Source organism: Equus asinus, chromosome 3 (genome assembly GCF_041296235.1).
Source record: "Equus asinus isolate D_3611 breed Donkey chromosome 3, EquAss-T2T_v2, whole genome shotgun sequence".
NCBI classification, from domain to species: Eukaryota; Metazoa; Chordata; class Mammalia; order Perissodactyla; family Equidae; genus Equus; species Equus asinus.
In genome coordinates, this window is record NC_091792.1 from 152,886,931 (window position 1) to 153,031,109 (window position 144,179).

Sequence of the window (144,179 nt, forward strand, 5' to 3'; positions counted from 1 at the left end):
CTTCTACTTTAACTTTAGTTTGGAGGCGATAACTGAAGTACAATTTGCATATAAGAAAATGCACAGATTTTATCATAGTTTGATGAATTCTGACAAGCATATGCATCCATTTAACAACCACCTCAATGACGAGAAAAGACATATTGACCACTTCCGAAAGTTTCCTCATGTTCCTTTCCGGATAGTCCTGTGCCCCAAGACAATTATTGCCTAGATTTCTATCACATAGAGTAGTTAAGCCTGTTCTTGATTTCCATACAAATGTAATCATGTACTATATATTCTTTTGTGATTGGCTTTTTAAAATTTAATATAATGTTTCTGAAATAATTTGTTTTGTTGCTTTTATCATTGTGTTACACTTTATAATTACTGAGTAATATATCGTTGTATGAATATATCCTCATTTGTATATGGGTATTCTCTTGTTGATGGACATTCTTTTTTTGAGTTTGGACTATTTACGCATAATGCTTCCATGAACATTCTTTTTCAAGTCTTATCTAGGTCATATGTTTTTGTTTTTTTTCCTGAGGAAGACTAGCCCTGAGCTAACATCTGTGCCAATCTTACTCTACTTTATATGTGGGTCACTGCCACAGCATGGCCAATGAGTGGTGTAGGTCCACACTCGGGATCTGAACTCGTAAATGTGGGCCAGTGAAGTGGAGTACACTGAACTTAACCACTACGTCACGGGGTCAGCCCCCATAGGTTTGTACTTTTGGGTAGAGGAGTGTAAATACCTCAGGGAGGAATTGATTGATTAAAGGATAGATGTAGGGGCCAGCCTGGTGGTGCAGCAGTTAAGTTCGCATGTTCCACTTCGGCGGCCTGCGGTTTGCTGGTTCAGATCCCAGGTGGGGACATGCGCCACTTGGCAAGTCATGCTGTGGCGGGTGTCCCACATATAAAGTAGAGGAAGATGGGCACAGATGTTAGCTTAGGGCCAGTCTTCCTCAGCAAAAAGAGGAAGATCAGCAGCAGTTAGCTCAGGGCGAATCTTCCTCAAAAAGAAAAACTTAAAAAAAAAAAGGCTAGATGTATAAATAATGTTTATAAGAAACTGTTAAACCATTTTCCAAAATGACTATGACATTTTAATTTCTATCATCAATGTAAAAGAGTTCCAGTTACACCACATCCTTACCACATTTGGTATTTCTGGCTTTTAATTTTAGCCATTCCAGTGGGTATGCAGTGGTGTCTCATTGAAATTTTAAACTGAAATTTCCTAAAGTCTGATGATGGTAAGGCTTTTTTCATGTGCTTATTAACTTTCATATATCTGTTTTTGTGAAGTTTCATTTTTCTCTTTTTTTATGGGTTGCTTGCATTTTTATTATTGATTTGTAGAAACTTTATATATTATGGGTATGAGTTTTTTTATCAGATATAAGTATTGCTAATACTTTTCACTAGTCTTTAACATGCATTCTTATTTGTCCACAAAGTCTTTTGAGAGGCAGAAATTTTTATGTTTGATTGAGTGCAAAGTTACACACATATACATATATGTGTATTTGTTAACATAAACACATATATGTGTTTATGTTACCTGGTGTATAGGACAGAGCCATATTTCTCCAGATCTTGAAGGTATTGCACTTCTTTTTTGGAATGGAGTAATTAGGAAATGGTAATTTGACCTTTACATTGAAGAGTATGTCCTGGAACATCCTTGATCGCCACGCCCTTAAAAATTTCACTGAAAAGACAAATCTCTGAAACCTCATAGGGTTTGTCTCCATGCTCCTGGAGAACACATACCCTTGCATGGTCTCCAGCATGCTTGCCACTTCTTGCTCATCCACCATGAGGTTATTGGTATAATGGATCAATGTGATATTCTGTAGGATTCCCAAATGGTCCAGATCTTTCTGTATTATGTCATGGCACAGAACCAGAAAGTTAACATAGCCCTAAGACAACACTCTCAATGTTGCCTGCTTTATGTGAATATGATCTGTTTCTAATCCTCTTTCTTTATTCAAATTGAAATAAAATGGATTTGCTAAATCAATAGCCAAATACCATATCTGAGGACCAATAATTCTGATAGCATGATGGTTTTAACTGAGCCTACTAACTGGTTGAGTTTTCTGTAGGTCTTAGTCATTCTATAGGACATATCTATTGCTGTAGAAGCCAGGCTAGAACATTATTTGGAGACATGTGATCACTCCATCTTGCATTCTTTAAATCTTTAGTGGTGGCTTTAATCTCTGCCACTTCTCTTCTTTCTTCCCCTGTCAGAATATAAGACATGTTAATATTTTGATTTATTACCCTAAATGGGGAGAAGAGGAGTTCCACGGGCTCCCTATAACAGTTATTGCTCTATAGGCTAAGGACCCAATGACAAATACATCAACAACAATTATATATTCAGGAGCTTGGAAATTACCAATGGGTCCATGGACCCAGCAGACCTACTGTGAGCTGGATTTAGTCAAGACTCCACTTATTATTACCTGGGTCCCAAAAGCCCCTAACTCTAATGGAGAGGTCATGATGATGCTGTAGGTCTCTGCGTGACCTGTATCTAAAAGTCATTTGAAATATCTGGCTATTCCAGTTTATCTAATGTACAGTCACCTTAGTAAATGACCATAGTTTGTTTGGGCAACTACTGGCAGAATTACTACCACATATACTTGTGGTATTTCTGGGTTTTTCCTCCTAGAGAAGTGGTCTCTTCTTCAGTGAATACATTTTAGGTCCAGGAATTTAACAATGATTTATGACTTTTTATTGTAGCAAATTTCCCTCAACTACCTGATCATATATTCTTTCTTTCTTTTAGAAAAAAATAATTATCTATCTATCTACCTATCTATCTATCATCTGGAAGTACCCTAATGGCTGCCCATCTCTTTGCTGCTAAAGATGCAATACTTTCTTAACTATTTTCACGACTCTGTAGATCAAGACCCCTTGGCTAGTATTACAAAGGCTTTGCCAGCACAACTGAGATCTCTACAGTAAGTATTATTTGCTAGAGAAGTCCCTCATTGCATGGAAATGGCTAAGCCTTTGTATCACAGTGTTGTTCAGTCACTGATGTGTGGCATCCAAAGAAGAACATGTTATTACCTCAAAACCTGTGATATCTTAGGGAGCTAACAGCTGCATGTGGTCATTTAACTGCACTCCTCACAGCTACTATACTAAAATGAAATTTATTTTTGCATATGGACCCTGTTTCTGTAATTTTGCTGAATTGACATTTTAAAAAATTTTTTGGGGTGGTGGAAGATTCTTAAGATTTTCTATGGGCATGGTTATATCATCTATCTATAAAGATGGTTTTATTCTTTCCTTTAAATCCTTATGACATATGGCTTTTTTTGTTTCTTTTTTTTTGTTTTGTTTTTTCTTTTTCATTCTTTCCTTCCTTTGTTCTTCCCTTCTCTCTCCCTCCCTCCCTCTCTCTCTCTCTCTCTCTACCCTGTTTCCCTCTCTCTTTGTTTTTCTTTCTGGATTCAGTTCAAGGAATTTTAACAATTGTGCAAACACGTGTAACCACTACTCAGTACAAGATATAGAACATTCCCGCCACCCTAGAAAGTTCCTATATAAACAAATTGTTGAATACTCGTGCAATTATTTAAATCATCAATAAATAGGAACAACTCTTGAAACATACAACGACATAGAGGAATCTCAAAAACATTATGTTAAGTAAAGTAAGTCAGACAAAAATAATTATTTTTGAAAATTTACTTCTTTCACTGGAAAGAGGAACAAAGGACTGTTCCGTTTATTGATGAAGGGATATCCATTTATTGATGATTTAAATAATTGCACGAGTATTCAACAATTGTTTATACATCTTCCTATAGATGGACATTTGGGTTGTTTTCAATTTGGGACTGTTATGAGTAAGGCAGCCATAGAATACTCTTCAGTAAATGTACTTGTGAACTTTTGTTTTCGTTTCTTTTGTGTAAATACCTAATAGTGAAATTTCTGAGTCATAGGATAAATCTTTGGAGAACTTTATAAGAAATTGCCATACAGATTTCCAAAGTGGTTACAACATTTTTACTCTGACCAGCAATATATGAATGTTTTAGTTGGCCAAGCTCTTTAACGTTTTATTTTGGTCAGTATGACCACTCGTAGAGCAGCAGCAGAGGAAGAGGGTGTGGTGGGGTTTTAAAGCTTTCAGCAGTCAAATATCAAAAGTGGAGTCAGACTCTTTCTTACACGTGTTTATATTTTTATTGATGATTTGAAAGAAATATTTACATATAATAGATAAGGGTGTTTTGCCAGATATATCTGTTGTGGACATTTTTCAAGTCTGTAGTTTGTCTATTCATTTTTTAAATATTAAAGAGAAGACATTTTTAGTTTTGATGACGTTCTACATAACATTTTGTTCTTTTAGGTTTTGTGCTCATTGTGATCTGCCCTAAAATCTTTGCCCTCTTCAATGTCATGAAGATATTTTCCTAAATTTTCTTCTAGAAACTTTTTGAGTTGGGTTTTAGGTCAGGCCAATGATCCATTTCAAACTATTATTTTCTGAATCAAGTCAGCTAGGATTTGAGGTTTTTGTTTTTGTTTTCCCATGCAGATATCCTCTTGTTCTAGAAGCATTTGTTTAGCAAATCTTTTCTTTTTCCCATTGAAATAACTTGGTATCTTGGTCAAAATCCATCGACTGCATTTGTGTGGGTCGATCAGAACACCCTATGCCGCTCCTTTGATCTGTTAGTTATCCTTAAGATGAATCCACATTCTCTTGCATCCTGTGGTTTTATAGTAAGTGCTAAAATCAGGAAGTGAAAATCCTCCAACATTTTTCTTCTTTTTCGAAAGTGTTTTGGTTACGCTCAGCCCTTTGAGTTTCCATACAAATTTGAGAATTAGCTTGACCGTTCCTTCAAAAGAGGTTAATTTAGTTTTGATAGGGATTTCGTTGAATCTATGAATCAATTTTGTGAAAAAAATCTTAAAAATATTACATTTCCAATTCATGCATATAATACAGGCAGTCCTCGCTTTGCACGACACTGATGTGCACAGATTTCAGTTACCATGGTTTCGAAGTTCTAAATCAAAAGGAAAAGGTGGACTGAGTGATTCAAAGATGAGGTCAGTGAGAATTTGGGGCCCCAAAATATAAAAACTACTGTTTCTCTTCGCTGTGGAAATGATGTCCTCCAATTTATTATGCTACAATCTACCGTCTCTTTAACTTCACCAAGTTTCTCCTCTGGGATAGTACAGAACAAAGGATGAGAGGGCAGTGGAATAAAGCATTAAGGCCTCCCTATGGTTAGGAGAGCAGCCAACTTTTCCTCCTGCCTTGTTCCTCAAACCAAACTGTTTGCCACTTCATTTTATCACAGTGACCATAGGACTGGGATTTCCCTGGCTCTAATTAGACACGTTTTTGCTTTCAGTATCAGAGTCCTGTCCTTAAGCACCATGCTAGTGTTGGGTGGCTGTCCTACCCACTTTGTATTGAATGCCTGCTTGCTGAGGCCTCTCCAGAGAGCACAGTCAGAGGTTTCCTTGTTGGAACCTCCACACTGCACCATTTCTATTTCCTCTCAGATTGCTGCTCATTTTGTCTAGATTTTTTCAAATTATCACACAAGGAAGTAATGAAACATACTTCCTCTGATGATAATGTTAATGCATATATGTTTAACGTCATTTTAAAAGCACTAAAATGCACAGTGAAAAAATAATTAAATTCACTCAAAATCTTCCATCCCAGAGAGGTAGCTATAATGGCTTATAATTTTATAAGGTGATATGTATACACATACACATCATTCTACATTTGTTGATTTTGAAAATTTTATTATATTTACTTACTGCTTAAATCACATGAAAACATTCCCCTCTTAAAAATACATACATTAGAGGCAAGCTCTGTGGCTGAGTGGTTAAAGTTCCATGCACACCATTTCGGAGGCCTGGGTTTGCAGGTTTGGATCCTGGGTGCGGACATACTCCACTTGCCAACCATGCTGTTGAGGCATCCCACATACAAAGTAGAGGAGGATTGGCAGAGATGTCAGCTCAGGGCTAATCTTCCTCCACCAAAATAGAGGATGATTGGCAATGTATCTTAGCTCAGGACGAATCTTCTTCACAAAAATAATAAATAAATGAAAACAATACAAACATTAAGGATAAAGCTAAATTCTCTATTAAGAGCTGCCTTGGCTGCCTGAGGTCATGCACTTCCCAGGGGAGCCCATGTCTGGTAGCTGAGCAAGGCAGGGGTACAAAGGCCCTGGGTATTTATCCCAATGCAGGACAATTCAGAGGTGCAGATCTTCCTGCAAAGCTGCTTGGTGGGTTGCCCGAGGTTTGCTATATACTTTTGGGTCCCAAACTCTGTCTCAGTGTTTGCTTCCAAAGAACCCAACCTATCAAAACCTCCTTGACCTTGACCTTCTTCACAGACACTCAGATGCACATCCTAAGTACAGTCCCTAACCCCAGAGATAACTACTGTTATCAATTTCTGTACATCATTATTGTGTGTGCGTGTGCACTCACACACACCCACATGAAAATTATGTTGTACTCATTACGGACTGAATGTTTGTGTCTTCTCCATCTGACGTTCATATGTCTAAATTCTAACCCTCCAATATGATGGGATTAGGAAGTGGGGCATTTGGGAGGTGATTGGGTCACAAGAGTGAGACCCTCCTGAATGGGATGAGTGCTCTTATAAAAGAGACCCCAGAGAGCACTCTTGCACCTTCCGCCATGTGAGGACACAGTGAGAAGACTGCTGTCCACGAACCAGGAAGAGGGCCCTCACCAGACACCAAACCTGCAGGCACCTTCATCTTGGATTTCCAACCTCCAGACCTGTGAGAAATAAATGTTTCTTGTCTAAACACCCAGTCTATGATAATCTGTTATAGCAGCCAGGACTAAGACAGTATTGTTGTGTAATTTTTATGAAAATTATATCATACACATTTATCATTGGGCAACTTTATTATTTTTCTTCTCAAAAGCATATTTAGAGATTTATTCACATCTGTGTTTGTAGATCTGTCTCATCATTTTAAGTTCTTTATTCCATATTCATATACTCTTGATATGACAGCACATTTAGTTATTTCTATATTGACAAACTTTTAAGTCATTCCTGTTTTTTACATACCTACCAATAATACCAAAAAGAATACCTTTGCTTATGACTCCTTCTGCAGAGATGCGACTGTGTCCCTAGGTAGGTACTAAGAAGTGGAATTACTGGGTAGTAATAAAAGCCCTGTTGTCATCCTGTTCCCTCCAGCATGGTTGTACTAATTTAGACTCTTCAGCAGTGAATATAAGAACATATTCCCTCCATCCTCTCTCCCACACTTGATGCATTCAAGAACGTTTTGCCAATTTTATCCTGTAAATGTACTGCTAATGTCTTCTTTAAAATGTTTATTGAGATGCATTTATCTTTCTATATTTTTCTTTTCCCTCTTTTATTTCAATGCCATCCTCCAAACTTTACAACTCACATTTTGCCTTCACGTCTATAATCTCATTTTATCCTCACAACAGTTCTATAGAGTAGGCAGAGCAGCAATTTTTGTTAATGAAGTTTGAGAGAGAAGATTTCAATATAAATGTTCTGCTATAATATAATAACATGTAAATACATTTAGAAGTGAAGTTCTGCAGTATTTATGTTTAATATTTTAACATTTTGTTTTGCTATTTCCTGAGAAAAACATTTTCTATTTCTAAACCTTGTTGAATCAGTTGCTCAGTAGAAAAATATCGTAATTCAAGGGCAATAGAGAGAGTTTCTTCATTTTAAATACAGGACTGCTTTCCCGCTGAGGAAATTGTGTCTATTATTTTTTGTGTATGCTATTAATTGTCTTCACAGTTGCCTAAGTTCAGAACCCAAGACCATTTGCTTTGTTATTGCTTAAAACAGTGTAAAATCATCTGTCTAAAAATTATCCAACAACTACTGAAACTTTAATTAAATTTTCATCCTTGCTGTAACAGAAATGGAATTTTTCTTAGATAAAATGCACATATAAACTCGACTCTGAAATTAGCAGATCAAGGAGTGTAATGCAATTTTTAATGAGCTACTATAGGAAACCAATAGACAAGATATGACAATGGATTGTAAAATATAATTTATGGCACCATCCTTCATTTTCAAGCTAATTAGACTTCCGGAAAGTTTGGTGCTGCCTTAAATAAAGAGTGATTAAACACCTGGTGAATATACAAATATGATCAATTCAAGTCCCATCTTTTCAGGGATATTTTTGCCTATAATTCTAGGAACCCTCAATATTTTAATTTTTTTAAAAATCATTTAATTTTTGCTTTACTGAATTATGCATCTCAGTACTCATTTCTTTGTCAGTTCTTTCTTTTTCCTATCCTTGTAGTTCTAAGATTTTCTCAGCTGAGTTCACTTACTGGATGCCGTCTCACTGCCAATCTGAATATCAGAAGCCTCTGCTCCACCAGCAAGAACAAACTTGGAATATACTCTGCTCCCTATACCAGGGCTAGTGACCAGACAAGACAGGCTGTCACTACCTTCAAGTCTTGTTGTCCTTTTTGCCTTTATGTATTATTCAAGGTTCTCCAGAAAACAGAACCAATAGGATATACAGGTAGATATTTGGATAGAAATAGAGATAGAGAAAGAGACAGAGATAGAAATGATAGAGGTAGAGGTAGAGATGCAGAGAGAGCTGGGGAAGGATTTATTTTAAGGACTTATGTGATTGTGAAGGCTGGGCAAGTCTCAACTCTACAGAGCAGGCCTGTAGGCTGAAGACTCAGGCAGTCTTTGTACGTTTCAGTCTTCTTGAGGCTGAATTCCTTCTTCCAGAACCACGTCTTTGCTTTTAAGGCCTCCGACTGATCAAAAGAGTCCCACCTAATTTACAAAGGATCATCAGCTTTACTCAGTCTATTTACTTAAATGTTAATCACATCCAAAAAATACCTTCACAGCAATATCCAGACTGGTGTTTGACCAAACAACTGGGCGCCATAGCCTAGCCAAGTTGACACATAAAATTAACCATCACACTCTACAATAAGACTCAAGCCTTAGTATTGAAGGACAAAGGAAAGAAATGAGAAACAAAACAAAAGAAAAGCAAAACCCAGAAACAGTCACACAAACACAGACACCTCATATTTTCATTACTTTAATTGGCACTTTTTGTTCTTAAAATTTGTCTGGAATTAACGTGTTTATTTGCATGTCACTTCTTTCTTAATTTCTTTGTTTTTTATGGAAATGCTGAAAAATAATATGGCTGCCAGTTCTTCAGTGCAAGGCACTGAAACTCATATAAGTTAAAAAACTTTATCCATCATCATACAGCCGACAAGGAGTCTTAAAATGTACTTTCTGAAGATAATCAAAAGAGTAGTAGAGGTTTGATCTGGCAAGAAGCCCTGGCTGAGGAAAGTTAGCTCCTTTAGTTTATGCAAGGAGAAGAGGCAAAAAAAACCCAGAGCACTTATAAAGCATTAATTACAGTGGAATGTGTGCTGGTTATGGAAGGAAGTGAAAATAGGAGGGATGGATTCACAGTAAAATAAGGATTGAAGCTAATGGACTTAAAGAGGTGAAGAATTGCTGTCATGAGCATCCCAGAACAGGTGAACTTGGATAGTGGCATGGGAGCTGTGCAATTATGCTGTGAGAGCAGTGCTGTTGTTAAAGACGTAAGATCCAGGTGTGTGATCCTGGAAGCAGGAGCCTGGTGAAGCATGAAAGTAAAGGCTTTTGGAAGAGGTAAAGGAATTGAGAGGCCAAGTGATGTATGAGTTATCTATTCATATTTTGATATGTCTGTGAACTATGACAAGAATAGTGGTGAGAAGGAACATTATGGAGCCAGCAGCCAAGGACTTCAACAAATGGAAGGAAATGACTGTATGCTTCATGCACAACCACACGTGGATAGTGTAGCTAGCGGTATAGTTCTGTGATACAAGCTTCAAAAGAACTGGAGGTGGAGAGTGGGAAAGGAAGTAAGCGGAATATTTAGGGAGTGCCAATGGCCCATAGGCACTGGAGTGGAAAACATGCCCTAATATAGGGTCATGACCGCAAGAAGGAATAGTAATTCTGCCACCAAGCACATTCTGCTAGTGGAGATGAAGCCAAAGATTTGGATGCAAGAAATATTCAGAGCCCAAACAAGTGCAAGCAACAGTTGGTGTTAGAAGCAAGGAAATCCAAGAGTTTGGAGCCTTTGTCTTGGCAGAGTTGAGATGCTCAGCTTTCTATTGGATGATATTTTTATGATGTCTGGGTTGATTCTACAGGAGCAGAAAAGCTATCTGAAGTTAGTTTTCTCCCTACCTGATTCTATTTTATGCCTACTATGTGGTGGGATTATGCTCAGTTATAACTTTCTCCACATTCCTAACTTTGGGAGCAAAGATCTGAAGTAAATGGCAGTTTGAACAGAAAATGATACCCATGTAATGAGCATCAAGGGGTCACCATTCTCTTCTTCCAATTTTATAAAATGGGCCATTTCTTCTTTAAATGACATGACAGTAATGCCAGTCACTGCCAGCTATCTGTCATTTTGATGGCAAAAATCATCACACTCTTGTATCACAGATATTAGAGACTCACATGAATAAACGTGTTGACACTTTTCACTCATAATAATATGAGTTTGATTGTTTCCATCTTTAATTTATCCAAAAATATATGTGAGAAAAATGTGCAGTGACTGAATCATGAATGATAGTGGCTGAGGGGAAGATGGTAAGACTATAGAAATAACCACCTACAAGAATTACAGGTAAGAAGTGTTTAGTAGCAAAATAATCCTATTGGGTGGTTTAGAAACAAACATGAAGAAATTCAGTGATTCTTCTGGATTATCCATTGTAATAAATTTGATATATAGCAACCAATATAAATGTTGCTTTGATGAGGTATGCAGAAACATGCATAACCTACTTTCTTCACATCTTAAAGAAAATTCCAGTTATTGGTGATTTTATCAGAATTATAGAATTCCAGCACTGGCAAGATTCTTAGAGATTTTCTAAATCCAGTTCGCTATTTTATTGATGAGGAAACTGAGGAACAGTTCATTTGGCAATTGTCAAAATTCATGAGTCATGCCCTTTTGTAGGCTAAGCAAGACCCATTATTTAGTTCTTTTTAAATAAGAGTTCAATTTGGAATTTCAGGACACCAAGAAACCTGGAGACCTGTAAGAGAATTATTATGCTGCTCCTTTGTTTAACTACAAAAAAAAAAGTTTAAAAAACCCAGTTATTATCACAATGCTTTCAGCCCTCTGCTTATGAGATAAAGTATCTTTTTTTTCCTAGAGCTAAGCATAGAGAGACACTGTGCCACTCATATTCACTTGCTTCTTGTAGTAACTTCACCCCATATGTGAACAGCTTCTCCAGGATTTTGATTGGTCTTCTTTCCTGGGAATCTTATAAGAAGAGAGATAGTAGGACAAACTACAGCTCTTGAAGCTGCAGTTGATCTCAAGGCTGTACCTGATACTCATCCTCTGTTTGCTCTGCCACATATTCTACCAACTAGTGAGCATCTTTGTTGCTCTAGATTACTTGCCTGGTGGGGCAACCCAGAACCTCATCCTTAAGAATTCATTCTTGGTTATCGTGCCTATATCTTATCTTAGCTGATGTATCTGTCCATTTATCATTAAAACTGGTCATGAGAACACTAGGAGACACTCCAGTTTATCACTTGCGTGCCAAATGTATTCATCCCTTCCTTATGATGGTGGAGAAAGTCAGTATCTTCATAATTGGTATCAATTAACCCTGCAAGTATGACGATAACTTTCCTTACATATTAATCTTTTGGAATAAGGAGCTCAATATGATCAAGCGACAGCTATGGCTTAAAGTTCAGTGGGTCTTCTACAGTGCTACCAGGTAAAAACATCCCCCCTATAGGAATCAAGGTCTCTTAACCCACAGAGCCTAAATCTGGGGTTATAGAGAGTGTATATTCCCTGATTAGATGAATGGGAGTAATGGTGAGTGGGGCGACTCCTACTTCCACTTTTAGTTACTGAGTGGGTGCATTCTACGTCTAGAAGAACCCTGTAACAATCATTGATTTAAGGTATATGTTCAATCTTCATGAATGGTAAGCCATCTCCAAACTGACACCTCAACTACGTATATAAGAGGTATGTCCACCAACGCATTTGCCAAGGAGCTGTGAGTTGTTGTAATAAGTGATAGGCGCAGTCAGAGAGGAATCTGTGAGTTATTGGCAGCGAATGCTCCCAGGAACTGGGGGATGAATGTGCCAAATCTGAAGAAGAGACACAGAACGCTTAAGTGGTTATTGATGCCACCTCCTTGATACTGAGTATAGCATGATTACATGCTAATCCTGTGGACAATCATTTTGTGGACATGTATTCACTGAGGACCTACTATCTGATATGTAAGAGTTTATCATCATGCAAGAAGCTAGAGAAAAAGTTGTTTACTGAAATAAGTACTAGGAAAGATGTCAGCAAGGATCAATCTGAGTTTTGGTGAGGGCTGAATAAGATATTGCTGATGAATTTACCTTAAAACAGTACTTTGTTTATACTAGATAGTCAAAAATTGTTGTCTTAACGTCTATATCTAGATTTTTAGACAGGAAGAACAGCTATTGTAACACCCTTGACAAATGAACAATTTCTGTGAATTTGAAGATCAGCCTCTTTTTTTGAGTGTCCAGATTTTAAAAGCAGTATAGTTGGAGGGAGATCAACAAAGGAAGGGGTTACCTGTCTGCCTATCAAAGAAATTTAATTAAGCCTGGGATCAGTTAAGTGGTAATTTCAGCACCTGGCTCACCTTCATAATTTTGTTTGTGTAGAGGTATAACATTTTTTTGCACCCTAGACAGCAGAGTAATCTCCTGATAGTGTGGTAAGAAGACAGTAGAGAAGGACCCTTAGGGTGTAGTGAGATTTTACACTAGCCAGGGAGGGTGATAATAAAGGGAGGTGGTTGAGGACAAGAAAAGCTTTCAGAAGAGTTGATGGGCCAGATGAGAGTCACAGTGAGCATCCTGAAGTGTGTCAGGAAGCTTAGTTGGTGCAGTGAAACTGGCATATTTCAGATATTTTATCCAAGTAATTCACAATCCACTAGATATGGCAGAGCAGCAGACATCTGCATGTTGCAGATGAGTGGCAGCAGTGTGGTTCCAGGTGGTCTATGTGTATGGAAGCCAGAGGCAAGGCACCCTCCTAAAAGAGAAGTCAATAAATCAAATGCCCACTGGGACCAGGAAGATAGGGTAAATGAGTGACTCAGGTCAGTTGCTGCAAAGAGATTGGCAAGGCAAAGATGTAATGGGAAGCACATGCATACCTTTTGTGAAGGGGTTGGCTAGAACGTAGCCTTAGCCAATGGTGCTTTTGTGGGAAATGGGCCAGCTTTGCAAGACTTCAGGCATTTTTAGAGATATTTATGTTATGTTTATTTAAATTTATGTGAATTTTAGGTTTTAAATGTCAGAACAAAATCAAAATTTTTAAACCTGGCTGGGCCAAATAATATGAATCTGAAGATCAGATGTTACCTGTAAGCCTCCTCTTTGCAACTCTGAGATAAAAATTTGTCAGAGTCCTAATGCAAAGGATAGAGCTTCAGAGAAGGGCTCCTGTGTCATTCTGGGTTCTAAATATGAATCAGAAAATTGAGACAGCATTCTAGTCATCAGGGTTTGAGTATCACTGAAGGAGTGAGAAAAAAATCTAGAGTTCTGTGGGCAAGCTGGGGCCATAGTATTCACCATATTTGTCAGAAAGGCTAAATTTCTCTGTCTAGTTTTTGAGCCTTCCATACTGAGAGGCCCACCTACTTTCAATGGAGGGTAAAAATAAAATCTAAATAATAGTCCAAGGTATTCATGAAATTAGTCATACTTATTTACTTTTACTCACTTTCTTGGGATTATTGGTTTCCTACTTCTATGCTAGCTTTAAAATCTGCTTGTAGTAACTCTGGTTTAGGGGTACCTTTGATTCTCTTGTTGGCTTGTGCTTTTTCTTTTCTTTGGATTCCAGTTGAGCTCTGGTCAATACTCATCACTCTGGTTTTGGTGTCTTCTGCGGTCAACATCTAGAAGTATGTGGGCCCCATGGCATCCCAGTGATGAAGCCTGTTTCTGGGTACCAATAAAGGAATAATTGAAAAGACATCTTTATGAGATCTTTAAACTTTCAGAATTGCCTCTGGAATTTTGGGTGGGATGGAACCTAAGATCTTTGCCCCTAGGCAAGGAGACATGGTACCTTATAGAACTGCACAGGTTTGGAAGTATAACTTGAGTTGGTTCCCAATCTCTAGAGTTTTCCCGACTGAAATTCAAAACTGATCTGCATACATAGAGGGCAAGGAGAGACTGAAGAAAGAGGAAGACCATTCTAGATTGGTAGGTGGCAGTTTTAATAAGTAAGGGAACTCACATATGAGACCTGTCTTCGGCGGCTGCAAGACAAGTAGATCTCCATACGTGCCTGCCAGTACCTTAAATGTTTACATGGAGGCCTGAACTGGGTTCAATTATGTATTCAGTCCAGATGGTCTCAATAACACCTTACTCTCTCAAGGTTGGGTAATTGAAACTCTCCCGCTATGGGAACATTGGGCTAAATGTACATTCCAACAACAGGAGAGGGGGTAAGGAGCCTCTGAGTCCAGCACTAGGGTCAACCAGAGATCACATCCTTCAGGTGACTTCCTCCAGCAAGTGAGTGCACTGTTTATTCTTTCTTAGACTCAATATAAGCATCTGCAATTATAGATAATAATACCACAGACTTCACAGAGTTCTTGAAAATGTGAGATAGTTGATTGGCATGCAACATGATTGATGCACCATAACATTGTCTTTTCCTCTCTGTCCTCCCACTGAAGAAGACAGAGAATGCTGAGGGGAATTCCTGGTGTTCATTTCTCTTCCAGCAATATTTTTGGTAAGTGTGTATGTGTATTTTTTTCTTTGTAAAAGATACCTCTGAAGCTTTTAAATTGTACTTGATAATTTTCATGTATCATCTACTATGCAATCTACACCCACTCCCTTCCCTCCTACAAAATAAATGAAGAGGCAAATACAAAAATTACTTTGGTAAAAGCTAAGCAAGGCTATGAAAATGACATATTATATAGGAGTATGACCCAGGGACTTTTATAAAACAATTTAGCAGAAGTTCCTTTTGATGAGTAGTATAATAAAACCCCTGAAACTACCATCTCAACTTTAGGAAAGGCCAGAGGATAAAAAGAGACGAGGTTCACATTTGTTTTTAGAATCTCTCACCTTGACTATTTTTCCTTTCAAACTGAGCTCAGGCCGGATTTAGAAGTGAACTACAAAGTCAGGTTAAGAAGAATATACTGTTGAATGCCATGCTATGGATTGCTCTTGCTGGAAATAGGACATTTCTTGGCAAAGAACTGTTAGGTGCATAACTAGAAAAAGATAAGCCCTGGTGCAAATCTAATGCCCTCTCCTCCTTGACGGCACACTTCTGTACACTGAAGATGCTTACTTTTCTTTATTCTTTAAGCAAGGAAACTACAGAGTAAAAATTTGTGTCAAGGAACACTCACCCTCAACCCATCTGGACAGGTTGTGGTTTTGATGCAAAAGGTCAGTTCCTTTGTCTGAAGGGAATCCTGCATTATGATCGCCTAGGAGTGGACATTGCTATACATACAACACTAAGAATAGGTTATAGGTTAATGCAGGTTAAATTCTTTTTATTTATTGAATGTTTATTGCAGGTATTTTTCTCATAGCTTTTTTCAGAGGTAAATATTATAACCTGAATTTTATAGATGTAGAAACAAACTCACAGAAGATAAATAATCTAACATTCTGCTGGCTTTTACGTGCCCTTATATGACTTTGTATTTGTACATCTACTAGTATTTGAGGCTGGTTTGCAGTTGTGTATGTGAGATCTCCTTACTAACTTTTGATACAAGGGTTATGCTGATTTTGAAAAATGATTTGGCAATTGCTTTCTGTGCTCTAAAAGAATTTCTATAGCATCAACATTATGTATGTCTAGAAAATGTGTAAAAGCTAACTTGTTCAACTATCTATACTCAGAGGCTTTTTGAGAATAACTAAAATACAAATGACTGATTATTTTGTCCCAAACTGTTTGCCTATTCAGGGTTTCTATTGCATCTTTATCTAACTAAAGTAATTTGTATTTTTCCAGAAAATTATTAATATGCCATAATATATTTTCAATTTATTAGAAGAAAATGTAGTGATATTTTTGGTGATTTTGTAAGTATTTCAATAAAAAATCTTGGGAAGGTGAATCAGCTATTGATGGTTAGTTTTTCATGATTTGCTCATTTTTTAGTGAGCTTAAACTAAGGATAAGAGTAGTGGCTCTAAAAGTATTCTGTCTGCAAGAAACAAGAGGAGAATGATATTGCTATTTCATATTGACATGAAAATCAAAACCAAAACATCCAGGACAAAAATAATAAGCACTTATATTCTTTGTTCCACAACTCCAGAACCAAAATGTGCATTCCATTATCAATAAGGATGTTTAAGGAGACTACAATTTCAAAATGAGTTAAACAGCAGAGTGGATGGATGGATCATCATGCAGGTATTTAGGTTGCCCAACAGTCGCAAAGAATGCCATGGCTTGTGTTTAAATGCTATAGAAAGTCGAAAACAAGAATTTTTAACTGGTATCAAATAAAAATTGTATAATGAATAGACTATCCATCTAATTTTGTTATATAAGATGGAAATGCCAAATGTACCTGGAGCACTTTACCACATGCCCCACGTGTGTCCTTTAACTTATTGCTTCAGTCATATCATTATGGAGCATCTGCTCAGATCTAGGCACTGTGATAAATTCATGAATAGGACAGACAAGTCCCTTAATCTTATGGAGCTTATGCATCGTAGAGGAGGACAATAATAAGCAAGTAAACTAACAAATGACTCAATCCCGAATGCTATTAGTGCTATGAAGGACATGATCATGGTGATGTGATAGAGAAAAGAGGTTGGTCCTTCTTCAGAAGACCCAAAGGAAGGTTTTTCTGAGGACATGAAGTTAACATGAGGAAATAAAGATGACAGCCAGATATGTGAGGTCCCAGTGGAAGAGCATTTCAAGCATGTGAAAAAATAAGCATAAGAGTCATTAGGTAAAAGAGAGTTTGGCACATCCTAGGACTCTACCCAGGTGTCCCAAGCTTTGGGAGTGATGGAGAGAGCAAGATGCGATGAAGTTAGTGTGATGGGCCAACTCAGGACTACAAAGGTCTTATTTAGGAAGCCAAAGAATTTATGTTTTAGCTTTAGTGCAGTGAAAGGTCACAGGTGGTAGAGAAATAGCAAGTAAACAGGAGTAATTAACATAATTTCTATATGCTGAGGTGGTTCTTCAGAGTCCTAACCTGGCAGGAAGAGGAGTTCCTACTGAAGTCTACACTTTTGAAATTGACCTTGTAACATAAAATAGAACACCATGCACTCTCAATTTCAAAAGTGGCTGACTTTGCCCTTAGGTATTCAACACATTCTCATTTAGGAGTTGAGTTTAACATGATGGCAGAATGTGATTTTAGATTTGTATGAGGGAGTCATGGATAGATTTGGTTTAGAGAGTGAGATGAAAACATATTCTTTTTTAGTGGTGTTCAGGAATAACTGTTTATGTAATTTTTGCACTGATATAAAAGTTTAAATTTATGTCATCTTTTAATTCTTAAATTCTTCCCTGGGGTGGTGGAGTTCATTCATACTTGAGCAGTAGAGTTGAGTGCCCTAGAAAAAAATTGAAATTTCTCATACTCTCTATTGTCATCTTCCCAACCTTGCAACATTTTTGTTTTGCCTCAAAAGAAAATGAAAAGACATGGTAAATGTAAACTGTTCATATTTTAAATGCTTTAAAAAGGAAAATTTTAGATGTGACATCAGTATCATGACAGAGTAAGTTCTCCTGGTAATCTGTCCCCTCCAACATACAATGAAAATGACATTAATACTCCAAAAGAGGACATACAAACACAACGAAAAAAATGTCGGCAAGACCCATGCAGCCACATGATGGCGGATGGAGAGGGTAGAGCCCCCCTGGGAGGAGGTGGAACGAGGTAAGAGAAAACTTTGCTCCCTCCCCTAAAGACTGCAATCTGGGACCATGGGAGTCCTCTGAGAGGGAAGGAACAGGGGGGGATGTTTTCTTATGGGAGGAATATCAAGGATCCCCAAGGGCCCTTTCAGCCTAAAGAAAAGCCCTCTACTGGGGCAAAAGCTTTCTCAGGGAGTGATCTCATCAAGCCAACATCCCAGGAGAGCAGATAGCAAGAACAGAGTGAGAAAATCCAGAGAGTACACAGGAGAAAGCACCCCTCCCCCCACCCACTCAGTGAGGCTCCAGTGCCTTGGATCTCAGATGAAGGCAGAGGGCTCAGAATACGCAACTCTTGACCCCCAGCAAATGGCGATAGATGGTAGCTATGACCAAATAACACCAAGATGTGAAAAAACAGAGTAACTCCCTCTTGCAATATCAAACATTATATTTGATCTCCAGACTAGAGAGAAAATGACAAGTACCCAGAAATCAGTCCTGAGGACACAGAAATATGTAATCTAAATGACAAAGAATTCAAAATAGCTATTATAAAAAACTCAACAAATTAAAAGAGAATGTACAGGAATAATTCAACCAGTTCAGGAGCTGCTTCACAAGAGATTGAAACTATGAAGAAGAATCAATCAGAAATATTAGAGATAAAGAAGACACAATGGAAGAAATAAAACAAAATATAGATTCCCTAGAAAGCTTGAGCAGACATCACAGAGGAGCATATCAGCATAATTGAAGATAGACATATTGAAATGCTCCAGATAGAGGAGGAGAGACAACAAAGACTAAAAAGAAATGAAGATAGTCTCCAAGAAATAGCCGACTCAATTAAGAAATGCAAAATAAGGATTATAGGTATTCCAGGGGCTGGCCCCATGGCCAAGTGGTTAAGTTCCCGTGCTGTGCTTTGGTGGCCCAGCATTTCATCAGTTTGAATCCTGGGCATGGACATGGCAGCACTCATCAAGCCATGCTGAGGCAGGATCCCACAAGCCACAACTAGAAGGACCCACAACTAACAATACAAAACTATGTCCTGGGGGGCTTTGGGAGAAAAAGGAAAAATAAAATCTTCAAAAAAAATTAAAACATAAAAAAATAAAGAATTATAGATATTCCAGAAGGAAAAGAGAAGGAGAATGGAACAGAAATCTTGTTCAAAAAAATAATAGCAGAGAACTTCCTAAACCTAGGGAAGGAGATGGAAATTCATGTGGAAGAAGATATCAGATCTCCTAAATATGTCAATGTAAAAAAGACCTACTGCAAGGCATATAGTATTGAAACTGGCAAAAGTGAATGACAAATAAAGAATACTAAAGGCAGTAAGGCAGAAGAAAATAACTTACAAAGGAATCCCTATCAGAGTTTCAGTGGATTTCTCTGCAGAAACTTTACAGGCTAGGAGAGACTGGAATGACATATTCAAGTCTTTGAAGGACAAAAACCTCAGCCAAAAATACTCTATCAAGCAAAAATATCCTTCAGATATGATAGAGAAATAAAAACTTTCCCAGACAAACATAAGCTAAGGAAGTTCATAGCCACAAGAAACCCCCTACAAGAAATCCTCAACAAGGCACTCATATCTGAACAAAAAGGGAGAAAAGGGTTACAAAGCACAGAGTAAGGAGATAAATAGACAGAATCAGAACAGTATAGCAAATACTCGAGTATAGCATTAAAGACAAAGGGAAGGAAAACACCAAAAACAAAGATAATCTTGTCATTTTAACCACAAACTCATAACACAAGATGGAATAAGATATGAGAAAAACAACACAGGAGGGGAAGAGGAAAGGGACTGAATCGGTATAGTCTGAGGAAATGAGAGGCCATCAGAAAAAGGATTATCTTATCCATGAGATTTTGAATACAAATCTCTTGGTAACCACTAAACAAAAAAGCAGAATAGAGACAAATAATAAATAAGGTGAAAACAAAGAAACACAACATAAATGATTGCACAAGTCAACTGATGGATCAAAATACACAGGATGAGAAACAAAGGGAATGCAGGAGAACCAGAAAACAAGTCATAAAATGGCAGCATTAAGCCCTCATATTTCAAAAATCACCCTAAACATAAATGGAATAAATTATCCAATAAAAAGACATAAAGTGGAGAGATGGATTAAAGAACAAGACCTAACAATATACTGCCTCCAGGAAACACATCTCAGCTCCAATGACAAACACAGGCTCAGAGTGAAGGGATGGAAGATGATACTCCAAGCTAATGGCAAACAAGAGAAAGGAGGGGTTGCAATACTTATATCAGAGAAAGTAGACTTCAAGATGAGACAGGTAAAGAGAGACAAAGAGGGGCAGGATATAATGATCAAAGGGACATTCTATCAAGAAGAAAAAATACTTGTAAATATCTATGCATCCAACACAGGAGCACCAAAGTACATAAAGCAACTATTAGCAAACCTAAAAGAAGATATCAATGATAACACAATAATAGTAGGGGACCTCAATGCTCTACTCACATCAATGGATAGATCATCCAGACAGAAAATCAACAAGGAAACAGTGGAAGTAAATGAAAAGCTAGACCAGTTGGACTTAACAGACATATACAGAACACTCCATCCAAAAAGAGCAGAATACACATTCTTCTCAAGTTCGCATGGAACATTCTCAAGGACAGACCATATTCTGGGAAACATGGTAAGCCTCAATAAATTTAAGAAGATTGAAATAATAACAAGCATCTTCTCTGATCACAATGCTAAAAGCTACAGATTAATTACAAGGAAAAAAGCTGAGAAAGGGACAAAGATGTCTAGACTAAACCACATGCTATTGAACAAGCAATGTATCATTGAAGAAATTAAATGAGAAATCAAAAAATATCTGGAGACAAATCAAAATGCAACCATACCATACCAACTCATATGGGATGCAGCAAAATCCATATTAAGAGGGAAATTCATTACAATACAGGCTCACCTTAACAAACAAGAAAAGTATCAAATAAGTTATCTCAAACTACACCTAATTGATCTAGAAAAAGAAGAACAAACATTTCCCAAAGTCAGCAGAAGCAGAGAAATAATAAAAATCAGAGCAGAAATAAATGCTATTGAAACAAAAAAGGCAGTAGAAAGGATGAGTGAAACAAAGAGCTGGTTCTTTGAGAAGATTAATAAAATTGAGAAACCCCTAGCCAGATTTACAAAGACAAAAATAGAGAAAGCTCAGATACATAAAATTAGAAATGGAAAAGGAGAAATAACAGATACCACAAAAATACAACAGATTATAAGAAAATGCTGTGAAAAACTATTTGCCAACAGAATGGATAATCTAGAGTAAATGGATAAATTCTTAGACTCTTATAACTTCCCAAAGCTGAATCAAGAAGAAATAAAGAGTCTGAACGACCAATCACAAGTAAAGAAATTGAAACAGTAATCAAAAACATCCCAAAGAATAAAAGCCCAGGACCAGATGGCTTCCCTGGGGAATCTACCAAACTTTCAGAGAGGATTTATTACCTATCCTTCTCAAGCTATTCCAAAAAACTAGTGAAGATGGAATGCTTCCTAACACACTCTATGAGGCCAACATCACTTTGATGTCAGTCTGACAAGGACAACATAAAAAAAGGAAATTACAGGCCAATATTTTTGATGAACATAGATGCAAAAATCTTCAACAAAATATTGGCATCCCCAATACAGCAATACATCAATAAGATCATACATCATGATCAAGTGGGATTTAAACCCGGGACACAAGGATGGTTCAACACCTGCAAATCAATCAATGTGATACACCACATTAACAAAGTGAGGAATAAAAACCAGTTGATCATCTCAATAGATGCAGAGAAAGCATTTGACGAGATCCAACAGCCATTTATGATAAAAACTCTGAGCAAAATGGGGATAGAAGGAAATTACCTCAAGATAAGAAAGGCCATATATGACAAACCCACAGCCAACATCATACTCAATGGGGAAAAACTGAACGCCATCCCTCTGAGAACAGGAGCAAACAAGGATGCCCTCTATCACCACTCTTATTCAACATTGTACTGGAGGTTTGGGCCAGAGCAATTAGGCAAGAGAAAAAGGAATAAAAGGAATCCAAATAGGAAGTGAAGCGAAACTCTCACTGTTTGCAGATGACATGATCTTATATATAGAAAACACTAAAGAATCTATTGGAAAACTGTTAGAAATAATTAACAACTACAGTAAAGTTGCAGGGTACAAATTCAACTTACAAAAATCAGTTACATTTCTATACTCTAATAATGAACTTACAGAAAGAGAACTCAAGAATACAATTCCACTCACAATCGCAACTAAAAGAATAAAGTACCTAGGAATAAGTTAACTAATGAGGTGAAGGACTTATACAAAGAAAACTATAGGACATTATTGAAAGAAATAGATAATGACATAAAGAGATGGAAAGAGATTCCATGCACATGAGTTGGAAGAATTTGTGGAAGTAGACCATTATCTCATGCCATACGCAAAAATAAACTCAAAATGTATCAAAGACTTGAAAATAAGTCCTGAAACCATAAAACTCCTGGAAGATAATATAGGTAGTACACTCTTTGACTTCAAACTTAAAAGGATCTTTTCAAATACCACATCTTCTCAGACAAGGGAAACAAAGAAGAAATGAACAAGTGGGACTTCATCAGACTGAAGAGCTTCTGCAAGGCAAAAACAACTAGGATCAAAACAAAAAGACAACCCACCGACTGGGAGAAAATATTTGCAAATCATATATCTGATAAGGAGTTAATCTCCATAATATATAAGGAACTTACACAACTGAGCAACAACAAAAAAAAAACCAGCTCGATCAAAAAATGGGCAGAGGAGAACAGATATTTTTCCAAATAAGATATTTTTCCAAAGAAGATATACAGATGGCCAACAAACACATGAAAAGATGTTCAACATCATGAATCATCAGGGAAATGCAAATCAAAACTACACTAAGATACCACCTTACACCTGTTAAATTGGCTATAACCACTAAGACTAAAAATGGCAAATGTCGGAGAGGGTGTGGAGAAAAGGGAACCCTCATACACTGCTGGTGGGAATGCAAACTGGTGCAGCCACTATGGAAAACAGTATGGAGACTCCTCAAAAAACTAAAAATAGAACTACCATATGACCCAGTTATCCCACTACTGGGTATCTACCTAAACAATTTGAGATCAACAATCCATATGACCCAGCTATCCCATTATTGGGTATCTACCTAAACAACTTGAAATCAACAATCCAAAGTAACATACGCAACCCTGTGTTCCTTGCAGCACTATTCACAATAACTGAGACATGGAAACAATCTAAGCGCCCATTGACTAATGATTGGATAAAGAATATGTGGTACATATATACAGTGGAATACTACTCAGGCATAAAACAAGACAAAATCATCCCATTTGCAACAACATGGATGGATCTGGAGGGAATTATGGTAAGTGAAATAAGCCAGACCGAGAAAGGCAAACACCATATGATTTCACTCATATGTGGAATATAAACAAACATATGGACAAAGGAAACAATTCAGTGGTTACCAGGGGAAGTAGGGCGGGGGGGTGGGCACAGGGTGTGAAGGGGAGCACTTACATAGTGACAGACAAGAAATAATGTACAACTAAAATTTCACAATAATGTAAACTATTATGAACTCAAATTTTAAAAAACGGAAAATTTCGTAAGAAGGAAATTGTTGAGCTTAAATGTCTTTTAAAAACCTGGTACGGGACTTTTAAATATAATTATCAGGAGAATAGATATTGTTAGCAAAGATTTTAAATAAATAATACTCTCTCCAACCATATCTTCTTATGCTCTGCGTTTACCTACTTGAAAACATCTGACTAGAGTGAGTTGTCATCCCCTACTGTGTATTTAATTTCTATTGCTGCTGTGACAAGTTAATGCATACTTAATGGCTTAAAACAACACAAATCTATTATTTTACGGGCTTGGAGGTCAGAAGTCTGAAATCAGTTTTATATGTATAAAGTCAATGTGCCACCATGACCAGTTCCTTCAGGAAGATCTGAGGGGAATCTGTTTCCTTGCCTTTTTCAGCTCCTAGCGGCAGCAGGTTTTCCTTGGCTTGTGGCTCTTTCCTCCATCTTCAAAGATCATCACTCTAATCTCTGCTGCCATCATCACATTGCCTTCTCTTCTGATGCTGACTCCTCCTGGGTCTCTCTTACAAAGACAGTTGTGATTAAACCAGGTCAACCCAGATCACTCAGGGTAATCTCCCTGTCTCAAGATCTTTAACTTAAACACATCTACAAAGTCTCTTTAGCCACATAAGGTAACATTCCCAAGTCCCAAGGTTTAGGACATGGACATACTTGGGGGTGTAGGAAGCATTATTCAGCCTACCACGCCCTGTAAACCAAATTCATCCATGGTTTTGTATTCTGGTTCACATAACCAGTTCTCTATGAGCCTTCTCTCTTTGCCCATTTCCAGAATTTTTAGTGATAATCTTTCCTTCAAAAGAGCCTGAGAACACCAAAATCATAGTACTAATCACAACACAATTTTTTCTCTCTCCCTGAAATATTTCCGACCACCTAAGTCTTATTAAGATGTTTACACCAGTTCCTGAAAAATAGTAAATATTCACTAAACATGTCGAATGGCTGAGTTAAATGAAATAATGTCTTCCTTAGCCTTCTGTGTTTTATGTCAAAAAACGTATATTCTGGGAGGGTGTAGAGAATATAAGCTGAGGCATTTTATAATCTTCAAAATTATAAGATTTTTCTCTCACTGTATATTTTTTTCCATAAAATGCAGGCTACACACCTGAATGACCTAGATTTGCTCAAGGATTTTCAAGCAGTCCATGACAACTTAAGAAAGGGTCAGCTACCAGCTGGGAGCTGGATCAAAGACTGAGCTGGTACCACAGTGTGGATTGTTTGATAAGGACAGTGAGACCATAAGGGAAAAAATATTAAAGTGTATATTTGGCCTCTTCTTTTATCTCTGACACTTTGTAAAGCTGCCCTCACGCAAAGTTAGTGACCTTGAGATTTCAAGCAAACAAAAGTGTATTTTATAATCTATTTGACTAGCGCTTACTATTTCTTTAATAAAGTCACAATATAGGTGTCTCTACATTTTTCTCATAGTTTCCAGAATGTCTTATGTACTCCTCCCAACCTTCCCAGACAAGCAACACTCATCTCTATTGTTTTTTATTTTATTTCCTTCAGTCAATCTAGATCCCTCTGTTCCCTGTAGTGATGAACTCTGACCATGTTTGGGTGATGTTGGAGTTAGCTCAATAGATTCACTGCTTGATAGGGACTCATATACCATAAGGCTTGCTGGTGAGAGGCTGACCTCATGCTGAGTCAAGCTGGGACAATGAATGGGGGCGGGAGGAAGATGAGGTGAGGCTCTGCATCTGGCAGAACCTTGGCAGGCTCTGCAAGGAAATGGAGATGGCTGGAGGGAGGGAAGCTTTGGATTCCTCAACACAAAGTTAGACAGACAAGTAGGAAAAGAAGTACACTTTTTTGTTTTGTTTTGTTTTGTTTTGTTTTAATGCCAAAGTAAGAAAGTCTACCAGGAGCATGGTCAGGAGTTCAGGGTTATTACCTGATTGTTTCTGGTTTTGACCTTGCGTCAAATATTCTCTTATTTTTTTTTTCTTTTTTAATGAAAATATCTGTCAATAAACCTGAGACTGCCTAGTTTGCAGTCAAAGCCACTGAGGCTCGAAGATTCTTAAGTAACTTGCCCAAGAACACAGCTAATAAGCTGCAGAGTTGGAATTTAAAACCACCAGTTTGGTAAATCGAGTTCATAGTGTATCTAGAATCACGTTGTTGCAAAGATATGAGCACTGCTCTATCTTGCTCGCAGGGTATGCCATGTGGAATCTGTGCTGGTGGCACAGCTAACCTGGAGGCGATGTCATGCTATCCAGTGAGAGAAGTAGTGCTCATGAAGCCAGGCTATCTTTACAAGGGTTAAAATAGTCAAGAAAGATATATTATGTTTGAGGATAAATGTGTGTTTTTGCACATGTTGCGGGGGGGGGTTAGTGGGAAAACATTGAGTAGTAGTTGAGATTCAGATAGATTTGTGTTCTGATTTAAATTCTGTCACTTACAACTGTGCGATCTTTTGAAAGATACTTAACCTTTCTAAACTCTAGTCTCCTTATTCATAAAATGGGGAAGCTAATAGAATTATAGTGCTAGTTAAATTAGTTAACTCTAATTAATGCTGATCTGCTTAGTACAGGATCAGAATAAGTGCTCAGTAAATATTATTTTTATCATTAGTAACATATATTATCTTTTCAAACTACAAAGCAGAGGCATTTTAAAATCCTTGAATAACGCACATCCTCTCTACATTATTACTGTAACCGTGCAGCATAAAGTCAGTAGATCTTGGCTATTAATTTTGTATCCTAAGGACAAGCATTTACAATCAACAATGGCAAACTGTCAGTCCTATAACATCAGGAGTGGACTTCTAAAATATGGAGCCAAAGCAGATAAAAGAGACACAAGTCATCACAAAGTGGCGTGAGGAACAGTTGAGGGAAGTGGAGATATTTAACCTGGAGAAGAAAACCGGCTTAAAGAATTCTCTAGAGGGGCTGGCCCCGTGGCCGAGTGGTTAAGTTCGCGCGCTCTGCTGCAGGCGGCCCAGTGTTTCGTTGGTTCGAATCCTGGGCGCGGACATGTCACTGCTCATCAGACCACGCTGAGGCAGCGTCTCACATGCCACAACTAGAAGGACCCACAACGAAGAATATACAACTATGTACTGGGGGGCTTTGGGGAGAAAAAGGAAAAAATAAAATCTTTAAAAAAAAAAAAAAAGGAATTCTCTAGAAACTCAGAGAGTCATCCTAACAAAGAAGAATTTGACTTTTTAAAAAGAGTCTTTAGAGAGAAGATCTATGACCAATAAGTGATAGTTACAGAGAGAGAGCATGAACTTCAATCGCTATTGAAAGTTGGAATGGGCTATTGTGTGAAGTAATGAGATCCCTATCACAAGATTTCAGTAGCATCAAGATTACTGAGATCAAGGACACGTGAGGCAATCTTATAAGGAGTTTATAATATTTTCTTTTACTTCCCTCTGTTTTTCCACTATGTTGACACTATCACTTGCCTGAGAGATCTCTTTGTTTCTCTTGGCCACATGGGATATAAGGGACCAGAGATTTTATGGAAACACTGGTGCTAATGCTTCTCTACTTTCCAGGCGCAATCACCAGGATGATGGCCCAGACTGGAATTTGAGCCTAAAGACTTTGCTCTTAAGAGTGTGCATTTTCTTGGAGTATCTGTTCTCTATCGTCTTTGCAAACCAAGAAAGGTCACAACAGGAAGTGAACCGAGTTTTGAATTCATTTTTCTGGGTGCATTAAACAAAACTATTAAGACTAGCTTATTATCCTTACAGTCTTGTTTATCTCTTAAAGTCTCAAATTCTGCCCAATATTTTAAATTGAGAATTTATATCATCTTCCACGTATTAGTAAAATTATCTATTTACCTATCTTTATATTGATAATCCAGTTTTCAATATATCTTTGAATAATATGAAGCTCATCATTAGTTCCCAGTGTCTTAAGAGTACCATTTATTGCTTTGATCAACTCCTAGCAAAGAAGGTCAGTGTCCTTCAACATCTAGGTCACTCTCAATGCATATAAACTTCTTAGTTAGGTCATACTCTGAGCCAACAGTTTGCATGTATCGTTTATGAAATTAGAGATTTACACGTGGATTCATTTTTCTCTTGTCCAGTTTGGCATGGAACCAACCGCAACCTTTCCTGCAAATGCAGGCTTCAAGTACTTAGGCTTCATATGAATAACAGATTTTATCCATGTAGGGCTTACACCTGATCCATAACTACCCTGCTTTGCCACTCATAAAATGCTCACCTTAATTAGTGAATTACCACCTCATCAAGTTGATGCCAAAGATGTGAAAGTTTGAGAATCTTCACTGAAGCTAATGAAAATATGTTTAGAAATTGCTTCTACAAATGAGTCCCTAGCAAGAAATCAGCTTTTTATTGTAGACTGTATTTGGTTCTGAAAAATCAATCTTCCCTTCAGCTCTGTCATCTAGCAGCTCATCAGATATTTAAAGCATCAAATGAGCTGTCTGCCTTTAACCATTCTTAGAAATTGGGGCATTTTCACAGTTTATCAAGTGACATTAGGACCATTATTATACAGATTCAAAACACATCTACAGCAAAATAAATGACTGACTGTTACGCTTTTTTAAATATAACCGTTCTGTTCACTTTTAGTCAGCATTGGTTAAAAAATAGCTGCCTTTCTTTGAAAGGTACAGATTCCAGGAGAGACGTAGTTAAGAATACTAAACATCATAGATTATTTCAAACATCTGTAAGTGTTTGTATTGCACATTATGAAAACTCTGATGTAAAATGCCACAATTGAACAGGAAAATATTAAAAATGTCAGTGCTATAATATCATTTCTGAAGACCAATTTGCCTTTTTTTTTTTTTTAAGGTTGTAATGAGCCTGCTTCATTTTGCTTCCTACCATTTATCTTTTCAGTAGTAATAGAAAATTTCCCCCTTAGGCACCACACGCTATTCTTGTCTTAGACGATTAGACAGAAATGAAGATCATAAAGGTGAGAGATTTTTCCGCAAACAATATGATGCTCAATACAGTAGCTTGCACAATTTAGACTGAGGAATTCCAACTGAACTCAAGGATGGTGGTATTGTGATATAGCAGGGCCTATAGAAAACAGGTAACAACGATTCCGTCTCTTACCATACTGGGAGGTATGTGGGAAGGCAAAGTTCAGACTTTGCCTCAGCCTTTCCTTGGTGCTCAATAAACTGTCACACAATATAATTGAACTGGAGAATGTACAGTGCTGATCTCAAATGCACTGAGACTGGAAAAACAGGAATGAAATAATTGTAGGGCTATCATATTTAAACTGGTAGAAAAACAGTTTTTTTCAGTAATTATTCTTTGTTGAGGATACATTTGTGTATCAGATGTGTCTGGAACAAAGAAGCCTCATTGACTGTTATGCTCCAGAAGCAAAGGTATTAATTGTGCTTTTGAGAAAGAACATGAATTTTGGAGCAGCCAAAACTGAAAGTTACTCCTGGCTCTATCACTCTCTGCTAATATAAATGTACAGAGGTTATTTAAATCCACTCAGCCTATTTCCTTACCTGGAAGTGGAGTTACATATGTTTGAACCATGTTGCTACTTGACCTTTTTTTACCTACCAAAGTGGCAAATTGTTAGTTTACATTGTTGCCATGTTAAGCAATGAAAAAACCACCAGCCAACCAAACTCACAAACAACACATACGATTGTGCAATCAATTCCCTTTCTCAATCAATTCCCTTTCTTCTTCCGTAATGAACCCTCAAAGCCTTCCAGATGCTGCACTGGCACTAGTACCTTGCTGAGAATAAGGAAGTATCCTGTAATGATGTATATGATTTCACTTATTAATCAATAACTATGAATAGAGCTTTGTGTGCAGTATCTCCTTTAATTAATGCTTGCATTATGAGATAAGTCTTATGATTATCTCCATAATGTGGGTTTGCAAAATGTCACATATTAGGAACTGGACACAGGAAAAATAACTGGAGTACCTGTGGTCATAAGCAGCCCCCTGTAATACATCCTGAAAGGTCAGGGACCTGTTTTCTTTTTCTTTTTTTTTTTTGTAAGGAAGATCAGCCCTGAGCTAACTACTACCAATCCTCTTTTTGCTGAGGAAGACTGGCTTGAGCTAACATCCATGCCCATCTTCCTCTACTTTATACTGGGACTCCTACCACAGCATGGCTTTTGCCAAGCGGTGCCATATCCACACCCAGGATCCCAACCAGTGAACACCGGGCTGCCAAGAAGCAGAATGTGCGAACTTAAACCGCTGCGCCACTGGGCCGGCCCCAGGGACGTCTTTTCAATGTTATAAAAAGAACCTCCTTGCTCAAGGCTCCTTTACAGTCTTCATGGTACCTTGATGTTTAGAATGTTTTAGGCATGCAGATTCTATAATTAGGCTTTTAGGATTCAAGTCCCAGATCCTTAATTTTTTAGCTATATGACCTTGTAACATTGGAAAAACTACATTTTATTTATTTATTTAACTTATTTTTAGCAAATATTTATCGATCCCATAGGTAATAGCCACTGTTCTAGACACTTTTCTCACATTATCCTCTTTAACACTCATAACAATCCCAGTAGATGGCATAAGATTTCTATTTTGCAGAGGTGGAAACAGGCGCAGAGAATCTGTATAACTACTCAAGGTCATACAGCTGGAGGGCAGAGCCAGGATGTGAACCTGGCTGTCTGCTTCTAGGTCTCACACTCTGAACGATTATGCTGAATTTAACCTCTAATCTCCATTTCCTCAATGTTTCAATGGAATTTAATGAGAATACACAGGAAAAGGCCTGGCACATGCTATTTTCAAGAAAAATGTCCTATTATTATTATTTTTATTATATTTTATTGGCCACTTTCTTACAAACCCTGCAACAATGATACTTGTTGTTTAAGGATTGTTGGTCTTAATTTCAGATGAAAAACTGAGCCTTGTCAGATTAGATTAATTTGCCCAAAAGACACATCAGAAGATCCTAGAAACTACAGCTTTTGACTCAATCCACTGCTTTTCTCAATCTCCTCCGTTATTTTTCCACTGTAAATGTTTATTATTAATTCGTAATTTTATCTGAATTTTATCAATTCAATTTTACATTATAACAGTTAATTTTAATTTCCTGTACATCCAATATCATTGCTGTATGTGGGTAATAACTCTCTATAGTGCCTAATATAGTACATCTATGAAAGCTTGTTAATAATTTTCTAATATCAACATGCTTAAGTTCTTTTATATTTTAAAAATCTGTATGCATCTTGTACAAACTAGAAGGATGAGAAATCTCTTATTACTATTTTTTTAATTAGAAGGAAAAGGAGACAACTGGGCACAAAAAACTTGGGTGTCTTTGCTAGAATATCATGTGATTCTGTTGTTGGAATAGCTTTTACATAGATGGCTTCTCTGTATTCGCTGGACACCTACATGTAATAAAAAACTAAAAAGAGAGTCTTGCTCCCTGAGACTTAATTTCCATAGTGTACACGTTGACAAAGCCTAGTGGATGCTCTGGTACACCACCCAGAACCTTCCTTCAAGAATGAGGCACTCATTTCCCAGCTGCTGAGCCTGCTGTGACTCATAACTCGTAGCTGAGTTGATTTCCAAACAGAGTCACCTTGCCCAATGTCACACCTCTTCCTGCAAAAATTCCTGCAGGCAGCCTTTATTCAACAACTGGTCAGTGAAAAGATACAAAACACTGACTTTTTGTCTCCAGGTGGGGAGACTTTGAAGGGCTACACTAGTTTCGGAGTTCTTGGTGCATTCTAGAATTAGCAGAGGGCTTTGTTTATCTCTGAGGGGGAACAGGGACTAGGGCACAACTTCTCACTTTTCTCAATACTACACCCTTCTTTCACCCACAGGCCTGGAGCCAGAGAGTTCTCCCCAGTAAAATCCCTACACACAGATCTCTATCTAGGAGTGTGTTTCCTGAAGAACTTGATCTAAAACACCCAGGTTTTCAGGAATGGAGACCTGCTTTGCTCCTTACCTTAATGTTATCTGATACTAGAACATTTCAACGATTCCCAGACTTGGTTGGGCCATATTGACTGTGATTAAGGCTCTCTGATTATGACCATTGCCTACTTCCACCACGATCTTTCAATACTTTCAGCCTTGCAGTACATCATAGCTGACCCATAACAACAAAATGCAGATCTTTTCAATTATTCTCAGCAATTGTCTCAATTCCTTGTCTTTGGCTCTGATGTCTTGGCTTCACTCCACTAGCTTAATCTCCATCTTTGACCTCTCTCACATGTGGCACCATTTCCAATGTTCCTGGTATTTGAATCTTATACTCTGCTCTTGATTTCTGGTTTTGTACATTTCCAAGGACAAATAACTTATTTTGTTATAGGTGAGCCCTCTTCACTCTGGTTCCCTCCTGGAATTAAATGTTTAACCCCTATCGTCCCTCAGAGATGAATTGAGTCATCATCTGACTGCCCATGTCGTCATATGTCAGGATAAACCTCACTCTTTGAACTTATTCATCACTTCCCAAATTTCATTGCATGGAACTAGAATCTCATAAGTTAAAGGTGTTCCTCAAGAAAAGAAAGGAAAACACATTTTGAAAAAGTCGTTTGGTAAAATTGCCTTTCTAAATCCCCTTTTAATGATTCACATTTTACTTTACATCTTAAAGGTTCTCATAATTTCTGCACCCAAGAAATTCTTTATGCTTATATCCACTAACCCCTAACTATTTCTGAAATCTGAATTGACCACAGGATGCTTTTTGCTTCTCTGTTTTGTACAATATCTGGCAATCTGTCACAGAGCTATAGTTTGCCTTGGAACAAGTTTCCGGAGCACAAATGTAGTTCAACCTCTGATCCAATTTAGGATCCCTTTCTATATCTGAGGGTGATTCCCTAACATGGGAAGGATTTATTACATTTGTATTTCACTTGATTTTTGCTTTCCATTTCAGATATTTGGGTTCATTTTCTGCATACAGGTAGAGGGCATGAAAATGAATAAAAAAGCAGTCATCATACATCATATCTTCCCTGTGCTCCAGGATAGAACAGCCCTAGTTGAATGGAAATTTAACGAATAGGGACCAGGTTGGCCCTCCAGCCTTGCCATGAACATCTCTAGGGAATAAAGAGCATAGCCTTCCATAAGGCAGGCAGTTCACCGGTAGGCTGTTTTAATTTTTATGAATTATCTTCATTATAATTTTTGTACAGTCATCTCATATTGGGCCTCTAGAGCAATATCAAAAACTAGTTTTATTATTATTATTATTATTATTATTATTTTTAATAATGTTGACATCCCTTCAGACATTTGAAAGCAATCAACTTAACACTACTCAAGACTTCTTGTCTCCAGACTTAACATAAATGGATTACCTAATGTTCCACAGTTGGCATGTTTTGCAGAATCCTTTTAAAATGTCTTCCTCACATGGACATATGTTAATTTATCACTAGAATTCATGTCTGCAACTTTTGGCTACTTTGAACTACCATATTTCTATAATAACATTGAGTTGTTCAGGCAGTCACTCGAAGGTGCACCAAAATGAAATAGAATGTTGCTTCGTTGTTTCAGAGGAATGAGGGAATTTTGCATTTTCCTCCCAGCGTTTCCCTTTAAATAAAGGATTAGATGAAAAAATAGATAGGACTTATATTTTTAGTCTTGACTGTGATTAAAAGACCTCCTGTGCTGTGATGGTTGCATTCTTTTGTGATTTACACACCAGCTGGCGTAAGTGTCATTTAAGAAATGGGAGCCAGAGGATTGGGGATTACTAAATAGTATTAGGTCCTCCCTGGGAAATGAAAATCAACACTTATTTTGCTTTACTTCCCCAACTTACAGAATTACCATCGTTCTTGCCAATATTTGACATTTTAAACTTCAAACAAATTACCCTTAGGCACAAAGCCACTTCACACAGATTTTCTTATTTAAACAAAATGTCATTGAGAGGAAATCACACTACTGAAAATCACTACTTTCTCAGTGACTAAGTGTGGTTGAGGTCCTGTACTGGGAGTAGGTATAGTTTGATAATGAAAGCATTGAATATGATTTATCCCAGTGAATATAAATGCACTCTACTAAATCATGTTTTCTATCAAAATAGGGCAATAAGAAACTAAATAGGGAATAATTTAGACGTATTAGACTTATTAACAAAGCAAGATAAAGAGAGTTTGTTTAATTATATTATCGTTTTTCCTTTTAAGTCAGTGTTTATTTCATTTTACCTAAAGAGAAAGTTAAATGTAGGTTGTGGTATTCAAATCTACCTTGTCATCTTGTGCCTAATCTAGGCCATAACTACTCTACTTGTTGACTGCATACTGGACAGCTTTCATTAACTCCATTTTATTTTGTTTGGGATAGAAGAAGTAACTAGATAGATGAGAAAAGGAATGGGTGTTTTCCTGATAATCCCTCCCTGGAAGAGTTAAGTAGTGTCTCATCCAAGCTGATGTCATCATTTTGACCTCTCTACTACCTCACTGGGTGGAGGTGAGGGGAAATTGTGCAATTCTATTTCTTCTTTAAATATAAATGTTTTGTTTGATGGGAAGCTCAGGTTGGTAGATTCTGTTAGCTCTGTTGGCTCCTTCATAAATGAATCTGACACTTCGGGAATCTCAAAAATTTATTCAGATCCCAAAAGAGTTGAATATTATAGTCAAATTAGACGTAAGAGTCCTGGCAGTCAGAAAGTTGAAGATGTAAGCAGCAAAAGCTATGGGGACAATCTAAGTTGCTCCTTTTCAAATGAAAAACAAATATTAAACAATGAAGAAAATATAAACATATAATGAGGCAAAATTTAAAAAGAAAACATTAGTCAAGATTCATAAATATTTTATAGACGCCTAACTTTTAAAATGAAATCTCTGGAGAATGAAGAGAAACTTATCAGCCATAAATGCATTTTGAAACCTTAGATCAAACATTTGCTAGAGATTTTCTCCATTTGAAATATAAATAATAATATATATTTCCAAGGGTAAAAGGTAGATATGATATACAATAGTTATTGACATCTTCTGCCTCTTCTCCATAGTCTCAGTTTGAAACCATCAAAGCATCAGAAAACTTGACTTTGATTAGCTGTATTTATTCTGAGTCTCAGTTCTCCCATCTGCTAAGAGTTCAACAACAACGAAGTGAACAAAAAACCTAGCAAACCAAAATGTAAATGAAACCAAACCAAAAAGAATACAGAGACCTTCCGATGCCTTCACATATCATTGTACAGTTTGTGTCCAGAAAGAACGCTACTAGGGGCTGACATTATTATTTTAACTTAGTTAATTAATATCTAATAAAGAGTCTACACAGGGCCAGTCATTGATTCAAGCCCTGTATATACATTGTCTCATTTATTCCTTAAAATAACCTTAAGAACCAGATACTATTATTATTCTCATTTTCTAAGGAAACTGATGGACAGAGCAATTGAGTAGCTAACTCAAGTTCACACAGCTAGTAGGTGGTGGAACTGGCTTTGACCCTGGCAGTCAGGCTCTCTAGCCTCTTTTTCTTCATGCCATTGCGTTCTGTGGGTTCCCCTAAAGTCTTACTCCGATACGACGGATCATTCTTTTACTTCACTTCTTACTATTTAATAAGAACATGAATCTAACTTAAATAAGTTGTATAATTTTCTATCTAGAACCTGATACACAGTAGTAGTCAATAAATAGAAAGTATCTTGTCTCCTATTTTCCATTTCAGAATTTTAAATCTGTCTTTGCATGAACCCAGGAAAACCTACTCTGTCACATACTAAATCAGGTTACTTAAATGCTTATGGGATCCTGATAAATATCATGAAGCAAACATTATTACCTGAATATTTTGGAGACTAACATTTGTAGGAAAATAGAGATAATTTGTGAGGCTCATTTTGGTAAGGGCAGCATCACTGTATCTTCCTCCTCATTCCCACTAATCCTCATGTCACCCGAAGTCTTGGTAACAGAAAGTTATGGGATGGACACTGGAAAATAATTTAAAAATTGTGTTAGTCAATATTAACACAGATGAGAAAAGATTCTATCTTGTTGATGTTCCACCAAAGACGTTGTAAGATTTAAAGTCTTTCCCATTAAAGCGTAGAAGCTACAAACCAGAGGTTTCCTCACCAGAATAAAGCAGGTGCAAGGAGTGAAGAATGTGAGTGGAGGAGAACAGTACAAGAGACAAGAAGAGAGAAGGGATCCTCAATACCAGCCAAGAGGAGCTCTTTATGGATTGGAAGATCTGCACCATGTGTTAAACTGGGTTTGACAGTGACCTTCTAATTCTAAGAATGTTTTAGGAATGACCTGCAACTTCACAACCTTTTCACACAATGTGGGAGAGCCAAGGGATTGATTTATTGAAGATAGCCCTAAGTATTGAGTTAAGGAGAAAACAGGTGAATTTCAGAAGGGCAGTTTTCATTATGCTTACTAAAATTTTACTGTAAAAGTCATGACAATTAAAAAACTCCAATGCCCATGTAGGTCTTTTATCCTCAGCTACATAGATTCAGATCTGAGGTTTCCCACTGAGGAAGCTCAATAGGGTAAGCTACTCTCTGGCCCTTGTTTGTCCCCTTCCAACATAGATCTATAATAAAAGTGATGCTAAAGTCCTGGTTCACTTTCAAATTGAATGTTACCTGGAAGCACTTCATTTTGTCTTCTCACTGTACCATCTGACCTGAAGTTAAGTCACCGGTAGTAGAAATACCTTAAATTGCTATTTGCAAGCTTGACTTTTGGTACCCCCAATGAAGACAATTAAGCACACTTCATAATGCCGTAATTTAAATGTTAACAGATAATTGCCCATGTAATTATTCCAAGTCATTTTATTATCGTTAGAGGAGGATAAAAGTCAGTGATATAATTTAATATCAAATATTACTCGATTACTGAGATACACTCAATGGTAATGCATCTGTTTTATAACAACTTGGGAGTTTTCATTTTGCCTGAAGGCAAATAAAATGCTGATTTGGGGCATAGGAAGCATTTTAGAAGGCAAGAATGGTGCCCTGGTGTCTGTCATTTACAGGGTTATGCTCATCTCATTTGTCCTCAACAATAGCTTCTAAAATTGTTGGCCTTTGCCCTGAAATTTCTCCTACATGCAACATGTGGGTGAGAGCAAGTTGTTCCCTATACAAAATGGGAAGTAGAGGTGATGACGCTTCAATTTTGTTTATTTCATTGGTGCATCCTTTCTCAGTCACGGGGCAACTCTGTGGTTGCTCCTTTCTTTCTGGTATCTTGGGAGCCTCCTATTAGCTCCCTTCCACTGATCTGACACTTGTCTGTTCACCATTCATGTATTAGTTATTTCAGAATTTTCTGTACTACTTTTGTTTAATTTTACTTAAATTTAAGTTAAATTAATATTTAAAAATTAAAACAGTGAGATTGATTATGTGATTACAACCCAAAGAGTTAGCATTTTTATCATTGCTCTGTTATTAAGTACCTGACAATATAAAAAATGGGGACCCGATCTTGTACTTTAGTAAATAATCATTTCAATATCACCTACTTTGGATTTCCATCATTTACTCTTTTCTGATGGTACCTCAATCTTTCCCCAGATCCCTCCCTTAATATCTTCAAAATCTTCTATAGGTTTGTATTTTTCCTATTAAGTTATTTAGCAAGGCTTTGTTCTAGGTTTCCTATTCTAACAATTGTTTGAGAAATACAGATCATATGTAAAAATCATGATTGTCAAATTTAGTATCAGAAGAGTTGTACACGTTAACAGTTGGTCAGGGGTCAGTAAAATTGTCTCAAAAATATAATTAAACTGTCCTTACCATACATAATTATGGCATAGATATGTAACATAATACAAGCAAGTATAACATTTTGGATTACTTTTTAAAATTCAAAGTTGAAAAAAGACAAGTTGAAAAAATAGAAATATTTAGTTGGTGTATTTTCCTTCCTCCTTTGATTTGGAACTAAAAACTGACATATTTTCTTTTGTATCATGATGTCATTGTCAGTTCCTGTATTTTTTGTTGTGATGTTCAGTACGAAGTCAGCATTGAATCATTTATCTGGGAATGACATATACTCGTTTATTTGTGTAACGGAAAAATGCTGTTCACCTATAATACAGATAGATTGTGTAAAGAGATATTTGATCAGTGGCTTATTTAATAGATAGAGTAGCAATTTCGGATATATTTAAGGTTTGTGATACTCCAAATGGTCATATTTATTGTTTCTGATCATGTTACACTACAGTTCAAATCATTGATTTTGGAACTCCTCATTCTTTGATCATTCTTAACTGAAAAAAGCAAATTGTAATGTTAATTCATTGTCATAAAATTGAGAATCAAAGAACATTTTTGGAAATCAATTTTCAACTTCACAATTTTGAGCATATAGCTCAGGCCGCTACTTTGACTTTTGGAAATGAATTAAGCACAAGAAAGTGTCCCAGATTACTCTTTCTTTGGTGAATTTCTAAAGAAGTGAATTCCAGTAAAAAATAATAAAAAACTCACTTATTTTAAATTATTTTTTATTTCCCTTGAAGACAAATATTTAGAGTTTGTATGGTTATAATGTCAAACAAAAATGCCTAATTGTTGATATAACTTTTATTGGAGAGCTGGAGGTAGGATTTTTCCCAGCTTGGCATGAGCAAGTAAATTTCAACAGATCAAAAATTGCCCCAACATCTTCCATTACTTAGTTGCTCAGCTATAAGGTGTATGACAGATGAAACGTATATCCATTTCATCAAGCAAAGCTTTAACTGTCTATGACTAAAACCATGGGAACATTTCCAGTTCTAATTCATAGCATTATTCATTTTTGTGTGCCTGATAGGGACCATATGAAACTCTTTAGCGCAGGTGGTTATTAGTAAACAATGCAATGGATGGATTTAAATTTGATATCTTTCGAAATTGTCAAACATGGTTTGTTATTTTCATACAGAGATATCATCAACCATCAGATTCCAAACCAATTCAGACTTGTCTGTCTTCAAGTTTCCAATACCCAAGAAGAAGCCATCTTAGGATATGTGTTTTTTTATGGACACATATATATATATAAGTCTCTTGGTTGCATATAAATTGTCCTTAATAAAAATAGTGTTCTGTGGATTTACCCTTTTTCCTTCAATATACTAAACGATTCCATTTCTGTATGAATTTTCATTTACAAATGCTTGTTTCGGTTTAGGTCTCATAATTTATGCTGTACTTAGAAAAAAACTTTTATAATCTTGCCTTTGGTAAATGATTTTGGTATTCATGTCACTTTTTTCACTTACATTTTACAGAAGCATTGCTTAATCTGTTGTTACTCAGAAACAAAACCAGCTGAAACTTTAGTCTTTTAGGTTTAGGTTATCAAATTGTTCTTGATGCAACTACTGCATTTACCAGTCATAGTACTTAATATGCTTTGTTTATCAGTGACACCTTAATTTGTATGCATTGACAAAGACATATTTTGTTTGCACAGTAAGTATGTAGAAATTCTTTTTATTTCCAAAGGGGAAATACATTTTCTCATGTTTTTGTTAAAACATGAGGCTTTCATAATCCATTTTTAATTTTTCCTTTTTAGATAAAAATACAGGTACAAAAGCGTTTCACTTTCCTCTTAAATTTTCTATAAAATCAAAATAGCATGATGATGGATTGCAATTGAAATAGTGCTCAGTGTTTGAAATACAAAAGAGAACAATGAGGACTGTGACATGGAAAGGAGAAAATGCTCATTGGCTCCAGGAGATTGGAGCCACTTCACAGATATCCTGAGCTTTTAGAGAGAGGAAGTATACTCAGAGTTTTATATACAATCTCCTAATTTGTGATGTTTGAAAATGAATTATTTTAACTTTGTGAGATGAAAGTAAATACTTGTTTTGTAGCTAGTTTGTGCCTTCTATTATGAATAATTATGAAACATCAAATTTTTCATTTAACTTTTCTCTCAAATGTTTCTGTTGAATAAAAATGACCAATGACTCTTATTAAATAAAACAACATTACTTGAAGGAATATGGGAAATTTTGGATAAAAAGAAATGATGGTAATATTTTCAGTTCAAACTAGTTTTCATTTAGAGTTTCATTTTAAGTCTGGACTATGCACATTGTAAATTAAGAAGAAATTTTGGACCAAAAAAAAATCTAAATAAATTATTTCAGGGATGGCCTTCACTCCTGAAGATGATTTTGATGACCATCATTTCCAAAATAATCTTGAGTGTGACTAGAATTGAGGCTGTTGAGAGGGTTCCATGAGAGTGGTGATAAAACCCAGTCAAAGCTCAAAAATTTTATAATGTAATCCAGAATCTGCTGTGGAATTTTATGAAGTTGTCCTCTGGTTTTCTTTTCTAACATCAAATGCTTGGTGTGCACAAACTATGTGCATGACATTGTGCTTACTCCATGGGGATATGTAGATTTGAGTTATAATCTAATAGAAGACACAAATGTACACTTACATAATACAGGATAAAGCAAGATGTAAGTTCCACAGTGTATGGAAATATGTGTAATGGTTTGGAGGGATAGCATCATAAGGAAGGGCAAAGAATAATTGATAAGACAGATAATCTTTGTAAGCTCTCTATCTCTATATCTGGAAGCCAGATTTTGATCTGACTGAATTAAATAATATTTGTCAAAAATGTAATTTAAATGATTCCTTTTAACTCACGATAAAGTATTTAATGTTGTTCTCTTCTAATCTCACTGCTTCTTCTGTCAGAGTCCTATTTAATCTCAACATTTTCACCTAGAATGCCGTTACCATCATGAGGACATCCTTCCCAACCTAGATAGATATAATAAAGCTCTCTTAATTCTTATAACAACTTGTATACGTCTATTTATTAGTAGTAAATACTGCAATTACGTCTTTATGCAATTGTCTTCTTCAACAGAATCTAAGATATACATGGGTTAGCATCTTTTGGGGAATTATGTCCCCAGTGCCAAGCATGGTTAATGTCTGTGGGCCGAATAAATGAACAAGTGATTTGGCAAAAGCAACCAGGTTGAAAGATTAACGTGCTGTATGGTTGCTATTTTATTTTTTTACCTTCATTTCTGCTGAGACAAATTAGCTGGTGATAGATTAATGAGGTATTCTTAAAATAAGGAAGCTATCACAGATACTTCTAGATTTGCCCGCCACATGTCTTAGCCATCTGACATACAATTCCAGTAGTTATGGAAATTAATGTCCTCTTATGTTAAATATATTTACGTTGTATGCATTTAATTTACATTTGTCTTTTTAAAGATGTTCATTAGAGATTCATGGTATATGAAACTATTGTGTAAAATTATGTGGAGCAGGACATCAATGAAAATGATGATGTAAGGACCTCCAAAAATTTTCTTCTCCATAGCATTAAGAGAAAACTGTCATAAAATTGTCAGAATCAGCTTTTCAGAACACTAGAAATTAACTAAAGTCTTTTCAGCAATTCACAAAATGTGCATTTGAGAAAAACAGCTGAATCTCGGTAGGAACAGTGAGCTTTGTGGTACCTTAGTTTTCCATATTCCCATTCTGCACTTCCCGCCTCCAGGGTACACCTGAAAATCAAGAGACCACAATCACTATGAACACCAGCAATCTGATAGCTAAAGGAGGGGGGGATACTGGGTTGGACCTCCTTCAAAGCCCCATTCCTAGAGAACTGGCATTATTGGACTGATCTGGTAGTTCCCTGGAAACCCAGTTGCAATTCTGTCTTTATTTGCCCTGACTGAGAGTTCTCCCAATACAAACAGCCTTTTCCATAGGGGCATTTTTCTAAAACAGTCAGAGGTAAATGTTGAACATCGCAGCTACCCGAGGCAAAGCATAACATTTCAGACAAATAGGCTAACCAAGAAGTTTAAGAGAAAAAGCTGGAAATGAGAAGTCTCTAGAGGGCTCTGAAAAACTCGGTTGCATTTCTGAGAATCTTAAAGACCACTTGCATATGTAGGATTGTGGGTTTGGAGGGATATACATTCTCATAAAGACCAAAGAAAATCATATGTTCTCAGCTGTGCTTGATCTTGAGGCTGTGCAAGCAGAAAGTTAAGGCTAAGGTAGAATTGTTAACTGCATGACTAAGTGTTAAATGCATGCCCTAACATGCACCCTGAACATTTCATGAAAGTTTGGGAAGTGTATTGGTGCCAGGAATTGAAGCAAGTCTCTGTCAACCCATAAACTGACCAGTAAGCTAAATGAGCAGATACTTTAGTGGCCACAAATAACAAAGAAGAGATACTTCGTAGTAATAGTTCAGAAAAGTCACTAAACAAACAAAAAACAACTACAAACAGCAACAACAATAAAACCTGAGAAGGGAGGGTCTGGTTTCCAGAATTTTCAGATTATATTGTTTTGAATGTCCAGTTTTCAACAAAAAATTATGAGGCATGCAAACAAATAAGAGTGTATGGCCCATATAAAGGAGAGAAAGTCAACAGAAACCATACCTGGGGAAGCTCTAATATTTACTTACTAGGATAAGACTTTTTAATCAGATATTTTAAATATGATCAAAAAACTAAGGAAAACTCTGTCTGAAAAACTAAATGAAGTACAAAAATAATGTCTTCCCAAACGGACAATATCAATCACAGGATAGAAATTTTTAAAAAGAACCAAATAGAAAGTCTGGAGCTGAAAAGTAAATTAAATGAAAAGAAAAAACTCACTGGAGAGGTTCCACATGAGATTTGAGGAAGAAGAAGAAAGAAAAATCATTCTGGAAGAAAGGTTAATTGAGATTATGCAGTTCAAGGAACAGAAATGAAAAATAATGAATAAAAAATAAAAAGAGCTTCAGAGACCTGTGGGACATATTCAAGCAGACCAACAAAAAATTGTATATGGACTCTCAGCATAATGGGAGTCCCAGAATGAAAAGAAAAGAAAGAGAGAAAGAGAGACAGAAAGAGAGAGAGAGAGAGAAGGTGGGGAGAGAGGGAGGGAGAGAGGGAAGGAGGGAGGGAGGAAGGGAGGGAGGAAGGAAGGAAGGAAGGAAGGATGGATATTTTCAAAAATACTGTCCAAAAAAATTCCCTAATAGGAAGGACAGCATTAGTTGACCTATTCAAGAAGCATAACAAACTCCAAGTTGAATAAACTCAAAGAGATTCATACCTGGACACATCATTATCAGTCAAAAACCAAAGGCAGATAGAAAATCTTAAAGCAGCAAGGGATAAGAGGCTCATCGTGTACAGAGAATCTTTTATGAGATTAAGGCTGACTTTATACCATAAGACACGAAGGTCAGAAGGTATAGGATGACATATTCAAATTGCTGAAAGAAAAGGGCTATCAACCCAAAATTCTCAATATAATAAAACTATCATTTAAAAATAAGAAGATATCCCAGATAAACAAAAAACTGAAAGAATTTGTCATTAGTAGACTGATGTCCCACAAGAAATACTAAGACAAGTCCTGCAGGCTAAAATGAAATGATACTGGACAATAACTCAAATCCTTGAGAAGAAAGAAAAAGCATCATTAAAGTTAACTACTTAGATAAATATAAGATTGAGCAAGCCATTTTTTTCACATGTCTTCTTTTCTCCCTTCTGAATTTAAAGACAGCTGCATAAGGCAATGGTTTTAAATCTGTGTTGATGGGAATTATAATGTGAAAAGATATAATTTGTATGACAATAATAGTATAAAGGATAAGGGATAGAGACGGATAGGAATAAATTTTGTATACTATTATAATTAAGTTGGTATTAATTCAAAATATATTGTTCTAAATTAAGATAATAATGGTAATCCCCAGGGCAACCACTGAGAAAATAACTTAAAGAGATATAGCAAATGAAATGGCAAGGGAATTAAAATGTGAACTATAAAATATCTATTCAACATAAGAGAAGGAAGAAACGAAGAAACAAACTGGAAGAAGAGGAAAATCACATAAGACATATAGGAAATAAATAGAAAAATGGCAAATGTGAGTCCTAATGTGTCAGAATTACATTGAATACAAATGAATTAAATACTCCAATTATCAAGTTAAAAGGTAAAAATTGCAAGAATGGAAAAAATACATAACTATACACTATCTACAAAAGATATATTTTACATTCAATGATACAAATAGATTGAAAGAAAAAGGTGGAAAAAGATAAAACAAGTGAACAATAACCTAAGGAGACCTGGGGTGGTTATACTAACATCTGGCAAAATCTACTTTAAGACAAAATGGCATTACTAACGACAAAGAATGATACTCTTTAATAATACAATGATCAATCAAACAAGAAGATATATTAACACATGTGTACCTAACACCAGAGTTCCAAGATACATGAAGCAGACTGATATAATTAGAGGGAAAAACAGACAACTCAACAGTAATAGCTGAAGATCTCAATACCAAACTTTGAATTACGGATAAGACAATGAGACATGAGATGAACAAGGAAATAGAAGATTTAAAAAACAATGTAAATTAACTAGATGTAGAAGACATCTATCAAATAAGCGGAAGAGCAGAAGACATATTCTTCTCAAATGCACATGGAATTTTCCTCATAATAGACCATAAATTAAGCCATAAAACAGTTGTCAATAGAGTTAAATGGTTGAAATCGTGCTAAGTTTATTCTCCAACAACAATGAAATGAAATTGGAAATAAATTAATAGAAGAAAAGGTGAAAAACTACAGATATGTGGAAATTAAGTCATTTTCTCTTAAATAGTCAATAGATCAAAGAGGAAGTCACAAGAAAAGTTATAAAATACTTCAAATAAATGAAAGCAAATGCATAGTATGCCAAAAGTTATGAGATACAGCTAAAGTACTGTATAGAGGAAAATTTATGGGTGCAAATGCCTATGTGTAAAAAGAAGAAAGATCTCAAATCCATAACTAACCTTCTACCCTTTTTAAGAGACTAGAAAAAGAAAATGAAAGTAAAACTAGATCAAACAGAAGGAAAGAAATAATAAAAATTGAGTGAAAATAAATGTGACAGAAAATAGAAAAACAATAGAGAAAATCAACAAAATCAGTTTGATTTTGGAAAAATATTAACAAAATTGACACACCATTAGCTAGAATGAAAGGGTCAAATTATTAAAATCAGTATGAAAAATGAGTCCTTGTTTTCAAAGGAAAAAAATTATAACAGAATACAAGAAACGATTATATGCCAACAAATTCACTAAATTAAAGGAAAATGATAAATTCCTAGAAAGATACAAACTACTTTTTTTCAAAATCAAATAGGAAATGAGAATGAACTTATAACAAGTAAAGAGATTAAATTAGTAATCAAAAATCTTGCCACAAAGAAAACCTTAGGGTCACATGGCTTTATTGGTGAATAAAAACTTTCCCCAAACATTTCAAAAATTAATACCAATCCTTCACAAACTTTTGTAAAACTAGAATAGAAGTGAGCACTTCCCAACTTATTCTATGTGGCAGGTATTACCCTCATGCTAAAACCAGACAAAGACATCATAGGAAAAAATTACTACAGACCAATATCTCTTATGAATATAAGTGCAAAAAATTATCAGCGAAATACTGGCTAACCAAGTACAGAAACATATAAAAAGAATTATACCAGGTGGGTCAAAATTGGATGAAATGGGATTTATCCCAGAAATACAGATAAATTCAACATATGAAAATCAATAGTATAACATACCACATTAATAAGATGGGAAAAAACACACGTGATTTTATAGACAGAGAAAAAGTATTTGACAAAGTCCAACATAAATTCATAATAAAAACACTCAACAAACTAAGAATAGCAGATAATTACCTGAACCTGATAAAGAATGTTTACAAAAAATCCATAGATAACATCATGCTCAATGCTAAAGAAAAAATGAACAAAGTCTTGCTCCTAAGATCATGAACAAGACGAGGATGTCCATTCTCACTGTGTTGGAAGGTCTAGCCTTGGTATTCAGGCAAGAAAAAGAAGCAAGAGACACCCAGATTGCAGGAGAAGAGTTAAAACTATCTCTATTTGAAGATGATATGAACTTATAAATAAAAAATCCTAAAAAATGCACCAAAAAAATCCATTATAGCTCATAAACAATTTCAAATAAATTTGCAGGATTCAAGCTCAATACATAACATTCAGTTGTATTACTCTACACTAGCAATGAATAATTTGAAAATGAATTGAGAAGCTATTTAAAATAACATCAAAACTAATAAAATATTTGAGAATAAATTTAACCAAATAAATACGAGATTTGTGCACTGAAAACCACAAAAATTATTGAGAGAAGTTAACGACCTAAATAAATGGAGAGACACCCCATGTTCTTGGACTGAAAGGCTCAATATTGTTAAAATGGCAATATTAATCAGATAGATTTACAGATTCAACAAAATTGGTGTCAAAATCCCAGATTCTTTTTTTGCAGAAGTTGACAAGTTGATCATAAAACTCATGTGGAAATGCCAGGGACAAGAGTACTCAAAACAATCTTGAAGAAGAACAAAATTGGAGGACTCACTCTTCTTGATTTCAAACCTTTCTACAAAGCTGCAGTAATCAAGACCACGTGGTACTAGTATAAGGGTAAACATAGAGATCAATGGAATAGAATTGAGTCCATAAATAAACCCATGTATCTATGGTCAGTGATTTTTGTCCAGGGTTCCAAGACAACATAATGTGGAAACAATAGTCATTTCAACAAATGGTGCTGGAAAAGCTAGATATCCACACGCAAAAGAATACATTTCTACTCCCACCTCACCTCATATAAAAACTCAAATCAAATGGATCAAAGACCTAATTGTAAGAGCTAAAACTAAAAAAAAATCTTAGCAGAAAACATAGGAGTAAATCTTGGGACTTTGGATCAGGCAATACTTTTTTACACAGGACACCAAATACAAAAGCAACAAAACAAAAAATGTATAAATTGAACTTCATTGAAATGAACAACTTTTGTTCTGAAAATATAAACCACGGAATGGGAGAAATTAACTGGAAATCAAATACCTAAAAAAGAATTTGCATCCTGAATATATTAAAAAAATTCTTACAGTTCAATAATAAATAGACAAATTAAATGATGGGTAAAGAATATAGATAGACATTTCTCCAAAAAAGATATGCAAATGGACAATTAGTATATGGAAATATGCTTGACATGAATAGTCACTAAGAAATGCAAATAAAAACCACAATGAAACACCATTTCACACCCACTGGGATGGCTATAATCAAAAAATCAGACAACAAGTCATGGCGAGGATGTGGAGAAATTGGAACCCTCATACGCTGTGAATTGGAATGTGGAATAGTGTAGCAACTTTGTAAAACAGTTTCACAGTTCTTCAAAACGTTAAATATAGAATTACCATATGGCCCCCCATTTCCACTTCTGGGTACATACCCAAGAGGAATAAAAATATATATCCACACACAAACTTGTATATGAATTTTCGTAGTACATTATTCACAATAGCTAAAATATGGAAACTTCAGTTAGTTGATAGGCTCCAAATGCCCATCAACTTATGAATGGATAAGCAATACGTGGAATTTGTACAACAATGGAATATTATTTGGCAATAAAAAGGAATGATGGGGCTGGCTTGGTGGCAACATGGTTAAGTTTGCATGCTGCACTTCGGCAGCCCGGGGTTCGCTGGTTCGGATCCTGGGTGCGGACCTGCACACCATTTATCTAGCCATGCTGTGGCAGGCATCCCACATATAAAGGAGAGGAAGATGGGCACACATGTTAGCTCAGGGCCAATCTTCCTCACAAAAAGAGGAGGATTGGTGGCAGATGTTAGCTCAGAGCTAATCTTCCTCAAAAAAAAAAAAAAAAAAAGGAATGAAGTACCAATTCGTGATACAACGTGGATGAACCTTGAAAATATTAAGTCAAAGAAGCCAAGAACGTGAGGCCACATACTGTGATTCCATCTACATAAAATGTCCAGAATAGACAAATCCATAAATGCATAATGTAGATTACTGGTCAATAAAGGGTGTGGGGAGAGAGAAATGGAATTTGACTGCTAATGATGTGAAATGTCTTTTTGAGATTATAAAAATATTCTGAAATTACATGGTGGTGAAGATTGCACAACTTTGTGAACATAATGCAAACCATTAAACTGTACACTTAAAAAAGACAGCTTTAAATGGGTGAAGTGAAATCATAAAGCATGCAATCTTTGACTTTTGGCTTCTCTCACTCAATCCTGTTTGTGAGATTCATTTAAGTTGTTGAATGTAATAGCAGACCATTCATTTTCATTGCTGTATAGAATTCCATGGTGTGAATCTACCACTATTTATCCATCCAACTGTCCACCTACCACTAACTACCCATCCAAATGATGGGCATGTGGGTAGTATTCAATTTTGGGCCATTATGAATAAAACTGTTACATCTCTTGATGAACATATGTATGCATTTGTTAGATAGCAACCTAAGAATAGGGTTTCTGGGTCAAAGCTAATTTTTTATATTTTTGTATTTATTTTATTGAGGTCATAATGGTTTACAACATTGTGTAATTTCAGGTATACATTATTAATTATCAGTTTCTGTATAGACTACATCTTACATAAAGTTTAAAAACAGGCTAAGCTAAGACAATAGAAGTCGGGATGGTGCTCACCCTTACAGGGATGTGGTGTTCAGCAGAGGGCATATGGCAGGCTTCTGGGTGGGGCAGTGCTCTGCCTGCAGTGCTAGTCGGAATGGCTTTGTGAAAAGTTCATGGGCTCTAGTGTGCACATTTTTCTGTATGTATGTTATATTTCAATAAAAATTATTTTGTCACGTCACAAAAAAAGAGTGAAGTATACCTGAATTAAAAAAAAATACTTGGAGATTACAACGCTAAAATAACTGCTGTCTAAAACCAAAGTTTCCTGGAAGCATGTGCACAAAATATACAAAGATGCAGATGCCCTGCATCAAGGGTGAAATGTTGCTATTGGGCTGAATGCAGTGCTAGCTGGCATTTGATTCTCACCATAACGAATATTGAACACTTACTATATTCTAGGACGTTTCTTAGGCACTTTACCTGCACATTTTTGTCTAAATACTCACAAAATTCAGTGAGGATTTATAAAATCTCTGACTTTATGAATGGAAAAAACAAACCTTTAGTGATTAAGAAATTAGTCCAAAGCTTCTCCATTAGTGTGTAGCCGGATTTGAATTGAGATATGTCTGACTCCAAAGTCCACAGTTTTCTGCTGAAGTATAACCTTTCATTAATCAATTGATAAATTATATTCTCTATTCAATAAGCATGTTTTTAGTTTCTTCCATGGGTCACTTTTAGAAGCAGGCAAATATCAGGAAACATCAATGCTTTCATGGAGACAGCATCTTGTGGGGGTGGGTAACAACGAGCAAACAAATTAATTATGGTGCGAACCCTGACAAAGTAAATTATGTGGATGTGACAAAGGGAGATTGAGTGGCCAGAGGAGCTGTTGCAGAGAAGGTGATTTGTAAGTTAAGACCTGAATGATGAAACAAACCAACTCTGCAGAAACCTAGAGGGAGAGAATCTCAGGCATTGCTGCTGCTAGCGCAAAAGCCTTGAGGCGAGAATGTGCTTGGACAGAAGAAAGGCAGATCTTGCTAGAATGAAACGATGGAGGTGGAATGGCAAGATGTGAGGTCTGTGAGCCAGGCAGGGACCAAATCATACAAGGCTTTGCAGACCCAAGTAACAGGTTAGAAGGAGGAAGAGAATGACAGTCATGATGAGGGTGACAATGATGATGATGATTGTAACTCTACCAAAAACAAGCAAAATCAATGTGTATACCTGATATGTGCAAGCATTTTTCTAAGAGTTGTACATACATTTTTCTCACTTATTTCTCAAAAAGCATGGTAAGATGAGAGTCATCTCCACTTTATACAAGAGAAACCAAGGCTCAGAGATGTTAGCTACCTATCAAAAGATCACACAGCTAAATGAATGCTAGAGGAGTTTGAATCTATGTGATTTCTTTACCACAATTGCTAGGCCCAGTTACTTTCCAAAGGGGAAATTCTGTGGCAGAACACTATGTACTGTTACCATTCAAAAATATTTTTTAGTTGAGTGAATTAGAAGTTTATTTTGCCCACCAAATGTTTCTCGCATGTGTTCTACTCTCTCTGTGGTTGGTAAGAATTCTTAAAGATTCGATGTTCATTACTTTTTTTTCTTTTTTCTGCAAGGAAGATTGGCCCTGAGCTAACATATGTTGCCTATCTTCCTCTTTTTGCTTGAGAAAGATTGTCACTGAGCTAACATCTGTGCCAATCTTCCTCTGTTTTGCATGTGGGATGCCGTCACAGCATGGGTTGATGAGTGGTACAAGGTCCGTGCCCGGAATCTGAACCTATGTACCTTGGGCTGCCGAAGTGGAGCACGCGAACTTAACCACTATGCCACCAGGCCAGCTCCCTGATGTTCATTATTTATATCTCTGGGACTCTAAGAATACCAGTGTCGTGATTTGAGAAAGAACCCCTACCTCACGAGTTGTCTTTCTGGGTCACCACCCTTGAGGCTATTTTAAGCATGTACTTTATGTTCTAGGGACAAAATATCCCAATCTCACTGCAAAAGCCAGCTTTCACAACTCAAAGGCTGTGACAGGTTTAGACAGTCAGTTATTAAGCAGGGTTTTCTAAATAAGCAGGCAAGATCTTGTTATTTTGACATGCAGTTACAGAAAAGAGCTGGTGGCCCCAGGAGCATAAAATGAAATGTCAAAGAGTCCGGGGATATGTCGTTGTCCACGAAAAGCCATCAGCCACCGCCTGAGAAAACATCAGATTTACATTTACTCCACCAAGCAGTAAACAGTATTGACAAGCAAAATGTTTCTCGTGTTGTGTCCCCTGGGAGGATTTTAAGAAAGACAAATGATACCTTTTTGTGGTTGTTTTTTAAGAGGTTCAAATGTGGGTCAAAGTAGTGAGGAAAAGCTGCAGAGCTGTTGTGAGAGAACACTCTGCCCTTTTACAGAAACGCAGCCCATCTGAGAGTAATTGTGGAGGAGTGAGAACAAGGGAAATTCTTGTTATCTCTGTTCTCATATAAAGTTTGAGCTCTGCTAATTATTTCTGGGAAACTGAGGCTAACAACCGGGGAGCTTTCCCAAGGCGTCATTGCTAGCTAGAAGCAGAGCCAGGGTTGTAACCTAGGCAGGCTGCTCCGAGATCCTGCAGACACTCTCTATATGAAGAAGGAACCGTACATATATCTCTTTCTGGGAGGAAAAATTATCCTAGTCATACTAGTTGGCCAGGTTGAATATCACATCCAATGAAATGCCTTCCCAAGACCCTGAGGCACAATAAGTTACTAACGCCTTTATTTAAAAAAAAAATTCTCTACTCAGAGTGCTTTGGAATGCTTTAGCATCTATCGCATTGTATAAATATTGTTAGTTTATGTACTTATCTGCATATCCCAACCTCATTCCCAACTAGAATACTACCTCAAGAGATGCAGTGATTTCTATTTTATATCCTTCATCTTTAGCAAAGAACCTGAAAAGCAGTAAATAAGTTAATGATTAAAGAAATTAATAACTCTGGCGGGAAATAATCTAGCAAATGATACTTCGGAAGCTTTTGACAACCTTGATGATAACATCATGGCTTAGACACTTTTTCCAATTTCCTGAGATAAAATTGTTCAACGTTCAACCTTTGACTTGCCCTGGAGAAGAAGGCCGATTTAGCATCATTTATCTTCCAGGTAAGTTCAGAATTATGTGTCAGGTGCTATGAATTATGGTAAAGTTTTCATTTTAATAAAGGAGAGAAATAGCTACCTCTTTCCCAGACTTTCAACATAGCCTATTCCAGGATGAAAAGCATAGGTGGGTTGTATCCAGTCTTGTTTGTTCTCCATTGAGCAGATTTATATAATTATTTATTTTTCTTGGAGATACTGCCGTTTATCTCTGTAGGCGCCCAAATATCTGTAAAGCAACGAGGCAAGGATTTTCAGAGGTTCTTGACCTGAGGTAGCCAGTATGGTGGTGGATTAGCCTTTCATTGATCATCTGATGGGCCCTGATGTGTGAAAGGGACACACTAAATGAGCAGTCCAGGTTTTAATCTTGAAATAAAATCATTTGTGTCTGCAGAAAGGATTAAGAAAACAGTCTGTTTCTCTCCTGTTAACATAAGCTCTAGCTCTATTGTCATCACTTGATGGCTTCAAGCGTCCCAGTGACATCTGGTCAATCAACCTACTGTAGTCCTACTGAGTTCCTAATGGACTATGGATTGGAATATTAGCAGAGCAGAAGTGGTAATAACATCATGAAGCCAAGATCCAAGTCCAGCCCTGGTGGCCTAATGTTTAAGTTCGGCACACTCTGCTGCAGTGGCCTGGTTTTGGTTCCCGGACACAGACCTACATCACTCATCTATCAAAGGCCATGCTGTGATGGTGGCTCACATATGAAATAGAAGAAGATTGGCAATAAATATTAGCTCAGGGCGTATATCCATCAACAACAACAATAAAAGAAGCCGAGATTTGTACCTTCCAATCATATATTCTGACATATACTCAGAGTTCCTAAAATTCAAATCCTATTAACATATGATGAGTATCAACTCTGTTCCAGGCACCACCCTAGGCTATTTATATAGTTCACTTAATCTTTACCAGAAAGGCAAATACTATTGCTTCTATTTTACAGATGCAGAAATTGGGAATCAAAGATATTCAATGGTCAAAACAGAGTATAATTCAGTTTTCTGGACGCTTATACTATTGGTCTCTCTATTAGGCCAAAGATAATTAAGACCAGTTAATAGCTAGGATATTTGTACTAATAATCATGACATTTTAAAGTCTGTTATAATCCTATGCTGAAGGTGAATTTTTGTCCATGGATCAATAGATGACATGCATACACCTGTAAGTGAAAAGCGAGTATGAATAAGATGTCCATTTATGATCCTGGTTTTTCTATCTCACAAATAGCCCTCAAATCCTTCCAAACCTCTTTTTATGTATTTCCATCACTCTGGTTTAAGCCACAGTCATCTCTTGGTGAGACTACTTCACTAATCATCTAACTTGGCTGCCCATTTTGGCTCTTCTGCCCACTCTAATTCATTCTCTCATCTATAGCTAGAGGTAACATTTTGAAAATGGTAGTCTAATCATTTAATTGCCTTTAAAATGAATCAAAAATATTTAATATGTCCCAAAATCTTTTCTTAACTCTCTATCCTCACCCGAAGCCATTACTCCCTGTGCCCTTTTATTGGATGTCTAATAGGCATCTCAAAGAAAAATGTCCAAAACAGGACTCTTGACAGCTGTTCCAGTTATTTAGTGCTCCATAATATACCATTACAAAAATCAGTGGCTTAAAACAATCACAACATTTGTTTTTCACCTGAATTCACCTGAAGTTTGATCACTTATATGTAGAGTGGTTGATGGTGGCTGTGGATTGAGACATTAGCTGGAACTGTCAGGCAGAACATCTTTAAGTGACCTCTCCATGAGGACTGGACTTCCTCACAACATGGCAGCTGGGTTCTAAGGGTGAGTGTCTCAAGAAACAGAACACCAAGTGGAAGCTGTACTCCTGGTTGTGTCCTAGCATTCAAACTCAGACATTCTATTTGTTGAGGCAACCATAAAGCCCACACAATTTCAAAAGAAGGACAAATATACTCTCTTTCTACAGAAGGGAGAGAATGGTGACATTCTATAAGAGCATGTAGGACTGGAAAAAGCCCTGTGGCCCCTTCAATGGCCAGAGCTAATGTGTATGCGTGTGTGTGTGTGTGTGTGTGTGTGTATACATACACATAAATATGGAGATAGAGAGATTTACAAATTAATTTATATCTATTATCTCTATTATTGAAATCTATAAATCCATGAATTAATACTAATATTTCCAATCCAATGATTTCTATCCAATGTCACAGTGTTTATTCTACTTTTCTTTCTTTTTGTATCTGTAACTCCATTCCCTGACAGTGAGGCTCCCCTTTCCCTAATATACTAATTTATTTGATCAATTTCCCTCTATGCCACCAATCTCTCATTGTCACCACTACTACTTTGCATATGTGAACACTTTATTTAACTTTGTTCAGCTTCTTCCGCTGTGCTCAAGGCTGCCCATTTGCAGATAGCCTCCTCTCTTTATTAGTCTGCATGCTGTGTGGATGCCCTCTTTATCCTTTTCAAGATCTAAATTCCCACACCAGCTGCCCTGACTAGAGCTCTGTTCTCACTCTGCTTTGGCTCTGTACTCATGAGTTGGTGTGCCCATGCATATGGATGCCCTTCTTATTTCATTGGACTCTCAGCCTCCATATCAGGCTTCTTACTCCCCCTGCCCCTCACCCAGCATGGACACCTTCTTATCCTACTTGTGCTCCAACTCCCAACAAGGACATTCCTCCATGAAGACATTCTCATTACCATGCTTGGGTTCTGAAACTCTAAGCTTTGCCACCCACAGTCATGGATGCCCTCCTCATCCAGCTGGGCTAATTCCCCATGACAACCTGATTTCCCATGACAGTCCCTTCCAACCCATGTGTAGAAACCCTCTTCTACTTGTCTGGGTTTTGATATCACACACAAAGTTACCCTTCCAGGTCAGTAACTAATGGCTTTAGGACTAAATTGTTCAAGAAGTTGCAGGGAAAGGTGTGTCACTTAGGTGATTTGGAAAGCAGACACTGAAATGAAGTTAAGAATGCAAAAGATTTATTGTGGAATAGCACCTGAAAAGTAATAGGACAAAGCGAGGCTTGCTGTCAGCCCATCTGGCGGGGAGACTCAGATGACAACTGTGAAACTGTGAGGCAGATATATCAAGCCTCTGCTGGACCTGTGGAGAGCTCTGGAGCCAATATTGCCCTTCAGATGAGTACTGTGTTATTCTTGGCCCTTATACAACAAGCTTGCTCAATCAAGAAAAGTTTGACCTCAACTCAATCTCTAAGGCAGAGCTGAAGAACTTATAGCTAGCAAGTGCCAGTGGCATAATCCTCACAGCCTGTCAGTAAGTTCTTTCTTGAAGAGGGATGTGCGAGGCACATTTCTGCATCTACCATAGACAGGGTATGGGAAAAGAAAGGGTAGAAATTTCTATTAACTTTTTATATGTGCTAAATAGCAACATAAACACACAGACATATCCTAAATAACTCAATCCTGAAACCCACAAAAATTCAATATCTAGATTATTGGTTCTCAAATATCACTGTCTTTCAACATCACCCTGGGTAATTGGCAAAAATATAGATCCAAGTAACCCACATCATAAATCTAGAATTGGAACCCAAGTCTTAGGAATTTGCATTTGTAACTTTAAGTAACTCAAGTCATTGAAAACATTTTTTTTTTTTTTTAATTTTAAGATTTTATTTTTTCCTTTTTCTCCCCAAAGCCCCCAGTACATAGTTGTATATTCTTCGTTGTGGATTCTTCTAGTTGTGATACATGGGATGCTGCCCCAGCGTGGCTTGATGAGCAGTGCCATGTCCGCGCCCAGGATTCGAACCAACGAAACACTGGGCTGCCTGCAGCGGAGCGCGCGAACTTAACCACTCGGCCACGGGGCCAGCCCCCATTGAAAACATTTTTAACTCTGCCTTTGGATCCCTCATCCACTCAACGAGTATTTCTTGTAAGTCCACTTTTATCACCATAGTGTGTTGACTGAGCTGGCACTTCAGTCCAGCCCATAACTCTGGGAACTGTAACTATTGTTTTGCTGAGTGCAACATCTTGTTCTTTTGCTGTAAATCTGTTTTGCTCTGGGGCACACTTTTATAGGTCAAGATCTTTGCTGTGTTATTGAGAAATGTAGGTTGGACTGTAAAGAGCAATTGTTTCCTGCAAAGTCACAAAGTTGGGCTTATTATGATGGATATTCTTAGGTTATGTGTGTTATAACATTCCTTGAAAATTAAAGTTATCTTGATAGTATTTTTTATTAATCTGACTTGCCTTGCCAACATGAAACATTAGATATTAGGAGCATGTACAAGAGGAAATATGAGCAAAAGCCAACAGTTTCTGATATTTTCTTAAGTGACACTTCAACCAGACTATTTTAACCTTATTCCTTGTTTTCTGGTTTTCTTTGACATGCTAACCTCTTGACTCTGAGCCTTGACTCTGGATCACTTCTTAAACTTTTCCTTGCTTTGAAACATTCTTCTTCATCTTTGACTGCAACACTATATATTTTTGGCATGTTTTGTTTATTTCCCCTGACAAACAGAAATAGCAAGCAATAGGATATATTGGAGAATATGAGGAAGCCATTTAGTGTAAACCTAATTCAGTCTGACTTTGTTTTTCCAAAAGGGCCTGACGTGGCCATTGAGCATGCATTGTATATCTGCTTTAAATGTTTACTATGGCAAGAAAAAATGCCCTGAAGATAAAGGTACAACTTCCCCCACTTTGGCATTTCCTTAAGGATAAGCATCTCTTCCTAGGCTAGGAACTGATTTCTGAGCTCACCCTTGACCACTCAGCTCACTTGTGACCACCCAGCTCGAGACAGCAGATCTGCCACCCTGCTATGTCCACTGAGACAGCAGACCTACCTGCTGTGTCCATCAATCGTGGTGCCAACAGAGCAGTCTTGTGACAATTGTAAAAGGGACATTTCAATCATATGTGAAACATCCTCTTTGGGGGTATATAACCACTCTGTACACCCCACTTCTTTGGTGGCTTTTTTTCTTTTGGGAAGAGAGTCTCTGTGCCATGGTCTTCACATTTTAGCTCAGAATAAATTTACCCAAATTTTCATTTATAGATTGGTTATGGATTATTTTCATCGACACCCCTGTCTATACACATAAACACATACAATTGTTAAATAAACAAAGTGCCCCCTCTGTTTGAGCTAGGAAACTTGATCCAATGAGGAGGCTGATCCTACAAGGGAAGGTAGTCGTTCAATGAACAGTATCCAAAGGTCACTGATAATTTGGTTGTCATGGACTGTTAACAGTATGGTTCATTCTATTTGGTAGAGTCCAGTAGAAAGATTAGTGTAGTTGATGTTATGTTCTAAGACTGGCATACACCAGGATAAGAATGCCAAGAAATGTTCATTCATGAAAAGACAACATCATGGGATATATGCGGCCAAGACTCAATTCTGTTAGCATGGAGAAGGCCATGATCTGAGCAGGATTGAGAGTCCAATTGAAGCTAATTGAACCTTGCAATATTTATCTCATTCTCAAAGAGTGTTTCATAGGAAGCAGATATGAAAGAGGGAAGTTATGCTTTATTACTTATGTAACATGTACATTGTGCTAGGTGTTGCCCACACACTAGGTTGCTACAAGATTTCTCCTAACTTCCTTCTTTCTCGATTTTTGCCTTTCCATTCTTCGGAAAGTTGCATCCTATACAGCTCAAGGATAGAGACAAAGCACTGAAGTAGGCTAATGACTAGGGTCAGGATAGGAGAGCAGTCCAAAGTTCTGTTCCCATTCTGAGATTTGTCTTCTCCAACTCAGACTTCTGTGGGAGTGCTACAGGGCCTGGGACATACCCACATCTTTGGAAGGTTTAATAGGATCAGTACGGGATCAAAGGAAAGGAAGTGTGGAATGAGCAGCGTGAGACTGATTTTCATTTAGAATGTCTCAAAAAAGATTAGAAACAGTTCTTAAGTTTGTTTATGACACCTCTGAGTTCTCAAGCATAGACAATAAGAACTTTATGAAAGAAAATAGTGATAAAGAGAACTCATTTACCTAAAGTTTCTTTTATGTTCCAGATCATTCAGAACGAGACGGCTAGATTTAAATTTGAGGTCTTAGTATACCTTGACAGGCACCCATCTTGTGCTTGGCATTTACTTACAAGAAATCATTTAATCCTAATAACAATTCTGCAAAGCCGTCATATTAGTTTCCTATAGCTATTGTAAAATTTTCCATAAACTTGGTGGCTTTAAAACAATACGCATTCATGCTCTGACACTTCTGGAGGTCCAATGTTAAAAATCTGTTTCACTGGGTTGAGATGAAGATGTTAGTAGGGCCATGCTGTCTCCTAGGGCTTTAGGACATAATCTGTTTCTTTGCCTTTTCAAGATTCAAGAACTTCATTCATTGCATTCCTTGGCTCTTGGACCCTTCCTCCATCTTCAAAGCCAGCAGTGTAAGTTTTTCCTTCAGCAATCACAATGCCTTCATCTGTTGTTGTAAAATCTTCTATTTCCCCTTATAAGGACAAACCTCCCATTCTCAAGATTCTTAACTTAATCACTTACGTAAATTTTCTTTTGCCACTTAATATTCACAGGTTCCTGGGATAAGACTCAAAAACTGTTGGAGACCATTTTTCAGCTTACCAAAGCCATACTTCCCTGCATTTTAAATGAAGTCACATTGAACTAGAGCCTGGACTAAAATTCATATTTTCCATTGGCTTATAATTTTTTCTCCCTTACCCACAACTACTCTATTGCCTTAATCCTAGGAAATGTACAACATTCTTAGACATAAGGAATTCTACTCCCACAAGGATTCCAGAGTGCACAGAGCTCATCCAGAAACACGAGATACCAGGTATGGATGGCAGCAAATTTAATGAGAAAGTGCTTCATCAAGAGAAAACGTGGCAGGAGCTGAGGCACTTTCTCCATCATCAATTATACATATAGCGAGAGACAGATATTTTTACTCCTCTGAGACTCATTTTCCTCATTTTCAAAATGGGAAAATTATAAGTGCCCAATAACCTCATAAGGATATTGCAAAGATTAGATGAGGAAAAAAGAAGAAAAGCTATTTAAATAATGAAACACTATGATCAGGTACAATCTTCAGGGTTTATGAATCTCTATCCAAACAATGCTGAAGGAAGTAGAATTTTTATTTTTCTGATAATGAACCATCACTCCTTGATTCTTCATCTTCTGGGGATTGTATGAAATACTTGGCTTAAATTTTAACTTTTATCTGAAGCTGCAGATATTACTGGCAAAACTTATTCGTAGACAGCAAGAAATAGATTTTGGCCTTCTGAACATGCTAGCAAAACTAATGTTTGCTTTATAAACATTGAAAAAAAACTGAATTAAAAAGTCCCTTAGAAAGAAAACTGATTTTTTAATGGAACAGCTGGACTATTACATTGACTACTTTACAATCTGATTTTATTTTCCTGTCTTTCTGGTTCATTCATATTGATGTATTTCTCCTTATACAAGCATAACATAATCCTGCAGACCACAGGAAAATTTCAGTGGCCAAATGCATTCTGAATAATTGCTACTCAACTGACATAAATCTGTTTGCAACTCCAGGATCATAAAGCAATAGGATTGGAACTGACCTCAGGAGTTGCCAAGGGGATGTGTGATAAAACAGAAGGATCACTGGACTGGGAGCCTGGAATAGTTAGAACCTTCCGGGGATATTCATCATTTAAATTAAGGAGGAAAAAGAAAGGACTAATAAGATCAAAACAATGATAGGAAAATACTAGTTTTTTGAAGTTAATAAAGTATAAGTCAAAGAAGTACAAGTGTGGAAGGCAAGAGCACTCAGATTTGGACAACATATTCTCCTGCTCAGGTCTGTAAAATGGGAGTGAGCTAGGGTTTGGACAGGAAATAATGAAGGGCATACCAAGGTACTTCATGGGAGCTCCTCTGAGCTGTAGTATTTTCTGAGTCTCTGAATCTAGATGTCAAAGGGGTATGGGTGTAAGATCTCTTGTGCCCCCAGAATGGAAGAGTTTTAGTAGCCAGACTCGGACGTGAATGGCGTTAGAACTTATAACATTTACTGCATTCATCTTCAGACTAATCAAATTGCTATTATCCAACTAACAGTTTTGCAAGTAGTTTAGGTACTTTGAGAGTGAAAAGTGTTTAACAATGAAATTGCTTTCTTAAGTTCTATTTAATAGCATCTTATAGACAAAAGGTATCATTAAAGAATTCCCGTTATTCTCTGGAGAGGTTAGTGGATTATACTCTGCCTAGTTTCGAAATGTCATGGTCACAATAAAATACATTAAAGAGATTGCATAATAAAAATTATCTCTCAATAAAAATCATAGATAAAAGGTAAACTTATAGTAATGCTTAAGAACAAGCAATACTCTAAAGGATGGGAGAAGGAGAGTACAAGACATCCTCCTTATTTTTATCATCTCCTCCCCGTCATCCCCTCCTCTTTTTTCTCCTCCTCTTCCTCATACTCCTTCCCTCTCATAAATCAACCTTACTTTACTAGTGCTAAAATAAGCTAAACATTGGAAAACAAATAAATATACTGTTGTAATTCTGTCTTATATTTTTGTGCTAACAAACTTACATTTAGTGCTAAATCAGTAAAAAAAAATCAGTAAAAATGATATGCATCATCATCATCGTCATCATCATCCCTGATGCAGGCAAGGGTGATGTAAAATAAACTGTGAGTGAGAAAAATGGTAAAACCTTTATAAGAAGCCCCTTAGAGATATGTATTGACAGAGTAATATAAGCTTAATAAACTTAGATCCAATAACTACATTTCTGGAACTCTATCTGAAGAAGTAGTCCTAAATATGCAAATATCAGTATGTTCGAAAACATTTAACATAGTTATTTATAATACTAACAAACTTGAAACAACTTAAATGACCAAGAAAATTGGAATGATTAAACAAATTATAGTATATATACTCAATGGATATCATACAGGATTTAAACTGAATGCCTATGAAGAGGATGTCATAAATTATATTATAACGATTTCCCTTATTAAGGGAAACAGCAGGATAGCTACTATATATAAAGTATGATTATAATCATGTTAAACTTGTTCAGAAAAATGAATCTAAATAAATATGTTACCACTGTAAAATTCAGGCTGTGGGAGAGTTCTCCTCCTCTCCGTTTATTTGTGTTTTACAAATTTTATTTGATGACTCTGAATTGATTTTTATAATGAGATAAAAATAAACATATTTTTGGATGAAGTTATTTTGGAAATTTTGGAGGCCAATGCTTTTTAGTTAACCCAAATTTACATATCATGCTGTGAACAAGCAACTCGTGTGCCAGGCACTCTTATAAGCACAGGGAAGGAAGAGATGTTGAAGACACCTTCCCTGTGCTCAACAACGCAGTACCAAGAGGGGGATGCAGATGTGAACCCAATTAAACATAAAGTGAGCCAATGCTGAAGGAGTCCACAAGACAAATTTAAACTAAGCTCTTTGAGGGCACAAAGAAGGAAACGTTAGTTCTAAGCAGTGGACTCAGGAATGGTTGCGAAATTTGAAATAGCGTTTGTATGAGGGGCACCATTTCCACTGACATGATTTGGTAAGGTTAGCTCTGGAGGAAAGTGTTTCCCCAGTAAAGCCCCAGTTAAGATGCGGGAACTCTATTCAGGGAAAAGAGGATAGATCGGCTTTCTGGGAAGCATTCTCTGGAAGCATAATCTCAACAACAGCTGGAGATTTTGTTTGTGCACACACACACAGAGCTCACAGGGAGAAAAAGTGTTGATATGGGTTAAAACACAGGGCCTACTTTAAGAGGAAGAGGAACAGCCAATTAGCAGAGGACAAGAAGTGAAAAATACCTTCTTTTCATAGTAAACATTATACACGATTCACTCTGAGGTATCTGCATACTGCTACTTAGAAAGTCTTTTCCCATTGGGAAGGCTGACAGGGTCAGTGTGTCGAATGGAAGACGGGAGCCATGGAGGGAATTCACTTCTGGCCAATCAAATGTACACAAACCTATTGTGTGAACTTTGGATTAAAGCTGTGTAAACAGGAAGCTGACTTACCTGAGAAGAGACCCCTTTTGTCTTTCCCGTTCCTCTTTCTTGCTGCTTGGAATGTGGATGTGGTAGCAGGAGCTCTAATATTCATTTTGGACTATGGAGGTAATCTTGAGCATGGAAGCCTGTGTGAGGATAAACAAAAAGGAGAATGAAAGTGACCATCCTGGCCCCAAGCTGCCCATCTCCAAGATTTCTTTTATGGCAGAGAAAAAGTGTATTCTAGAAGTCACTGTTGGTTAGTGTTCCATTTTGTTATATGCAGATAAAGTTAATCCTAACTAAAGAAACAAATGTTTACAGAACTATGGTTTATTTTAGGCATTGTGATTACATATATATATATGTAGTAAATATATGTGTGTGTATATATGTGATATATGTACATGCATATGTATGTGATAACTATGTATTTAATCTTCATAATAATTTTTATAACAACAGTGATATATATATTGATTCTGCCTTTTTATAGAGTAGAAAACAGGATGAGAGAGACTAAATAACGTGTTCAAGATCAAATAGTGTATGAGTAGTGTGAACAAACAGCAAATCTCCATCTTTGTGTAACCAAAGCTATGGACTTCTACACAACGTATGTGCTATTTCTAATTAGCGAAAACACACTATGCTTTCTCTATTTTCCATTTCTGATCTTTCTGGCCATGATCCGTATTTTATGATTCAAATTGACTGTCTTTTTCTTTGCAATTATTTTTTGAGTTCATTTTAACTTAAAAAACTAGTAAAAGCATAAAATATTCCACCTTCCAGTGAGACATTTCTACTCAAACTGGGCAAAAATGTCATACGGCTACTTCTAACTTCAAAAGGGGCAGGGCAAGATCGTCTTCCAGGTGTGTGGGAAAAGAGGAAGGAGTGAAGTATTTACAAACAGCCATAAGGACTAAGCAGGAATTTGACATACTAGCAAATCAGCTTCATAAACAATTGTATCAATTTATTTTGCAAACTCCTAGAGGTTCTGCAGCATGGGTCTTTTATTACTTATACATTCCATGATCTGGCAGGACATGAGAGGAAGACCGCACAGTGAGCAGGTCCAGCAGGGAATCTGATGTCACTTAGTAGAATCTTTCTCAGTTTATCACAATTGTTGCCGTCAGTAAAATGGCAACATAAGAAGTCAGGAGTATACTTCTGGATTTTTGCTTATCTTAGTCTTTTTATAGGAACATATATTCTGTGTTCTGCATTGTTCCTAGAGATACTGGGACTCCTAGGAGTATCTAATCCTACTGTGAGATTTTCATTCAATTCAGTGTCCTTCTATAAATGAGAAGCTTTGTTGGAAGAAGCTCCACTTCCTTTAGACTTTTTGTTTGGTGTCTCCATGAATGAGTTTCCAGACTGAAAAGAAAGGGGACACAGTTTCATAACGTCAGAGATGAAGAAGGGTTTTGCTTATTTGGTCAGTTTATTTAGTTTCAGGCAAGAGTTTTCAAATTATATATCTGCTCTCCCTTGTTTCCCAGGCTTTTAACCTGAGTCTCTGATTGCCACCACCCCAGTTCTTGGGTAGCACAATAGAACGGCAGAAACCAAACCCCACATCCTCACGAGCACTGCAGAATGCCACTTCTCAGCCTCTGCTGTGATGTCCTTTTGTGTGAGTTCCTTTGTCTCTTTTAACTGATCACAAAAATAATGAATTAAAAGGAAGAGATTCTAAAATTCATTCTCTTTTCTTTAACTTTGTCTATAACCAGATGCATACATTGGAAATGTACACGAGTTAGCTTGTTATTGAGGAATATTTTGTTCCAAAGGAGAATGCCAACTCTAAAAATACATTTTTATGTACGTATATATTTTTACCTTACCTAAATACACAGGAAGGATTAATTCTGTGTGTGTGTGTATTTATATGTATTATCTCCCCATCTGATATGAGAGATTCTAGTCCCTGACTTTTTAGAAGGTGCTAAAAGAAATCATGTACCAGGCCTCTGCTGTTAATCATATTCCTTCAAGTTACCTTGGTGATTTGACTTTTTAATGTGTATTATTGAAACAATATGCATTCACTGATTTGCATGACAAATAAATTACCAGTTTGAAGTGTTGAATGCCTAAAGAAATTTAATCACGGTGTTTCAGAGAAATTATAGTTACAATGTGCTTTCTGTTTAAAAAGCAACTCATAATTTCTGTTCAGTTCAACAAATTTACTGAGGATTTATCCTGTGCCCAACACTTTGCTTTCTGTGGAAGACAAAGAGGGAGAAGAGACAGCCCTTTGCTATAAGAAGCCCACAGTTTGCTGTATTCAGATGGATAAGTGACTTTAATGGCTTCTTCTTCGCTAAGGTGTAGGCCCCAAGCGTCCCAGGAAAGATTCTACAGCAAACGTCTTTAAATCATGAGGTTTTTTCAGGCCTAGATTTCCCTCTTCTGATTTGAAGTGTTCATAAATTTTGGATTCCCTAAGTTTTGGTCTGTCCACCTCATACACTTGATCTCCTCTTTGCATAATCAATGTACAGTAAATATTTCTGGGCACTGAGCTTGGCACTGGAGAAGAATGGTGAGCAACAGAGACAGAAGCTCAGCCTTCCTAGAAGTAGACTCTCTCCCTAGAGCAGCAGGGTGAGCGCATGTGAGTTCTTGACCCAGAGTGACGGTGGTGGCAGCAGTTAACTATTCTGGCATTTGTATGCCTGAGCTAGTCTGAGGAAAAAGAGATATTAAGCTGTTTAAATAATCCATAAAGAATTAAATTCTAAACCAGAGCCTTGGGCACTAATAGTATAAATGTAGAAATTGTAAAAGTAATATCAGCATAATTTCAAAACTGATAGAGTGTGGAAACAAAGCAGAGGGAGAAATATATGTTATCTTGAGGATTTTCTCTTAATTTCCTTGGTAAATCGGGATGCTATTAACTAAAGTAGGGAATAAAGAAAAAAAAAGTGTGGAGATGGGTTATGATTTAGGGAGACTATATATGCCATTTTAAACACGCTAGATTTGAGTGTTTAGAAGATCATTTAAATGGCTATATTCAAGAGAAAGTTTATTTATGAAGTCTAAATCTCAAAGAGGAAATCAGAGCCAGAGATGAATAAGAAGACCTCATCTGCATGCAGTTACCAGTTATGTCAAAGAGAGGTTGAAGAAATCATGTGTAGTGTGAACTGTTATTATTAATCCTATTTTTTTCAAATGAGGACTGAAATGAACTGAATGTTTTTGTCTTCCTCAAATTCATGTGTTGAAACCTAATCCTCAATGTGACTGTATTAGGAAGTATGGCCTTTGGGAAGAGATTCCGTACTGAGGGTGGAGCCTTCATTAATAGGATTGGTGTTCTTATAAAAGAGATCCCCAGAGAACTCCCTTCCTCATCTCTTCTACCAGTGAGACACAGCGAGAAGGTGGGCTGTGAATGAACGATGAAGTAGGTCCCCACCACACACCGAATCTGCCGATGCCTTGGTCTTGGATTTCTCAGAATAATTAAGTGACTTGACTGGAGTCATGTGGCAAATTAGTACTAGAGCACAAATACAGTATTATTATTTTTTTTTATTATGTTACTACTAATTCTGAAAGAGAATCTGATAGAAGAAGAAGAAAAGAAGAAGATGATGATGATAGATAAATAGATCACATTTCATTGAATAATTACTATTTGACAAGCCATAATAAATGTTCGTAGACATTATCTTATTTTATATTCACAACACTGCTAGGTGTCACCCCTTTATTACACACATTTTACAGAAGAGAATCCTGAAATCCAGAGCAGCTAAGAAATGGATCAGCCAGGATGATAACCCTGATTTGTCTGACAGTAAAAGTATTCTTTTAGCACCCACACCATTCTCTTTTGCCTTTCATTTGTCCCTCCGTTCATCTATCCAGGCTATCAATTAACCGACCAGTATTCTGTTCAAGCTGGGAGGCAAACTAAAAGCAGAATCTCAAAGGGAAGGGCTGCAATAGAGAACAAGTAAGCACAAAATATAGCTCCTGGGAAAGTTGATCATATATTGTTATGCTACAGCCCAGCCTCTTTTGAAAAATTTTGTTACCTATCCCCAAGTGACTTGTCTGCTTAGTTTTGAGGACACAGGACTCTAAGCCAACTACCTGATTCTAAGGTATTTATTTCTGTCTCTGGAGTCTGATTCTCTTGCCATGATTTTGACTCTGTAATCAAGAAACTAGAATGTATGGATCAAAATAAGTTGCACTTGCTAAGAAATCCTGTAGGAGGCAGAGGGTGCCTGATTATGCATGTATTAATCTGTACCATTTATTGAGCACTTACTCTGTTCCAGGTAGTTTCCATCCATGATTTAGTGCAATTCTTACTATAAAATTTAGATACTGATACTAGATATTATTACACTAATTTTTACCTCAAATCCAAAGCTTAGAGATAACTCAAGCAATTTGCACTAGTCCAGAAATAATAAGTGGTGAAGCCAAAATTCAAAGTAGGTCTTGCTTTTTATCACTATTATGCATTACAAAACTATTTTCCAGGTCTAGGTTCAAATGTACTTTACAGTGCCTCTCACAAAGAGGCATTGTACTATATGAAGGAGAGTAATGGGCCCTCAAAATAAAAAAATCAAGCAAATACACAAAAAATTATTCTTCTTGGTGTACTAGGAATTATTCTTTGATCTCTCACCTTATTTATAACCTTGTTTTATCCCTTACCTTATTTATAAGTTTTGACCAGAAATTAAAATAAAAATAAAATCAGTCCTTCAGAGTTAACAATTTCTCATTATAATAAATGTTTCAAAACATGCTGTAGGACCTATGAGGATACTCCAAGGGTTTGAGTAATGAAAGCATATTTAACCTTGTACTATTACTACTGTTGATAATAATAACTAATGTCTATTGTTAATTCACAGTTTTAAACTTTGTTATTTTCATTGCTTCATAAAATCAAGTAAACTCTCGAGGGTCTACTTTGAAGATGACTCACTTGAACATCCAAATTAGAATAATGCATCATCTCAAATGAATCGGATACATAAATATAAAAATAAATACACATGATCTTGTATTAAGGGAAATGAGGCATCTTAAAGCCCTTTGTAAACTCTAAAGTTCTGCACCAATGTAGGAACCATTATTAATCTTACAATAACTCAAATATTTTCCTAGGGAAAAGACTCATTCAACAATGTCTGGATAGGTAGTGTCTTGGCCTCTAGTGATAAGGAATCTCAATACCTTATGGAGCAGCTTCCTCCTTTTTTACAAACATCTTCCAAATAATGAGAGAAAGAACTTTGTTATCTTAGGTCAAAATCTATTTTGGTACATGCTAAGGTTTCGGAAAGCCAATCAATACCATGTTTTCTTTCTGGAGTCTGGAACTCCTTGAGAACTAGAAGAAAGAATGGAGATAAAGCTATTAACTTTGTGATTGATAAGTAGAATTGGAAAATATTGCTTGAGCCCGGCTACAACTAAATCCCCTAACCTGTTTCTCTCTCATGAATAGAACCTTGCCTGTAAAGCTACATGTTTTCAGGCATGTTTACCCCCTGGATCAGTAGAGAAGTATGAGTCACTTGAGGACGAGTCATTCAGAAAGAAAACAAGAAAGGGACTGAGCTACAAATACTCTATCTTTCTCTCCTGCTACACCAACAAGATAAATCACTTACAAAGAAAGTAACAATGGAAGCCTTAAGAGAATAAGAGAAATCTCCTGCACCTCCTGGAGAATGGACGATTTCTTTGCTCCATGGGAACAGGAGGAAGGAGAAGTAAGTGTGTCTTCATAACTTCTTAATTTCTTAGGTTTTGCTCCTTAAACTCTTGGTCTTATTAATTTTATGGCTGACAAGACATGTGACTGTCCCCCTCAGGAGACTAGAACACTAGCTTTTAGGGCAGTACTTAATCTTCGTTCATGAGTCTTTTCTCTACTACCAAGCATTGCTCCTTTGTTTTTCCTTCCAGAACCACTAGTGGATAGTTTATCTTTTCCCCTTCCACCAATGCTAAATAGAACAGAACAGTAATCAGAATTAATCCTAAAACCCTATGGTACCCAAGGACCAAATTGTGTTCCTTGTTCTATTATGCACAACCATTCCATGTAGCATATAATGCTTCACTGGTTAGCAGTAACTACATAGGACAGCTTAAAGGTACTCATTTATTACAGTGTTCTCAACACAAAATACCCCCAATTTTCATGTAAACACGTTTCTACTCTCAAATCCTCAGAGAAGATATAAAGCTTGAATATCCCATGTCCTTTCTCCTTTAGGTTAAATTAACAATACCATTCTTTACCCACTCTTCATTCTGGGCCAGTCTTACTCAGAACTCCACAAAGGGGTAGCTGTCTTCCGGTGTCCAAAGGTGAGTTAATTCAACAGCACCTTTCTTCCATACTTCACTTTTAAGAGTTCAGGTGTTAATATGACCTTATAGACTTCCTCATCACCAGTTCAACACATTCTACATTGACTAAACACAAGCAAAACCAGAGTAATATCCACTCTCAGCACTATTTCATGTAGCTGTTCATTCACTCGTTTTACAGATATTTATTGAGTGCCTACTCTGTAACAGACACTATGCCAGAAGTTAGGGACACAGCAATGAACCAAACAGATGGAAATTCCCTCACTCACGGAACTTACGTTGAATTGGGCAAGGAAAAAATATTTAAAAGATACACAAACAAATATATGTGGGTTTGATGTTGACCTGCCAAGAAGAGAAAACATACTAAGCTGGGAAGGAGGCAGAAAATATTTTGGGGGTGGGGTATGGAATAATGTTCTAAATAAAGTAGCCAGGGCTGGCCTCACTCTCTCAAACATAAAGGAAAGACCAATGCATAAGTAGAGATAGATACCAAATGCATTTTCATGGATGCCTAGAGGGAGGAGAGAAGTAAGAGTGGGGACTGGAGATAAAGAGGGAATTTATAGAAATAAAATAAAAAGCAAGATTCTTTCCTGGTACCTATTAAGAAAGTGTGACCTGAACTAAAAAGTATGAATAACTCAACTATATGCATTGACTCTAAAAATGGAAAAACACTTAGACCCTAGGAGCAGTTACTCCAGGTAAAATTAAGTCTCAAGATCCAGTACTTGGTGCAATGCAGAGCCATGTTCCTGTTACCCATCAAAGAGCCTATTGGGGATGCAGTATTTGAGAGACTGCGAGGGCAGAAAAATTATTGCTTTCTGTCTCTCCAGGATACCAGTTAGTCTGTCTGTGCTAAGCATCCAGACAGTAAAACCTGTGACCTTAACCTCTGTTAAGCAGGATCACCCACTGAGAGGAGTGTCAGTTGTAATCCATACCTACTCTTATAGCATGACATCAAGGATATTACCCATTTTCTTGCAAAGGTAGTTGGCAGCCCCAACCACCACATAGTATTACCTTCCCCTCACGTTCAAGGCTCCTAAAATTAATTTCACTCTGAGCCCTGGACTTCTGGTGCTCTGGCTTTGCACTGGGTATGGGCTTCTCTGTGGCTCAGGCTCCATCTCATAAGCAGCCATTCTTAGTTTCATCCCACAGTGCCTCCTGCCATGGCCTTTTGCCATGGAATCTCCTAGGACTATGGGAAACTGTCTGCTAAGGGACAATTTCCTCCTTGGCATCATATGTGTTTCTGTTGGAGGATCACTTTCCGTAGAATCCAGACCAAAGGCCACTGGAGACAGTTACGATGCTTGTGCTCTTAGGCACCTAAGGGAGCATATTAGTTTCAGTTATTTTTCAGTCTACCACAGCAAGAATCAATACCTTTGCTTCAAACTCCTCAAGACTCTGTCTACCTTCAGTTTTTGAGCTTTTCAGGCTTCAAGTGATTTTTCTGCTATCTCTTTTTCAGAATAAGATAGGGCCCCCATGTTCTATTTCCATCTAATTTTCTTTCCCTATACTCCTTTAAGGAAGGTTCAATGCTTTAATCCAATTTAGCCACTTTTTCTGTCGCTCCCTGTCCTTAGCCATTATGCCAAACAGTTGACTGGATCTGAGCACCATCTTTCATTTCTCTTTCTTTTGAGGCATAGGTAGTTGTTCCTAGAACCTTCTCTGTATGTTTTCATCATAATGAGAGGTACAAAGCAAATGATTTGTGAGTCTGACAAAAAAGCATCCATTGTCCAGAACAATCCTGCCCTCTCTCACCTTCCTTAGTAGGATAACCCCACCCTGGTGGCATTCTCCTTCATACTAACATCTACGCAAGTCCCCTTCTTGATTTATCGTTGTTCTGCCTGGTTCCCTTTGGAGTGGCACAGGCTCCCTGTGCCTTCCTTAGAGTCCTAATCCCTATCATGCTCACTCAGGGCAACGGGATAGCTGCATCCCTAACTACACCTGAGCTGCTTGCAATACACTTTCTGTGGTTTTGAGTAGCCAATATCCCCCTCCTTGATCTTTCCTTCTCCAATCAGAGCAAATTGTCTGTTATCACTCTGTAAAGCTGTTCTGGTCTTCTATGGAATTTTTCCCTTTTATTATGATAAAGCTCTTAAAGGCCTTGGATATTTCCTGTATTTGGCTTCCTTCTGGGGGTCTCTGCACTCTGCTGTCTGGAATACAGCCTTCTTATGCATAACTGGGTGCAGAGACATCGTCCTCTCTGATCTAATATCAACAGAGACCTGCCTCTTCTCTAAACTCCCTTCAAGGGCATTCAACCCAAGTGAGTCCCTTTTCCCATTTCATATTTGTCCAGTCTGGCCTCAATGATCCAAGCTCTACCTATGAAACCACCCATTCTTTCTGCACAAACACATTGTTTTTTCTCATATGTCTGTCATTCTCCACTGTTGCTATTGTGATAGAAAGACAGAAACACAAATTTCAAACCAATTCAATTTGAGAAAAAAATTCCTAGAGATGAAGTGGATGCTACAAGCACAGGCCTTTTTTAATGTGTTTTTCTTAATCTTTGAGTTGGGAATTGTTTTATTTCATTGAGTTCCTTTCTACCTCAATCCAAGAATAGTAGCCTCTCTATAGAAAAGATGTTATTCCTTTTTATTTATTTGTTAGTAAAATCCACTACCCTTTCTCCAGGAGGCTGCAGCTCTGTAATCTAATACCATTACTCAGAGTACATGTCTGTTAGGGCACTTTATGAATGCAAAGGCTACACCTCATGCTTTGTAGCTTATGCTGAACACCACGCAGTCATAGTGTTAAGTCAATGCTGGGGGCTTTTGCAAAAGAAAACTCACAATGGGAGCAAAAATCATCTCATCTGCTAGTGCCTAAAATGTCTCTTCACTAAGGAGTCTTAATTGGGCCCAAATATTTTCCCTATAACCTGCTACCTGACTCAGCCCCACTATGTTAAGTCAGGTCAAGGTTGGCTACAGAGTCCTGTAAGCTAAGGCCCCTGGGATGTGCTTAATAAGAGCCAACGGGGCATCACTCAGGCCCTCACCTTTTTAAAAATAGCTACATGTCTATGACTGAGGGTAGTTGAGATCCACTGCATTCGAAAAGAATTTAGTGACCTGAACTTACTAAAGCTTACATCCTAAAGCATCTCATCCTGGCACAGCCAAAAGTCTCAGTCCATCTGAATTTTATGTGCCTAATTTTAGTCCCTAATTCCTAAGACTTTGAGCCCTTGTGCCCATATATAACAGCACCTTGTGTTCCTCTAATCAAATTAAAACCCATTCATGAGGAATCAGAAAAAAAGTTAAAATGTTATCTTTATTACTGATATAGCTGATGAGAATATTACTAATACAGTCTTAGAACTGCTACCAACAGGCTTTCAATACATCCTCTTCCTGTGAATTAAACTTACCCACCTAGTCCCTGGGAGTGCTGGAAAAATCAGAACCCTGCATGCAAAAAGGAGGCGGAAAAGGATGCGAGGGTTAATTTTATGGGTCTATTTGGTTGGACCACAGTGCCTGGATATTTGGTCAAATACTCTTCTGGATGTTTCTGTGAGTGTATTTTTGGATGAGATTTACAAAGAAATTGGTGAATTCTGAGTAAAACAGATTTCCCTCCATAACGTGGATGGGCCTCATCCAATCAGTTGAAGGCTTTACTAGAAAAAAACGATTGACCTCCCCTAAGCAAGAAGGAATGAGTCTGCCAGCAGACTGCTTGTGGACTTCATCTGCAACATGGGTTCTTTCTTGTCAGCCAGTAGACTGCATTTGGACTTGAACTGCAACTCTTTTGAACTGTCAGCCTCCACCATCAGAATTTGGACTCACCAAGTCTCCCCAACTGCATGAGCCAATTCCTTAAAATAAATCTCTTTCTCTATATGTATATACTCATCCTATCAGCTCTCCTTCTCTGGAGAACTCCATCCAATACAGGGGGTCTAGAAGGGAATGTTACTGTACATTCTCGGTTCGCATTCCAAACTCATCATCTCATCGGCCTGATGAATCTTTTTTCTTCCTCAGCAACCAGAGGCTGAGGTGGGGAGATAGGTCAGTAGTGGTTTTCCCATATTTTCCTCCTGGAGCATGAGGAGTGGGAAATGAGCTTTCCTCAACTTCTAACATTTGGGCCCTCTTCCTTCTAGAGTGACAAAGACCCAGTTCAATCTTTCTTATACACAATAGCCTCATACTCATTTTTGCCAGTTTTGATCTTCCAGATAGTCACTTCCAGACTAAATAGAGAACTTTCAACCTTTTGCCTCTTCTGCTAAAACTGATTCACTTTGCATCTGAGTCACAACCCGGGGGCCAGGTGTAAGGCAGCAAATACAGACTTCGATTCAGACAAACCTGATTTCAAACCACAGGTGCTCCCATTTCTACGTTCTTTGGCATTGAATTGCAGAGTCTCTCTGACTCATACTTGCCTCTGTTGTAGATGTGAAATAATAACAACCTTCCTAACAGAATTTTCACGAGAATTAAATTAGACAGTAAAGGTGAAAATGTCTTGCACAGCGTCTAGGGAACAGTTACCAGTTATCACTGCACTTCTGAGGTTGTGAAGATGCTCTGATGAAAAGGAGGCCCAGAATTCCCCAAACTCTGCTTTGTCAACATGCTGCTTCTCTTCTGTTAGTTTCTGAGGAAGACATTGACAAAGATTCTCTTCTTGACCAAACTTTAGTCAGGCTCCTGAATCTTCTCCTGGGCCCATCTGTGAACTTCCTTATAGAATCTACTTTTAACAAGAACCTCCAGTCAGTTTAGCAAGAATCCCTGACCCTTGGTATCTGTTCACCCAGGCCTGCCTTCAGCAAAACTCCTGTTAGTTTTGTTTCTCCAGAATTCCCCCAGGCTTTATGTCCCCTCTTAGTAATTTCCATTCACTGGCCCTACTCTGCTACTTGGCTAAGTGAGAAAAGACTCCGCTACTAGTCTAAGTGAGAAAATGAGAATGCCGGTTCAGAAAGTTGTAAAATCCAGCGATAGTGTGGCTTGAGGCACAACTGCATCTAGGTGTTTGTGATGCAGTTGCATCCCTGTCTTTTACTATATCTCTTAGTTGTACTTTCCACTGTATGATCTCCATTCTTTGGTTTTCCTGCCACATGTCAAAGTGATACAGTCAGAAGTTTCAAGCCTGTATGGTACTTAAGATTCCTGATCTAAGAAGAGTGATCAACTATCTTTCAACATCCATACCACTTACCCAAGTCTCACGGGCCCTGCCTGGCCCATATATTTCCACCTTAATTTAACTTTAGTTCCAGGGAGATGGGACCCTCTCACTGGCCAGAGTAGTGAATGTCTACTACATTAGTAGCAGTAGGAATAGTAGTACCATATCTTATGGATATCCCATATCTTTTAGGATTCTTCCTATGTTTAGAGAATTCCCCCAAAACGAATCTAGCCTCTCCAAGGTATTACCTTGGAATGCCCTTTTCCAGCCTCCCTTGCATCGAGGGAATAGGCGTGAGTGCTACATTCAACCTGTTGGACTCATCCAAGTGAAATTCATTCATAACAGAGCAATGAGAGGGAGCAGATGACATTTCAAATGTATCCACGGCAAGGGTAGCTGCTGGCATAACAGGTTTCAGATTTGTTTAGTCGGTGTCTTCAGGCTTCATTTCTGGACATTTGTCCTTATGTGTGAATGACTCTGTGACACTCTGAGTTTCTTGGTGCCACCTGATAGCAAGAAATTCATTTTCTCACTACATTAGGAAGAATTGATTCAAATGTTTGCAACTAATTACCCTACTGTTATAGTGAACCTAAATCAGAGGCCCACCCTGTTGATGGGAAGTGGAGCTCCTAGTTTGACATTGATAGCGTATTGACATAGTTTGGGAAATGGTCAACTCTCCAATGAAAGTAATGCTGTACTGTCAAAAAGACTCAGATATCTACATAGGTCTGTCATAATGTGCCAGAAGTATTCAGTTATTGATTCATTGGTTTGTTAATTAATGAGAAATTCTCTGGAACATCCTTTGGTGAAAGAAGAATTTCCTTATTTTCATCTGCTTGGCTGGCCCTCCTCTGGCCCTTTATGTGCAACCAACCAGCACAAACTTTCTGCTGGGGAAGGCCCCTGACCCTGCCATGATGACCAGGACCACACGCCTCTAACTCCTTCTCCCCTCTTCACCTCCAATTCTGACTCCTGGATACTGGTTCCTTCCATCAATATTTAATTGTTTCCTTAATTCTCTTCCACTTTTAGGGTAATCTACTTCTTTCTTTGGCTTTTTGGTCTGTTTATCAGCTTGTCTGCAATTCTGCCTGTTTCTTTAATTTGTGTATTTCCCACAGAGGTTCAGTAGGAGTTCTTCCATCTTGCTTTATTAGACTTTATTGGCCCAGTCAATTCCCACTCTCCACCTGATAAGGGAAAGATAACTTAGACACCCCCTGTTGCGTGTAGGTGTCCTTATTGACACTGAAATCTCCACCATATTTTCTATTATGGTAGGGAGTCCAAACTCATTCCCTTTCCATTCTCTAAATGCTACCATTGAGCAATTTATTTCTATTGTTTACGTTAATGAAAGATCCACAGAAGGAGAATATCCAGCTGACATCTTAATACAATTGGATTTGAGTTATTGATGAAGCCCTGCTTTTTCAGATCAATTTTCTATGAAATTTTGTATGGTTTCGTGACAATTTTCAACTCAGCTTTTATAGGCCCAATTAATGATGCTGCAACTTTCCCTGGGGGTTTACTGGTCCCAGGTGCTTGTGGGTGGCAGATGTTACAAAGCCGCTGAAGATGCTGGGCTTTGCATAGACACTACAAATCATATGTATTGGAAATAAAATGTGTATTTTATAACAAAGTGTAACTAAATTGTTCGTGAATCAGTGTCACTCTTTAGAATAGGAAGACGGGATGCATTTTGATCAAGGAAGATGCTAAGATACTGCAGTTAAGAGACTTGAGTTCTAGTTCCACACTCTAAGACTGTGTAAACTTGAGCAAGTCCTGTCATCCCTCAGAGGCTCACGCTCTTCATCTGCAAAATGAGGGCTTTGGACTAAATCAGGCATTGGCAAACATATTTTGTTGTAAATATTTTAGGCTTTGTGGGCCATGTATTCTCTGTTGTAACTACTCAGTTCTACCATTTTAGTGTGAAAACAGCCACAGACACTATATAAGTGAATGAACATGGCTGCATTCCAACGAAACTTTGTTTACAAAAGCTGGCAGTGGGTCAATTTGACCTGCGTGGTGTAGTTTGCCACCTCCTTGACTAATGATCTCTAAAGGTCATGCACATTCTCTCTAGTATTACCTGATCCCAAATACATGTAAGATATCTACTAGAGCAAAATTCCCAAAATAAATGTAAAATTAGATTATAGCAGTGATATTTTATTTGCATTGAAGTTGTCTTTTGTGATATTTTCCATGATCTGTCATCCCTCATCCTAGTTCCTCAATACCACCACCTCTTCAGTTTGCATGGGCACACACACACACATGCACACACAAACACACACATACATTTCCCTCACAAGTTCAAACTGACGCAGTCTCAAGTTGTTGCCACCTGAAAATCAGTGTTCTAAATGTGCTCACAACTTACAAGCAATTTTGATAACTTCTAAAGTGTAGGCTGTGTCCCTAACAAGCTGAGCTAGTAACAATCTCATTATTCCCTCAATTCAATGATTATTTGTTAAACACTCACATACTTGGCACTGTGCTTGGAGCTGGTGATAAAATAGTGGGTAAAACATATGATCCAGATCTTCACGGTCTAAATAGTCCGGCATAATTGATGTAATATTTCAGCATCTCATCTGCTTAATAAGGTTTATTAATCTAGTACTAAAAATACAGAAACATGACCCCAAAAGACCTGTGTTCTTATCTTAATTTACTATCTGAATGTCTTTGATTCATTTCTTTAAGTTTTGTGAGCTTCACTTTCCTCAACTATAAAACAGGGACAGTTATGTACTTACTTTAAAGATAGGTATTTATTCTCAAAGCATAAAAATGTTCGTTCATATGAAATGTTATCTGTAAACTGTGTTTTTTACATGTAATATGCTATTGAGTGAAAGCTTTTATTTTTTTTTTACCTAATTTTTTTAGTTCAAGGTTGTCAGATGTATGTTCACAATTGTATCTTTCTTTCATGCCTATTTCAGAATTGTTTTTATCAGACACACCTGGATAATGCTACTTTACTTTCTAAGTGTATGTTTAATTTTGCATTTTAGTAAAAGGTAGAACTGGTTTTCCTTATGGGTATATAGCCCTTATATTAAAATTGGCATATTAATTGAGAGTCATCCTCATTGTGGTCACTATAGGAAAATAGATTTGTTGAGGCTCCCATTTTCATTGCAGGTTCTATCACACTCATTTCTCCTCCTTGACCTCCCACCCCTAGATGGAGGTAAATTGTAAACCAGTACTAGTAATGCCAATTGTGTAACTTCAAAACAGGACCCTAAGGTAATTAATTTAGCTAACTAATAAAAAAACCACATTGTATTAAATATTATTTACTGATCCAACCATGTTCCTGGGTACCTAATACATATTATTGTATCTTTTATTGCACAAATACCTGTTTGATATTCTTTCCATTTTAAAACATGTCACAATTAACAAGCAGGTGGACCAGGATTCAAGCCCAAGTTAGTCTGACTTTAAAACACCTCCTCATTCTGCCAATTATACTGTGTTCTCTCTTTCTGTGTTTTCTTCTTCAGATTGCATCTAAACTTAGTTTTCATATAGTCTAGAACAATCCTGGAGAACCATTGAGATAACTCGATTTCTATTCAAATAAGAAAAGAAAAACCTTCCTGAGTAAGCACTCCTCCTAAGGGAGAGACCAGATGCTGGAATAGAGTTCAAATACAGCGAATCAGAATCAGAGGGCTGGGAGGACCTTGAGAATATTCCACTCACATAATCCTCTGATTCATTCCTTTCCTCTTGTTCCTGTATCTCTTCTTGGGAGCTGGGGCCAGGGCTGGTGGGAGAGGTAGTGCAATAGAAGATAAAATAATCTTAAAAGAGAAAGACATGGGGTATCCAGCACATCAACAGCCCAAGTGGCTGGCCTTCCAGATCAGCACTTGTGCCTGAAGCACATTGAGGCTGTCCTGGGTACAGATAGCAGCACCCTTAACATTTGCCTCAATAGCAACGTTCACCCTCGGTGGAAAACAGCAGTTGCACTCTCTACAGCTGCTACTTCAAGTCTGCTGCTCCCTATTTTCTTAAAAAGCGTGAATAATTCCACAGTTAGCTGAGAGAAAAAAGCAGAAAAATATCCAGAACTGTCCAATAGAAATTTTCTAGGGATTCAGGTTTCCACAGGCCAATTGGTGGCAGAATTTTATATATATATATATATATATATATAAAATATATATAAATATATTTAATATATATATATAATATATATAAATATATTTAATATATATATATACATAATACCTTCTGTTTTTAGGGTCATCAGTGCTAGACTCCATCTTTATTCGCCATTTTAGTTCATGAGACAGTCTTTATTGTACAAAAATAGTGGTGACTATAAGAGTTCCTAATCATTTTATGTTCATTTACTGTCACGTTCTTCATAAAATTCTATAAAAGCATATAGATTAAAAATTGCAAATTACCCCCATCCACCTTATTACCATTCACAGGCTTCCCACAGTTTGTTGTGTATCCTTCCAGTCCTTTTGAATGTCAAGTCCATGGAGTTCCTGCTTCCCTGCTCCAAGGATGATTTGGACTGACCAGAGAGGATTGGGGGAGGCGGAGAGCAAAAGGAGTAAAAGGGCACCTGTGTACGGTGAAGGATGGTAATCGGTCTTCGGGTGGTGAACATGATGTAGTCTACGTAGAAATCAAGATATAACAATGTATACCTGAAACATATATAATGTTATAAACCAATGTTACCTCAATAAAAAAATAGAAAAAGACCAAAAAAGAGGAAAGGAAAATAAAGACCTCATTTATTCTCTTTCTTCTGTCTAGAGCCAATCCTAAACACCGAGGGTCATATTCTGCCCCTCAGAAAACTACTCTGGTCACCTGACACCCATTGAATCAAAGATGCTCCTTCTGCGAGTGAAAGGAAAAGAGAAAAAGCTATTTAGAGGGACCCACAAAGGCTTTAACACTTTTGCCTGCTAACCTAAGCCCACATCCCATGCCTTTTCTCTACCAAACCTCCTGCTGTGAGCTCTGCTTTCCCAGGAGAGGTTCTGAGGAGGGATCCAGCAGTATATTTGGGGAAATGAGAGGGCTTCAGGAAAACAATGTAATTAAATTCCATATCTAGTATCTTTTAGAGGCAAGGCTTTGGAGAAGTTGCTTATACTTTCTAACCCTCAGTTTCTCTTTAGTGAAATAGGATTAATAAATACTACACCGGTTAGCTCCATTTGTACTGTTTACCACCCAGAACAGTGCCTGGCAGGGGAAGATAACCATTTAACAAAATAAAGGAAGGAGGAGTGGGAAGGAAGGAGACAGAGAGGATGAAATAGAGGAAAGTAACAGAATTATTTCTATAAAGTGACTATGTCTTAGTAAGCCCTTTGATTAATGCTATTTTCTATTCTCTTTCTCTCCCCTTCCCACCCCAGTGAGGATGTTACCAGATCTTTCTCCCAACTAAGCTGTCCTAAATGTTTATGTTTCATTGTTTTGTATTTTTACACCATTCTAGCTTTGCACATCCTTGGTCTTAGATGCCTAACTATAATGTAATAAAGAAATGGGATGTGGACCAACACTGGACATTTTAGGTCCCCTCCCCTCTGTATATCTCACAGGTGATTGTGAATCCTTGCGTAATGATTGTGATGCATCAGGACCCACCTTTATGATGTGTTTCTCCATTTCAAATGTTTGAAGTAAAAAACAGACTATCTTGCTTTCCTCCCTTCCTCTATCTCTTCCTTGTTCTCCTTTTTCCTTTTTTCATTCCTATCCACTTTTCTTCCTTCCTTCTTTTCTCTAAGACCAGACTTCTCTGGAGTTTCCTTCTTCACTGGCTAATAGTCTTGTGGTTTTGTTTACGGAATATGTTATGTCTTGGGTTGAATTGTGTATCCTACCAAAAATTCATATATTGAAGTTCCAACCCTCAGTACCTCAGAGTGAGTCCTTATTTGCAAATAGGGCTGTTGTAAATGTAATTAATTGAGATGAGGTCATACTGGAATAGGGCAGGGCCTTATCTAATGTGATCACTGTTCTTATAAGAAGAGAAATTTGGACACATGCACACACATGAGGGAGAACAGGAAAGCAGAGATCAGGGTGATGCCCCTACAAACTAAAGAACACCAAAGATGCCAAGAAACCACCAGAAACTAGGAAAGAGGCATGGACTAGATCCTTCCTGGCATTTTCCAAGACAATGGCCCTGCTGACACCTTGATCTCAGACTTGTAGCCTCCAGAACTGTGAGACAATTAACTTCTGGTGTTTAAACCACACAGTTTGTGGTACTTTGTTACAGCAGCCACAGGAAACCATCACACATTATAAGTTTATCTTTCTAGACTACTCTTTCTAATTCTAAATGGTTCTCCCTTATTGATTCACTTCCCTCTTTAAGCTTTTATCTTTACAAGAGCCAAATTGATCTTTAAAGCATTAAATATAATCATTTCCCCCTGCCCCATGTCTTAAAATACTCTAATAGCTCCCTCACCCATAGAGTGAGGCAGATAGGACCCTGTGTGTCCTGGCTCCACTGCTGTCCCCAGTCTCATGTCACCTGCTCCCCCTTACCTTCTATGTTACAGCAACACAGGAGGCCTCTCAGCTCCCCTCATCTCTTTTCTGGTCCTACTGCAGACTGGAGTCTGAATACCATTTCCTGAGCTAGATGTGAATGGCACACAGTGGTCAGCCCGCTTCCCTAACCATCTGTTGTCCAGTTGTCATGTAGCACACGACAAACACATTCTTCTATGATTTTTAGGATTTTGCTGGTTTAAAAGATAGTTATTTGTATAGTTTAAATTCTCTTTGAATCCCCTCAGGCCCAGTATCATAAGATTCAGTAATAAACCAAGCAAACACATCAAAGAAATATAGCTTTCCTGAGCTTCAGTCCTGAATCACCGAAAAACTGTCCTTTAGCACTCTGGCAAAAATCTGCTTTTAGCTTGATGGTTTTTCCATTGCATTAATTCTTGATTTTAAAGGCATTAGCTGGAAGGGAAGGTGATAGCTCCTCATGGTCTTCAAAACTGGGAGGAATTGAAAACACTTAAAATTCCCATTATGCTTGAACTGCTCCCCTCCACTTAACTGCGATCTTTGGGTTTTTCATTATCTTCTTACTAGTAATTAACTTACCTGAGCATAATCAACAAATAATAAAATGCTGTGGCAGAAGAAATTAGTCTCTAAGCATTTTCTAGAATTATTGCGAGAATAACGGAAACAATATGTTCAAGATGTAGCTGTCTCTCTGGAGAACTGCACTTACTTTCAGCCATCAGACCCCAGTTCTGATTGTAGTGATTTTCCCAGAGTTCAATCTCTGGGCTCTTATAAAACTATTTTCTGCACACAGCCTTGCTTATGTAACAGGTCTACAGAATCAAAATATTCTGCTACCTTCTAGAAAGAAGGAAGAGGAAATTGTTTGGAATATGAAATGAGTGAGGAGGCCTGAAAGTTTCCCAGAAAGTAATTTCTTCTTGAATGAAACATAGTTAGGACTGAAGCAGTGAGTACTGAATCTCTACTTTGAGGCCTTTCTCTAAGATTGAGGGACACTTTTGATACAGAGCCTGGAAAGGTGATTGGATTGTTAATGTTTCCCATTTATTTTTGCCTTGAATGTGAAAGAAAGACAAAAAGAAAAGAGATGATCTTCTACTCTCTGAAATAGGGGGGTTAGATCGCAGGGAATGTGATTTGCGTTTTATAAGCTGTGGGCTGAAATCAAACCATTCCACCGTCTTAATTCCACAGTCAATTCCACTCTGTGCTAATTAACATGGTAGAGTGATGCTGAGCTGAAGGATTAAGTTACTTTCCTGAAAGAACTTCACGAAGTCTAATTTTGTGAAACCTAAAAATGGTATAATGGAGTTTGGGGGTTGCAGATCTCACCGGATGCTTGCAATAGGGTTACTCAGGGAAATGGAAGCCTGAGAAGGAATTAGGAGAGATCCAGAGCAGTTGTCAGACATGAGAGAAGTGTTCTTCACCTACCCTGCTTATCTCATCTTTTAATCCTTTATACCCTGGAGTAGAATGTGAAAAATAGTGCATGGAGTTAAAGACTGAACACTTAAAGGCTTGAGAACCGACATTGTGGCTTGCTAGTGGCTTCTGGCAAATTGATTAACCTCTTTGACCCTCTACTTCTTCATTCAAAAAATTGAAAGTATCATACCCCCTTCAGGGGTTATTATGAGGATAGAATGATGCACTGTATAGGAAACATTTTGAACTAACAATAAGTAAATTCCTAGTAATGCTTATCATATGCTCGTCTTGTATAAGCACTTTAAAGGTGTTTTAGCAAATAACAGACTTATAACTGAGTATTATTATTATCCCTATTATATGGATAAATAATAGGCACCAAAATGTTTTGTTTCAAAAACTATAAATATATATAGTGTGCATCTATTATTATTATTATCATTACCATTTTTTTTCATTTATAATCTCATTACTTCTCAGTAGCGTTAAATGCAAAAATAAGCTGGAACAAAAGGAAGATATTTAAATGTGTAGATGTAAGAGTATAATATTCCGACTCTTACCCTTTTATTTGACTACTTTGTTTATTCCTGGATACATCATTGTGGATATATTCCAGATAAACAGTTTACGAGCATATCAATAAGCAGCACTTGGTTTGGTTTAGTGTACTTCTGTCCATCTCTTCTGTCACCAACCAAGCCACCATCTTGTCCAGTCTGTATTAAAGAAACAAACTCCTCACTGAGCTTCTTGACTAGAGCCTCACTCACTTCCTATCTAATCTCCACACTCTGTGCAATCTTTCTAAAACATAATTGGTTCTATTCTTCAGAGTTTATGAATGACCTTATGACAAAGTTCAAACAACTTATGTTTTGACCTTCAATGACCTTGGCTTTCTCAGCTCCACACTTCATCTTCCAACTCCTCCTCTTCCCCACTTTCCATCCTTGCCCCTGCAGTCTATGCCAGCAAAGCACCTGGATTTCTTTCAGTTATAGTCAGTTCTGCTATAACATGGTATGTGCCTTCCTAAAAATCATGGCACTTTGCAAAAGTATGTAGTATAAACCACAAGGCTTATGGGGTCAAGGGCATAACACTCGAAATTTTCATTTGTGACACATATAAAAAGAAAATAGAAACCTAGTGAAAATAGGAACCCAGTTTCACACATGCCAAATGGATAAGAAATGAATAAATGCTACAAAATAAACTGGACCTGCACCTTGGAAAAAAGACGTGAAGTTTGTTTATGGACGTGACAATTGGCAGGGGGCAGCATGTAAGAAATTGTAAAGTGGTAGCAGGAGGATTATGTAAAATTGGAGGGAAAGTTGTCACACCAGATGTGGAAAGGTAAGTGTGGATCAAAATACACGGGGTGGACTGTGGTGGCCAGTGTATATTTAAGGTGTTGCATGTGGGTGTTTAGTGAATTCCTACACAGCTTTGTTCAGCCAGGTGTGATTTTTCTGCATTCACCAGTGTTTCTCACAGAGAAAATTACTCATAAGCAAATGCAAAATTTACTCGTGCTTAAATCATTCCCTAATATACCAATTGTATCAGAAAAACCTCATTTTTTAAAAACAAGTGTGATGGCCTGACTGTGTTTTGATACGTGGTGGTTTATCTAGCTCCTGGGCCTGAACCCCACTAGGCCTTTCCACGGAACCCTCACCTGTCCTCCTGTTCACTTTCCTCACTCCTAGATATTCTTTAAATCTTATCTTAAACCTAATTTATTCCAAGGAGGCTTCTTTCAAAAGAATTCCAACACATGCCAAGTAAACTATTCTTAAACTAACCTCACCTTATTTTCACTGTAATTGCTCCTAAACCTGGACTCATTGACTTAAATACATTGTGGGAACATGTGTTTCCTTAGCTCTTCTCTCCCTCAACAAACTCACCTCCCCCACAGTCTTCCTCATCTCAATAGACGGAAACTTCATTCTTCTAGTTAATCACAAACTTGGCATCATCCTTAGCTACTCTTTTATACCTCACATTCAATCCATCAAGTAAGTTTGTTGGTTTTGCCCTCAAAATATATTTAAAATCCAACCACGTTTTGCCAACATCACTGTTGTCCTTGTTTAAGGACAACACCACCTCTTGCCTGGGAATAGCGGTGTTTTAACTGGTTTCTTTCCGGCTAGTTTTGCCCCCTCTAGTCTATCTTTAACACAGAAGCACAGTGATACTTTTAACATGTAAATCATGTTACTTTTCTGCCCAAAATGGCATCCACAAACCTACCCATCAGCTTACAAGGACTTAAATGATCTCCTCCCATCCCCTGTCCAACTCCAACTCACCTTCAGTTGTCCTCTCCTGTCTCTACTCTCCAACCATAGCAACTCCTTTGCAATTTCTTGAGTATGCCAAGCACATCACTTCAAGGCTTTAGCCTTGTCCTTTATCTGAAACACTCTTGGCTCAGATAGTGATATAGCTGGATTTCTTGCTCCTTCAAGTCTCTGCCTAAATATTACTTTAGGGGTGAGCTTTTTCCTGACCACCCTAATTTAAGCAGCAAAAATATTGTCCCTTCACTATCAGCATGGTTGTCCCTGTTACCCATCCTGATTCATTTTTGTCTACAGCACTCTACATTTTTCTTCTTTATTTTATTATGATCTCACTTTTCCAACTAGATCATGAGGACATAGGATTTTTGTTCATAGCTGTATCCTCAGCAGGGAGAACATCGTCTGGCGTGGAGCAGGCGTTCAATAAATGTTTGTTAAATAAAAATTTCAGATTCAAGGTGATTGCATAAGCTACAAATTGTTTTTAAAAATTACTTACTACAGAGGTATCAATATTTTTTTTCTGAAATTGGCTATATTTTTAGAAATCCAAACAGTATCAGCATGATTTGTTTTTTTTGATAGTCATGTTCAAAGAGGTTCCATTTGAACAATTCATTTTGGAAGTGGTTCAATTATGAGTTTATTCTCTAAAGAAGTCTAATCTAATAATCTAAGGGATTAGTCTAATCCCTTAGTTGATTAGGTCTACTAATCTAAGTTTGGAAAAAATAACAATAATACTGTTAATGATAGAGTACCCATATTCTAGGAGTGTGTATCCCATAGAAAATTAGTATGGCAGGTGGCATCTATTAATTGAAAAGTTGGAGTTCTGACCTCCTCTTATTCTTCATGCTGCATAATCATCATTATCTATTGGTAATGATTACACAGCTATAAGGAAGAAATGATGCTTAAGGTTTAAGGGTTTACCAGTTAAGTTTAGCTGGCTAAGAGGTTATTTTACTGCTTTATATATGTACTTACATATTCATTTGTTTTTCTTATTTGTTTCCAACTTCTGAGGTGGCAAAACCTTGGTCTAGCCATGTATTGAAAACCTAAAGCTTAAAATGTGAGTGCCAGAGAGGAAGCATGGGCTTGATGTCAGAACTGAGCTCTAATCTTAGTCTTACCTCCTGTTATTTGTATATCTTTGTGAAGGTCAGGTAAATTCACACTTCTCAGGACCTACCGAGCAAGGGGCAGCAGCATCAATTAGTGTGCTAATTGGATTTTTCTAGGAGAAACTGCTTTCTTGCAGTGAAATTCAGTCTCACCTGTAATGTTGTGTGTAAATTTAAGCTGGTTGGCTTGGCTCTTGTGTGATTTTTGTGATTGATGAGTTTTTGTATTTTCATGACAGTATTTCTCTGGGAGAAGGAACAACACTGGGGCCAGATTGCTAACAATATCATTATGATTTTATTATTGTCCTGGTTCTGGAAATCCATAACTTGGTTTTCTATTAGCACATTACTCAAGTGAGACAGTAGGAAAGCAATCACTTTTGTTGTGGGGCAGCACGAGCCACCTGGCTTTTGGAATTGCCAGTTTGGATACATTAGAAACGAGAAAACTAAGTGAAATGACCAGCATGAAAGGTGGTTTTCCTTCCTTGTGTATCTGTATCTAGTGAGTGAGATTATAGTCCCCCTGGAAAGGGAAATGCATAAGACCCATTAACATTTGGAAGATAAATGCATACTCACCAAGAGGTAAATACGCCTATTAGAGTAAGAAACATGTATCAATTTCATTGGCAGTCTCACGCAGGCAAACATTAATGTTGTAAGTCCAGGAAGATTCTAGTGGGACCTGAAATTGATAGGTTTTAATTCAAGAAACATTATAAGAAAAAAAAAATAGTTATCGTGACCTTAAAAAGATGAGGAAAATTTGGCATGGAAATCTGAATGTAATTCCTGTGGCTTTTCTGTCCGTGGGATTCCAGGACTTGTGGAAAGCTCAAGAAGAGAAAAGAATGATGTGGAAGCACTTCCACATTACTGAATATGCTCTTATCTATTTAAATATAAATTTAGGATAAATCATAACCTCATTGTATTAGTTTACTGGTGCTGACTAACAGAGTGCCACAGGCTGGGGGGCTTAAATAGAAATTTATCTCACATTCTGGAGGCTAGAAGTCTGAGACCAAAATGTCAGCAGAGATGGTTTCTTGGGAGGCCTCTCTCGTTGCCTTGAAGATGGCCATCTTTTCATTGTGTCTTCACCTGATCTTCCTTCTGTTTATCTGTGTCCTGATCTCCTCTGCTTTTAAGGATACCACTCATATTGGATTAGAGCCCCCTTGCTGACCTCATTTAACCTTAATTACTTCTTTAAAGAACATATCTATAAATACAGTCATTCTTAGGTACTGGGTGTTAGTAATCAGCATATTAGTGATCAACATTTTTTTTTTTTTATGATCAGCACTTTAGTAATCAACAGTTTTTCTTGTGGGGCGGAGGGTAGTAAAATTCAGCCCATAACACTTCTCCATGCAAAATTCAAAGGGTAGATCTTCCAAGCCCATTTTCCAGAAGAGAAAATGGAAGTTCTGAAAGGTCAAAAGCTATCATATTGAAACAGCTAAAAAAGGAGAGAGATTGAATCAGGAAAAACAGTACCATTCCACCTCTCCTCCAAGGTGCCCTTTGCTTTATTTATTAACATTTAAAGAGGAAGGACCCAGAAAAGGGAAGAAAAAAAATAAAATCATAATACTGTTCTAACTTCTGGGTTTTCATATCAATACAAAATTACTGAGAGAGTACCAATAACAGTGAAAGCATTCATTTAATTTCTCACAAAATTAGATAAGCAATTGAACTTATATCTTCTTCAGTTTCTTTCAATTATAGGTATAGGTCTTTCACCTCTTTGGTTGAATGTATCTGTATATATTTTATTCTTTTTGTTGAGATTGTAAATGGGATTGAATTCTTGACTTCTCTTCCTGCTAGTTTGTTATTATTATATAGAAATGCAACTGATTTCTGTAAGTTATTTTGAAACCTGCAACTTTGCTGTGGTTGTTGATTATTCCTAGTAGTTTTCTGATGGATTCTTTAGGGTTTTCTGTATAAAGAATCATGTCATCTGCCAACAGGTAGAGTTTCATTTTTTCTTTTCCAATTTGAATTCCTTTTATTTCTTTTTCATGCCTAATTGCTCTGGCCAAAACCTCCAATACTGTGTTGAATAGGAGTGGCAAGAGTGGGCACACTTGTCTTGTTCCTGTTCTCAGAGGGATGGCTTTCAGTTTTTCAACGTAAAGTATGATGTTGTCTGTGGGTTTGTCATATATGGCCTTTATTATATTGAAGTACTTTCCTTCTATACCCATTTTATTGAGAGCTTTAATAATAAACGGATGTTGGATCTTGTCAAATGCTTTCTCTGCACCTATTGTGATGATCATGTGATTTTTATGCCTCATTTTGTTAATGTGGTTTATCACATTGATCAATTTGTGAATGTTGAACCATCTCTGTGTCCTTGGTCTTGGCATTGATCATTTTAATGTATTGCTGTATTTGGTTTGCCAATATTTTGTTGAGAATTTTTGCATCTATGTTCATCCGTGATATTGGCCTATAATTATCCTTCTTTGTGTTGTCCTTGCCTGGTTTTTGTATCAGGGTGATGTTGTCCTCACAGGATGAGTTAAGAAGCATTCCATCTTCTTCAATTGTTTGGAATAGTTTGAGAAGGAAGGGTATTAAACCTTCTTTGAATGTTTGGTAGAATTCTCCAGAGAAGCCATCTGGTCCTGGGCTTTTGTTTTTGGGCAGGTTTTTGATTGCTGTTTCAATCATGTTACTTGTGATTGATGTATTCAGATTCTCTATTTCTCCTTGATTCAGTTTGTGGAGGTCGTATGAGTCTCAGAATGTATTCATTTCTCTAGGCTATCTTTGTGGGCGTATAGTTTTTCATAATATTCTCTTATAATTCTTTGTATTTCTGTGGTATCCATTGTAATTTCTCCTCTTTCATTTCTAATTTTATTTATTTGAGCCTTCTCTCTTTTTTCCTTAGTGACTCTGGCTAAGGGTTTGTCAATTTTGTTTATCTTCTCAAAGAATCAGCTCTTAGTTTCATTGATCTTTTCTACTGTTCTTTTGGTTTCAATTCATTTATTTCTGCCCTAATTTTTATTATTTCCCTCTTTCTGTTGATTTTGGGGTTTGTTTGTTCTTCTTTTTTATTTCTGTTATGAGTAGTTTAAGTTGAATTATTTGAGATTTTTCTTGTTTGTTGAGGTGGGCCTGCATTGCTATGAATTTCCCTCTTACAACTGAGTTTGCCATATCCCAGAAGAGTTAGTACGTTGTATTTTCATTTTAATTTATTTCTTTATATTTTTTAATTTCTCCTTTGATTTCTTCACTGATCCAATGGTTGTTCAGTAGCATGTTGTTTAGTCTCCACATATTTGTCACTTTCCCAGCTGTTTTCTTGTAACTGATTTCTAGTTTCATGGTATTGTGATTGGAAAAGATGTTTGATATAATTTCTGTCTTCTCAGATTTATTGAGGCTTGCCTTGTTTACCAACACATGGTCTATCTTTGAGAATGTTCCATATGCACTTGAGAGGAATGTGTGTTCTGCTCTTTTTGGATAGAATGCTGTATAAATATCTATTAAATCCATATGATCAAGTGTTTCACTTAAATCCACTATTTCCTTGTTAACTTTCTGTCTGGAAGATCTATCCATTGATGTAAGTGGGGTGGTGAGGTCCCCTACTATTATTGTGATACTATTAATTTCTTTCTTTAGGTCTGTTAATCATTGCTTTATATACTTTGTTGCTCCTGTGTTAGGTGCATATATATTCATAGATGTTATGTACTCTTGGTAGAAAGTCTGTTTTATCATTATATACTGCCCTTTTTGGTCTCTCATTATCTTTTTTATATTGAAGTCTGCTTTGTCTGATATAACTATGCAAACACCTGCTTTCTTTTGTTTTCCATTTACTTGGATATCATCTTCCGTCCTTTAACTCTGAGCCTGTGTTCATCTTTAGAGCTGAGATGTCTTTCCTGGGGGCAGCATATTGGTGGGTCTTTTTTTCAACCCATCCAACTACTCTCTGTCTTTTGATTTGAGAATTCAATCCATTTACATTTAGAGTTCTTATTGATAAATGAGGGCTTGATCATAAAATTTTATCACTTGTTTTCCAGTTGTTCTATATTTCTACTTTTTCTCTTCCTTTGTATTTCTGACTGCCATTTCATTTTGGTGGTTTTATGTGGTTGTTTCCTCATTTTTCTCTTTTTGTATGAATTGTGGATCTGCTCTGACTTTTTTGTTTGGTGGTTTCCGTGAGGTTTGTATAAAAGATCTCATAGATGAGATAGCACATTTTCTTATAGCCTGTTCTCTTCATTAGCCTAAGCAGGTTCTATCCCTTTCCTCTTCCCCTTCTGAGTTATTGTGTCACAAATTATTCCATTTTGTGTAGTTGGTTTGTGACTAAGTTGAAGTGTTTATAGTTACTTTTGATACTCTTCTTCCTTTTTATCTTTTAAGTTATAATTAAGTATTTGCTACTCTGTTCTGAAAGAGAGCTGCAATTTGATGATTTTGTCTGTCTGTTTATCTCCTTGATCAGAGCCTTGTAGATCTTTGCCTTTTTGTTTCAGGCATGAGGACATTTTTTGATCATTTCTTAGAGGAGAGATTTAGTGGTGATGAACTCCCTCGGCTTTTGTTTATCTGGAAAAGCTTTTATTTCCCCATCATATCTGAAGGATAGTTTCACTGGTTATAGTCTTCTTGGCTGAAAGTTTTTGTCTTTCAATATTTTGAATATACCATTCCATTCTCTTCTAGCCTGTAAAGTTTCTGCTGAGAAATCTGCTGACAGCCTGATGCAGGGTTCCTTTGTAGGTTATTTTCTTCTACCTTGCTGAACTTAATATTTTTTCTTTGTCATTGATTTTTGCCAATTTTACTACTATATGCCTTGGAGAAGGTCTTTTTGCATTGATGTAATTAGGGATTCTATTGGGTTCATGTATTTGTAAGTCTAGTTCCTTCCCCAGATTTGGGAAGTTCTCAGCTATTATACAATCTCTGCTTCTTTCTCTCTGTCCTCCCTCTTGAAGACCTATAATTGTTATATTGCTTTTATCAATTGAGTCAGATATTTCTTGAAGAATTCCTTCATTTTTAATAAAAGCTTAGTTCTCTCTCCTCCTCCACCTGAAGTATTTTTATATTTCTATTTTTTAAATCACTTATTCTTTCCTCCATAACATCAGCTCTATTTCTTAAGGATTCTAGATTATTTTTATCTCTTTAATTGTGTTCTTCATGTCTAGAATTTATGCTTGTTTTTCTTTTTATAGTTTTAATCTCTTTGGTGAAGCATTCCTTCTTCTCACTAATTTTATTCCTGATCTGATTGAATTCTTTCTGAGTTTTATTGTAACTTGTTGAATTTCTTTATGACAGCTATTTTGAATTCTCTGTCATTTAGATTGTAAATTTCTGTGACTGCATGGTTGGTTTCTGAAGACTTGTCATTTTCCTTCTGCTCTGAATTACTGTAGTAGTTTCTTAGGGTTTTTGACAAACTAATCCTTTGCCACTGCATTTGTGGTAGTATCAGGAAAGAAAGTCCATCTCTTACTGCTGGGGGGAAGCAGCAGCTGTGTTTCTGATCCCACCCCATCTACTGGATGTTGTGGGAGTACGGTGGGCACTCCCTCAAGCTAAGATAGTGTTTATACATGGACTCAGGACTGCTGCTACCTCTTCTTACAGTTGCACCAAGGTGCATTCCCAATTTCAGCACTGTAGTGGCACTATGGGCACTCCTGTCAGCAGGGGAAGAATTTGCGTGCATGACAGGGCTGCCAGGGAAGGTTTAGAGAATGCTCACCTACCTCCCCTACTTCCTGGGGGACACAGTCTATCCACTGTCAAATGTATAGCTGTGTGGGTCTCTCAGGCGTCCTGTTGTGCTGTTTGGATATCCTCCATTAGTCAATGAATGCTCATTTAGTTGTAGTTCAAAGGGGAAGAGATAAAGGAAACAGCTCACTCTGCCATGTAGCTTCACATTTTCTTTCTTTATTCATCTGCTGATGGACTTTTGGGTTGTTTTCATATCTTGGCTATTGTGAATATTGCTTCAATGAATATGAGGGTGCAGATATCTCTTCTGGATCCTGATTTTAATTCTTTTGGATATAAACCCAGAAGTGGGATTGTTGGATAAAATGCTAGATTTATTTTTAATTTTTTGAAGGACTTTCATACTGTTTTCATGTGGCTGCACCATTTTGCATTCCCACCAACATTGTATAAGGGTACCAATTTCTCCACATCTTCAGCAATGCTTTTCTTTTTCTTTTTTTTAATAACAGACATCCTAAGAGGTATGAAGTGATATCTCATTGTGGTTTTAGTTTGCATTTCCCTAATAATTAGTGATATTGAGCACCTTTTCATACACCTGTTGGCCAATTGAAAGTTTTCTTTGGAGAAATGTTGTTCAAGTCCTTTGTCCATTTTTTAATCATGTTATTTATTTTGTTTTGCTATTGAGTTGTAGAAGTTTCTTATATGTTTTGAAATGAACCTCTTATCAGATACACGGTTTGCAAATATTTTCTCCATTCTGTGGGTTATCTTTTCACTTTGTTGATTATTTAGTTTACAGATCTTTAAATCGATAGAAACTATCCTGGAGCTGTCACACAGAAGGAGCTTCATCTGGTTATGGACCTGATTTTGATTATGGGATTCTAGACTTACAGCTGATGCCATAATGGAACAAAAGCTTTTGGAGTGTTAGCACAAAGTATGAGTGTATTTTGTATGTTGGACGGACGTAAATTTTTATGACCAGAGGGCAGACTGTGGCAAGTTGTTTCTATAAAAGATGGCCATGACAACATCACACATGCTTTTTTATAGTGTGAAGTTCAAGATTTGGGGATGAGGTCAGGGGTTTATGACTACTTTGAATATGGCAGAAGTGATGTTGCAATTTCCAAGGCTTGATCCTAAAAGGTGATGGAACTTTTGCTTTATCCATTGCAACACTCACACTTGAAGCCCCAGCTGTTACTTAGACAGTCCAACTGCCCTGAAGCTGCCATTCTGTGAGAAAGCCAAGTGGCATAGTGAGATCACATGTATGCTCTACAGTCAGCAGACCTCATTCTCAATTCATTTGGTCCCAGGCACCAGACATGTCAGATAATTCCAGCCCCCAGCCATCAACTTATGGCCAGTCTTTAATTCATTCAAGCTGAGACCACAGACATCATGGAGCAGAGAAAAGATGTCTCTGCTGTACTCTCCCCAAGTTGCTAACCTTCAGAATTTGAGAACATAAGACATGTTTTAAGCCACTAACCTATGATTTAATGTGTTATGCACAAAAGTGACCAGAATAGTACATTCTAGAGAAAACTTTTTAGAACATATTTTAAGTTAACATCCCTGTTGTAAAATAATTCAAGAAAGAATATAAAGACAAATTAAAAGGCCCCTTCACACACATACCTTCAAGCCATGCCTCTTAGTAAAAAATATCCCCTATTTTAAGCTAGATATGCATTTTTGCAGATGGGTTCTATATTTATATACTTTACATATAAAAGCATACTTTGTGGAAGTATAATTTGTGGAACGCTATTTATATTGCTCAAAATATTATTGTTTGAATTCAACAGGTTGCCTTTGAAATTTTAACATTGCAGCTTATGTAAGTACGTATCATTGCTTTTAATAGCTGCATGAAGAGCCGAAGTAAGACTTTCATGGGCCCTTTCTACATTAAAACAATGTTAAAAGTGATCTTTTATGACTAGATTAGGATAAAACAGAATATAATCTAGGATGAAATAATTATATAATTATTATTATATTTATATTTTTTATGATTTTCAAAGAAATTAAAATTAAAATATTTGTCTGCACCCTAGGCATTGAGCCTAATGTTGAAGTTGGCTCTGGCTGAATAGAAACTCTTATCATGAATATTCACATTCATTTAACCATTTTTTAATTGAATAAGTTTTAAGATGATTCTACCACATACACAATTTTCACTAATGAAGTGATGCTGCAGTTGACATGCTTGTACTCTCTCTCTCTTTTTTAGGACCATTTATAAGTATTTTTCTAGAGCACATACCTAGAATTACTCCATTGGTGGATATATGTATTTTAAAATTTTTGATAAATGTCCCCAAATTACCTTCTCAAAAGACTATAGCAATTTACAATATTTTCAACAAAGGGAATGGCAAGGCCATTTCCCTTATGTTAAAAGCCATATTTTATAGGGACCAACCCAGTGGTGTAGTGGTTAATTTTGCATGCCCTGCTTCAGCAGCCCGGGGTCCACGGTTTCAGGTCCTGGGCACAGACCTACACACTGCTCATCAAGTCATGGTCTGGCAGCATCTCACATACAAAAAACAGAGGGAGATTTGTAAAACTGTTAGCTCAGTGGCAATCTTCCTCAAGCAAAAAGAGGAAGATTGGCAAGAAATTTTAGCTCAGAGCAATCTTCCTCATTAAAAAACAAAAAAAAATTATAATGTCAATCATGTATATATAAAATAGCATTTTTGAAAATCTTTTAACGGAAAAATTCAATGAGTGTGTGCCTGTGTGTGTTTGTCTATGATTATGCTAACATAAGAAATGATATAGAATGATTTGCACAGGCTGTTAATATTGGTTACTTGGGTATGATAATGGAGAGAGGGCAAGGATGGAAGAAAAAAATAAAAAAATCAAGAATTTCAGAAATTGTTTTAAAAATGAACGTTTTAAATCAGAAAGTTTAATATATGATCTTATAAACAATGATATAAATCCTTTTCTGTTTACAATATATATCCAGACCTCTAGTGAGGGAAGTAGTCTAATTCTGACCCTTAATCAAGAAATGACCATTGGTTTGGTCAGAATTGGACACCTAACCTCAAGCATTCAATCCCTAGGCTGTCCAGAAACCTGTGAGGTTTAAATCAATAGGTGACAAAGAATAGGATGGAAGATCTATGACCTGTTGCCACAGAAGGAAAATCTAGTAGCTGATTCTTGGAGCCTGCAGCATAGTGTAGCTCTCCATTCATAGGTGTTAAGCAAAAGCAAACAAACAAAAAAAGTTGCAAATCATGTATATACAGCATGATTCCATTTATATTAAAAACTATGTGTAGATGTCTCAATTTTGGTTTTGCCCATGAATTACCTGTTTCTTTTGGTTTTAATATCTTTTTTCATTTTAATCCTACCTTTTGTGCATTGGTTTTCCTCAAATGCTTGGTGATTCATGTTTCTTTCTTTAAGGGATTGAGAATGTGTTTCATGTGTGTCTGTTTAGACCTGAAGGAGACACTCAAGTTAGAAATCACTAACTCTATGCCTCTAAAAGATGGCATTTAGGGGAGTAGCCCTTCTAAAAAGTGATTAGGAAGCTGTGTGGAGTGTGTGAACATGCACTTCCTACTGATTTCACACACCAGAAAGAATGTTTTCAGCTGCTCTGTTACACATTGGACAATTGGTATAACTAATAGTCATTTTTTTAAAAGTGGACATTGTGTAAGCAGATAGAAGTCCACAAAAGAGAAATAACTAAGAAATGGTAGTTTTGTGTGTGTCTGTTTTTAAGTATATAAACAAAGAAAGTCAAATTATATTGAGTAATTTGTGATGGAGTTTTGAGCTGAAAATCCTTTTGTGTAAAAACTTCAGTCACCTCTAATCTCAAAACTGATCTGGCCATAAATCCCTTCATGGAGATAGGCTCACATTCCACTTTTAAGCTTACCTTTCTCGTTTCCTTCCCTATACGTCTTCACTCTTTCTTCTTACATCCTTCATCCTCCAGTGAGGAGGGAGCAGAATGTCACCTGATAAGTGAGCTTAAGCAGTCATATCTAACCAAGACATGGTTAGAATGCTAAAACCAAGCACAATGAACAAATTATGGAGTCAAATTTACACCCTTTAAAAAGGATCTTCAGCATATTACTAGTTAAGGTTATGTAAACATTGGTGGCTAGAAAATAACTACCAGGGATGGAAAACCTGAAACTAAGCAAAGGATCAGTTAGCATAAAAGAGTGTCCGTGAACCCCAGATCTGCTAAGGATAAAAGCTGCACAAACGAGTAGTTTCTAATAATGTTACTATTATTAAAAAATCCAAAAATGGTTTTCATGCTTACATTGATTGCTTTTTGTTGAGTAGCGAGGTAAGGAAGTGGGTTCAGTCTGCCATCTTGTGTTTATTACCCCATTAATGATAATTCATCCACTGAGAAATCCATTTGTTTTCACAGCATTATTTGCCAATTGTACTTATAAGAGCCTCAAAATTCTTTCAACAGTAATAACAAATCCACAACCAAAGCAGGTTCTAGTCTGTATTTAGCACAACTCAGATTCATGAACCTTCAAATATGCTGTTTTGTTTTAATATTTAACATCTCTTATTGGTCTCAAGATCATCTAAAATCAATCAATATGTATTACATATTCATAAAGTTCTTACTGGGAGCTAGGTAATTCCATAGCAATAATTTTCAAACGTTGATGTCTTTCTTTCTGTTTTTGCTTGTTACATCCTTTCCTCTCTTTAGCTCATTTCTGTCTGTCTTTCTTTTCCCCTTTAAGTCACAGGAGCTTTCATGACTATGTCTTGTTTTGAAAAGGGACTGTAAACGTGACTAACACTATATTTACCTAAGATCCCATTGTAAGTAGAAAAGCTTGGAAAAGCACCCGGTTCTTCTATTCTGTCCAGGACTTTTCTGTATAGTTTGGAATTTTCCCGATTATAATTCAAAACCATACTCCAAAGATTTATATGTGTGTGTGCATGGTTCTATGTCATTTGAAAGTCAGTTGCTAAATACTCATTTTACCAATCCCAAAATGCCGGTAATGGTAATGGCTATGTGCCAAAGATATGACGGATATATGACTTTGAGACCTTTGTGTTTTCTGTGCCTACAGCAATTGACCCCAAAATAACTATGGTTTCCCAGGCCCTCCTGTCGTTAAAGGTCTGTCTTTTTCCCTTGTAGGACGTTTTTGCCTTTTCTTGCTCTAGCAGAGCCGCGTGGCTTGAGATTGACTAGTAGCCTCTTTGCAGATGTCACTTCTCAAGAATCAACAGCTCTGCCACATTGCTTCCAATTATGTTTGACAGTATACTTGTAAAAATCTGTTGACATCCTATTTCAGCTTGTCACACGTGAATTATATTTTCCTTGCTTGTTGCCCCAGCAACAGATATTAGGCCCAAACAAACTACATGGTCCTGATAGTGAATTAAAAACTTCAGAGGACCTCTCCCATGAATGATATAAATTCACTCTTGGATGAAACAAATTTATCATGGAGATATTGCTGATTAAATTTATTGGTAACCAATGATAGGGGATGTCATTGGATGTGATGGCTCTGAAGGCCATAGTTACAGGAAATCTGCAATCACACGTTAATTTATACAGCAGAGTCAGGAGTCACATATCTGGATGCTGAAGGAAACTGCTGATGTGATATCTGAACAGCTGTCATTGCACATTGAGAAATCCTAAAGGAAGGGAGAAGTGCCAGGAGCTATAAAGGTGAGAAACTGTCCCGATTTTTTAAAGAGAAGAAAATAACTCATATCATAAATTGCAGATTTTTGGCACCATCGAGAGTAGGCAATTAAATAAATATTGTATTTGAATTTTTAGAATATGTGACATCTCTGGTATAGATCCTTAAGAAATATCCGATAAACTGAATTGACTCAGATCGAGTGGAATTAGTGATCACTGAAGAACTAAGTGGACTGTTTAAGAGCAAGTCTTGCCAAACTCCTCCAGTACCTTTTTTGGATGAAGGAAGTAATATTTCATCGTGGAGTTAACATAGTGAGATGAAAGTGGGATATTATTTTTATTTTATTTGAAGCAGATTTGGCAATCCTTTTGTCTTAAACAGACAAGAGTTTTCTAGAGGAAGAATTCAGTGATTATCCTTAGCTTTGTTCCCTTGAGAATTTTATATGATTTGAATAAAGGTATAAAAGATCTGTTTAGCAAACTCGGAACAAGTTTAAGATCTCTATTTACCAGAATATAAACTGCATGAAGGCAGAGATTTCTGTCTGATTCATTGTTTTATTTCAAATATGTGTTTGACTGACACACGTGTTCAATATAATTTTGTTTAATAATGTACAAAACCAGGGCAAAGGGCATATACAAAAATGCATTTCACCAGTTCTGCAGGAACTCCAGTGCTCCTTGGTATCTCTCATCCAGTCTTAGACCATCAAATGAATTGGTTCATATTAATCTCCAACCTACCCTTGGCGGCCCAATTGTAGCCATAATTTTCCTTCTTTCCCACTCTATCCAAGTGTGACTTGGTCAGAGTAAATGCCTATCAAAGGCACAACTGCCTTGGGACCCACGTGTCATCTCTATTGATGATTCCTAGGCTAAAGCTGTCAAAAGCCAAAAAGAAAAAAAACTGGTGAGAAAGATGCTCCTGAAAGTGCCAACATCTATGAAGAGACTGTTGCTATGGACTTTCAGAATGCTCAAGACTGGGAACACTCATCTTTGGCCTCACTTCTAGTTCCCCAGTGTGGAGGTAACCTCCTGGCAGTGGATTGGAATAAGTTTGAGGGGGGAGTAACTTTATGATAAATGCAGATATTACATGCCATATATCATCACTACTGTTGCAAATATTGCTACTTTCATTGTGGCTTTGCTGTTATAGGCAATTGTGTCTTCATTGTCAGTATTTTTATTTTTCATTGCTATGCAGAAAAGAGATAACTCAGCATATCGGAGACTGCTTTCCTTAGAAAGGCTTCTTTGTAGGGTTGGCCCTCGGCTGGTGTCTGGGAACTTAGATTCCCTATCATTCCCAGAACTGATAAATATAGCTCACGATGCTTAAACTGTGCAAACACGATGGTTTATGCTGAATACCTGCTTTTCAGTTGGGGTCCCAAATTTTGGTGCATTGGGAGGCAGAGGGTGTCTGTGTGACCAGCCACTAATAAAAACTCTGGTCATGCGTCTGTAATGAGCTTCCCTTGTGGATATTTCACATGTGTGGTCATGACTCCTTGTTTGAGGAATTAAGTGTATCTGGTGTGACTCCACCATGAGAAGATTCTTGGAAGCTTGCACTGATTCCTCTGGACTTTGCTCCATGTGCCTTTTCCTTTGCTAATTGCACTTTGTATCCTTTCACTTCAATAAATGATAGTCATGAGTGTAATTATATACTGATTCCTGTGAGCTCTCCTAGTGAATCTCTGAACCTGGGGGTCTTCCTGAGGACTCCTGACACAATTGTCCAGGAAGAGACCACATTAACCACTACTGATTCTGTCTGACTCTCAATGTCCCTGGAGATTATCATAACTCAACGTTTTTACTTGTACTTGTTCCTTAATAATTTTTTCCCATTTGAGTTAAAAATCAAGTATGATCCCATAAGAAAACATGAATAAAATAAATACTAATCAAATAATAGCTAAAATTTATTGAGCTTATTTGATTTATTGAGCTTATTTGTATATTTACTCTGTGTGATTCTTCCTGGGCACTATGATTAGTACATGGACTGCATTTTCTCATTTAAGCCTTACAACAGCTCTACGAGATATGGAATTTTAACATCATAAATTTATAGATAGAGAAACTGAGGCACAAGGAAGTTAAATGCCTTGTTAAAAGTTCCACAGTTGAAAAGTAATGGAGTTGGGATTTGAAGCAAGAGTTTTGTAACATCAGACTTTGAGACACAACACTACAGAGGCTGAAATTTTACTGTCTTCAGATTTACCATACAATCAGACTCTAATTTGCCTCAGACCAATCATTATGCTCATTGTAGATCTCTGTTTTAGGGTTTTTTTTTTTTTTTTTTTACAAAAAAACCCTGAGTCTGTCGATCATATAGAAGATATATGATGTATGTACATACCAGCAGTTCTTCAATAATCTGAGATATGTCTGAATCATAGGGAAAAATGAGTCTAGGTTGTGTCAGGGACAAAACTAAGCCTTCACAGAAGCATTTGAAAGTTGGCGGTAGAGTTCATTATGTTTTCAACTTGCTGTTGCCAAAATCCTTGAGAGCAGGAATTCAGTGTTAAACATGCATGCACAGTTTCTGGCACATACTAGGTATTTAATCTTAAAAAAATGTGGTTGGTGGATAAACAGATGAGTGTTAGGCTACAGAATTTGTTTGGAGATTTGGTCAGATGGAATGTCATCCAGAAAATTCAGTGTTGAAGGCACAATTTGGACTAGAGGTTTGGGCAAATAAATAGAAGTGTATTCATATTATATTCATAGCTAAAAGACATTATGAATTCATAAAATAAACATGACTCAAAAACAAACTAAGGAAGAAACTTTCATTTTCAACGATAGAAAAAGTGGCTGATTGCATCCGTACTATTGATCCGTTAAGAAGAATGAGGTATATCTTTTCCGTTATGTGTTAAATAAAAAATGCAAATTTCAGTCCTATGAATATGAAATGATTGCAATTTCATTAAAATAATATATGTGTGTGCATATAAAAATGTGCATGTGCACATATATGTATAGGTTTTAATGGGTGTACGTTTTGATATCATATTACATTGTTTTTATATATAACATACATTTAATTTTCTAAAAAGGAGGAATGATGCATATCAATTTGTCAACCAGGGTTTACCTTATGGAGGTGGGATGGAATAGGTTTGGGGAAATTTAGCTTCTATCAAAAATATAAATATTATTTTTCTAACTATAGTCAGATTATGGATTTTTTAATTATTTTTTCACCAATATCTATATAAATAAGTTGATGAGTTAGATTGATGAGTCTTTCAAGTAAATATCTTCATTTTATGTTAAGTGAAGAAATGCAGAATTACAAAGAAGTAGCTTGTTTACTAAGACTGTGTGCAGGTGTGTTATACGTATATGTATGTATTTGTCTGGAAGATAAACTAAACCGTGACTGTGTGTGGAGTAGATTCATATAGGGATTTTATTTTTTGATTTGGTTATTTCTATTTGTTTTCAATGAACTGGATTATTTTACGAAATAAATAAAAACAAACAAGCCAGAAAGACAATATCAGTGCTGATGTAACAGAACCAATAATTCTGCTATGATGACGGCTAGGAAATAAATGCTTCCCTTTTATTTATGGAAGCAATGTCTTCTCTATGTCCTAAGCGATGAGGTAAAATTCAAACTTCTAAACCTGGCAAGCAGCAGGCCCCACAATCTGGCCTTAATATAGCATTTTGACCTTGAATCCCATATTTCTCATAAATTCCATTCTATAAAACTGTTTTGCTCATATCCTTAGAAAGCACTCTGCAGTGTCCTGCTCCCACAAATATCCTCATATCAAATTTTATCACCTGGAGTGACTTTTCTTTTCCTCTCTACCTTTTGTAGTTCTGTATTCTGTTGTTATTTGAATTTTTCCTTCTCCTTAAAAGCTATGGCTTCCTGAGATCCAGTGTCGAGTTCCAGTTCAGATTGTCAAAGCTAAGGAGAATTTATTGAACTTACAATGTTCATTAGCGTCTTAGGAATAGATGATGGCTCTAAGAGTAAAATTTTCCCAAAGTTTATATATGTTAGGCATGTCCCACTTTGATGTCCCCCACACATGCATACACAAAACATGACTGTAACGTCAGCCCACTGCAACAAATATTTAAGGACATTAAAAAAGAGAGAGAGGGGCCGGCCCTGTGGCAGAGTGGTTAAGTTCGTGAGCTCTGCTTCTCCGGCCTAGGGCTTTGCTGGTTCGGATCCTGGGCACGGACATGGCACCACTCATCAAGCCATGCTGAGGTGGCATCCCACATGCCACAAGAAGAAGGACACACAACAAAAATATATAACTATATACTGGGGGGGATTTGGGGCGAAAAAAAGGAGAAAAGTAAAACAATAATAATAATAAAGAGATTGAAAACAGTTGTTAGCTCAGGTGCCAATCTTTAAAAACAAAAAAAGAGAGCGAGAGACATAGAGGTTTATACTACCCCATTTTAGAGATTCATTTATTTCTAAATCCATTTTCAAAAACCATTGCAGGCTATTCGCATATTTTAATTTATAGCTTCTTCCAATTAGCCCCAGAGAGAGCCAACTTTTCCAACTCACTAGCTGCCAAGTAAGGAATGTAGATGAAAGGTCAAGAATTGGAGCACTGAAGCAGGATGACATTCAGGGTTTGGAACCCAGCATCTTTGCTTACTACCTGTGTGACTGTGAGCAAATTAACTAACTTCTCTGAACATCAGTTTCCTTATTTATAAAGTAGGAGTGAGAATAATACTGATTGCATGGAGTTATGAAATTTTATTACGTAATATGTGTAAAGTTGCTGTCAGTGACAAATTCACATCCCTTACCATTTTGGGGAATGACTGTTCAACTTCCAGCTACCAGCATTTACTGTTCCTTGCCTGATGGTTTAACTCACTACTGAGTCTTTTCTGCCTGAAAATGGGCAGAGTGTATGCTTCCTTCCTCAACAGCAGGACTGTACTGTGACTTTTGGGAGCTGGCCTTTAAAAACCCAATTCTCTCTCCCTTGGGTAGGATACATCTAAAGTGCTGTTTTGTATTGTCTTCCAGCTTCCCCAGGGAAATTAAGCCCTCAGTAGTAATTTGCTGACAACATACCTTTCATAGGTTTTTTTGCTTTCTCTGTCACATTTTTCTCTATTCCCATACGTACATTTCCTAGAGTCATCTCTCAATTAAACCACTTGTGCTTTAGTCCTTGTCTCAGAGTCTGCTTCTAGGGGAACCCAAACTAGCACAACAGAGAGCGCGTATTATGGATGGAGTGTTTGTGTTCCCCAACATTCATATGTTGAAATCCCAACTGCCAGTGTGAAGGTTGGGCCTTTGGGAGGTGATTAGGTCATGAAGGTGGAACCCTCATGAATGCAATGAATGCCCTTATGAAAGAGACCCCCAGAGAGCTCTCTCACCCCTTCTCACCATATGAGGACACCCATGAAAAGGTGGCTGTCTATGAACTAGATCAGGCTCTCACCAGACACTGAACCTGCCAGAACCTTGTTCTTGGACTTCCCAGTCTCCAGAACTCTGAGAAATACATTTCTGTTGTTCAAACCACCCAGCTCATGGTACTTTTTATAGCAGCCTGAGCTGACTAAGGCAGTATGGCATATAATAAGCATGTAGCAAATGTTAAGTTGCGTGTTGAGCGCTTCTACACTATTTATCTTAATAATTCATATTGTATTTTTCACCATGATTCAGTATCCATACCGCAAAAGAAAGTAAGCCTGGAAGTTTAATACACGTTACATAGAAAATAGGAAAAGGCAAAAGCTTACATTTCTAATTATCTATGATGTAGTCATCATTGAAGCTGTCAAAACTACCCTGAGGTAAAGTGGAATAGCTCTGGAAAGTTATACAAAGAAAAGAAGTGCTCAGGGCACATGGTACAAATCAAGCCAATTTGCCTTATAAATGTTTTCAGTGCAGTGTCATATGTACGCTCTACACTTGAAGCCAACCCAGTCAAATCCATCCATTGACTGTCTGCTCTGGAATGACATCTCTCATAGCGCCTTCTCCCTCAACATCAGATATATGGTATATATCATGTAATGACTTGCTAACTAGTTTTCTCTTCATTTATAGGTATATTAAATTGATCAAATTGTACTTGATAGTCTTTATAGTGAATTATAATAACATATAAACATCATGACTCACTAAGTTATTTCACATCCATTCTCTCTCTGTCATTTCACATCCAATACTACAAAGAAATCTGAGTGTGTTTTACCAGCCTCTTAAAACAGATGAAGAACCTATTATTTAGAGAAAATAAATTATTTACTCAAGGACACAGCCAGAAAGTACTAGTTAAGAGTTGATGGACTTGAGGCCATTAAATTACCTTGCACTTATTAGAAGACTGACTTCAATGTTCTCAGTAGCTAATTGGTACCGGTTTAAGAATAGACATAAAGGTATGTACAAATTTCCAACACAGTGATATTCAATTAACTTTATCCCTTACGATTTTGATCTCCAAATTCAAGTTAGGTACACCTCCTATATTCTATAACACCTCTTCCATCACACTATTTTTGCTTGTCTGTTACCTTGTGGTTATCCACTTCCAGATGCCCTGTGCAGCAAGTGCAGTGACCATCGTACCAGAATGCGTTTGTGCGTGGCAGCACCTCAGTTGTCTGGAGCAGTGCCTGGTACTAGAGTAGGGGCATTCTAAATATTTACTGAATGTAACACAGATTAACCATTCGGGACATGTGATGTTTTTCTTGTATAGAAGTACTGATTTAGAAATGTGTTTTAAAAAACAGTTCTTAGCTTCCTGGCAGATATCTGCTGGAATGCTTCCTGCCGTTGTAAATCAAAGGAGGTTAAGGGTCAGGGAATTGTTTTCTGTGAAAAAATTATTCCTAGTACTTGTGAGGTCAATGGGATTGTGTCATGTTGTAGAAAAAGACTCTGTGGCCAGGATACCAGTATGAATACCCACTTTGCATTTCTGCACTGTGAAACTTTGACAAAGATACATTTCGGTATCTACAGTCTTCTGTGAAATGGAAATGATGTTAATTTTTGTGACTATTGGGATTGAAAAAATGTATATGAAATAACTTCACATTATAAGTATTCAATAAATGGGACAGTCATTCTCTTATCTTGGTGTTTTACCTTGCCCTGTTGGATTTTTCAACATAATACTTATTAATGGACACGTCTGTTTATTAGTGTATTTATTGTCTGTCTCACTCCCAACCAGAATAGCAGCTCTCCGAGAGCAGAGACTGTTGTATACATTGCTGTATTTCCTCTTAGAACAGTGTCTAGAACAGAGTATGTGCTCAATTACTCTATTTTGAGTAAATGAATGTCTCTCTTTTGTAAATCGATGGCCCTTTCAGCATGCTTACTCTAAAATAACACAAATGTTTGAACACAATTTGAAGATATTGTTTTATCCTGCCATGGTCAGACCTTACGTCATGAAAATTCAGAGGATTTCAGGTTTGTTGGGGACAAATGAGTGTCAAAATGACTCATCTTCTAACTAATTACAAAGTGCAAAGCAATTAACAACAAAATTTGATTCAAAACCAGGTCCCTTGATTTAAATTTATGTTCCTCCTATTCTGCCATCCAGACTTCAATCAGTAACAGTATATTTAAAAAATAGTATATGTGTCAACCACCAGCATTTCATGTACTCTGGGAGTCTGTTCGGATGTAACTCTCAGGATAACTTCCTCTTTTCCTCTTCCCCTGTTTTCTCTCCTTAGTTTTGATCGGTATTTGGTTTGTTTATTTTTATCCCTTTGCATGTCTCCTGACTTTTTTTAATACTATCTTAAATGACAAGTTTTCATTTTCTCGAAAAATCTGTTCTTTAGTAGAACGGAATAATCTTTATAAACACACACTCAGCAAAAGTAGCAGTTTATTACAGCATGCATGAAACGAATATTCAAAATCATGCATATTCCATGTACAAATACAAATTAGGTTATTTATGATCATGTTTACACGATTCAGACCTAAACAGTAAACAGAAGGAAACTGTAATTTCTCACTATGACTGGGGCCAACACGTTGAGACACATCTTTGTGATTGGAAAATTGGAATGTTTATTTTTAGAATAGATATCTGAAAAGTGTGCTCTCCTCTAATAAAAGTATTTCCACTCTAAAAGCACCATGCACTTATAAATATTCTGTATTTTCTCCTTTAAAGTTGCCGGGCATTTTTTTTTGAGACTTGAAAATCTCATTTCCATGAGAAAAAAGCAGCTGTGTTCCTCTTATAGAACTGAGACACGACTGCTTTACAAGTGGGCCCTGACAGATTAATTCAAACTTTTCCCATCTTCAGTTGTTAGACATTCGGTGAAAAGGCAGTGATGGGCTATGGAAAATGTAAGGAGTACTAAAAAATATATTTTCCACCTAAGCTCAGTATTTTCTTGAAAATAAAAAAAGAAAAACAATGAAGCACTTGTCTTTACTTGGTACTTTTTTTCTGTTTATCTTTCTTCACATATGTATTCCTACAAAAGCATCTTCACACCAGCTGAGATTTCCGTCCTGTGTCACAGCCTTGAATAGGAGCATCCTAACCAAGAACCTTGGGAAATTGAATTTCAGAGGTTAAATGTATTATAGATTGAAACAGGACATTCTAATTAAAATGAAGACTTATCAAAGGGATCATCAATATTTCCCAGGTGATCATTTTTTGCTGCCCTATTTTTCTTGCCCATACTACATATATTATGGATTCTTTAAAGCAGTAGCTCAAATTAATACATCTCTATACCCACGCTTGGCGATGCTAATCATTCTTTAACAAGAAATAACTTTAGAATGTTACACTTAGACAACTTTGAATAAAACCCGTTGATTTTACCAAAGGGGAAACTGAGGCTCAGAGAAGGAAAATGGTTTTTCATATGACACTTCCAATTTTTGAAATTTTAAAGTCCTGATGATATTGAGAGTAATGGTGGCGATAATGCTATGCACACACAAGCACGATCCAGGATAATCCAAGTGGATTGTTCTACTGATTCACATATTATTCATCTAGGACCTGCTTAATGGGCAATGCATATTGAGAAAAGAATGTAGGGGATAAATTATTTTCTTGCCTTTGTTGGTAGTTATTCAAGTATCGTTACTAGAAACCAAGTTATTACTAAGAAGTTTTTTGCAGAATTAATTCTTGAATTTAATATATATATCAATCAAGAAACTCATAAGATTTCATGTAATGAAAACAAATAGCCCAAAGCTGCACAGAAAGTTTGTAGTGAAATGAGTCCCCACAGCTCCTAACACTGTAGCAACAGCACTAGGTTGATTATTTGACTCCTTTTGAGGGTCAAAACTGTTTATGTTTGTTTTTGTCTCTATATGGCTTTTAAAAAAAATAAAACTAAAATGCAGACTTTATTTTGATTACACCAGTTTTTCCATTAATGTTCTTCTTCGGTTCCAGAATTTAATCCAGGATCCTAATTTCATTTAGTTATCTTATCTCCCCAGCTTTCTCTATCTGTGACAGTTCCTCACACTTTCCTTGTCTTTCATGACCTTGGATGTTTTGAACAGTACTTGTCCGTTATTTTGTAGGATAACTTTCAATATAGGTTTGCCTGAATTTTCTCACGATTAAATTGAGTAATATTAATTTATGGATATGCCTAATTGGGAGTGATACCACAGAGATGATGTGGCTTTCTCACAAAAGACTATTTTTTAAATACTAAATAGTGATACCTATAGATAACATCATTAGCAATTTTATCACTGAGTTATTTCATCCAGCCACCATTTAAGGATTTCAGGTGCATCATTCCTTTCAGTTGTCCTAGTACTCATACTTTCTCTCTTCCGGTTGCTTGAAGAGATAAATTTCAATTACACACAAAGAAACTGAGGCCCAAGAAGACGGTATGATTTAAAGTCATGCAACTAGCAGAAGAGCTATGCCTTAAATTTTTGTCTTCAGAGCCTTAGTTCATAGATCTCCCCACAAAGTTCACTGTGAAAACTTAGGAGACTCATGACCTCAGGGTGTCCTAAAAAGATTCCTGTGAACTCCACATTTCCTTTTATTTCCAGTCACAAGGCCCTAATTAGACATGCTACTTTTCAGCTTCATATGTAAGATTCATGAAGAATGTTTCCTTAGAAATTCATCATCAGTACATTGGACTTCCATCCTCTTTCTTCCTCCTCTCCAGGAGTAACTCCATCTCTGCATGGCCATGAGGGAAAGGAGTGCTTCCTGCTTCCCCTAATTGGAGTGAGATATGCCACCGCTCAGAGCTGAGGATTCTTGGTGTGCCTTCGAAATAAATCTGACTCCTGAATAATGATTTGGCTCTGCAAAAATCGCTGCCTTGGAATCCTGCTGAGGTGCTGCCATCAAAACAGAAAAAATCAAATTTTACTCTGAATGGAGCCTTAATAACAGTCGGAAACTTCAGCCTCCTGCCTATAATTTATTTATAAAGAATCTTTTTGAAGGGAACTATCTTGGAGAATTCTGTGTGGCTTTGATGTTTGCAAAAGTAACCCTGTCAAGATAGAAAGATGATAGATAGAAAAATAGTTGGATAAACCTACAGATAGAATATAAGGCAGATTAAAACAAGAAATCTTGTGTCAAGTAACTCAAATGTAAGCATTTGATTCTTACATTTTTTCTATGGCTGGACCTACCCTCACTTGACCCTAGGAACTGTTTTAATCATTTATGACCAAAGTCTTAGCATAGCTCTTCCATAAACATTCTTAGACAACATATTTAGTGAAAGTAGATTTGTTTTTGGGGAGTGGGGGTGGGGGTCAGGATGTGATACACAGAAGGGAAGAAGCTGTTAAATGGTGTGTTAAGGACTGAATTGTGTCCTCCTAAAATTCACAGGTCAAAGCCCTAATCCCGACATGATTATACTTGGAGATAGGACCATTAAGGATGCAATTCAAGTTAAACAAAGTCATAAGAGTTGGGCTCTAATCCAATAGGACTAGTGTCCTTACAGGAAGAAGATGAGACCCCAGAACTCTCTATCTCTCTTTGTGCGAGCATAGAGGAAACGCCATTTGAGGACCCAGCGAGAAGGTGGCTATCTGCAAGCCAGGAAGACAGCCTCGCCTGAAACCTGTCCTGCTGGCACCTTGATTGGGCTTGCCTCCAGAACTGTGAGAAAATAAATGTTTGTTGTTTAAGTCATCTCATCTGTGGTGTTTTGTTATGGCAGCCTGAGCTGACTAATAAAGGGCGCATCATTTATCCGGCTAGCACAGTGAGCAACTGAAGCATATTTTTTCTGGGAAACCCTGGGAGTTGGTGTACCTAAGATTTATCTCCTCCCAAGGGATGAAGAAGCTGGAGCATTTACACTTCAACTTATAACAAGCATGGGCTGATGACTGCTCTCATGGGTTATCAATTTCTCCAAACATTCATCTAGATGCAGAGTGGCTTCCCACAATTTAGGTAAAAAAAGGAGGCCTCTGGAATGCATGCAGATACCGGCAGTCGGGAGTGGTCATGAGCATAGTGAAAGGGACAGTGAATTCAAATAGGGCTCTAACAGTGTCTAACACACCCAAAATACATACCCAATTCAATTCCAGAAGAGTTCTTGCTTCCTAGTTTTTCCTACAAGGAAACTGATGCCAGAATCTGTAATGTGTGTGCAAATACAGGCAAATGTGAGGTGTGTGTATGCATGTGATTCACATGCGTATGCATGTATGATATATGTGATATATTCCCCCATTTTACCAGATTAGGGGTAAAAATGAGGTCCCACTACCAGTAATAGTCTGATCAGGCTAGTTATCAGGTCCATCTGCCAACAGTGTCTCCAGCCCCAGCTACATCATCTCCCTTCATGGTAAATCCATGGAGTTGTTCACAGATGCTCACAAGAATGTTCTGTCAGTTTTACAAGGAATAAATCATGCTCTTCTCTTCTGGACTTAGTCCCTTTGGTGAGACTTTTTTTTTTTTTTTGAAGACTGGCACCCGAGCTAACAACTGTTGCCAATCTCCCCTCCGCCTTCTTCTTCTCCCCAAAGTCCCCCAGTACATAGTTGTATATTCTAGTTGTGGGTGCCTCTGGTTGTGCTATGTGGGACGGCACCTCAACATGACTTGGTGAGCATTTCCATGTCCATGTCCAGGATCCGAACCCGCGAAATCCTGCGCTTCTGAAGTAGAGCGCACGAACTTAACCACTTGGCAATGGGGCTGGCGCCTGGTGAGAGTTTTGACTGATGTCTGTGAAGCTACATATAATATACTTACTCCAAGGCAGTTCCAGAAGCTGTCCGGGGAATCTGATCTTATTCGAATCAACGTTTACTTCTCCATCTGAATCTTGCTTCATTCCTCAGCCCCTTTCACCTAAGTACAGTAATCTGCCAGTAGGACTTGCAATATGTGTTCTGTTCTTAAATCACGCTAAAGTTGTAATAGTAAGTTACTGCAAAAGCCCTTAATATGAACTTTGAAAATCAAATACAGAACTGTATAAAGTAAAAGCGATTTTTCTTTTTTAAACTCACTTTTCGATCTTAGCAGTAGATAGTTAAAAAAAAATCAACACAACATAATACGTAAAATATATGAAGTATCATATTATAATAAATATAATAGGAAGTTACCACAGCAGCAGAAACAAGAGGTAATTTGATTAATATTTTGTGTGTAGAAATTTTTCTCCCATTGAGTTTTAGCAGGTCACTATATAGACCCACTTAGTGTGTGATATAAGCATGTATTTCAAATACGTGAATCTCCCTTCATAAATGATGGAGATTTATTTGGTTAAGAAATAGATGTTTACTTGCCACCTAGATTTGCATACTAGAGATTTTATCTGAAACACCTTGAAATGAGGAAACAGCAGAAATCTTTAATTCAGTATATCACCATTGCATCTATATTTTAGACACTTCTTTTTAAAGAAACTCCTTCTATTATCAGAAAAAAATGTTATGGCTCTATAAGGATCTGCATGAGTCCTTGTAATTTACTAATGTCTAGAATAAAATTAGTATGGGACAATTAATGGTGATTTTAACGTAAACAATAAATTGAACTTATAATGTGTTCACAAGGAACCAGGAGAAAACAAGTTGTTCTCAGTCTATTATATGTGAAACACTTTCACGAATAAATAAATTCAGTAAAGAGCTGATGGACATAGATTAGAAAAAAAGATCAAGTAAAATTTTTCTAAAGTGCTCATAATTTAGAAAATGCAGTAAGACAGTTGGGGGAAATTATCCTGAGAGCGACACAAATATCAGCACTTGCTGTTTCCATGGAGAGGTATTTCTCTAAAGCCAGTTTTGCAAGGTGCGAAAAAGATGGCTCCACTTCAAGGATACCTGAACAGGAACTTCAAGGAAAAGAAAAGTTTTGTCTAGAAAGGCCTGGATCATCAGCCCATCCATGTTTCTGGCTTATCTAACTACTGCAAAAAAGACTCTCTTTTATTTTTAATACCATCAATAAAATGTTACGGAAGAGTCAGTGATTCCCTGGCTCTCAAGCCCTTCTTCCACCCACAATCAACATCAAATAAACATTTGTTAAATATCCGTGCTTTATACCAAGGTCTGTGTTGAAGTTTGGAGGGAAAAGCTGACAATTATCAAACTTCACACCATTAACAGCCTAGTGAAAGGGTAGATAAATATAGTTTAACCAACGCAACAATAGAAATTTGTAAAAGTGGCAAACTATCTGAGGTGGTCAAAGAAGGCCTCCTGGAAAGAGTTGTATTGAGCTGGGTCTTGAAAAACAACGGCAATAACCAATACTCATCAATGCTGGAGCATTTGTACGGGGAGTTCATTGCCTCATTGCCACACTCACTGTCTTCCAACATCACCTTTACTCGCCCCACCCTACAGACAAGGAAATGGGGGCAAAGAAAAGCTGAGTAAGCCACCCAAGGTGACAGGATTCGTGAATATCAAAGGGTTTTTGTTGTTTTGGTCTCCAAAATCATGTTATCGCTGTACTAATTGTGAGTTAAAGTTTGCCAAGATAGATTGTGGTAGAGAGCGTGGCTACTGGAGTATCTGAATAATCCCAAAAGTGAACACTTACAAGGTTAGCCTGATCCAGTTTTAGGGAGAAATTGGCCTGTGGGCTGAAGTGATTTTATTGGCCTAGGTAATTAATAAATGTGATTTAATGCCCATTTGAGCAGGTTGCTGGCCTTCTCTGACCCTGTGCTCCCAGGCTTCTCCTTGATCTTCTGATAACCTCTCCACTTTGAACTACACTTCTAGAAGATGTATGTGTACATAAAGCACTGACTCATTAGATTTAAAAGAAATTTTAGATCGGGATTATTTTGATGTAATATAAGTATAGATGGTTAAATTTCATCTTTTTATTATCAATAAACATACAGAACATTTATTCGCTTATTCATCTATCCATTCATCCATCCATGGTCTCGTATAGTCATTCACTTAAACATTTTATTGAGTGTCTTCTATGTGTCCGACATTGGTCGAGGTGCTAGTGGAGAAAAGAGAGCAAGAGAACACATGGCATTGTCAGTCCACATGAAGCCTCTTACAGTCTAGTGAGAAAGACATAATCATATTAAAAATATGAAATTCAACATTGAGAAGTGTTACAAAGAAGCGCCATCATTATCCCTAACCTTAAGTTATAGCTCAAGTACATGAGAAAGGAGGGATAGTGATGGGGAAATTCAAGGATGTAAATAAAACAATTTTATATTTTGACATAATGGCTTTGATATAAGTATCAAATAAATACACAATGAGTCTATCATGCAAAATGTCTTCCTTCACGCTTTAATGTATTGTTAACAACCATAGCTAAGAGGTAGCAGAGAATTACTGTGTTATAGATGCTGGGGTAAATGTGTTACACTCATTGTCTCATTTAATCTGCCCTACTACCCCTATTTCAAGTGAGAAAAATGTAACATCAAAAAACAAACTCACCAAATGTCACACACATTGAGTGGGACAGCCCAAACTTCAACCAGGTGAGTTGGGCCTGAAGGTTCACATTCTCAACCCTTCTGCTGTACTTCCTGTGGCAGACAAACTCCAGGATGGCCCTCAATGAACCTTACATCCTGGCATATATGCCCTTGTGTAATCTGTATTTGAATATGTGTTGGATTTACTGACTTGCTTCTAACCAATAGGATACAGCAAAGATGATGGGCTATCACTTTCATGATTATCTTAAGATTGCAACCTCAGTCTTGCTAGCAGACTCTCTCTATTGCCTTCTTGGCTTGTATGGTTGGATGAAGCCAGCTGCCATGTTGGTGAGGCCCGTGTGGAAAGGAACTGAGGCTTGTCTCCAGCCAATAGCCAATGAAGAATTTCATCTGTCAGTTCAATTGCCCAACGAGGAATTCAGACCCTCAATCTTACAACCCACAGGGAAATGAATTCTACTAAAAATCATGTAAATTTGGAGTCAGATCCTTCTCTAGTCAAGCCTTCAAATGAAACTCTAGCCCTGAACAGCATCTTAATTTCAGGTCTGTAAGAGACCTTTAAGCGAAAGACTCAACTAAGCCATGCCCATTTTCCTGACCTACAGAAGTTGTGAGACAATAAACGTGTGTTGTTTTAAGCCACTAAGTTTGTGTTAATTTGTTACACAGCAATATAGAACTAGTGTGTTGGCTATAGAGTATCTGGAACTACTTTATTTTCTGTGGGTAGTTATTCTCTGGATACAATGCCTGGGGTATAGAAATAGAGCCTTCTTTCCTTTTGCCTGCATTTCTCACGGTAAGAAAAAAATTCCAAGCTAGTTGGCTGGATTTTTGGATACCTCTTGACAACCTACCAAAATAACAACTTACTGCCTATTTTTCTGTACTTTTGAATATTCACTTTGCCAAACTCTGCCATTTAAGACATCCTGACTAATCCTAATTCAAAGATGGTTGGTTATAGTGGAAAGTGTGTGGACTTTGGAGCCAAATATGCCAAGGTTTGAGTCTTTTCTCTGCCATTTATATGCTGATTCTGTTGGCAAATGCGTATAGCAATATAGGCTACTATATGACTTCAAAATAACATATGTTTATATAATTATATAATAATATGTATTCCTCCTGCCATATAGTGGATCCTTGATTAATATTAGCTATTATTAATTTTATACTTACTGTTGCATATCCTTCAAGATTACATTTCAATTAATTTTCTTTTCCTATACTCTTCAAATACCTAATTTCTGCCTTCCTGGTTGAAATCCCAGCCAAAGATTACAAGTGGGTCATTTATTTCCCACTCTTTTGAGTATTCATTGTATGTCAGATGTTTTCTTTTTTTTAATGTTAAATGCCCATGACACTGAGACATTTTTATTACTAATAACTTCATTTCTTAGAGGAAAATTTGGAAGCTTAGATGGTCAGTAGTATGGTAAGGATTGGAATCCACATCCTGCCTCAAAGTAGAGTGTGTTTTGAACAAGTACACATCTGCACCTATTCACCATTAATTCTGGACCTTTCAGAAGTATATACCAAAAAAATGTATTGTGGTAGGCAGGATTCTAAATGGACTCAAAGCTTTCTTTCCCCTGGTGTATAGTTTTGATTACTCCATTAAGTAAGGGAAAGACTTATGAATGTGATGAATGTCCCTCTTGATTAGGTTACTTTATATGGAAAAGATAAAGATATTTTGCAAATTAAGGCCCTTAAAGGGTTGATTTTAACTTAATCAAAAAGGCTGCATCATGGGTCCATCTGACCTAATCAGATGAGCCCTGTAAGGGAGGATCAGGAAGTCAGAGATAAGAGAAGTCAGAGAGATTTAAAGCAACACAGATACTCTTTTAGCCAGCTGTGGTGGTCTAGTGGTTAAGATTTGGTGTTCTCACTGCAGTGACCAGGTTTCTTTCCCAATCAGGGAACCATACTACCTATCTGTCAGTTGTCATACAGTGACAGCTGTTTGTGCTGGGATGTTGAAAGCTCTGCCTCCAGCATTTTAAATACCAGCAGGATACTTATGGTGGGCAGATTTCAGCAGAGCTTCCAGAGTAGGACAGACTAGGAAGGAGGACCTGGCCACCCACTTCTGAAAGAACTGGCCATGAAAACCCTATGAATAACAGTGGAATATTGTCTGATATTGCCCTGGAATGTGAGAGGATGGCACAAAAAGACCAGGCAGAGTTCCGCTCTGCTGTCCACAGGGTTATTAGGAGTTGGAGTCAACTCTTTGACTCTACAGCACTAAAAACAAAGATGCTGTTTTGCTGGTCTTAAAGCAGAAAACTCATATTGTGAAGAGGACTGAACGGCAATCAGCTTCTGTAAGCTGAGCGCTTCAATCAAAAGGAACTGAATTTTGCAAACAACCAGTTAGCCTGGAAGAGACCCAGCCAATATTCTGATTTCAGCCTGGTGAGACCCTAGGCAGACGACCCAACTAATAAGTGCCTGGAATCTTGACTATAAAAACGGTGGGATAATTATATTTGTGTTATTTTAAGCTCAAAGTTTGTGGTAAATTGTTATGCAGCAATAGAAAACTAATATACACATATATAGAAAAATATTTAATTTTTCTAGAATAATGCCTTATGTTATAAATATTTCTTTCTTTAATTACTTGAGTCATTAAACTTGTGTCACTACCCAGCTCAAAATGTTTCTTGTCATTTATCCCCAATTCTGCCAAGTCCATCTGAAACAAACCAAGTAACAAGCATTTCTTCCATCCAGTTCAATTTATGTCCTTATTTGGGGCTGACCCAGTTAAAAACTGGTCAGCAATTAACGAGTAATTTGCCTGAGTCATCATTCTTGAGTGCTCATTTCTGAAAGGAGGCTTTGTCAAAATGTCAATCCTTGTATTCTGCTGTGCCTATAATCTGGTGTCTTTCCAGTTCTTGCTGAATAAGGAGCTAAATATGCATTTCTATTTTTGCTTCTAATTAAATGTGCATGATATAGTGGAGTTGAGAAGAACGGAGCTCACTACTGTTCTTGTTCTCTTTCTGGTGAATGCTGTAAACCAGAAGTAGAGTGAGACCAGCTTCATTACATATTAGCTTTTCATTTTAAATATTAACAATATATCCTGGGAACCAAGCAGGTTAACATTCACACAATTGTATTTTATTGTATATGTGATCTTTATGGCCAAAAGAAAAGCAACAGACAGTTTGGGGAAAGGACCTTGTAGTTTGAGGACTAAGAAAGTTTAGGGGAATAAGCTATAATTTTTGACCTTGGAAAAAATCATTTAACTCATCTGAGCTTCAAGTTTCTCATTTGTATTTTAAAATTCCCTTTGCTCTTTCTCTTACCTAAATAAATGAATGTCCTTATTATTTTCCACAATGTCCCTCTCACCCATCCCATCCTATCAATCTCCACTTCTTTTTAACTTCTTCTAGCCAAAATGATTTCACCTGTACTATTTTAATAGTCTCACTGTCTACATTTTTTATCTTTCCAATTTATCCTTCACACTGAAGCCAGAATTATCTCTCCCACATACATTTGTATAGGTGATGAATCACCCTTCCTCAAAACCCCGATCATTTTGCAAGTTCCTCATTCCTATGAGACTAACTGGTACAATCCCTTAGCATCCCATACAAGGTGAGTGGTGACGTCATATCCTTGCCAGACCTAAAATCCAATGCATCCTGTGTTCAAGCTACTGAGGACTACTTATAATTTCAAAATAGATTTTCCTCTCTGTGCCTGTTTTCATGCTGTCTTCCTCTTCCTTTGTCTGTTGAAACCCATTCGTCTTTCAAAGACCTAGCTAGGATGAGTTTCCTTAGAAAAGCCTTCTCCCTCACTTGTTAGATAAAATAAATCCACTCTCCTCTGCACTCCCATAGCACTTTACTTATACAACTACCATGACACCAAAGCAGTTGATTTTAATGACAGCTCTCTCCCATGCTGAATAGGGAGCACCATGAAAACAAATTGTTTATTTCACTATTCTTTAATATGTTCACTGAACCTTACGTGCTCACTGTAAGCTTAGTAAATGTGCATTAATGAATAAGAGTTGAATGAATGAATGTGGTAATAATAATTATTACTAACTTTTATTGATTATTTGCTAAATGTTTGTTGCTTGCTAAGAGCTTTATATGGATTAAGCCTCTTGATTCTTACAATAGTTCTTCAGGGTAAATATCACTATGTTCTCCATGTTGTAGAAAGTTCAAACTAAGTTTAAGGTAAGTATTTCCTCTAAAGTCAAACAGCTAGTAAGAGGAATGAGTTAAAAGAATGTCATAGGATTTGTTACATATTTAAAATGTCTTTATTTTCTTTCATTATCAGAAGGCAGATTATTCTAACAAGTATTGTAATATTTTTGTGGCCTGGCACATTACAATTCTCAAAGGGGATCATCCTAAATAGCAATTCTCATTGTAAAGCATTTTAAATATCAGAAAGGTAGGAAATTTGGGGTGAATCAGTAGTTGTTGGAAGGTGCTTTTGAAATAAAGGGAGTGTAAATGCACGGCACAAACTTATTTCCTTATATTTTAAGATTTGACAGCTATACAATGAAGACTTCCAAAATTATAGAATGTTTTGGGCTTTCATTATAACTTTACTACATTTAGTATAAACTTTCCCAGCATGAATCATAGTAATATTTAAAGAATTCATAGACATTACTTATTTGGAAGACATTAATTTAGGAGAATTGAATGATTGCTATAAATTATATCATCTAGTGTTTCAGACCAGGTAACATCTTTGTGAAAGATCGTCTAAAAATTAAATATCTCAGTTTGAACAAATTATGTGGTTACTGAAGATATCGGATGTCCTTTAATTGTCTTGTATTGTCCTATATATTTTATGCGATGGGGTTTCTTGCCATTGGTCCATAGGTACTGCACATTTGAATTTTTCCTATAACTCAATGAGTCTGCCACACCTCATCCTTTTGGATTTCTAATGTTCAAGAGATAACTGAGAGTGGAGACTATTGAAATGGAAGGAAGGACACTAAGCAGACATATTCATGAACTAAATTTACTGCTTTGCCTGCCAAGCACCATATTTTTAACCAGACAAGCTAACTTGTTATGAGTCTCCTTCATTCTTAGCAGTCTCTGAGAAACCTGGCATCTGAATTTGCTTTCTCCAAGAGTATCTATTTTAGAAATTATGTTCTTTCTTTTGTGTTTCCTTGAAAGAAAAGAAAAACTAAAAAATAAAAAGGTAGGGGAAATGAAATTGATGGTAGAGAAGTTGCTGATCCAAGAAACTGCTTTTTAAAAGTATATATTTTAGGGGCCAGCCTGGCGGTGCAATGGTTAAGCTCGCACGTTTCGCTTTGGCAGCTTGGGGTTCTCTGGTTCTGATCCTAGGGGTGGACCTATGCACAGCTTGTCAAGCCATGCTGTGGCAGGCGTCCCACATATAAAGTGGAGGAATACGGGCACAGATGTTAGCTCAGGGCCAGTCTTCCTCAGCAGAAAGAGGAGGTTTGATGGCAGATGTTAGTTTGGGGCTACTCTTCCTCAAAAAAAAAAAAATATATATATATATATATAATATTACTTAAAGAGGAAAAAAATGTTGAGACTGAGTGAAAATTCTATTGAAATTAGGGCAGTCTTTTTCTACATTCTGGGCAATAGCTAAAACAGGCAAAGCTAAGCTTTTTACTCTGTTAAACTGTTAAACTGCTAAACTGTTTTTAACTGTGCATTGGGGAGTAAATTAGCTGGATAAGTCTTGGTATACATGATGATTTTCTCAAAGATTCATAGGTGTCACAGACCACTTTTTGTTCATGAATCATTCAAACTTCCCTGAGATCCTGGAGCCGTGATAATTTTGGAAGGTGGGCTACGTGAATTTCCACTTCCTGTGGCATTAAATCTCTCTCATCGTGATTGATGTCATTGTACATATTTCTTTGGAATAGTGGAAGGGTGGAGGACTGCAAATAATCTCTAGAGATGGAGCTGACTCAGGCTAAAGAAAGGCCGGGAGGTGGGACAGAAACATAATCATGAAGCTTCAAAGTGAATCAGAAAAATAAGGTAAGAAGGAATGGGCAGCTGAGCAAGCATCGCGGGCAAGGGCCTGGGGTGGCATAGAGCAGCAGTTTATTCCGAAGGTGGGGGAACAGTGCTGGAAAGATATCAGGGCCAGATTATGAGACCCTCTGGAATACCAAGCCCTGCACGAACACTGATCTGGCAGCACCAGTAACAGACTAAAAGTTGTTTAATGCCCACTGTGTATTTCACACAATGATTTACAAAAGTGTTCCTAACAAAAGGGAAACATGAGGACACCCTCTGTAGTTACTTTGACATGAATAAACAGTGTTCTCTCTTTGAAGACAGAATTCATCACAGGCACACAGAGGGTCGAATTCAACATTCTGTCTTTGAACAACTCAAGCTAGCTTCTTGTGGAACCTATACAAAGCTTCACCCCAGGAATACATGATGATTTTTAAGGCCTTTGACTTTGGCCGAAAAGTAGAATGATTCATAATGCTAAAATGCCTCAGCTACCACAAACACTTGATTTTGCCCGAATGTTTATCCCTAAGAAGAGTGAAGTGTAAATATAGTTCTCTAACAAAACTCAGTGGAACTGAATGATGCTTTGAGAACAAATAATAACAGTGATGTTTTCCATCAAAGAATCTAAAAGAATGAGGAATCCAAAAAGGTCAGTTAATCCAACCTAAAAAACGATACTGAAATATCATTAACCACCCAAAAATACTTGCTGAATCGTCAACTACATTTTGCTTGAATACTCTAGCTAGAGTCAGTTATAGCTAACTAATGTATCCTTTCCATTTTTGTGGAAAATGCAATTGTGAGAAAAATGTACCTGATACTGAGCAAAGTTACCACACTTCCCCTAACTCCATCCAAAATTTCTATCCCTGGGGCAAATAAAATTTATTTTCCATGTAACAGCTATTCCTATAGACTAGGAGTTATTTTTACTTACATCCACTCAACAGACTCACTGGAATAACCAATGATCTTTATTCCCTCTGAAATTTGTACTGGCTGATGCCCACTGCACGCTGAATGCTCCTAGGCAATATGCCCCTACTCTCACGCAAGCACTTGAGTTGTAAACCTACCAAGAGCCAAGAGCTTTTATTTCCAAACTTGTTGACACTAAGTGTGCTTGTTATTGTAATTATGTAATTTAATTATTGAGTAGTATAAGAAATCATGAATAAAGAGAGTTGAATTGTTTGGAAAGACTAATAAGAGATGAGCTACTATGAAGAAACAGTAAATTATCTGTGGGCAAAATAACTTTAAAAGAGGAGGAAGCTCTCTAAACTCTTGTTCTTAAAGAGAACAAATTAGCAGTCAAGTACAGATGTGGTTTTATTTAAAAAAGTGGAGTGAAGTCCCTTGGTTCCTCACACACAATCCCTTGACACTCTCCATCTCCACTCACATCAGAAAAACTTTCTGGTGCAGCATTTGCAGTTGTTGGTGTAAAGTCTTTTGCTTCCAAAGCTCTCTTTACCCCCCAAGCCTGGGAGCCCAGAAATTCCTCAAAATTAACATCCCCTGGGAACACTCCTCAACAAATGATTGACAGAAATGGATGTATAGGTACTCCGCTCCATAGCCCCATGGCGGAACGTCTCTGAAGGCCATGTTCTATATTGGCACTTAGTTTCCCCAGTGAGCTCAGATTCTGCTTACTCACAGTCTTAACTTGCCTCATAAATAACTCTTTTACCCGCTGTCTTCCATTTCCTGTCTCTTGTCTCCAGTTTCCTACCGAAATTTCCTGGAATCACTTCCCAATAAACTACATATATTGGAATTCTAGTCTCTCTGAATGTGCTTCTTGTGGCATCTTAGTCAGCTCAGGCTGGCATAACAAAATACCATGACTGGATGGCTTAAACAACTGAAATTTATTTTCTCACAGTTCTGGAGACTGGAAGTCTGAGATCAGAGAGTCAGCAGGGTCAGTTTCTGCTGAAGGCTCTCTGTTTTGCAGATGGCCACCTTCTCCTTGTGTCCTCACATGGTGGAGAGAGAGATTGAGTTCCGTTCTCTCCTCCTCTTCTTATACAGCCGTAAATCTCATCACGAGAGCCCTGTCCTCATGACCTCCTTTATGACTCTATGACCTTCAAAGGTTTTGTCTCTAAACCCATCACAAGCAAGTTTAGGACTTCAACACATGAGTTTAGGAGGGCCACAATTCAGTCTATAGCAGATACTCAGCCCCTTTGCCTCAATGTGTAGTAACTCTGAAGAGCCATCTAGCTCCAGAACTTCCTGTAGGACGGGCTGGGAACTCAGTTACAAACATATTGTGACTTGGCTTCTCACTCTTCCCTTTTCCGCTTTTCTCACTTTCTTATCTCTTCCTAGGGCAATATCCTCTAAATTTTTTGCACACAACTCTCCATCTTTCAGTGTGCCTACAGGGAACCCAATGGAAAGGAAACATAAATATATTTGTTATTGTTTTATGTGCTTTAAAATTTACATAAATAGAATCATACTGCTTTATTCACTCTTTTATGATTTTCAGATATACCCATATTGATACATATGGATATAATTCAACTTAACTGCTATGTAGAATATGATTATATGAATAAACCATGATTTATTAATTTATTCCTCTACTGAGAAACAGTTTATTCCACTTTTGCTATTGCAATCACTTTTTCAATGAAACATTCTTTTCTTTTGCATATAAGTGTGAGTTTCTGCATAATAGACATCAAGATGCATACTACTCATTGAGAGATTATGATGCTACATTTTACCAACCATTTTCCAATAGCTTTCTAAAGTGGTTGTAACTATTTTAATTCCTGCCAATAATATGAGTTCCCATCTCCCTACATGCTTGTCAAAACATCTTGTTAAAAATATTAACATGTTAATTTTTGCAAGTTTTTAAGCGTGACACATGAAATTTTACTTACTTAAAACTTGGGTTTTGCCAATTACTAGTGAGACAAAGCGTCTTTTCATGTTTTGTGCTTTTTTTGCCATTCATATTTCTTCCTCTGTAAACTACCTGCATATTATTTTATAAATATATATAAAAATTTTCTTTATGTTTATTAGATTCAATCTTTTGTTGGTTACATACCAAATCTGGGGTGTGACCTTCTACTGTATTTATTGTTCCTTTACCTCATTTAAGAGGTTTAAGCTAGTGGGGAAAAAAGAACAAAAGAGCATCAGGAAATAATGTTCCCAGTTCAGAGGTGCTATGAAAACGTAGAAGAGGGCAAGTTAAATCAATTTTCAAGTTGCATATGAAGTAAGAGAAGAGAATAAACGGAGGGGTTGTTTTTGAGAAGGTGCTTCACATCTAACTTTTAAAAAATAAGTGGTATTGTTCTAGCGAAAGTAGTGGAGATGGTTTGTGTGCAAGTAGGATCCCTGAGAAGGTGACTGAGGAAACTTGCCTGGAGGAAGTCTGTTCGGGAGGGCTCTCAGGAGCTACATCTGTCAGGGAGGGAGGAATTAGGAAGCAAGATTCATTTTCCAGAAGAATTTGGATTGATATACAGCTTAATAGAGAATTCAGCTGATTCCATGCGACCTCTGGAGCTGCAACTGCCAGTTTTACAAGCCAGGAATGCCCTTCTCAAGGACCTGGGAATTATCTCTGTGAAACGTAATCATCGAGATAGACAGTGACTCTATCTCCCAGTCTCTGTGAGAGGGTAGGGGCCACTTTGGTAAGGGATAATTAGCAAACACAGATTCCCCAATTACATTGACCAATCTAACATCGTCTAATACTTTTCCACTACCTCACCCAGTGCTTAAAACCTCTCCTACGCTTTGTTTCAGGGGAGTTAAGTTCAATCTCTCTCCTTTATTGCAATAGTCTTGAATAAAGTTTTGTCTGTTTAACTCATCTGGTGCAATATTTCTTTGACATGCATCATCGTGGACAGGAGGAGATCTGGTCCCGAGCAAAGCAGTTCTCTTCTGCAATGGACAATTTCCAGGGATGAACTTGGCTGTGATTTGTTGGTAGTCCACACTCCCAGCAGGTGGGGACATAAGATTCTCTGTTCTGAAGTGTGAGATCTGGGCAGCACAGCATGACCTCCACTATATGGGCATTCCAAGAAGATTTGTAAACAAAAGTCAACCGCCCTGGCTTTTACAGAGTCTTGCACATTGAAAGAAAGAGCTTCAGTAATGCCTTCCTATGTCATACGTTATACTTAAAAAATTATTAAGATATGTGTCATCTAGAGCATTTCTAAGTTTTCTCCAAAAGGTGAATGCTCTTCTTTGCAATTTATTTCTTCCTTTTGTATTCTGTGACTGGGTTCCTAAGGCTGTAGTCTTTCTACCTCAGCTTCTCCTCTCCAAATTCTGGACCAAAATTCTTATTAGCTGTCCAATTAAAATTAAAAATCAAGCCCAAGGGACTGGCCCCATGGCCGAGTGGTTAAGTTCGCATGCTCCGCTGCAGGCAGCCCAGTGTTTTGTTGGTTCGAATCCTGGGCATGGACATGGCACTGCTCATCAAACCACGCTGAGGCAGTGTCCCACATGCCACAACTAGAAGGACCCACAGCGAAGAATATACAACTATGTACCGAGCGGCTTTGGGGAGAAAAAAGGAAAAAATAAAATCTTAAAAAAAAAAATCAACCCAAATACGTGCAGTCAGTATTCTTCTCAAAGACCAAGTGTGTTCACAGCAGTACCATTCCAATATTTAAAATGGTCATACTTCTACCATCTTATTGCAAAATTTCTCAAAGTCAACCTAAGACTACTATTTTATTGATCCTTCCTTGACTGTAGACCCCATGGACAAGGATTTTGTTGGGGTTGGGCTGCATGATTTTAATATAAATCCCCAGTTTACTGATGTTTGTATGAACCAGAAACTTAATACCACCTTGAAAGCCAGGATCTGCAGAATAAGTTTTCAGATAACCTAGAAAATAATGGCAAAATGATGAAATAGGAATGTGTAATGAATAGCTTTCTTCTTTTGCTAATTTGAATATTAAAGCTTTTCAAACCTTTTGAAATATTTCTATTGAGGAATAGCATTCATTGAAAGATGTGCACAAATCAGAGGTATACAGCTCCATACATTACCAAGAAATGAACACATCCATATAACATCACACAAATCAATAAATAGAATATTAATACTTCCAAAAATACCATTCTGCCCCCACCCAAATATTAACTTCATTCTCTTCCCCAAATGTAACTACTATTTTGATTTCTTACACCATAGATTTTTTTATGTTTTCCAAGTTTATATAAATAGAATAATACAGTATGATATTTATTGTATCTGGCTTCTTTTGCTCAAAATTATGTTTATGAGATTGATCCTTATTATGTTTAGTTAGAATTTATTTATTTTCATGAGTGTATAGTATCCTATTATATGAATACTCAAGAATTTAAGTATCCATTCAGTTGTTAATGGAATTTGGGGTTGTTTCCAGAATTTGGTTACAATTAATACTGCTATGGACCATGTTGTATTTTTTGGTGCACCTGTGTAAATGTCCCTGCTGAGATACACCTAGGCATGTAATTGCTGGATTATGTGGTATATATCATGTTGTGTGCTGGTATGTATATTCAGTTTTAGTAAATTCTGCCAATTTTTAAAGTAGTATACCAATACCCTTTTGCCATGTATGAGAATTCCACCTGATTCATATTCTTCTCAATACTTACTTTTTAAATTTGGCAATTCAGGTATTATGTAGTGAAACTGATATTTCATTATAGTTTTACTGATTTGATTTGCATTTTACTTATGATTAATGAGGTTGAGCATTTTTCCAATGCTTTATTTGGATATATCTCTTTTGTGAAGTGCCTAATCAAATATTCTGTCCACCTTTATACTGTTGTTTGTCCTTTTCAAGTCATTTGTATTAATCTTTCCATATTCTGAAAACAAGACCTATGTCAGTCATTATTGCTGGAAGTTCATTTTACCCCCCTGTTGCTTGCTTTTTCATTCTGCTTACAGTGTATTTTGAAAACTGAAAGTTCCTAATTTCACTAAGTTCCTAAACTCACTTTATCAATCTTTCCCTTTATGGTCAATGTTTTCCTTTAAATTTCATTTCCTAAGTGTTTATTGCTATATATAGGAATACAATTAAATATTGTATTTTGACTTTAGATGAATAAATTTAGTAAGATTTATGATTTATAATTCTCTGTCAGTTGTCTCAATTTCTATTAATTAGTTTGATAAATTAATCACTCCTTTTTTAAAATCCATGTCTGAGAACTGATTCTCTATTCTCAGTATTGTCTATTGTCTCTATCCATTTTCAGTTACACCTTTTCTCCTGTGTGCTTGGTTATTTTGATAATTTCTGCATAATGGTCTCTTGCTCTAGAAAGATTTTAGCCTCTGAAAGTAAAGTAGGAAAAGGCACAAGTAGCTTCAGATGATGTTAATCATATCAGGAATTGAGATCATTCAAATCCGGGCTTCGATCTCTGTGAGAGTTGATATATTTCTGGTTCATCCTTACTCTTTGAGACTGGCTATTCTGAGATTCAACCCAGACCTGAGCTTTTACCTGGGCTTTCCTCCATGATAAACCTTGAATTCTATTTTCTTTTTTCCTTCCAGTTTTATGAGATTCTCAAAAGCTGTTTTCAGTTGTCTTTAGGAATCAGCAATAACTCAATTGGAAAAGCAGACCTAAATGTGCTTGCCACTTTCTGAGACTCCAGCCCCACAAAGCTTCATTGTATTGATAGCCCCCCATTTCCTTCAAACCAATTTTAATACAAATTCTGTGAACCTTTTCTTGTTCTTCTTTATGAGAGAGTTGGTGTGAACCACGTCATCAACAACTGCTAAAACATAATTTCTTCAAATCTTGAAGGTCTTGTTGGGATTTGAAAGACTCTATTAAATAATACCCTAGCTTTGACCCAAAGATTGAAAGTGATCGAGAGATGCAAGGGTCAGGAAGATGGAGACCACATATCAACTTTTTTGCTGAATAAAACTGGTTTGGAGATTTTGACTTACATGAATGGCAACAATGTACTTCCAAACAACAACCTTAGAATTTTGTCTGTTTGACACTCAATGATGGGGAGATAAAAAGTCAGAATGATCTCAGGTAATCTCTCTGACTCACACTGCCTCCACCCTTGCAGAGGCAAAACTTGTACAGTTAGGCTTATTTCATGTCTGAGACCAAAGAAAATCATGTCTTTTGTTTGTTTGTTTATTTAGCTGCAGCCTTTCTCCCTCCCTTCCCCTTCAAAGTGGAACTGAATTAGATACATACAGGTATTTAGCACAAATGCAGCAATCAGATCACTGTCTTTTCCTCCCTGAAAAGAATATCAGTAGCAGATAAAATCACATCTACTACTAAGATAGCATATCTTTTACATGACAAAGACGTAATTTTATTGCCCTAAGTGAGGGAAAGATTCAATATATTCGTTATTAAAATCTATTCAGGATGCATAGCTGATGATCATCCACTCTGATAAAAATCACAATTTGTGGCAGATTGCCTTCAACCTCAACAACTGGTCAACTCATGGGTTCCCCTCTAGCACATTTTGCAAACAGATTACTTTTTTCAGTATGACTAGGATATTCTGTAACTTAAAATTAGGTATTCAATCTATGCTGTACAATTTCTTGTTTGTTTATTACCCTGCTGGCCTTAATACTTGTTTTGACAATTCTTCATTCAAATATTTGTCCCTGACTTGGAGCTAACTCAGAACTGATTCCTGAGAGAAATTCTGGACCTGCTAACTTCATGCTGACCCTCAGGAAAATGTGTGACAACTATTTTTTTGGCACAAAATTCTTGTTCATCAGTTTTTATGAGTATATTATCTCTGCCCTTCACCCAGTTGATTGCCAAAGCATATACTTCTATATTACATCGATAAAATAGAACATTCAAACTCCTTGTTTCTGACATGTAATATCACCTTGAACTCTTTGTTGTCATTACACATCAAAACTTTGGTCATAGGAAATAATAATCATAAAAACAGATATGCAAGTCAGTTATGTGACTGAAGATTTGCCTTACATTTTTGGAGTTAAGTAATGCCTGATTGAGACAAGGTGAAATAGCCAGTAAGAATGTGGGTTCTGGCGCTAAACCACTTGTGCTAGAAATGTGGTTAAATCACTAATATATTATGTGAAGTCACTTAACTTCTCTGTAAATGCGTTTCTTCTTTTGTAAAATCATGATAGCGTTGTTTTAAGGAGTAAATTAATTAGTACATACGAAACACTTCAAATAATTCCTGGTACATAAGAAGTTCTGTAAATTTAGTTGCTTTTATTTTGATTTTTACACTTAAATTTTTATCTTAGCTAGTTTTAGAACTCTTACATTGACTGCAATTTCCATCAGTGCAGACCTCTTGTGTGTTCATTGCTTCACATTCTTCATGTAGTAGATGTTCAATAAATATTTGTTGAAAAGATGAATTTTGCATGGACCCCAAATTTGCCTTTTGATGTGTTAGCTGTCAGCCTTCTTTGAGGGATATATGCAAGATTCATAAAAAATGTGATATTACCTTTATTTGTGGCAATCTGTCAAGACAAATATTTGCACAATTATACAGCATCCACTTTGTAGGAGTTCATGGGAAAAGTCTCTAACAGATCTCAATTATAGGAAGATTTTATCCATCTTGAGGAGAACATGAGATTGCTACTGGGGACACGGAAATGCAGAAACGAAAACAATTTCTGGTCTTAGGACCTCCCAGTATTGTGGATATTGAGGCAATCTATTTAGAGATAGAAAATATGTTCTGAATCTGGATACAGAAAGAGAGCTGTAATTTTAGGGCACTAGTGCTGGTGGATGGAAGTACCATAACGAGAGAAAGAGAAAAGTTAAAATTAACACCCATACACACAAACACACACATACACAATCATCCTTGTGATTCCAATTACATTCTAATTCATCGCTCAGAAAAAAAATGAGAAGTTTTATAACTGCCTTTTGCAGCAATAGGAGATTATACTTGCTATAAAATCTAGGATCTGCCAAATTCAAATCTGTGATTAATGCTAATGCCAATTGCACCTTGTCAGCATACAGTGCACCTGCTCACACATTTCCAAGGACAAGCACCATATATTACCTTCAAATCAGTAAGAATTGTTTCCAAACTTGGAACTGATTTAACATATATTAACTCCCAGTGCAAGTATGTGTTGCGAGCTAATGCCAAAACATCTTGAAAGGCCACATTTTAAAAACAATACAGGAAACAAATTGTACTTAAAAAAAGCACAAAGTCTGTTGCCAAAACCTTACGTAAGATATGTTGTGTTCTATGATCATGAGGATCCTGGATGGGTTATATATTGTTTTCCCATAACCACTGAATTTTTGATTTTCAGTTTGAAAGAAGAGAGAGAAAAAAAAGACACATTTAGAAAATTATTAACAAAAAATTCTTGGCCTGCTACAATATTAGTAGAAAGGGTGAATATATTATATCCTAATTAATATTTGTGTAGTACCTGCACTTTTCTAAAAATATATCTTATAAACCTTATCTCATTTTGTGCAACATTAAAGTTGTTCTTATGCTCCCCTTCTTACAGGTAAGTAAGTAGAGGGTCTCTGTAACTAATAAATATCAATTGGGTGGTTTGACCGTGGTCATTTGTCTTTAGTGTACCCCATATTCCACAGACTGGGCTCCTACGAATGCTGTGAATTATAAATTGTCACTAGTGTATTACAGATTGCTCTTTCTCTGACTACATGAGTTATCATATGCAAGGCTCATAATGAGCACCTCATGACCATTTGTTGTTGTTGAACTATTAATATTAGTGGCAGTGTTGATGTTATTATTATCATTGTTCTAAGTGGGCATGCACCAAGGTCAGAAGTCTTTCTTATCCCCAATATCTATAAAGACACTAGATAAAAATAAATGAGTAGGCATTTAAGCAGGAGGCTAACCATAACAGAGTTTGAGAAAGTTTGGTCCCCTGAGATTGGTACAAATTTTTTCAGTTAACAATAAGTCCAATGTGTACAAAACTCAACCAAGATAGCTATCTGATAAAAAGCAATTGTGTAAAGTGAATTCCTCACTGAGGTCTGCTCTCAAATAGCAAATCAATAAAATAAGAATAACTCCAACCACTTATTTAATTAAACTGTTTATATCTATGAACCTTCTTTCTATTTACAAGGTGCAGCTGCAATGCAGTAACCTGGTTAGACTTAGGAACAAAGAGAACTCCTTTTAGCATCCCATTCTTTAATGCAGGGTCAAGATACTACAGGCTATGGTCCAAATTCAGCCTGCTGTGATCCAAATCAGGCCACATCCATTTCATTTGTCTACATACTGTCTACGGCTGCTTTGGGCTACAATGTCAGCATTGAACAGTTGCAATAGAGACTATATGGCCTGCAAAATCAAAAATATTTACTATGTGATCCTTTACAGAAAACAGTTTGTTGATTCTTGATTTAGATGCTCACTCCTATCACAAAAATGTACACACACACATACATACACAGAGAAAGAAAAAAATATGTATATACATATATTATATATATATGTATGTATGTGTGTGTATATATATAGCTAGCTTGGTGGTATAGTGGTTAACATTTGGTGCTCTCACCACTGTGGTCTGGGTTCAGTCCTCAGTCAGAGAACCACATGACCTGCAGGGTCACTCATGGTGGAGAGACTTCAGTGGAACTTCCAGACTAAGACAGACTAAGAAGAAGGCTCTGGGCCACACACTTATGAAAAATTGGCCATGAAAACTCTATGAATAGAAACACAGCATTGCCTGATACAGGCCTAGAAGATGAAGAGATGGCACAAAAAGACCAGGCAGGGTTCTGCTCCTCTGTATACAAGGACGCTAGCAGCAAGAATCAACTCAACAGCACTAACAACAAATATTAATATATTACGCAGTCACCTCAGTAATCGGGAATCTGGCTCTCAGGACCAGCCTGATGGGACCTATAACTCTGAACATTCAAACATTCACTCTTGGAATTAACACTATTTAAACCCTGCGAAATTCTCTGTACATCTCTAGCCTTATGGCATTTGCACATGGTAGCTGCATATTGCAGCTAAGGAATATTCGACAATTTTAAATATTTCATATTACTCTTACATTTATATATTCATTGGTCTAGAAATAACACACATGAAAGATGGTATTGATTCTTTAATTTGGCAACTAGATACACGTTGAATGCTGGAATTGAGAAATTTTATTTTTAGAAAATATTGAATAGAAGTGATTTCTTTTTTTTGATAAGAAAGATTCTAGCTGAGCTAACATCTATGCTATTCTTCCTCTACTTTGTATGTGGAACACCGCCACAGCATGGCTTGATGAACAGTGCGAAAGTCCACGCCCAGGATCCGAACCCACAAACCGTGGCCTGCCAAAGCAGAGCATGTGGCCTTAACCACTATGCCACCAGTCAGGTCCCAAAAAATGAATTTTAAAATAAAGCAATACTAACTTTATTAAAATAATCTTGATATAAAAATAATATTCCTTATTAAATTTGTATTTTAGCTTTAGCTTTGTTAGTCAGTTTGAATATTTAAAAAACATTGTTTGATAATAGATACAAAATAATTCTACTGTTTATATTTTACATTTATTGAAATTTACATTTCAGATAAAAATTTATTAACATTTACTAACCTTGGAATAAATTTAAGTTTTATTTTTAGCTGGAAAATTGTCAAAATAACAAAAACATAAAAATCTTAATTATACAACATGGTAATATTACTGAAATAAAGGTAATTAAAGTAAATTATAAAATAAATATATAAAAATTTATTCATTATATTTGTCTCTAATCAAATCATCCAAACACCTTTCCATCAATAGAACACCCAGACATGCACAATGATAATTAAATTAGGGCTTCTTTGATAACTTTGGACTTCTGTTGACTTCCAATGGTATAGAAGTTATACATATGTTTTTCTTTTGCAAACATATTTGGCAATAAAAGAGCACATAGCATATGTGTCTATTAGCTTGATTTATGATACTCAACCCTTCAAATATATGGTAAGTGGGCAAAGACCTGTGCACATGAATGGACTGAGATCCAGGTCAGAATATCAGCAGCGCCACGTGTTCCTTGCTGTTTAGGCTCAGATTACTAATCTAACCTCTCTGTAACCGATTTTCTTATCTGTACAGCTGAGCATCATCAGCCACATCATGAGATTTCTGTAATGATCATATGAGTCATTATATGTAAAAATGTCCAGCACAACACTTGGCTTACACTAATTTCTTCCCCTAAACTTATTGTATCACTCGAATCTCAAAATAGTGACATTGATTTTATTAAATTCTACCTATATTCCTCTTTAACAGATGATGAAACTGAGGTTGAGAGAAGATAGTATCTACTGGACATCATAAAGATTGTGAATGGAAGCTATGGGATCATCATGCCTGACATAATAGAAAGATGAAAATAAAGGGTATGTGGTCTTTAGGGCTGGGGATTTAGCTATAAATCCCATCTTGACCACTTACTGGCTATGTGTCCTTGAACGATTGTCCGTTGAGATCCAGAGTAGCTATTTCTAAAATTTGTAAGGATTAAATAAAGTAGCATAAAATACCACATAGATGTATATGATTTATTGTATAGTTTCCAAACTTATGTCTCTAAATTTGGGTTTATTGAATTCAAAACATACTTTTTGGCGGTGGGAATATTTCTTTCAAATAAAATTTTATGCATCCTATATTATTATGCCCCTATATTATTAATATATAACACATGACGAATAGCTTTGCATGAGTTAGAGCAAAGGACTCCTGTGTATCGGAATGCCACTTCTTTCCCTTGCTCTCCAAGACCATGGCAGCTCTTGAGGCACTTCCTCTGAACTTTAGGCCCCGGGAAACAAGATTTGAAATAAATGCCCTAAAACTATTTTACTTCTTACATCACTGCATATATCTACATAAGAAATCATCTGCATCTGGCTTTCTTCATGAAGCAGTTCTGACAGCCCAAGTGGAGAAGAATTTTCCATCTGCCTCTGTTGGCTGGCATTGCCATTTCTGAGCATCATGAAAATGTCTCCCCACGATGCCGCTCCCACTTGTCTTCCCTCACCCCATTTTGTTCCAAGGCTGGGCCAGTAGAGCATCAGGCATCACTATGACCTTGACTTACCTTGACTCAATCTCTTGTTCACACAAAAACATTTTGAGACTCTTCACACATCAGACTGGTGGCCAGAGGTATGCCACCAGTTTAAATGCCATCTGGCATTACCTGTGTTTGCTAACGCTAGGGTCACATTTTATACACCTGCTGTTTTCTTTTAGCTTTTCAGACAAGCCTAGATTTTGCCAACGCTGGCATTTTTCAGTAACAATGTATTTCCCTGACAGTCCCACTGAAAGCAAGTAGAGCTTAGCACCTTTCAGCACTGATATTGCCTTTGGCTCTCACACAGCTGTCTGTCATTGTAGCTTCTATTTTGGAGGTTCAGGAATGCATAAGGCTTGGATGACTGCACTATGCCAGTCATCAACATAAATCTGCTCATGTCACTCTGCTGCTTACTACTCTCCAAAGGTTTCCTGTAATACTTAAAACTCTTCATCGTGCCTTTAAAAACCTGCATAAGCTAATCCCTCCATACTCCTACAATTTCTGATAAGGTGGCTCTCCTCTCTCACTCTGCTCCATCCACAGTGACCCACTTTCTGTTCCATTGTCACCCAGAGCTTATTTCTGCAACAAACACTTTGGACTAACCTCTTCCTGTCTAATATTTCTCTTCCTGACTTCACATGACTGTTCCTTCATGTCATTCAAATTTCTGTTTAATTATCACATGCTCAAAGAGATCTTTGCTGACTACCTAATCTAAATTAGCTACTGAGAAATTCTTCATCACATAATGCTACAATGATTCTCTGCAAGTATCTGGCTGTATTCTTTAATTTTAAAAAATATTACATTTGGGGATTATTTTGTGTGTTTGTCTCTCATTTTGTCATGAAAACTCTGCAATGAACATCTATGTTTTGTTTACCACTGAATCTCCAGCATGTAAACAGAGCCTGACACAGAGTAGATATTCAATAAAGCTTGTTTAATTAACTGCTTAGCCACTCAACTCTTTGATGACCTTATTCCCATAATTTTAAATCTTTTAATTTAATATTAAACTGGACAAGAAGACACAATGCTACGTCAGTTCACTCAATCTCACTTGATATTCCTTCCATCTGGCCACACAAAATGAACCATACTGATCAGCCCTTTGTAGGTAGGCAGAGTTACCTTGCTTTCACTCATTAATTAATTATTTCACCAAACAAATATTAAGCATCTGCTGTTTGCTAGTCACTGTGGTTGGTATTGAAGGCACAAGCATGATTGTGGTTTTCATAGAATAAGTGTAAGACATTTAGCTAACAGAAATATAATTATACACAGTGAGATAATAGAGATATACATAAGTTCTACAGAAGTACAGAAGAGGAGTCCTCTAACTCCTTCTGGAATGTCAAGGAAGGCTTCCTGGGTGAGGTGATATTTGAAGTGAACCACAAAGGTAATGAAGAGATGTTTCCTAGGTATCAAGGAGAGAGGACATTTCAAGAGGAGGGAATAGACTTTGAATAGAGAAGTGTGCTGTGAGAAATGGACTTATATTGTCATAGTGAGAAAGGAATAGATTTTAGAAACATTTTCAAAGCTAATTAACAGGACTTTAAATAAGTAGGTAAGTCACAGGGAGCTATGAAGAATGACTCCTAGCTTTGTGCTCTGATAGAGCTATGTTCTGAGATAGGTAGACACTAGAAGAGGAATATGTTTTGGGGGGGTACACTCAGGTCAGTTACAGGCATGTTGACTTTGACGTGTTTTCCAGTTATCCAAGTGGATAATTCAAGCAAGAAGTTAGATATATAGAGCTCAGATAAAAAGTCTGGAAAAATGATGTATATTTGGGAATCATCACAACAAAAATATGCAAATTAGAACATGTGGGTAAGACAATTTTCAAGCAAAGACTATAACATGAGAAATTGATCTAGGATCAGCATCAAGGAAGTTCCTCATCTAACACGGAATGAAGGAGAATGAATCAGTAAAGACGACCGAGCAGAAAAATGGTAAACATAGGACAGAAACCATGAGATTTCAAAGCCAGAGGAAAACAGAGTTAATAAAGGATTGTCCACCACATGTGTAAAATTACCAAGAGATCAAGTAAAATGGGAAGCAATGAGAATCCTTTGATTAGAAGCATGGGAGTTATTACAAGCCTTAACAATAGAGGTGGAGCAGAGAAGGTAGAAACCATATTTGATTGAAAGGAGAGATGATAAATGAGACCTGGAGAAAGAAATCGTGAAGTGTGAACAACTATACAAGAGGTTCAGAAACAAAGAGAGAGTTGAGACAAAATGGACTTGTGGCAGAAATGGCCCAAGATACCAGTGCCATGACTCTTTTTTTTTCCTGAGCTTTGCACCCATTTGGCTTTAAAAGGGCATGAGCACTTCCCAATGAGAATTGATCAGAGTCCTTCTTGTCACATATCTGACCAACTTTTTTGAAGTGAATGTAAGTGAATCAGAGAGGTCAGAAGAACTCTTTGATCCCCTTCACTCCTTCCAACTTAAAATTCCACCTCTGTCCAGAAGGTCTACCATGTTCCCAAGTGTTTTTAGGAACCCATTTCATTTTGTTCTTAATCAATTATGGGACAATTCTTTTTAATAAGGCCCTTGTGAAATGAAAGAATTTTGCACTTCCCAAGGGAAATCAAAGTTTGTGACCAATACATGTCAGGCTTCTATAAATCTCAGAATTTAGTAAATTGATAAGTAATACCATTTTATTCCATTACCTAAAATAGGGTCATGGTTTTGCAAGCAGCCATGACCAAGTGCTAAGGACTTTGATCCCATAAAGAAAGCTTCTGACTAAAACCTAGTGAAAAAACTTTCCTCAAAATACCAGTAAGTGTCCATTAAGTAGTTTTAGACAGACTTTAATAGTCCTCATTTTTAGGTCTGATTCTGCCACTTTTCCATGGAGAGAGATTTTGAAAAATCACTCTTCTCTAGGAGTTCATTTTCTTCATCTGTAAAGGAAGGGAAGTTAGCCTAAATTATTTTTCAACAGTTAAGTTTTGCATTGTATTACTTGTACAATTTACAATTAGATAGAAAAGATGCAAAGGCTTTATTCTGTCTGTTCAATTTTGTTCCTTAATAAAACGGAGTTTTCAGACTAAAGAGGATTACAGGGTTGTGTTAAGGACAATCCCCAAGGAAACTATGAAAAGTTAAACAGACATCTACTGGTGGCATTAATGCAGTAGTAGTGTTTTGCTATGATTCTGAAATGGATGGAAGCCATAAGTATACAAAAAAGAAGAGAGAAAAAAATTCGCTGCTGAAGGCAGTTATTCTGGGAACCTGGTGAGCTGCACACCAGGTATCATCCTAACCTGCCAATCATGAGATGATTTCAAAGAAGGTAGGTGAGTTATGATGCACCTAACTTCAGTCTCTGAGGAAGTTGGGAGCTGATGTGAGGAGAATACACTAATGAATGTAATCTGTCTAGACTTTGCAGGAGGCTGAAAGGATCACTTCCTGAGAGTGGAGGTTACATAGTAGTAGAACTGCATTGGCTACTCTAGAGGAGAGACAGCTCTTCCAACTTGCTAGCAGAGTTGAGTGATACTGATCAAAAATAATCTATATTAGTGAAAAAAGTAATTTCAGTATTGACTCCAGATTTTTAACTAAAAATAAAAATGCCACTGCTTTATTATCCTTGTTTGATTTGTCATAGCAATGCAAAGAACACAGCATGACTCCAGCCTTAGAGCAAAGAGGATGAGTCTTCCATAGAGATTCAGAGCAAGACAGCTTGGGTTCAAAGGCAACCTGGGAGTGACATCAGCATCATGGTGGGATGAGCTCTGCCCTTAGACTCTTCCCCATAAGATACAATGAAAAGGACATTCATAAACCAACAGAGGACATTCACACAACACAATAGATGTCTGGAAGACCCAAGCAGCCATACCTCTGAAGGTAGAGGTGCTAGACATCCAATGAGGAAATGGAAGGAGTAAGGGGATCTCCTCTCCCTCCCTGGCAGCAACCTAAGGCATGATGCTGCACTACTCTGAGAAAACGGGGGGGGATGACCCTCTGAAGGAATGTCTTCACTCTCAAACTTGCTTCCTATCAATGAGTAAGCTCTACACAGAAGAAGCTAAGCACTCCAGAAGGACAGATAGTGAGGGCAGAATAAGAATGCCCCTGGAAAGAAAACCTCCCTCTCTACCTGGTGCACCAGTCCACCCAGTCAGACATAGCAAGAGACCCTCACCAGAGCACTTGCACTTATGTTAGTAAAGCAGCAACTGTGAGTGGGGAATTGAAGATGGCCCCTGTCAGCATAGGGCCCTGTCCAATGCACAGGCACAGATGCCATGAATCACAGTGGGCCCCAAATACACAGATCCTGGCTCTGCCTCCCACCCCCAGTGATGGCAGGTGGAATCTGCAAGATACTAGCGACATGTGAAGGAAAAAATGCACTCCATAGAATAATATGAGGAAGTACATTAATACTCCAGACCAGAATGAAAATAACAAACACCCAGAAATCAATACTGAAGGCACAGAAATTTACAGTTTAAAAGATAGAGAATTCAAAAAAGATATAATAAAAAGCTCAATGAATCATAAGAAAATTCAGAAAGGGAGTTCAATGAAATCAGGAATAAAATTAATGAACAGAGGAAATTCTTCACCAAAGAGATTAAAGCTATAAAGAAAAACCAACCAGAAATCTTGGAGATGAAAAACACAACGAATAAGATAAAGAAAAATCTAGAGTCCTTGAATAACAGAGCTGATATTATGGAGGACAGAATTAGCAATTTGGAGCACAGAAACATAGAAATGCTTCAGATAGAGGAGGAGAGAGAAGTAAGACTGAAGAAAATGAGGAAATTCTCTGCAAAATATCTGACAATTAGGAAATGCAACATAAGGATTATAGCTATTCCAGAGGGAGAAGGAGCTGAAATCTTGTTCAAAGAAATGATAGCTGGGAACTTCCCAAACCTGGGGAAAAAGTTGGAATTACAAGTAAACGAAGCTAATAGAACTCTCAACTGCATCAATGTAAAAAGACTTTCTCCAAGGAATATATTAGTAAAACTGGCAAATGTAAATGACAAAGAAAAAATATTAATAGCAGCAAGGCAGAAGAAAATAACTTACAAAGGAAGCCCTGTCGGGCTTTCAGTGGATTTCTCAGCAGAAAGCTTACAGGCTAGGAGAGAATGGAATGATATGTTCAAATCTCTGAAGAACAAAAACTTTCAGCCAAGAATAGTCTATTCAGCAAAAACATCCTTCAGATATGATGGAGTAATAAAAACCCTCTCAGATAAACAAAAACTGAAGGAGTTCATAGCCACAAAACTCCCTCTACAAAAAAAGATCAAGAAGTCCCTCATTTCTGAAAAAAAAAGAAAGTTCATAAAGCCCTGAGTAAGGAGATAAATAGGCAGGCAATATCGGAAAATTACAGCTCTCTATCAAACACATTAGCAAACAGTTAATTATAACATTAAAGATAAAGGGAATGAAAACATCAAAAATAATATAATCTTGTCATTTTAACTACAAACTCACAACACAAAAAGGGAGAAGTTGGAACAGGAATAATTTAGAAGGTGAAGAAGAAAAGAATGGGACCTACTTAGACTAAGGAAATAAGAGGCTATCAGAAAATGCACTCTCTCATCTGTGAGATTTTTTTATACAAACCTCATGGTAACCATGAAACAAATAATCAGAACAGAGATATAAATGATAAATAGAGTGAAAACTGAGAAAACTATCATAGAGAACAACCAAACTTAATTGGCAGTCCAAAATACATGGGGCAAGAAACAAGAGAAATACAGAACAAGTAGAAAACAAGAGATAAAATGTCAGCATTAAGCACTCATGTATCAATAATTACTGTAAATGTAAGTGGATTGAATTCTCCAATCAAAAGACACAGAACGGCTGGATGGACTAAAAAAACAAGACACAAAGTTATGCTGCCTCCAGGCAACACATCTCAGCTGTAAAGACAAACACAGGCTCAGAGTGAAGGGATGGAAGACAATATTCCAAGCTAATGGCATATAAAGTAAAGCAGAAGTTGCCACAGTTATATCAGACACAGTAGACTTCAAGATAAAAAAGGAAACAAGAGACAAAGGGGGGTAGTATATAATGACAAAAGAGACTCTTCACCAAGAAGACATAATGCATAAATATATAGGTATGCAACACAGGAGCACCAAAGTACATAAAGCATCTATTATCAAACTTAAAACAGATATTAACAACAACACAATTATAGCAGGAGACCTCAACACCCTGCTTACATCAATGGCTAGATTATCCAAACAGAAAGTCAACAGGGAAATAATGGACTTAAATGAAAAACTAGACCAGGTGGACTTAATAGATGTATATAGAACACTCCATCCAAAAACAGCAGAATATACATTCCTCTCAAGTGCACATGGAACATTTTCAAAGATAGACCATATGTTGGGAAACAAGGCATGCCTCAATACATTTGAGAAGATTGAAATCTTATAAAGCATCTTTTCTGACCATAATACTATGAAACTAGACAGAAATCAACTGCAAGAAAAAAGCTGGGAAAGTGACAAATATGTGGAGACTAAACAACATACTACTGAACAATGAGTGGATCATTGAAGAAATTAAAGGAGAAATAAAAAAATATCTGGAGACAAATGAAAATGAACATACCATACCAACTCATATGAGATGCCACATAAGCAGTCTTAAGGGGGAAATCCATCTCAATATGGGCCCAACTTAATAAACAAGAAAAATATGAAATAAGCAATCTTAAACTACACCTAAAAGAGCTAGAAAAAGAAAAACAAATCCCAAAGTCAGCAGAATGAGGGAAATAATAAAAATTAGAGCAGAAATAAATGAATTGAAATGAAAAAAATGGTAGAAAGGATCAACAAATCTAAGAGGTGATTCTTTGAGAAGATAAATAAAAGTGAAAAACACGTAGCCAGATTCACTAAGAAAACAAGAGAGAAGTTTCAAATAAATAAAATTAAAAATGAAAGAGGAGAAATTACAACAAATACCACAGAAATACAAAGGATTATAAGAGAATACTATGAAAAATGGTACAACAACAAATTGGGCAATCTAGAAGAAACGGCTAAATTCTTAGACTCATACAACCTCCTAAAAGTGAATCAAGAAGTAAAAGAGAATCTGAATAAACTTATTACATTAAAGAGATTGAAACAGTAATCAAAAACCTCCCAAAAAATAAAAGTCCAGGACCAGATGGCTTCTCTGAAGAATTCTACCAAAGATTCAAAGAAAGTTTAATATCCATCCTTCTCAAACTATTCCAAAAAAGTGAAGAAGATGGAACACTTCCTAACACATTTAATGAGTCCAACATCACCCTGATCCCAAAGCCAGACAAGGACAACACAAAAACAGAAAATTACAGGCCAACATCACTGATGAACACGGGTGCAAAAACCCTCAACAAAATATTGGCAAACCACATACAGCAATACATTAAAAGGATCATACACCAAGATTAAGTGGGTTTTATACCAGGGATGGAGGGATGGTTCAACATCCACAAATCAATCAACATGATGTACCACGTTAACAAAATGAAGAATAAAAACCACATGATCATCTCAATAGATGAAGAGAAAGCATTTGACAAGATCCAACATTCATTATGATAAAACTCATTAAAACGAGTATAGAAGGAAAGTACCTCAACATAATAAAGGCCATGCATGACAAACCCACAATCAACATCATGCTCAATGGGGAAAAACTCAATGCCGTCCCCCTGAAAACAGGAACAAGACAAGTGTGCCCACTCTCACCACTCTTATTCAAGATAGTACTGGAGGTTTGGGCCACAGAAATTAGGCAAGGAACAGAAATAAAGGGTATCCAAAATGGCAACGAAGAAGTGAAACTCTCACTCTTTGCAGATGACATGATTTTATATGTAGAAAATACTAAAGAATCCATCAGATAACTACTGGAAATGATCAAAACCTACAGCAAAGTTGCAGGGTACAAAATCAACTTACAAAAATCAGTTGCAATTTCTATAACAACAACCTAACAGAAAGAGAACTCAAGAATACAATCCCATTTACAATTGCAACAAAAATAATAAAATATCTGGAAATAAATTTAACCAGGGAGGTGAAAGACCTACACAATGAAAACTGTAAGACTTTATTGAAAGAAATCAATGATGACATAAAGAAATGGAAAGATACTCCATGCATATGGATTGAAAGAATAAATATAGTTAAAATGCCCATACTAACTAAAGCAATTTACAGATTAAATGCAATCTCAATTAGAATCCCAAGGACATTCTTCATGGAAATAGAACAAAGAATCCTAAAATTCATGTAAGGCAACAAAAGACACCAAATAGCTAAAGCAATCCTGAGAAATAAGAACAAATTTGTAAGCATCACAGTCCCTGGCTTCAAAATATACTACAATTTTTCTTTTTCTTTTGAGGAAGATTAGCCCTGAGATAACTACTGCCAGTCTTCCTCTTTTTCTTTGCAGAGGAAGCCTGGCCCTGAGCTAACATTCATGCCCATCTTCCTCTACTTTATATGTAGGATGCCTACCACAGCATGGTGTGCCAAGCGGTGCCATGACCACATCCGGGATCCGAACCGGCAAACCCCGGGCCGCAGAGAAGCAGAAAGCACGAACTTAACCGCTGCGCCACAGGGCCGGCCCCTATACTACAAATCTATAGTAATCAAAACAGCACGGTACTGGTGCAAAAACAGGCACACAGTTCAATGAATGGAACACAACTGAAAGCCCAGAAATAAAACCACGCATCTGTGGACAGTTAATCTTCAACAGAGGAACCAAGAGCAAACAATGGAGAAACAAAGGCAGCCTTCATTTTTAAAAGAGTTGGAGACCTGAGCAACTTACTAATTCTTTCAGCATCAGTTTCCTTATCTGCAAAAGGAACCTTGATAGTACCTAACTCACAGGTTATTTTAAGAATTAAAAGAGTAACTATAAAAAAAATTGTAACAGGGCCGGCCCCATGGCCAAGTGGTTAAATTCTCTTGCTCCGCTTCGGTGGCCCAGGGTTTTGCAGGTTTGGATCCTGGGCATGGACATGGCACCGCTCATCAGGTCACGTTTGAGGCAGCATCCCACATGCCACAACTAGAGGGATCCACAACTACAATATACAACTATATACTGGGGGGATTAGGGGAGAAAAAAAAAGCAGAAGAAAAAAAAAAGATTGACAACAGTTGTTAGCTCAGGTGCCAATCTTTAAAGAAAAAAAAAATTGTAGCATACCTAACATACAGTATTATATTAGCTATTATTATTATCTCTGCATTTAGAATATCTGCCAAAGTCTGTTTACCTCTAAAGTGTACATTTCTAAAAGGCTGTATGATTTTAAATAATGAGGTTGTGCTAATAGCCATGTAACATACATTGACCTCCCAGTCTGAGAGGTGATAACAGCTCTAACAATGGAAATCCTCTGGAAGTGAAAGCCACTGAGGCAAATGTTTCCATTTACTTTCAACACTGTCCAGGAGAGAGAATATCATATCCTATGAAAATAAATAGTTCCCCCATGGAAGAAAGTGTGTCCATGTGGTAGAAATGAACTCAGTAATCCATCACATGACAATAACATCCACAGTTTTGATCTAACTAATTGAGTCCGCTCTGGTTCAATGCTCATTAAAAAAACTGTCTGATTACAATGTTACTTTTGGTATGGATTTGTAAACAGAACAAATGCATTGACTAGTAAACAGTATGTTATCTTTCTCAATATAAATTAGCAAATAGGTATTCTAATTTATATACAAGCTTCTTGGATAAGAAATTAGAATGAGTTATTCCTAGGAAGCCCATTCATTTTCAGGTGTACTACTGACTTTTTTAACTTACAAGACTAACAACTATTCCCTGGAAATCAAGGACATTTTCAAATTACCAGCCTCATTGACAGATCTCTCTGATGACTAGCCAGACTTCACCATGCAATGTCCTTCTGTAAGAGTCCTTTCAAATTGGAAGAAAGTCTCCAGTCATAAGTTGAATTGAATAAACCGAATGTAGGCATTTGGTGGCACCACTGAAGCTCATTTCAGGATTCTGAATACAGGTGTTCTTGAAAACAAATGTTATAACTTAATAGAACTCATTCCTTCATGTTCTCTTTCCTTCTCCACTCTTCTGAAAGTTTTTTTTCTCCTGCTCTGTCCTTAGAGTCGAGTTCCCACACAGGGTACTCGAACCACAGAATCATTTATGACTTGACCTGGCATGCATCGTAATGAGGAGGCCAGATTCCCGCTGTCCCATTCTGATCGGTTTCCTCTTGGGCCTATTAATGGGCACAACCAATGTCAGAAGCCAGAATGTCTGCAGACCTGAGTTCCCCCCATCTGCCTTCCATGGCTGTTTTAAAGCATATTTCACTCTTCTCTGAATTTTCCAACTGGAAACCATGAGGAAAAACATCAATTTCCAAATGAGATCATGTGATATCAAGCATATTTAAACCAGTCCTTGGGTCTCTGGGGGAGCATCATCACTTATTTGCGTAGTTTTTGTTTGTGTTTGTGCTTGTGTGGAAGGTGTATATATGAGTTTATATATATAAGTATATATATGAGAGTACGATTAACTATTTCTCTTCAACTCGCATAAATACTATTCCTTTAACAGCTATTTTAATATTCTCCTTTTCTAAACCTTCATTTTCTCACTTCTAAAATGGTAATGATAACAGTCATATCTGTTTAGGTTTGTTAGGAAAGTTAAGTGAGATAATACATCTAAAGTACTTAGTGCATTGCTCCGCACATTGAAGCACCGCTTCATGCCAGTTTAGCCGTTCATGTTACAGCATTTAGGGATTATTTGTTATTTCTTTTCATTATGACATGGTGTTTGACACTCACGGTCACTCCTTGGTACTCCCCACTCTCTTTCCATAATTTACCACATTACTTTCTATAGTACTTATCCTCTAAGGTGCCTTATTACTCATTTTTAACTTTGTACTTTCTCTCCCTACCCACTAAATTACAGAAACCATCAAGGTGGAACCCTGGGACTTCTTTGTTCACAGCTTTAGTCCCAATGCTCAGAACAGTGCCTGACCCATCACATGTGACCAGTAACTATTAGTCGGATGAATGACAGAAGGGCAACAGTCAGAGTGGGACTTATCCTCTTCATTTTGCAGCAGAGGAAGGTGAATCTCCCTGCGGTTTTGTCATTTACCCAAAACCACACAGCTAGAAATCCCCTGGCCCACTGGTAGAAACCTGGGGGTATATCTGAGCAAAGATTTGGAAGGAGGAAAACATCTGGAGTCGTCAGTCAGATTCTGAGGTTGGTGAGAATGTAGAGTGAAACTGACAAAGAGAGAAGCAACTTAGTGGGAGAAAATTAACTTGAATGAGTGAGGCTGGGACAGGTTATAGTGAATCTGGAATTTCAGCCTGGAAGGCTTGAAATGTATCAAAGAGGCAATGGGAACCAGTAAATATTTCAGAAGATGTAAATGGCATAGTCAGGTTGGGGTTTATGATTTCTGTATTAAAATGATTTTATTTATCCTCTGCTGGTATACTTATAACTTAATATGCTTTGGGGGAAGAAGTTTAGGGTTTATACAAATATATACTTTGTAATGTATACCATCTCCCAACTCTGACTCTCCTCCACTACATGACCCTGAAAAGGATGTGTGCCTGACATGTGATCTGGGCACAGCAAGTCTTGGATCCTTCAGGCAGTTGACTGTGAGATCCTTAGGCAGTTGATATTTCTGCCCATTGTTAAGACTTTTACTTAAAAACTCTAAACTCCTTAGTGATGAACGTAATGTAATTTATAATCTTGCTCCTTCCTCCTTCTGTAGGCTTGTCTATCACTATACCAGCCTCTTGCACACATGAACACATGTCCTCTGTGCCTGTCAGGGTGTATTCATGATAATTTCTGAGACTCCCAAGCTATCAACTCCCAGCCTTCTTTCTTGCTTCTATGGAGCCTAGAACACAAAAATATGTAGCATAGTGGCTATATCACAGAAAGCGCTAAAAAATTACATATTACATTATATTACACTTTATCATACAGATTGAGTTATATATGACCATTAAAATATTACACAAACATTCATATTCATAATATTATTACTCTACCCAACAATTCTTCTTAGTAAATTGACAAATATATATATATATTTCAGAAGTCTTTTTCTTGCCCAATTTCCCTACCCTCATCTCTGTGTCCTGACTCCACCTTGCATAGATGTTGGTTATATAACCTGGAATATTTTATTATTCATTTTTTATATATGTGCTTATCATACAAAATGTTCTTTTCCTAGGGACTAGGCTCTACCTTTTTCATGTCTGTATCTCCAGTCTCTACCAGCACTTGGCACGTGGTCAGTGCTCAGTTGTATTTATAAACTTAAGGAATAAGTGTATTCCCCATTGTAGATAAAGGCAAAGCCAAAAGGACTTCTGTCTTTTAAAATTTCCAGAGGTTTTCTTTGTCAGGCTTTCAAACCACTGAGTTTTCTTTAGCTCTTGTAATCTATTTCATTATAATTCATTTGAGGAGCTTATTAAAATCTATCCCTGAAATCCTCTTACTTTCTGAAAAAAGCAGAGCTAGTTCTGACACTTTAAACATTCTGTGCAGGAACGGCAATCAGAAGCCTCAGCCCTTTGGCTTTGTGGCCAACAGATAACTTTTTGCCTCTTTCACAGCTTGGCTGAATATATTCATCACCGCGGGGGGCTGCATATTCTGCGGAAACATTAAAACGACTCTAAATCATCCTTGGATTTGTGTAATTGCCTCGTCTATGTGACTCATAAAATCAAGCCTCCTGAAATTGCTTCCTCAATGTTCACTAGAAGCCTCTATGTCACTACTGTCAACTGCATCTCACCTGAAGAACTGGACCATGGCTCTGAGCTACCTCACACTTTTGAGGTACCTCATTTCAATGGCCAGAGTCAGTCCCAACTTAGAACTTTGGGACAAAGCAGCATTCACCATCCCCTCTCCAAAAAATTCCTAGATCATATAATATAAGATTATGAGGAGCCATTAAATTGCCTGGAAACACACACACACACACACACACTTTGCTGTTCTTTACTGGAAAACATGTTAGAACACACGCTTCCTTCTCGTCTCTTCCTCTTCTTCCTACTCCTTTCATGTGACCCTTTGGTAGGGCACATCTCCTTTGTGATACACCTAGTCCCATCTTAATGGAAAACAGAAAGCTGATTGCAGCTGTTCATCAATCATACCATCTGATAACTAGATCTGACCAAAGATGGAAAGTCACCTCTGCAGTCTTTTCCCAGAGGTCTCATCTCTTATACTCCATTCCAGGTATAATTCAGTCGCTCTCTGTTCATTCTTCTACAATTTCACTAATTCTATTGGACTAAGTATTGATGGGGGTGAGAGAATAAACTAGGATGTATTGAGTATCAGCTAATTTCCAGACCAGGTACTGGATGGACATATGCAAATGGGCATACATAGTATCACTTAATTGTCATTATTAGACTT

General features: G+C 37.0%; 1 long non-coding RNA gene across 2 annotated transcripts; it reads right to left on the reverse strand.

Annotated features, from left to right (window-relative positions):
• Positions 1 to 34,591: 34,591 nt before the first annotated feature.
• On the reverse strand, positions 34,592 to 103,026 carry LOC139044999 (uncharacterized). Of its 2 annotated transcripts, XR_011502490.1 has the most exons (7): positions 102,915 to 103,026; positions 94,536 to 94,667; positions 85,415 to 85,520; positions 77,975 to 78,059; positions 61,738 to 61,856; positions 41,432 to 41,479; positions 34,592 to 35,876 (listed from the first exon to the last, which is right to left on the reverse strand). It is a non-coding gene; the product is annotated as an uncharacterized lncRNA (long non-coding RNA). The 2 variants fall into 2 exon arrangements; XR_011502491.1 differs by lacking the exon at positions 94,536 to 94,667 and having other exon boundaries at positions 102,915 to 103,013.
• Positions 103,027 to 144,179: the final 41,153 nt, after the last annotated feature.